This window comes from Leopardus geoffroyi, chromosome E1, assembly GCF_018350155.1.
Source record: "Leopardus geoffroyi isolate Oge1 chromosome E1, O.geoffroyi_Oge1_pat1.0, whole genome shotgun sequence".
Taxonomy (NCBI): domain Eukaryota; kingdom Metazoa; phylum Chordata; class Mammalia; order Carnivora; family Felidae; genus Leopardus; species Leopardus geoffroyi.
The window spans coordinates 14,106,283-14,209,826 of record NC_059330.1 but is presented as its reverse complement, the minus strand read 5'-3'; the positions used below and the strand labels follow the sequence as shown (position 1 = coordinate 14,209,826).

At 38.8% G+C, this 103,544-nt stretch overlaps 2 protein-coding genes across 8 annotated transcripts in view; one reads left to right on the top strand and one right to left on the bottom strand.

Annotated features, from left to right (window-relative positions):
* The first annotated feature begins 15,780 nt into the window (after window positions 1-15,780).
* Window positions 15,781-96,186, top strand: PAFAH1B1 (platelet activating factor acetylhydrolase 1b regulatory subunit 1). 4 transcript variants are annotated; one of them, XM_045487753.1, is made up of 12 exons: window positions 15,786-16,233; window positions 49,368-49,451; window positions 52,742-52,962; window positions 72,166-72,250; window positions 72,498-72,572; window positions 73,573-73,779; window positions 80,000-80,168; window positions 82,624-82,726; window positions 83,484-83,712; window positions 87,264-87,365; window positions 91,199-91,355; window positions 92,234-96,186. In XM_045487753.1, exons 3-12 carry the CDS (start codon window positions 52,931-52,933, stop codon window positions 92,305-92,307), a joined length of 1,233 nt encoding a protein of 410 aa, XP_045343709.1. In that variant the 5' UTR covers window positions 15,786-16,233; window positions 49,368-49,451; window positions 52,742-52,930; the 3' UTR covers window positions 92,308-96,186. The 4 variants fall into 4 exon arrangements, with proteins under 4 accessions (XP_045343708.1, XP_045343709.1, XP_045343710.1 ...); XM_045487752.1 differs by lacking the exon at window positions 49,368-49,451 and having other exon boundaries at window positions 15,781-16,233; XM_045487754.1 differs by lacking the exons at window positions 15,786-16,233; window positions 49,368-49,451 and adding an exon at window positions 40,427-40,444.
* A 4,665-nt stretch (window positions 96,187-100,851) lies between these two features.
* Window positions 100,852-103,544, bottom strand: part of CLUH (clustered mitochondria homolog) — a 20,116-nt gene continuing 17,423 nt past the window's right edge. For all 4 annotated transcript variants that reach the window (XM_045487750.1, XM_045487751.1, XM_045487749.1 and 1 more), the window contains exons 24-26: window positions 103,393-103,527; window positions 103,218-103,291; window positions 100,852-102,407 (exon numbers count right to left, since the gene is read on the bottom strand). In XM_045487750.1, coding sequence (XP_045343706.1) covers window positions 102,221-102,407; window positions 103,218-103,291; window positions 103,393-103,527 — 396 coding nt within the window. In that variant the 3' untranslated portion in view covers window positions 100,852-102,220. The remainder of the gene's footprint in view (window positions 102,408-103,217; window positions 103,292-103,392; window positions 103,528-103,544) is intronic.

The following is a 103,544-nucleotide window of genomic DNA, read 5'->3' as shown; positions in this document are numbered from 1 at the left end:
TCCTAACTAGTACAACAGTGGTAAATTATCAGGGAGTAGGAAGATATGACCTTGAACTGGTTAATGGGCATCTAAAAACAGAGCTGACTTTTGGGACAATGGGTGCTATAACTGGGAGAAAAAATCCCCCCACCCTTTATTCTTTATAATGTAAATTGCATGAAAGGTTTGGGCCAACTGAGTGAGCATCAGCTTATACAATGAGGAAATGGAGAGTGTTATCCAGGTCGAATTATCATTTGTTTCCCACTGGGAAGGAGTAGGAAGGAGGAGGAAGAAAAAAAGTAGGGTGGGAGGGAAGGCAGTGAGTGGAGGAAGGAAAGAAAAGTCTGACATGATGTAGTGCCCAGAAAGGTTTTATACATTTACATTTGGAGACCCCTTTACCTTTGGATGAAAAATGCTGATCAACTGCCAAGTATTATTTTGTAAATTAGATGCTCTCTGTGAAATTAGCCTTCTGACACATTTCCAGCCATTTTTCTGAAGCAGCCTCTGTGAAATCCTGACTCTTTCTTTATAGGCAGAACTAAATACTGTGGCCTTGTGTTCTCCTCCCTGCCCAGAGTCTCAGTTTTTTGTTGTTGTTGTGTGGGTTTTTTTTTTTTTTTTTTTTTTTTTTGCCATGTTCCTGCCTTTGCCATTAACTTTGATGAACAAAATAAATGATGCAAAGAAACGGGTGGGACAATGAGGCTGATTCATGGTTTGGGAAAACAGGGAATTGTCACAGAGGAAACACTGGCCCTCCTTTTTGCTGGGGACACTGCAATGTTTGGCTGAAAGCATCTTGTTTGGATTCTTCCAACCAGTGGATAAGCATCTAAATGACAGGCACAATATGGGGTTCCCAGGGTTCCCAGAGTCCCCAGGGGCGCTTAAAACAATCCTGAGATACCTTGGCAGAGCTTGTGATCTTTGTGAACAGATAGAGAGAGGTTATTCAAATAGCCCTTAATTTCATTAAGAAGTCTCACTGTAAGTTCCCCAAACAGGCATTTATTTTTATGTCAGGATTATCTCCAAGTTTTATATTTGCATTCACTCCTGGTAACTTAGCTGGGATGTCAGGTGCTAAGCTTACATTGGATTGATGTTTTGGGTTGGCCTTCAAAAACAATTTACCTTGATTATTAAGGTAAGCTCAGTCGATTAAGCTCAGGTCGTGATCTCACAGTTCATGAGTTCTAGCCCCCATCAGGCTCTGCGTTGACGGCTCAGAGCCTGGAACCTGCTTCGGATTCTGTGTCTCCCTCTCTCTCTGCCCCTCTCCCACTACTTCTCTGTCTCCCAAAAATACATAAAAATGTTAAAAAATAAATGATTTACCTTTAGACAAACTTTGAACAAAATAAATTGATGGGTAATTTAGAAGAATCTATGTTTATATTGGTATCATATTGATATGCAGTTTTAAGATATTTTTCATTGAGCAGTATAATATGAAAATATGAAATTGTCAACAAACTTTAATCTACAATATAACTACTAATAGATGTGCTGTGTATGACTGTATGAATGAACCATCATTTATATAACTAGTCCCTTGTTGGACATTTAGGTTGTTTTCAGTTTTTCATAGCTATAAACCATGCTTCAGTAAAAATTATTGTAGCTAAATCTTGGTATATTTCCTTATTTCCCTTGGAAAGAAATCCTGGATTTTGATTGCTCGATCAGATGTGATGCATATTTTTAGTGTTTTTGACTCATACTGAAATACTGCCTTCTAGAGTATAATATATACTTCCTCCAGGTATGAGAGTGTTTTCCTTCAAACACACCCAGCTCTCTGGTCTAAACATTACTCAGGCAATTTTTTTTTTCCAAGTAGGTGATCATATAATCCACAAATAATGCAAATAATGAATTTTTTTTCTTTTTTAGAAGGCAGACTGCCACATGCAGCACCTCATTTGGATGTGTCTCGAGTCTTGGAAGCTTGAATACCCTACGTTCTCCTACAAATAGACCTTGAGAGCTTGTTTGGAGGTTCTAGCAGGGGAGCGCAGCAGCGTATATATACTCTTGACTAGAGAACAGTCCTCATCCGTTGGGGAAGGTCATCCTCTTCAACCAAAAGTGCAGCTTCTGGAGGGACGCACATGGAACAGTGAGGGAGGAAGGGGACACACATCTAGCCAGCCAGATCACTTGAATTAACCCTGGCGATCAATGGGGTGACAGATGTCACAGCCAAGATCGCCCTCACATCCATGACTTTGTTTTTTCCTGTATCTGCCAGATGGGCAAAACTGCAAGATTTTATAATATATCTTTGTTGATGAGAATATGGATAGATGGATGCTTTCAAACCCTGTAACTGGGAAGAATTTTTAAAGGATAACTTGAGAGTATCTGTGAAAAATGTTAAATTGCATATCCTTTGACCTAGCAATTTCAATTTGAAAAGACTATCTTTCACAAGTGAACAAAGATGTATGTATAAAGGTTTCATTGAAGCACTTTTTTAATAGTAAAAAAACTAAAACAACTTAAAACTCATTAGTAGAATATAGTTAGGTGAATTATAGTATATTTATGCTATGATATACTGTGTAACCATGGGGCACCTGGGTGGCTCAGTAGGTTAAGTGTCTGACTTTGCCTCAGGTCATGATCTCACAGTTTGTGAGTTTGAGCCCAGCGTCTGGCTCTGTAATGACAGCTCAGAGACTGAAGCCTGCTTCAGATTCTGTCTCCTTCTCCCTCTGCCCCTCCCCTGCTTGCACTCTCTCTCTCTCTGTCTCTCTCAAAAATAAATAAACATTAAAAAAAAAAAAAGAAATACTGTGCAGTCATTAAAAAAGAATAAGGTAAATCTCTAGTAGCAACCTGGAACTCAATCCATGTTATTTTGTTAAGTTTAGAAAATATATTGCAGGATAATAATATATTATGATCCCAATTTTATTTTTTAATTTTTTTAATGTTTATTTATTTTTGACAGAGAGAGAGAGAGAGACAGAGCATGAGCGGGGGAGGGGCAGAGAGAGAGGGAGACACAGAATCCGAAGCAGGCTCCAGGCTCTGAGCTGTCCGCACAGAGCCTGACTCCAGGCTCGAACCCATGAACTGTGGATCACTACCTGAGCTGAAGTTGGACACTTAACTGAGCCACCCAGGCTCCCCAGTACCCTGCTATTCTTATTCAAGTAGGAGGTTTTTATTGGATACATTTATTGAGTTTTATTAAAGATTTTTTTCTTGTCATCCATCATGGTGATCATGTAGTTTTTCCCCTTAAGGTAAAATAGTATTATGGATTATATTACTACATTTTCAAATGTGACACAATCCTATAGAATAAATAATTGTTGGTGATAGTGTTATTATTTTTAAGGTACTTGATAAATTTGATATGCTAATATTTTTACTGTGGTAAAAAACACACAACATAACCATTTTTAAGCAAACAGTTCAGAAGTGTTAAGTATATTCATGTTGTGAAATAGATCTCCAGAACTTTTCATCTTGCAAAACTGATACACCCATTAAAGAACTATTCTCCTTTTCTCCTTCTCCCCAGCCTCTGGTAACCACCATTCTACTTTCCGTTTCTATAAATTTGGCTACTTCAGATAGCTTATAAAGTGGAATCATACAGTATTTGTGTTCTTGGGATTGGTTTATTTTACTTAGCACAATGTTCTCAAGGTTCATCCATGTTGTAGTATGTGATGGCATTTCCTTCCCTTTTTTCAGCCCGAATAATATGTCTTTGTATGTATATATTACAGTTTCTTTATTCTTTCATCCATCCATGGACATTTCGGTTGCTTCCGCCTCTCAGCTATTGTGAGCAGTGCTGCTATGAACGTGGTAAATATCTCTCCAAGACCCTGCTTTCAGTTCTCTTGGACACCCAAAAGTAGGATTACTGGATCACATAGAAGATCTATTTTTAATTTTTTAAGGACCCACTGCACTGTTTTCCACAGTGGTTGCACCATTTTACAACCTGTCACCAACAGTGTGTAAGGGTTCCACTTTCCAATTTCTCCACATTTTTGCCAACACTTATTTCCCTATTTTTTTGATAGCAGCCATCCTAATAAATGTGAGATGATATCTCATTGTGGTTTTGATTTGCATTTCTCATGATTAATTATGTTGACTATCTTTTTATATGCTTCTTTACTATTTTTGCAGACATAGAAAAATCCATCCTAAAATCCATGTGGCATCATAAGGAACCCCAAATAGACAAAAAACAAGACCAAAATTGGAGGACTTGCACTTCATAATGTCAAAATTTACTACAAAGCCACAGTAATCAAAACCCTGTGAAACTGGCAGAAGGAAAGACATGTAGATCAATGAAACAGAAGAAAGAACCCAGAAACTGATGCATATACGATCAGTTGATCTTCGGTGGGGTGCCATGATCCTGCAATGTTGGAGGTACAGTCTTTTCAACAAATGGTGGTGGGAAAACTGAACATCCGTGTACAAAAGAATTAAATTGGACCCTTACCTTACACCATATACAAAAATTATCTCAAAATAAATCAAAGACCATTTTGGACTTGACGTTTGTAAATTATAAATTCAATATCCCTAGTAGGGCTATTTGAATTGTCTATTTCACATTGGGTGAATTGGGGTAGTTTCTGCTTTTAGAGGAACTGGTCCATTTCATCTAAGCTGTCAAATTTATGTGCATAGAATCTTTCATAATATTCCCTTATTATCTCTTTGGTGTCTTCAGAGTCTGTAATTATATCCCTTTTTTCATTTCTGATATTGGTAAGTTGTGTCTTCTCACTTTATTATAACTTTAAGACTTCCAAAAAAATATTTCCAGGCCCAAATGGAAATCAAACTTTTAAAGAAAAATTAACATCAGTCCTCCATAATCTATTCTAGGAAGTAGAAGGGAACACTTCCTATTTCATTTTATGAAGCAAGTACTATCCTACTCCCCAAACCAGAAGAGACAGTATATAAAAAAACAAAACAAAACAAAAAAACTATACACCGATATCCCTCATGAATACAAACCCAAAAACCTTTAACAAAATATTAGCAAATAGAATTCAGGAACATATAAAAATAATTATACATCATGACCAAGTGGGATTTATCCCAGGAATGCAAGGCTGTCTCAATATATGAAATGAATATAATGTACTATATTAACAGGTTAAAGAAGAAAAATCACATGATCATAATAATTAGTGCAGAAAAATCATTTGAAAAAATACAATACTCATGATTAAAATCACAAAAATAGGAATAGAGGAGAACTTCCTCAATTGATGAAGAAACCTACAGAAAGCCTAAATGCTTTCCTCCAAAGACTGGGAACAAGTGAAGATGTCTGCTTTAATCACTCTTAATCAACGTAGTTCTGTAAATGCAACAGGCATGAAAAAGAAATAGAAAGCAAAAAATCATGAAGGAAGAAATAAAAATGTCTCTATTTCATATAACATAATTGTCTGCATAGAAATCCCAAGGAATCTCCAAAGAAAACATCCAGACTAATCAATGACTTCAGCAAAGTTTGAGGATAAAAGGTAAACATACAAAAATCAGTTGCATTTATGTATACTAGCAACAGTAGTTACCAAAATTAAAAATACAGTGCATTTATAATCACTCCAAAAACATGAATTACATAGGTGTAAGTCTAACAAAATGTGTACAAGACTTATATACTAAAAACTACAAACTGCTGAAGGAAAAAGGACATAAAGAAAAGGAAAGACATATGATGTTCATGAATTGGAAGACTCAAAGTAAAGATGTCCATTCTCTCCAAATTGATATACAGGTTTAATGCAATTACTACTAAAATCCCAACAAGATTCTTTTTTTTTTTTTTTTTTTTTTTTTGTAGATACAGATAAGATTCTTCTACAATTTATATGGAAAGGCAGAGGAACTAGAAGAGCTAAAACAATCTTGAAAAAGTAGAATAAAGTAAGAGGAATCACTTGTCTCAATGTTAAATTTTGCTTTTGTTTTTGTTTTTTGGTTTTTTTTTTGTTTGTTTATCTATTTATTTTGAGAGAGACAGAGAAAGAGAGAGGAAAGGAGAGGGAGGGGCGGAGAGAGAGAATCCCAAGCAGGTTCCACACTGTCAGCATGGAACCAGATATGAGGCTTGAACTCACAAACTGAGATCATGACCTAAGCTGAAATCAAGAGTTGGATGCTTAATTGACTGAGTCACCCAGGCGCCCCTCAACATTAAGTTTTATCATGTAGCTACATAATCAAGACTGCGTAGTATTGATGGACTGGTCTATGTAGATCAATAAAGAACAAAGAAATAGACTCACACAACTGATTTTTGACGAAGGTATAAGAAACAATTCAGTAGAGAAAAGATAGTCTTTTCAATAAATGGGGCTGGAGCTATTGAACATTTGTCAAAAAAAAAAAAAGAAAAAGAAAAAGAAAAAGAAAAAAGGGGCATCAACCTAATTCTCACACTTCATGCAAAAAGTAACTTAAAATGGGTCACAAACTTAAATATAAAACCATAGTAATTTCAGGAAAAAAAAAATAAGAGAAAATCCTTGCGACCTAGGGCTAGGTAGAGGTCTTAAGCTTGACATCAAATAACACAGTTTATAAAAGGGAAGATTGATAAATTGGATTTCATCAACATTAAAATCTTTTGCTCTTTGAAACACCAAGGGAACATGAAAAGAGAAGTTACTAACTCTGATAAAGTATTTGCAAACCACGTATCAGAGGACTAGTATCTAGAATATATAAAGAAGTCTTAAATTTAACTGTAAAATACAAACCAATTAGAAAGTGGGCAAAATACATGAAGAACCAATGTACTGAATTGGTTCATACAGTACTGAATACTGAAGAACCAATTTTTTTTTTTTTTTTTTTAAACGAAGTATGCAACTATCATGTGATCCAGCAATTGCACTCCTGGACATTTGTCCTAGAAAAATGAAAAAAAAAATTAAGATTCTTTTTTATGTTCATTTATTTTTGAAAGAGAGAGAGAGCGCGCGCGCGCGAGCGTGCGAGTGCGAGTGACCGAGTGGGGGAGGGGCAGAGAGAGAGGGAGACAGAATCCGAAGCAGGCTTCAGGCTCTGAGCTCTCAGCACAGAGCCTCACGTGGGGCTCAACCTGGGAAGAAGTCGGATGCTTAACAAACTGAGCCACTCAGGCACTCCCAGAGAAATGAAAACTTAATGAAAATTAAGAGAAATGAAAATGTTCAAACAAAAACTTCACACAAATTTCAGAGCTGCTTAACTCCTTTTTTTTAAAGTTCGTTTATTTATTCTGAAAGAGAGAGAGAGACCAAGCACGAGAAGGGGAGGGGCAGAGAAAGAGAATCCCAAGCAGGCTCTGCACTGTTAGTGCAGAACCAGACTCAGGGCTTGAACTCACAAACTGTGAGATCATGATCTGAGCTGAAATCCAGAGTCGGATGCATAACCAACTGAGCCACCCAGGCACCCCAGAGTTGCTTAACTCATAATGGTACCAAACTGAAAACAACCAGATGCTCTTTGACAGGTGAGTTGTTAAACTGTGTTATTATATCCATACAGTGGGAGTAACACTCAGCAATAAAAAGGAATGAACTACCGAATATGCACAGCAGTCTAGATTAATCTCCAGAGAATATGCTGAGTGAAACAAAAGCCAATCTCAAAAAAAATGGCTTATATACTATTGAGTCCCATTTATAAAACATTCTTAAGTGAACAAAATTCTAGAAATGAAGAATGGATTTGTGGTTGTCAAAGGTTAGGAAAGGGGGTGGGATGGGTGGGAACTATATAAGGGTAACAGGAGGGATTCTCCTGCTGATGGAAATGTTCTGTATCTTGATTGTATCAATGTCAATACCCTAGTTGTGATACTATACTATAATTTTGTAGGATGTTACCAAAATTATAGTACAATATCACAACTGGGGTGGGGTATAAGGGATCTCTCTGTTATTTTTTACAACTGTGTGTCAATCTATATCTGAAAATAAAAACTTTAATTAAAAATATAAAAATAGAGAACTGTCCCATCCAAAATGCCAATAGTGGTCCTGTGAAAAACATTAATACAACCTTAAAAAAAAAAAACAAAAACTCCAATTTTACAAGGAAGAAGTCTGGGACAAAATTTTACATGCTTTTGATTTGTATTTATTTAATATTTTATTTTAAGTAATCTCTATACCCAATGTGGGGCTTGAATTTACAAACCCGAGATCAAGAATTGCATGCTCTACTGACTGAGCCAGCCGTGCACCCCAAATTTTACATGCTTTCAAATATAGATGTGTCCAAAGGGATTATAAGGAAAATAATATTATTTTAAGTATTGTACACTGGAATCCAGGAAGAAATAATAAATTCTAGATATGTAGCCATAACCTACTCACCTTTAAAAAAAGATTGAGTTAGTGTACTCATTTTTTTTTAATGAAGAAATGAATGTGGTGTGAGTTGTCAGTGTTGTCAAAGATACACAGTGAGATGATAGAAACTTCCCTCTGTTGGTGTAGTATGATGGAGGGGGTGTCAGTTTGTGTCCCTAAACCCCTACTTCAAACAGGGAAGCTCTGTTTTTTGTTTATTTTTATATATACAGACATTCTATATAATATTTTGTTTGAATAAATAAGCCTTGCGGCACGTGGGGGGCTTGGTCAGTTGAATGTCTGACTCTTGATTTCAGCTCAGGTCATGATCGTGGGATCAAGCCCCGAGTTGGTATTCTCTCTCTTCCTCTCTCTCTGCCCCTCCCCCCTCTCTTTCCCTCTCTCAAAATAAATAAACATAAAAAAAGAAAAAAATAAGCTTTGGAGAAAAAGAAAGTACAAAAACCATGATTTAGGGTATGTCTTGTTATAACTTAGCATTAGTGGTTTTTCTGGACCATCATTTGGAGACTCAAAATTCAGTCCTTCCTTTTTCTGCACAGTCAATAGGGGAAGGAGAGACAGTAGAAATAGCAACTGAGAGAGAAAAAGTATACTATTGAAGGGAGTCAGGAAAGTTCTCTTTGGAAGATGAAGGCTATTGGTTTATGATCTTACACAAAAACAATATAAGCAGCCCCATAGCCAACAGGACACTCTAGCCATCAAGATACTCAAGACCTTGCAGTCCACATTACCTTTCCAGTCTTACAACCCATGCATTTCTCCCTTCTTCCCTCTCCAACCCTCCATCTGCCTTCCATGCCTCTCTCACATGCACCAAATTCCTTTTCAGCTACACCAGAGCCATTTTTTGTTCCCAGAACTTGCCTTCCACATTTATAGCTCCATATCCTTGCTTGAGTCATTCTTTCTACCTAGATTGTACTGTCTAGTATGGTATATTAAAAACTTGAAATGTGGCTAGTGTGGATTGAGATATGCTATAGATGTAAGTATACAACAGATTTCAGAGTATGAAAAAAGAGAAAATGAATTCCATCTCTTTTTACTTTTAAAAACGTGGCTACCACAGAATTTAAATTTACATTTATGGTTTATATTATGTATCTATCAGACAGTGCTACCCTAGACCCAGAAAGTTTTGACCCTTATATATTGACCTTAAGAACATGATACCTCAGTATTTGCAAATCCAAGTGATTTAATCAGAATTATACCAACTTCAGGAAATTTTCAGGGAAAGTATATTTATCAGAACACACTCTACTTAAGCAATGTAATTATTTGATCAATTCTCTATTTAGCAGAGTTAAACCACCTCCAATTTTTCTATTTTCATTTTTATTTTAATGAAATTATTTTCATTGGCATCGGTTCTTTCTTCTAATAATTTTACAAAGGAAATTTGACTTGTCAAGGTTTTTTTATAGCCTCTTTTTTTTGTTTTCTATTACTGTGAATATCCTTTTGTGGTCATGATTTTGATCATATGCAATTTTCCTGGGTCAAATTTTATAGACAAAAAATTTACTCCAGCTCCTGGGTGGCTCAGTCTGTTGAGTGTCCGACTTCAGCTCAGGTTCATGAGTTTGAGCCCCATGTCTGGCTTTGCGATGATAGCGTGAAGCTTGCTTCTTGAAAAGCCTGCTTCGGATTCTCTGTCTCCCGCTTTCTCTCTGCTCCTTCTCCACTAGTTCTCTCTCTCTCTCCCTCTCTCTCTCTCTCTCTCTCAAAATTAAAGAAACATTAAAAGTTTTTTTTTACTGTTTGCTATTTTAGCCATTGCCACTTACATGCTGTGCAAATCACTTCTATAGTAATATTCATTTTAATTGGATATAAGACCAATCATTCGCACGAATTTTTAAAGTAATCCATGAAAAGTTGTGGGTAGATCTCAAGTGATCGAGGATAGTTCCTTTAAAAAAATTTTTTTTTAATTTAGTATTTATTTTTGACAGAGAGAGAGGCAGAGAAAGAGGGGAGACAGAGAATCCCAAGCAGGCTCCAAACTGTTGGTGCAGACCCTGACGTGGGGCTCAAACTCAGAACTGTGAGATCATGACCTGAGCTGAAATTAAGAATCAGACACCTAACCGACTGAGCTACCTACATGCCCCCCTAGGATAGTTCTTTTGTCCAAGATTGCTTAACTGAATTGCTTGTCCAATTTCTCTATAACTTCTGATCACTCCATGGTTTTGGTGAGGCAAAGATCAAAGGACAGGGTCAAAATATCCTTAAGGAATGATTGTTATTATTCTTTTAAGCATAATAATGGTATCAGGATTAAGGTTTTTTTTCTTCTAGACATACTATTTTTTTTTAATTTTAATGTTTATTTATTTTTGAGAGAGTACAAATGGGGGAGGACCAGGGAGAGGGGGACAGAGGACCCAAAGCTGGCACTGCACTGACAGCAGTGAGCCTGATGTGGGGCTTGAACTCATGAACGGGGAGATCATGAGCTGAGCCAAAGTCAGAAGCTTAACCGATTGAGCCACTCAAGGGCCCCTAGAGATACTAAACTATTAATGAGTGAAATAATGTGATATCTAGAATGCACTTCAAAATAATATGGCGGGGCACCTGGCTGGTGCCATGATCTCGGGATCATGAGTTCAGGCCCCATGTTGGGCATAGAGTTTACTTAAAAAAAACCCCAACATATATATATATATATATATATATATATATATATATATATATATGTATGTATGGAAATGAATGGGATTATATATGAAACAAGATTAGCCATGAGTTTATAATTGTCAAACCTGGTGATGGGTTTATGAGGGTTCATTATATCATGCTATTTTTAAAAATTTTTTTTTTTTCAACGTTTATTTATTTTTGGGACAGAGAGAGACAGAGCATGAACGGGGGAGGGGCAGAGAGAGAGGGAGACACAGAATTGGAAACAGGCTCCAGGCTCTGAGCCATCAGCCCAGAGCCCGACGCGGGGCTCGAACCCACGGACCGCGAGATCGTGACCTGGCTGAAGTCGGACGCCCAACCGACTGCGCCACCCAGGCGCCCCTCATGCTATTTTTATATATATCTGAAATTTTACATATTGAAAAGGTAAAATAATAACAATTATTTTTTTAAAGTTTATTTATTTATTTTCAGAGACAGAGAAAGTGCAAGTGGGGGAGGGGCAGAGAGAGAGATAGAATCCCAAGCAGGTTCCATGCTGTCAGCACAGAGCCCCACATGGTTCTCGATTTCACAAACTGTGAGATCATGACCTGACCTGAAAACAAGAGTCAGATGCTTAACCAACCGAGCCACCCAGGTGCCCCAACATAATTTTTTTTTTAAGTCTTTGAAATCAAAAGTCAGGGTCAAAATGTGTTTGTTTTTTGTCTTTATCCACAGCTACAAAAATGAAATCCAAGTTCTTTCCTATGTTCTCAAGGTCCTGGTCTGATTCCTACTTGTCTTTCTGATCTTGTCTACTTCTTTCCTCTTCTGGGCTATTCAGAGAATAAAATGTGAATGGTGTCCCCTAGACCAGTGTAGTCTAGAAGCTGCCTTCCTCCTCACCATTTCACTCTGTCTGCCTGGACCTTCTTTCATTTCCTGGGACACAGCAAGCATTTTCCTGCCTCAGCGACTTTGCAGTTATTCCTTAATCTGGAATCCCTTGGCTACTCAAGTCTTAGCTTAAATGTCATTCATTCCTCAGAAATGTTTTCCCTTACCACCCTCACTAATATAGTCGTTCATATTTTAACCATCTCAATACTTTTATTGCTCTCAGAGCTTTGTCACCTTTTTTCTGTGTCTTTTACCAGAATACAAACTCCATGATCTCAGGGATTGTTTGTCCTGGTCATTGTGTCTAGTACATAGAAGGCACTCAATAAATATTTGCTGAATGAATTATAATTCCAGCCTTTTTTTTTTTTTTCAACGTTTATTTATTTTTGGGACAGAGAGAGACAGAGTATGAACGGGGGAGGGGCAGAGAGAGAGGGAGACACAGAATCGGAAACAGGCTCCAGGCTCTGAACCATCAGCCCAGAGCCCGACGCGGGGCTCGAACTCACGGGACCGCGAGATCGTGACCTGGCTGAAGTCGGACGCTTAACCGACTGCGCCACCCAGGCGCCCCAATTCTAGCCTTTTTTAAGGCCTGCTTTAAATCACCTCCTTCATAAAGCCTTCTTTGAGTCCTCTTGGTGAGAATCTTTTTACTCTACTGGGTTTACAAACAGACATAAAGGGGAAGCTGGCCTGTTTTACTTTTCTCATGGTCTATTGTAGTGACATCTATAATAAATCTGGTATGTCCTTTTGTATTTTTTCTTTTCTTTTTTATTTATTTCAAGAGAGAGAGTGAGCGAGCGCAAGCTGGGGAGGAGCTGAGAGTGAGGGAGACAGAGAATCCCAAGCAGACTCTGCACTGATTGAGCCCTGGTGCGGGGCTCAATCTCTTGAACCATGAGACCATGACCTGAGCCAAAATCAAGAGTCAGATGCCTAACTGACTGAGCCACCTAGGTGCCCTATATTGTTTCTTTATGTTAACATTTTGCAAATTATTTTTCTATCTAAATTTTAAAAGGTTTCAGATTACGAAGTGCTGCTTCTAAACATGTTTTCTATGTCCAGGTTGAGAGTTTCACCTTTTTTAATAGTCTTTGTTTCTATGGCCTCCCAGCGTTCATGACACATGAGGATGTCATGATGCTGAGATGAAGAATGACTGGTTTAGTGGGACTTGCCCTCATTGACATGTCCATGCTTTGGGGAAATGCAGGTACACAAATTAATCAGCTAAAATCTCCCACAGTGTGTCTCTTGCCAGTTGGGTCATGGTTCTCTTTCAAATGGGGCTTTGATTCACATAACTTATATACCTGAAAGCACTCTTGTCACCATTTGCTAATTGCTTCCTATCAAATATGAACATATAGCAATGTGCATTTGTCTATAAACAGAGGACACTTTAATTCTCAAAATAAAGTTTTAACGTGTGTGGTGATTGTCACACCTAAAACTAATATAACACTGTATATTAACTATGCTGGAATTAAAATAAAATTAAAAAGTAATATTTTAAAAAGAAAAAAAATTATGCTCATTGTGAACAGATTTTAGAAGACATTTTGTCCTCTTCCCAATAGCAGTATTTTTGGAGTGGTTCTTCCAGTCAGCTTATTTGCAGAATTGTTTAAACTAACACTAATTTTACTGCAGCAATTGAAACAAATGTTTCCATTTTGAAAATGTCTGCTGGAAAAATAAAGATCTGCAATTCAAATGAATGGGGAGGTTGTTACATTGTGGTAAGTAAAATGGATGTTTATACTTAAATTTTTTTTTCAAGAAACATCATCCAAAAAATTCATTATTAAAAGTTTCCTGGATGGATGTAGCAGGTTCTATATGAGTCTTCATGGATTATGATTGATAGCATAGATATCCTAATTCTCCATTCTCAAAAGACAAGTGTTTATTAAGACGGATCTATCATTTCAGCAACTGAAAAGAAAGTGCATAGAACCAGAACACATCACTCCACAACAAGTTAAGCACATAACACGGTTTTATTTCTGTTTGGAAAAATTATAACTCAAGAAAAGTTTTTATACATTCCTCCCAAGGGAGTCTGTATTTTAAAGGATTGCTACAGAAATAAAACTTGATCTCAATTTAGTGTGTAATTACATAATAACAGATTTTAAAGATTCTAAATACAGGAGTCTATGAGCTCAAGGTTTATAGCAGTTAGTACTACCTATTTGTATTAAATCAGTGTTTATCAATGTGATTCTGATTTCTGGGCAATTTTGTTGGCTTTTGAAATATTCATTTTAAAAATAACTGATTTACTCAGCTGATTAAATATTAAGCAGTGTGATATCACACAATAATAAATATTTTAAAAGGTAAAAATGAACCAAAAGTGGATTCTTCGAACAAGAGAGGTTAATTTATTTCATGTTTACTGACTGTTACTGGACATAGCACAAACCAAACCCCTCTGCCTCCTCTTGCTGTCCTTGTCTAATTTGAGAATTCCAAAGCTGTAAACCTGGAAAAGACCTTCCAGAGACCCTTTGATTTCCCTCCCTGGCTTCATGAAGAAGAAAAACCCAAACCCTCCAGGCAACCAACCCCACTCATGCTCTTCCTGAACACCTCAAGGATAGAGACAACCTTTCTTTACAAAAGGAAACTTTGCTTTGGTATCAAGCAACAGTAATAGTGACATGAGATACCTACGTTCCTCACCACGGCAATATCTTACACATGCAGCGTCACCTCTCCATTTCTCACAGAAGCCTTATGAATTAGCTATTTATTAGGTCTGTTTTATAGAGAAACTCAGGCCAGAGAGTAATTTAGTCAAGGTCACACTTCTGCTAAGTGGCTGATCCAAGATATATACACCCAAGTTATCTCTTTCATTAACTCAGCTGCCTCTCAAAGGCAGCGTTTACATTTACCTACATAATGGGAAGTAATAAAATCAGTAAACGTAAGCTTAAACCTATGTTTTAGGAAAAGAGTTTCCTTGTACAATATAAATTAATAATTAGATAATCACACCAGATACCTCTTATTAAGAGTTTATTCCATATTGAAAGATTCAGAACCTCACATCTGGCCTATTTTAAATCAAATATCCCGGTGCGGAATAAAGAGACTACAAATCCCCAAGACTTCTTTGTCATCAGTAGATCAACTCATAATTTAGCAAGCGGGCGCGCACACACAGGCGCGCGCACGCGCGAACACCTTGTGAGGATAAAGTTCCAGGTCTTTCTTTGGGCGTCAGTTTCCAGACTTCAAGTATCTCAAATGTGTGTGTGACTAAGGAAAAGAATAGCCGAATCACGGCTAAAAGCGAATCCTCCCAATTAAAAATCTATTAAAAAAAAAAAAAAAAAAAAAGAGAGAGAGACAATTAAGCATTCCATCAGCCTTTTACCCTCGACAGCTCTTCTCTCCAAGCCAACCCAACCTACTTCCCTCCTCTTTGCCCCCACCAAACTGGGAAATAAATCCGAAGGCCAGAGGTAGAAGGGGCCTCAGCCTGGCTGGGGCTCCACTTTATTCTGAAGCCTATCGGGGCCCAGAATCCATGGGTACCAACGGGTCCCCGCTGTTGGCCGGGAGAAGCGGGGAGAGCTCCGTTTATGGGCAAGAGCAGGGCGGGGAGGTGAACAGAGCCGGAGTTCATGAGGTGCCTAACAGGCAAACGAGGGTCTAGGTAATGGGAGACCAAGGTTCCAGAGGCAAGCAGAGCGCGAGAAGGGGAGCAAGCTAGCCCTCCCGCCACTCGGTACCGCCAAACCGCAGAACCAGCGCGCCCGCTAAGCGGAAGGCAGCGCGGCTCTGGGCCCGGCCCAGGCCTGCGCGTGCGCCGCAGTTCCTCTCCTCTCCCGGCCCCCCTCCCTCCCTCATCCCGGCGGGTCTGGGGCGGCGGCGGCGGCGGCGGCGGCGGCGGCGCGGTGACGTCAGGGCGTTGGGGCAGCTCCTGTGACAGACGGAGCTGGAGCGGCGGGGCGGCGGCGGAGTCCGGCGGCTGAGATAGCGAGTGAGCGAGCGAACGAGCAGCGATCCCGGGGCTCAAGAAGCGAGAGAGAGAAGGAGGAGCGCTCGGGCGCGAGCGAGAGGAACCGCGAGCGCCAGGCTTGGGCTCGAGCCCCGGAACGGCTGAGGAGCCCGCCCGCTCCCCTCCCCTCCCCCTCCCCGGGACCGGGCCCAGCGCGCCATCCTCCCCCTCCCTCCTTCCCTCCCTCCCTCCTTCCTCCCTTCCCTCTCCCTCTCCCCCTCCCCCGCCGGTGGATGGGAGTGAAGGACGGAAGAGGCCCTGCGGAGGCGGCGGTGCAGCGCTCCGGTAAGGCGGCGAGGGTCTGCGCTCTCCCCTCTGTCTTCTCCTCCGCGCTCGGGCTGCTGCGGGCCGGGCCGGGCGGCCTGACGAGGTGGCTGCGCCGGTCCCCTCCCTCCCATTCTCCCCTCCCCCTGCCGCCGCCTCCTCCTTCTTCTTCTCCTCTCCTCGCTCTCAAAATGGCGGCCGCGACGGCCGTTGAGTGAGAGACACGGGAGGAGGGGGGACAGGCCGGGGAGGGCGCTGTCCTCGCTCCCCTCCTCCCCGGCCCGGGTTCGGGGGGTGCCGGGGCTGCCCCGACTCCACCCGCGGCCCTCCCCGGGAGGAGATCGCCCTCCTCCCTCAGTGACTTAGCAAGAAAAGTATTCTTGGGTAGGAAGGGCGTGGAGAGCAGGTCGCTCTCTGATCTTGGGGAAAGGGTTCGGCCCTCCTCTCCCTGGCCGCGGAAGGCGAGCACCGCAGTCCCCACCCCACCCGTGGTTGGCGGCTTGGGGACCGGGCTCAGCCCCGCGCGTCCTCGGCACCCATAGGCCTTCAGGCGTTCCGTCCCCCACCTGTCCTTAGGATGGGATTGACCTAAGGAGGCTGGCCCAGCCCTTCTCTGGTCCTTCTGTGCGGTGGTCCAGCCTCTACATCCACTAAAGAGGAGCGGCCGACCCACCGAACCATCCGCAGCATCCACCCACCAAATCAGGCAGGATTTTCTTTTCTGCCACTGGCTCCTGAAACGGGAGTTGCCTTTTGACGTTGTAACACAGCTTCGAGGCCCTCAGCCATTCCCCTTCATCTATCTCCCCACTCCTTTAGGAAACGCAGTGTCTTCTTTAGTCTCCCAGCTGAGAAAATAGAGAATGTCTTTGAGGTGGTGGGCAGATTTTAACTCTCTCTCTAAACATGAGAGAAGAGAAAGAGGTTTTCAGTGTCTTAGATAAGAGAGAGCAGGGTGCCTTGGCTTTATTTGTTTTTCTGCTTTTCTTCAGTGACTTAGCAAGAAACTCCCTGGGAGGAGGGCAGGAGATTTTCTTTTGGGGTTGGGGTTTGAGTCCAGATTACATCAATCCTTTGGTTAAGAATTTGTACTTTTGAAGAGAAGAACCAGATTTGTGGTTTCATTCTCAATGGGCGATGTCATGCCAAGGTTCCCCCCCCCCCCCTTCCTTAAGAGGCAATCGGGAGAGAATAAAGGTATTACTGTTGTTCTGACCTCTACTTTAACACGTAGCCCTCGACATTCATAACGTTTTAAAGGGTAAACAAATTTGGGCCATTTTTGGAAATTCTATTTTTGTTGATAGGTGGGTTGTTTTGTGTGAATTTCATTTTGAGTCTAGGGCGGAGGAGACATAGCTTGGGCCTTTAATACCAGTAATGTCATCCATCCCCTTTTGCCTCAGTAGTATTTACTTAAAATTTTTTTCTTCTTTCTTTTTATCCTTTTTTTTTTTTTTCCTCTTTTCTGCAGCAGGGCTTGATTGCTGCAGGGTTCAGCCTCTTATTCAAGAAAATTTCCTGCCTGGGTTATGTCGGCAGTGATATAATATTGACTGTATAAAAAGCTTTTACTTAAAAAATTCTGATTTGGTTCCAAGATATTAGCTAGCTTTTAATCTCTCATGGGTATCTTTCAGGACACAATTTTGCAAAATAACTGGCAATTGCAAATTGCAGTTTTTATTAAAACAGAAGTGTAATCTGTATTTAGGGTGATTTATTCTTGTTCTATTATAAATGATCATTGTTTGAACTGTTCAGAAGGGGAAGATCTCTGAAAACAAATCTGAACCTGTTATTTTTTATAAATCAAAGGAAGGAACACAATTTCTCACAAAATATTTCTGTGCATATTAATTTTGAGAAAGATTGCCCTGTTTTGGTACCCACTCCCTCCCCTTTTAAAAATGGGCTAATATTTGTGGATGCTGTGAACAGCCATTGAGCTGAGGAGACTGGGTGGAGTAAGAGAGCAGAAGCTGTGAAATGCTAGATTGCCCTTTCATAGCATTTTTCTCTTGCTTATGTTTTGTAAGGTTATTTGATACTAATTGGTGCTACAACAAAGGCATTTCTCTGTGGTAAATCTTAAAATCTGTTGTTTTTAGTTTCGACCATTTTTGCAAGGTGAGTGTTGAACGATTGGGGTAAAAAGCAATGCCCCTACTCTTAAGCAGACACTTATTGTCTCTCTGTATTTGTGTGTATGCATACACACATACAACCCTTGTTAATGTTTTTTATTCTTTTAGTAAAGTAAGTGTAAGTTAATGAATGCCAGAAATATTTGGCGAGAAATAGTGGTAGAAAATACGGCAAAAATCTAAATGAGAATACTGTATATGTCTTCTTTTACTTTAGTTGGCACTGAAACATTAAATCTATGATTTTTCAAATAACATCACTGAGTAAAAAGGGATAAGATAATTTGTGTTAAAGCGTATTTATAAAGGCTTTCTTCTTGTGTTGTCCCTTGAAAGGGACCTTTTGTAAGGTACTACCATAAGAGAGGGTAGGTCACTTTACCATCTTGCATTGGGCATTCATGTGAATAGACATCTTCAAAGAATGTCACATTCATGTGGTAAATATGATTTTGATGAGCCTTTAGACTGTATGATATATTTTTACACTTTTGTTATTTTTAATGTGATTAGAAGGTAGAAGGGTTCATATGGTGAAGGATGGGTAAGGTTAAGGATGGTAATTCACTATGTTATGTGACATATTCCCATCCTAGTATTTTAAGGTATAAAAGCGCACTAAGAGTGGTGATTTTTCAGTAGACTATTAATTACTCAAGAGCGTAAAATAATTTAACTTAAATAAGAGAGCTGTAGTTCCAAATATATATCTATGAATATATGAATGTTTCTGATACATGTGATAGGATCTTTAGCTTAATTTAGGGATCAATTTTTAAAATTCTTCATAATCCTGTATTTATAAAACTTTTATGAGATTGGGATAGATTTCTTTTTTCTTTTTCTTTTTCTTTTTTTGTAGAATTATTTGGTATCTATTTTCCAGATGAGATAACTTTACTACATAAGAAATTTGGAGATGTTTCTGGAAGGGAAAAATCAGTATCACAATTTTTCATTTTATAGCTAGAACATCCATGTTTCATTGTATTTTTTTTTTTCAATGTAAATGTTTCCCTCCTATGTACTCAATAATACACATACATAGGTAACATGCATATACGCCTTATGGCTCATATTGTAGGTACCCAGAAAAAAATAGGACCTTACTTTTTGTTTACATGTGGCTCCCCTTATTCACATCTTGTCATCTTAAACAAGTGATAGAAACTATATGGAAGTTGACAACATTAGTATGAATGTATCTTTAAAAAAATCTGGGCGAAACCTTAGGGCAATCAGAATGAATTTTCCAATTCTTTCCATTGAATTCTGCGGCAGTGAGTCACACACTCTTTTGCCAAAGAGACTTAAGGCCCAGTTGGTTTTGAACTGAGCTAGCCATGTCTGCTGTGGTCCTAAGAGAGATTTTTTAATTTGCTTTTAAGTCTGTTTTGAATATATCATGACAGGTAACCTGTTTTCGTATCATATATGTTGGAAAAAGAGAAATAGTTAAATTGAAATGGAAATTCTTTGCCACTGTTCTTAAGTCTTCTACAATAGGACTGTAATTGTTTTGTTTTTACCTAAAATGTTGCTCTATTTAAAATAAAACTAATGGTATGCAGTGAGTTCTGAAAAGATAAAGGAAAACCTACGCTGAAGATATTAAGCTGTAAAGTGAATCCTAGTTGCTGAAGGCCAAGTGTTTTGAGAAATCTGTACTTCATGAAGAAAGATACTATAAGCCTAATAGTTAACTGCAGTGAAGGCTTTTTGGATTACTTTAGCTTTGTTGCTGGTTTGGCATGACACTTTCGGGTAGTTATTAAATAGAACTGTGTTTTATGTGTATAAATGCTATGTGTATAATTTTTAACTTTGCCATGGCAGTTAGAGTTAATTGATATTTGCGAAATGCTTTATACTCATTGGATGCGGGCATCATAAGTGCTTATTATTTAGATTTATTGCTTTCTCTTTAAAAGATGGTGGCTTTTGGTTGAAACATACTTAGTTAGCATTGATGTGTGTATTCATTAAGGATACTTCTGGAAAGGTATCCTCTAAAGTTACTGTCATTTAACATTGCCATAAACATTTCCCTCAAACTTTGTAAATATATTGAATGTAGTACTTATTTTCATTTGTTCTGTCAGCTACTTTTGGGCAGATTGGTATTTTTATGGATGAGAGAACTAAAATTTAGAGAATGTCTTTCCCTAAGGTCACATGTTGGGTTAGCAGCTAGAATGAAGTAAATATAAGCACTGAACCACTTGGGTATTTATTGCCTTGCGTGATCAAAGAAACATTCCTTATTCCTTTGACAAAACGGACCCTTCTTATGTGTTTGTGAATTTCTTTCTTTTTGAAAATGGTGAAAATCCGTAGCATTTATTGTCTGCATCATATAAATTTGCATTTATTAACTTTCAGTCTTGTTAACTATTTTGCTTGCATAAGGCTCTAGGCATTTGAGTAGGGACTCCCAGAAATTGTCGACTACAGCTTTGCAGTAGTATTAATAAGTAAATAAATACTTGGTGCATACATGCAGGTAGTATTAATAAGCAAATGTTAATTAAATAATATTTAATATTAAATATTAAGTAAATATATAAGTAGTATTAATAAGTAAATAAATTCTTGTTGCAATAGATTGAATGCAGGATTATGTGAAAGGAAATGTGCTGTGTTGTAGTTCTTTGTAATAGCTAACTTCCAGCGATCTTTCAGGAATTGAAGTGAAGGTGGGAGAGGTGTTTATCCTTCCTTTACAGAAATTTCATGTGTCCCACGGAACAGGGACATGTTCCTGACATACTTGTATCAGGGCCACAAAATTCTCAACTTAGTGAATTAACCCACCTGGGTACCTTACATTTGCATCTTATAGTTACTTGTTCTTTGCATTTTGATTATCTTTGAGCTCTTACGTGTTGACAAGAGTTATTGACAGTTAACTAAGGCTGTTAATAACAAATTTTCTGAGAGACTGTCTTTTGATAGTCATAAAATTAAGTAAGAATCTGGGAAATTTCCAAAGACTTTAATTTTTAAAACCATATGAAAGTTTCGTGTTTATTAAGATTTTGCATATTGTTTAATCCACTTTTAGTCTCTGGCAAAGATAGAAGGATATGTTTTATGATTTTATTGCTCTGTATGCATAAGGCATATATTTTGTCTATTCATCTTTCTGTATTTGTTTTTATTTTATCAAAAATATGCTGACTGCAGGACACCTGGTTGGCTCAGTTGGAAGAGTGTGTGACTCTTGATCTTGGGCTCGTGAGTTCGAGCCCCACATTGGGTCTGTAGAGATTACTTAAATGAGTAAATAAAATAAAAACTTTAAGAAAAATTATGCTGACTGCAAAAGAAGGGAAGGTGAAGATGAATCGGTGTTATTGATTATTTACCTTTTTTGGTTAATTTTTATTTTTTAAGGGTGGGGAAAGTTCTATACATTTAGTATTATCACAGAAAATAAATTAAGATGTTGACTAAACCATATATGAATATTTTAGTAGTCCTAACTCCACAATTTGCCAGCTATGTGCTTTGAGTAGAAGCTTCGATTTCCTTTTCTATAAATGGATAATATTGACAGTATCTAACTCACAAAATAATGGCTACTGTTGAATGATGAATGGCCTGTAAACCCTTCATAACTATTTTTATTGTTGGAGACCTTTTTTTAAGAAAGAGAATATAACATACAGTTTAATCAAGTAAACAGTCATTAATATATTAATATAGTAGCTTTTATAGTTGTAAGTATATTTCTTATGAATTAGTATTGGGTTTTTTTTCCCCTTCTTTGGTATCCATTATGTGTATCTGAATCCTGTAATGGCTTCAGAGTTTCATAATAGGTAAAGAGTGCTATGTAAATCAATGCTAAGTGGAATACTTTTTTTTTAATGTAAAAAGCATGTTGCAAATGAGCATTTTATTTAAACTGAAATATGGTTTACATCTATTTTAACAATCAATATTTTTGTACTGTTAAATATTATTAATTTAAATAATCCCACATTTTTCCTATTTTTTTTTTTAACAAAGTTTTTATTTTGGAATAATTTTAGATCTACAGACAAGTTGTAAAGATAGTGCAGAGAGTTCATACATCCCTGAGCCCGGTTTTCCCCATTGTTAATACCTTACGTTTTTGAGGTACATTTGTCAATCTTGGTAATTACTATTGGCTACACTCCAGACTTTATGTGGATTTGACTAGTTTTCCCATTAATGTACTCTTTCTGTTCCAGATCCAACCCAGGGTACCAAATTGCATTTGATTATGTCACTGTGACAGTTTCTCAGTGGTTCCTTGTTTTCCAGTACTATCTTGACAGTCTTGAGTAGTTCTGGTCAGGTATCCAGTAAAATGTCTCCCAAGCTGGGTTTGTCTGGTGTTTTTTCTTTAGACTGGGGCTATAGGTTTTTGGAAGAAATACCACGGAGGTAAATGGCACTTCCCATCACATCATGTCAAAGGCTACATGATACTCACTAAACATCACTGGTGGTGTTAACCTTCATCATTTGGTTAATGTAGTGTGTGCCCATTTTCTCTACCCTAAACTTACTGTTTTTTCTTTTTCTTACTTTATCCTTTGGAAGCTAGTCAAGTTCCATGTAGAGGGTGAGCAGTGTTTACATATGTTAATTGGAAATCTTCATCTCCTCTTCTCCATTTATTAAAAAATTTACATCTTTGACTATCAGAAAAATTTTGTTTAGGATTTTAAATATTAAATAATCCTAAATTTTGCCTGGTTTCCTTTTTTTTTTTTTTAATGTCTATTTATTGAGAGAGAGAGAGAGAGAGAGAGAGACAGTGCAATTGGGGGAGGGACAGAGAGAAAGAGGGAGACAGAATTCAAAGCAGGCTCCAGGCTCTGAACTTACAAACCGCGAGATCATGACTTGAGCTGAAGTCAGACACTTAACCAACTGAGCCACTCAGGTGTCCTTGGGTTTCTATTTAAAAAGTATCCAGCACCATTACATATCTTTTTCTTCTAAATGTTTATCAATTTTTCTGTCCAGCAAACATTTATCTATATTGTATCCCAAGTGCTGAGGATACAAACATGATTGTCAGTCCCTGCCCTCAAAGATCTTAAAGTATATAAATATATATTTAATATGCAAAGGTAGCACAATAGTGCTATAATCAAAATATGTACTTGGTGCGATGAGAGTCCAGAATTTTCAAGGAAGTCTTCACAAAGATGTTGAACATTTTTGAAGAAACCTTGTCACATTGTTTGGGGTTCCAGGCAGAGGAAGTGATTTGTGCCCAGTCTCATGAGTATACCTTGGTTGGTGAGGAAAGGTCCCAAGTAGTTAAGTATGGCTGGAGTGATGGGTTAGTATAGAGGAGTTGATCTGGCCTGATGACATTGATCTGGCCTATAAAGTCGGGTGTTACATGGACCGTCTTCATCAGATGTACGTTTTTATCTATTAAAAATGGAAATTTCCAGGCTCCGTCGTAGACTTAAGCAATAAAAATTCCATGGGGGGCACCTGGGGTATCAGCATTTTCTTTTTTCTTTCTCTTTTTAATTTGGATTTTCAATAAGCTTCCTAGTTGATTGAGAACCATTGTTTCTGCTCTTGAACTGCCAGTGGAGGATTTTGTTATGGTAAGTGCCTTTCTTTAAAAAAAAAATTTTTTTTTATGTTTATTTATTTTTGAGGGAGAGAGACAAGAGTGCCAGCAGGAGAGGAGCAGAGAGAGAGGGGGAGACACAGAATCCGAAGCAGGCTCCAGGCTCTGAGCTATCAGCACAGAGCCTGACAGGGGGCTCGAACTCACGGACCGCGAGATCATGACCTGAGCCAAAGTTGGCCGCTTAACCAACTGAGCCACCCAGGCACCCCTAAGTGCCTTTCTTTAAGAAAAGTTGCTGTCAGCAATGTGTAAGATGCAACTATGGAGTGGATGGAGGCAGACAGACCTGTGAGGAGACAGTTTAAGTGGCAGTGCAGATTGAAAGAGTAGATTTGAGAGAGATTCAGTCTGTTTAATATTAGTAACCAGTTAGATAATGGGAAGTGAGGAAGATGAGGGAAGTGAAGAATTGAAGTATTTTGTTTTGATTTGGGCTATTGAGAGAATGTCAAGAAGGAACAAGGAAGAGTTGAGAGAGGATCTAGGTTGAGGAAGGTTTTTTTGTTATGGTTGCTTGTGTGTGTTTTAACTGGATAACCGTTAGGTGTACTGGAGACTTGAGTTCTAAAACCTTTGGTGTTTTTGTGTTTCATATGTTTACCAGTGTAATTAATAATAGAGAATTTTTGTTTTTTATTGCTTACAACGTTATGAGGCATTAAAAAATTGATTCTCTAATCGGAATGTATTCAGTGTACTCTGTTGTAGGAACCGTGCTGAGGTACTAGAAGGTGCTCCAGACAGGGGACAGCAGAAGTAGAATCATAAAGGTCACAATGTGGGGAGAAGGAAGACCTACATTTCATGATGCTCAGTGTGTGAGCAAAGTGGGGCTTGATTAGAAATGAGACTTGAAATGTGGTCAGGGACCAGCTACTAATCGAAGGCCTTATAAACTGTTTTAAAGCATGTAGACTTTAGGAAGTAGGGAGGCAGCATAGTTCAGTGATTAAGAGGCCTGATTATGGAGCCCAGATGCTGGGTTCAACTTTCAGCTCTGCTGCTTACATAGCTGTGTTATTTATATTTTACACGTGTGTGTGTACACACACATGCACACTAAATAAAAGCTAGTTATTTAAATTCTCATAGTTGTGAGAAGTAGATGAACACTTGTAAAATAACTTAAAGCAGTGACTAGCATATAGTGAGTGCTATGTAAATAAAAAATAGGGAGCCTATGAAGGTTTGTTTTTAAGTAGAGAAGTGATATGGTCAGATTGTACTTTAAATAGATGGCTTTGGGAGCTCTATAGAAGATAGATATTAACAGGCCAAGACTGGATTTAGGTAGACCTGTTGAAATTAGTCCAAGTGAGAGGTGATGGTGTGAACTATGGTAGTAGTGGTAAGGATAGACAGGATAATTCAACAAATATTGAGGAGGTAAATTTGACAGATCAAGGTAATTGGTTATAGAGGAAGAAATAAAAGAGTTAAGGTTGACTGCCATATAAAGTATTATTTCTAACATTTCTAAAGGGATACTTTTTTTTTATAGCTTTTTAAAAAAAATTTTTTTTTTAACGTTTATTTATTTTTGCGACAGAGAGAGACAGAGCATGAACGGGGGAGGGTCAGAGAGAGGGAGACACAGAATCTGAAACAGGCTCCAGGCTCTGAGCTGTCAGCACAGAGCCCGACGCGGGGCTTGAACTCACCGACTGCGAGATCATGACCTGAGCTGAAGTCGGCCGCTTAACCGACTGAGCCATCCAGGCGCCCCAAGGGATACTTTTTAAAGTACCTGGATCTTAGCTATTCTCTGTACTAGTGGTATTTGAAGCTTTGGGGGTATGTTGTAAGCTTCCATAAAAATGAGAACTAATGGGGTGCCTGAGTGGCTCAGTCATTTAAGCATCCAACTCTTGATTTCAGCTCAGGTCATGATCTCACCGTTTGTGGGTTCGAGCCCCGCATTGGGCTCTGCACTGGCAGTGTGAAGCTTACTTCAGATTCTGTCTCCCTCTCTCCCTGCCCCTCCCCTGCTCACTCTCTCTCAAAACAAATAAACTTTAAAAAAAAATGAGAATGGTCATACTTTTTAATTTCTCTAAATTAATAGGCTTTTGTTTTCTTCTTAGTCAATAGAGATAAATTTTTCTTAAAGGATATACTGTTAGGCAGAAAACTTACTTTTCTGAGATTTGTGATTATAAAGATAATAGCACCATGGTGTAATACTTTAAAAATTTGAAGTACTGTTCAATCTTTGAAAACATTACAAGTGGGGGACACTTGGATGGCTCAGTTGGTTAAGCATCTGACTTCAGCTCAGGTCATGATCTCACAATTTGAGAGTTCAAGCTCTGCGCTGGGCTTCGTGCTCACAGTGCAGAGCCTGTTTGGGATTCTCTCTCTCTCTGCCCCTCCCCCACTCACGCTTTCTCTCTCAAATACATACACTTTAAAAAAAAGATTAAAATTTGAGGTCCCTGGATGGTTCAGTCAGTTTAAAATGTCCAACTCTTGATTTCAGCTCAGGTCATGATCTCATGATTTATAAATTTGAGCCCTGCATCAGGCCCTGGGCTGACAGTGCAGAGTCTGCTTGGGATTCTTTCCCTCTGCCCCTCTCCTGCTCTCTCTCTCTCTCTCTCTCTCTCCTAAAAATAAATAAATAAACATTAAAAATACCATTAAAATTTGTTAGTTCTGTTACATCCAATTTTTTCATTGTTTATTCACGTGATAAATAAGCTTTTTTTGATAAATAAACTTTGATAGCCAGAATATTTAATCACATTCATTTCTTGGGTAAATCTTAGCTTGCCTCCCTATTTCTAGATTTGTTAGGTTTGGGGAGGGGGGTATTTTATTTTTTATTATTATTAATTTTAATTCCAGTATAGTTAACCTACAGTATTAGTTTCAAATGTAAGGATTTGTCAGATTTTAAGAATGGCTTTTTTTTTTTTTTTTGGCCAGTTTTATATAAAGTGGGGGGGGGGGAACTTGATTGAAATTAGAACTTTTGGATTTGAATTTTCTCTAGATTATTAGTGAAATAATTAAATTATAGGAAATTTAGTATCCTTATGTAGTTTTTTTTTTTTTTTTTTTTTTTTTTTTTTACCCCTTTATGTAGTATTTTAAATCTGGGTCCTGGATTATAGAGTATCTGTCCCTTAGGGTGTTGCAGGCCCATCAAATCTCCCCACTAAAGAGAGTTGAGAAAAATGATATTTAAACTGACTCTTGAATGAATATTTGGAGTGGACATGGAACATTTTAGGTAGAGGGAACAGCAACATACACAGGTACAAAAGCATGAAAAACAATTATGTGTATTCTGGAAAGTAGTTTGGCAGAGGGGATTTGTAGGGTATGTATAGATATGAGGCTGGAAAGGTACATGAGTCAGATTGATAGACTGTGTAAAATTGTATTCTATATACATACATTGTAGGCAATTTGGAAGTCAACAAACAGTTCCAAGCAAAGATGAGCATTATGATCAGATGTGTATTTTAGATAGTTTATGTGGGTGGAGTGAGGGATATAGATTGGAGTTTGAAGGTCACTTGGGAGGCTTTCTCAGGAAAGAATGATTAGTGCTTGAAATAAGATCATGACAGTGAAGGTTACTGATGGTAGAAAGGTTTAGGAGGAAGAATTGTGAATGAGTAGTGTGATGGGGAGAGAGAAGTATCAGAAGACATCTCAGATTTGTAGCTTGGGTGTCTGGGTAAAATTGAGAAACTGGGTGTTGCTAGCCATAGAGAATAAGAGGAGGAATTATATGGGATGTTAAAGCAGCCAGATTAATTTTCCTGAACCATAGTTCTGAAATACTTGACCCAAACCCAGCTTTTTACTGTCTTTAGTGATCAAAAACATGAAAATGCAAAGCACACATTGCTGGACACATGATATTTAATAGATATCAGCTTAATCCCAAGTAGGTGCTAAAGGACTTTTCTTGTGTTCTGGCTCATCGTCTCATCCTTTTTCTTATTGCCTGCCATGTATCCTGTGATTCAGCCTTATGAAGATACTTCCGTTGCTTAAGGTGTTTTCACTCTTTACCACTCCTTTTCTCTTTTCCTCTCTGTATCCTCTGCCTGTCAGTCTTTTGAAAGTGTGCATATACCAGATTCTCCTTTTCCAGGCAACTTTCCCTAATTTTTTTCACCTGAAAGAAATTTTGTTTTCCTTTGAGTTCATCATCTTATGGCATGTGTTACTTTTTCTCTTGTTCTAGCTTACGTCAAAGTTTATCTGATGTATCAAATGAGCTAATGCATTTAAAAAGCCTAGAACGGTGCCTAGTACTCACTAGACAGTAAATGTTGGTCATTGTTATTATGGTGATGATGAAGATGATCTAGATGAGTTAATAATAGGGCAGTACACCTTTACTTTCTGCCATCTTGTGATGGCAAAACTGATTTATTCTTGTCTTGGACACTAGGAAAGCAGTGTCTCTTTTACTTTGCTTATGTATGTAAAAGTGCAAAAGATACTGCATCATATTGTTGTCTTCAAGGTGAAATTATCTCTATCTTCACTATTCCTGAGCTCTGTTGAGGTAGCTGAAATGGTAGACAAGTCCTTAACACTGATTATCTCATTACGCTTTGCCACAACTCTTTGATGTGGGTAGTAGAGCTTCTTTTATAAATGATCAAATAGGCTTAGGAAATTTGAAAATTTGCCCAAGGTCACATAGTTTATAAGTGGCCAAGTTGATATTTGAACCTCCACTATTTGACTCCAAAATACTGCACAGTGGGACCTCAAAAGTGTAGGATTTATTCCTTCAGTGCTTTCATATCATTTACATAATCAGAGGGCCTATCATGCGACATATAGTCAGAAAAGTGCTTTTTGTTTTTTCTTTCACATATTTCCAGTTTAATTATGGAATATATCAAACATGCAGGAAAAGTACCTGTAGTAATGTAAAAAAAAAAAAAAAATCCACACAAACTACTACCAGAATTGACAGATGTTAATGTTTTTGTCATATTTGCTGTAGTTTAAGAAATAAAGCATTATTGGGGCACCTGGGTGGTTCAGTTGGTTAAACGTCTGACTTCAGCTCAGGTTCTGCTTAGTACTTCTCACAGTTGGTGGATTTGAGCCCTGCATCGGGCTCCACACTGACAGCGTGGAGCCTGCTTGGGATTCTCGTTCTTTCCCCCCCTCTCTCTGCCCCTCCTCCACTTGCGTTTTCTCTCTCTCTCTCTCTCTCTCTCTCTCTCTCTCAAAAACAAACTTAAAAGAAAAAAGAATGCATTATGATAGTCACAGTTGATGTCCCTTTTATACCTCTTTCTAATCCCTTTCCCCTCCCTTGCTCTTCACAGTGGTAAATCGTTCTCTTAAAGTTTGTATATATCCTTTGATCTGTCTTTATACTTTTACTACACATATATGTATCCATAAACTATATATAATGATGCTTAAAATTTACACGAATGTTATACGTAAATGTAAATATTATTGTACAACTCGATGTTTTTGACCTAACAAAATGTTTTCTAGATGTGTTATTAGTATATGTAGATCTAACTTATTTTGTTGTCTAATTTATTATATACGCTTATACTGTAGTTTCTTTATACTACAGAAATAGGCATTTAGGTTGTTTCTAAATTTTTGCTATTACAGATAGTGCTTCAGTAAACGTGAAAGTGTCTGTGGATAACATGATAAAATAGCTTTTTATTTGATTTTGCGTTACAGAATTTATCCTAAGGTTAAATAAATATTTGTTCTTCCATAATTTTTATGCTTTTAATTGAATAAATAGAACAGATTGTATTGTTGGCGTTTTTTTTTTTTTTTTTAAGCATAAATTCCTAAATCCTGTTCTACTTTCTTCAGTCTCTTCAACTGTTCAAAAACCATATCAAATCAGTACTGAGCTGGGGATTTGCACATTGGTTGGCTGCCTTTGGGCAGAATGAAATCTGTAAATGCATTTCTCTTTGCCTTGCATTGTTAAAAAAATTATTTTAAGTTAACATTTAAAAATTAGCTATTTTGCATAAAGTCTCTATTTTTGGATTATCCTGAAAAATTAAAAGCTCTTGCAACTGTGAGGCCCACATTTTCCCGTGACAACATTTGGCCTAAGCTGCATCAAACTGCCCTCCTTTAGATGGGCATAAGCTCGCCAGTGAAACAAGTTCCTACCATTTATTACTGTTTGTTATTGCCCTTGCACTGTTTTTTATGGTGAAGAAATACTTCTCGGTTGGTGTTTCTATAAAACATGGGAAAAAATGGGGCACCTGGATGGCTCAGTCAGTTAAGTGATCAACTCTTGATTTTGGCTCAGGTCATGATCTCATGGTTTGTGAGATTGAGCCCTGTGTTGAATCCCTTCTTGGGATTCTGTCTCTCTGTCTCTCTGTCTCTCTGTCTCTCTCTCTGCACGTTCCCCGCACGTGTGTGCTTACAAAATAAATATTTTTAAAAATGGAAGAAAGTATAGTGGGATGACTGCAATAGTCAAGAAAAGTAGAATAGAGCATATATTTCTGGAAAGTGAATATATTGTAATATGATTTATATGCAAACAAAATGAGTCTTGTATGGAAAGATTATAATCTTGCTATCATTTATATCACCTGCATTGTTCTCTGTAGACATGTGCTTGTGATCTCTGCATTTTTGTGTAAGTAGCTGTGAGAACTGCTGCACGGTGCAGGTGAAGATCAAAAAGATATGAAGACAGTTTATAAATCATGAAGTTCTGTGCAAATAAATGCAAGATATATACCTGTTTTTTGTTTTTTTTTTTTTTTTAACCTGTGTTATATATATCCTTGTTCTAGAAAGGTTTTAAACAGAGGGGTTGAAAACTGGTTTAATGTCCTCAACGATCCTACCTTTTACCAAGTATATTTATTAAGTACCTTATCCAGAGGCTACAAGTGGATGGTCCGGAGTTTTCTTTTTTTAGGATTTTTTTTTTTTTTTTTTTTAAAGTAATCTCTACACCCAACACAGGGCTTGAACTCACAACCCTAAGATTGAGTCACAAGCTACACCAACCAAGCCAGCCAGGCACCCTAGATCCAGGGTTTGGATCACAAACATGTTTTGTCTGCTCAGTCTTCTATTATTTTTTAAAATTATTATTATTTCTTTTTTAGAGAGTGTGAGCATGGGGGAGTAGCAGAGTGGGAAAGAGAGAATCCCAAGTAGGCACCATGCTCAGTGCAAAGCCCAATGCGGGGCTTGTTCCTACAACCCTGGAATCATGACCTGAGCTAAAATCAAGAGTCGGATGCACAACCAAGTGAGCCACCCAGGTGCCCCTCAGTCATTTTATTTTTAATTAAACTTATATTAAAAACCCAGTTCTATCACTGTTGTCTTATTTTTAGCTGATTTGCACTTTTACCTAGTTTCTGTATGTGACTTGTAATCCTTTAAGGCAGTTGATAAAGATGCACAAACTGCAAAATACCACAGATTATTAAAAGTAAAGAGAAAGAAGAAACAAAAATAAAGGGTAAGGATAAAATGTAATCAGAATCTAGGGCAAAAAGGTATATTACAATGTTCTTGCTACAGGCAGAGCACAAATTTAAGTCTTAGCTTTCTGTGAGCTAGCGGGAGGAAAAAAAAAAACCTGTTAAGGTTATTTTCACAATGTTCTTACAGTAAAAGTAAGCTAGTTAATTCAAAAGGGTAACTAACCGCTTGGCACTATCAGATTAGAATTTCTCATAAGGGTCTTCATAATGAGGATCATGTACTGTTTTCATTACCCTCATCAACATCTCTAAGGTAGATGGATGTTTAGTATTTAATAATAATATGGAAAGACCAACCCGATCATGTGAGAGTCAGTCTGAAAAAGTGTGTAGATTGTCCTTTGGTGTCTGACCAATGGATATAATTTCTCTTAACCCAGGTTTTGATACATATTGAGATTGTAAATCACTGTCATGTACCTAAAGTGCAGATGTTGCATACATCAAATACAGACCATTTATAATGTAAGATTTATTTTATCTTTTTTTAAGTTTATTTATTTATTTTGAGAGAGAGCGAGAGCATGTGCGTACGAGTGGGGGAGGGGCACAGAGAGAGGGAGAAAGAATACCAAGCAGGCTGCATGCTGTCAGTGAGGAGTCTGACATAGGGCTGGATCCCACGAACCATGAGATCATGACCTGAGCCGAAACTAAGAGTTGGATGCTTAACCAACTGAGCCATCCAGACACCCCTATATATGTAGGATTTAAATGTTTTTGTGAAAACTAAGTTTTACCCAGATAGAATTTGCGTGAATGCTTGAAGCTTAAGGTTTTTCTTAGAAATTTTAAATCTGCTACACAACTCTCTTGTTTGAAGGTACACAAAACAGTATTCTTCCAGAGTATCTCCAAATGGTAAAATCATTAAGAAGTAGACTTAAAGAAAAAAGGGGACAGTACACAACCCTATTTTATGCTGCTGGAAATTGACTCAGCAGACCATTTTTTACTTTTATTTTATTTTTTTTTAATTTTAATTTTTATTTTTTTTAATTTTTTTTTTTAATGTTTTTTTATTTTTGAAGGAGAGAGAGACAGAGTGTGAGTCGGGGAGGGGCAGAGAGGGGGGGACACAGAATCCGAAGCAGGCTCCAGGCTTTGAGCTGTCAGCACAGACCCGACGTGGGGCTCGAACTCAAAAACGGCAAGATCATGACCTGAGCCAAAGTTGGATGCTTAACCGACTGAGCCACCCAGGCGCCCCTATTTTATTTTTTTGAGAGAGAGACAACAGAGTGTGATTGGGGGAGGGGGAGAGAGTGAGGGAGACACAGAATCTGAAGTAGGCTCAAGGCTTGGAGCTGTCGGCACAGAGCCCAACATGGGAACCACCAAGTGCGAGATCATGACCTGAGCCAAACTCAGACGCTTAACCAACTGAGCCACCCAAGTGCCCCAGCAGAAGACCTTTCTAATGGATCAGGACTCATGATAGTTTTTGCATAGATTAAATGTAAGGAGGTATTTTCATTTATGTTTGTAATAGATATGGTCTCTACCCTCAAGAAATATACTATATGGCTTTGCCCCTTAAAAAGATTTTTTTCCTTCAGCTGTAGTAGAACTGCAGTTCTGTATCTTGTTACCTTCACTACTGAATCTTTTGAATTAGGGTCAAAACCTATTTTCTGATGAGTGCCCTTTGTATTTCTCAGTTTGCCATCTTTAGCCTCAGCTTTCAGCAATACTGTATTTTCCAACTGCTTAAAATAATTTTGCCTTTGGATATTTTATTGTCCTATTTTATTTAACATTATTTTTCCTTCTTCCAAACACTGCCTCAAAAAATTTCCAGTCACTTCCATTTTTTTAGTCTTTTCAGTTTATAAAGCTAACTTAGTCTTTAGCTCATGTTATATTCTCTTTATCACCTTCTTTCCTGTCCCCTCCTTCCCACTTTATTTTTAATAGATTGTACATTCATTTAAGGATGGATTGCATTTCTTTCATCTGTCATCTTAAAACCTCATAGCACTGAGCCTAACGTAATGGTTAATGAATGAGTTAAAAGATATGTATAGCTCACGTCTTCTAATTATATTCCATTTATGTAGGTTTCTTATGGGCAGGAACTATTTCTTAACATTGCTTTTATGTCACATGTAACTCCTATGTGGTGAGCTACATGGGACACAGATATGTATTGTTGGGTTTGAATACTGGGTACTTGGTAGATCCTCGGGAAACAAATTGAATAATTGATACCCAAGAATATAGTTCTCATGTATCCGTTTCAGCAGAGATAAACATTGCTGTGGATAATAGTAAACTGGAAATCAGTTGAGAGACACTGCAGGTTTTCCAGTGTGTTGTCATAACACCTGGGCAGTTGTCCTTGGACGTAAACAGGGGATCTGCTTTTAGGACCAGAGAAGGTCCTCTTCAAGACCAAGAGCAAATAATGGACCGTGTCCAAAAAAAAAAAAAAATTCCACTTTTGCTTAATTGCAGTTTGACCATAAAGCTCTTTTTTAAAAAAAATCATTCCCATTGGTGGCTCAGTCGGTTAAGTGTCCAACTCTTGATTTAGGTTTAGGTCATGATTTCATGGTTCCTGGTATCTAGCCCTGAGTTGGGCTCCTCGCTGACAGTACAGAGCCTGCTTGGGATTCTCTCTCTGTCCCTCTCTATCTGCCTCTCTCTCTCTCTTTCAAAATAAACAAACATTAAAAAAAAAAAAAATTCCCATTGCTTCCATCCCAGTCCAGGCTTCTGTCATCTTCTACTTTCAGCTTTCCCTTGCTTTAATATGTCTTATGTATTATCTCCAAAACAATCACCGTGAAATACCAATTTTAGAACATTGTTCCTTTGCTTAAGAATTGCAGTGTTTTCGGGGCACCTGGGTGGCTCAGTTGATTAAGCGTTCGACTTCGGCTCAGATCATGATCTCACAGTTCATGGTTTGAGCCCCACATCAGGCTCTGTGCTGACAGCTCAGAGCCTGGAGCCTGCTTCAGATTCTGTGTCTCCCTCTCTCTCTGTCCTCCTCTGCTTGTGCTCTCTCTCAAAAATAAACACATTTTTTGAAAAATTGCAGTGTTTTCTGCATTGTCATAATTCCTTCGGGCTATCTGCATTAGGATTCACCAGATCTTATGCTTAAAAAAAAAAAAAAAAAAAAAAAGGCACATAGCACAGTGAGTCTTCTATTATTGTATGACTGGAAGTATTAGAAAACTGTTTTCTTGTGTTACAGCAATGGATTTTTTGTGTGTGTGACTTAGTTTTAACTTAAAAACTGTTGTAGCTGTGCTTGCTTAATTGTTCCCTGATTAGCATTTGTAAGCAGAAACCAGAAAATATGCATGTTAGAATGTAAAAAGGTCTTTAATTTTTAAAGTTTTAGTATAAAGTTGAGACAGCCAATTGATTTTCTATAGGATTTTAAAATTGATGTACTTTATCTGATAAATATTAATCAGTGTTCAGCCTTTAAAAAGAAAAAAATTATATGGAAACCAGCCCCAGGGAGCTGGACTTTGACTTTTGCCCATATTTCAGAATTTAAATTGTTTGGAATTTTAAAAAAGAAGGATGAGAGTAAAGTGATACAGTGCACCTTTACTTCCCTGAACATAGTAGATTTTAATCTGTTTTACTACGATACCTGTAGAAGTCATTTAGAAACATCTATTAGATACCAATTGTGTGTCAATTACCATGATATTTGATAGAGATAACAATGAGGAATATGTCAAGGTTGGGGCTTTGGAGGAGTATTGTTGAGGAAACATCAAGGCAGATGATTACAGTGTAGTGTGAGAATTGTTAACTATGTGTATGCATAACTATGAAATCACAGAAGAGGGAGTTACTCTGCTTAAGTTTTTGGTTAAAACTAAATAAATTCCTCAAGTTCTGCTATTTATGCTAGCTACTGTAACTTTGCTAATGTTCTTTTTTTTTTAATGTTTGTTTGTTTGTTTATTTATTTAGAGAGAGAGCGTGAGCAAGGGATGGGCAGAGAGAGAGGGAGAGTAAGAACCCCAAGCAGGCTCCGTGCTGTCAGCACAGACCCGGACTTGGGGCTCAAGCCCACGAACCATGAGATCACAACCTGAGCCGAAATCAAAAGTTGGATGCTTAACCGACTGAGTCACCCAGGCGCCCTGCTAATGCTCTTTAAATACCCTTAATAAGTACTAGGTTGAACCTGTGTAATTGCCATTATTGGCGATTTAATATGGTTTAACCCTAATAGTATTTTGGTATGGCAGTTAAAACATGGTTAATGGCTTTTGCCAATACTGTTTGATAGTTGTTGAATAAATGATATTCTGTTAAAATAAAGCCTTGACTATTGAATAAATGCCATTTTGGAAAACATTTTAAAAACTTCAGCTTGGTTTCTCTTTTTAAGAAGATATTATATTATATATGGGGGTGCCTGTGTGGCTCGGTCAGTTAAGTGTTGACTTTGGCTCAGGTCATGCATCTCATGTTTCGTGAGTTTGAGCCCCACATTGGGCTCTGTGCTGTGACAGTGCACTACACGGAGCCTGCTTGGGATTCTCTCTCTCCCCCACCTTCTCTCTCAGCCCCTTCCCTGCTCAGGTACTCTGTTTCTCAAAATAAATAAACTTAAAAAAAAAAGAAAATATATGAAAGAATTTCATTAAGTATAAATTGCTATGCAATTATAAATTATTTTATAATTGCTTATGACTGTGGAAATACAGTTAATTAATTTGGAAAGTTTTGCTTTCAAAGCTTGATTCCTTACAAACATTTGTTGAGTGCTAAGACCCTATGCCTGGTTCTAGAGAGGCAAAGAAATCAGTTCAGTGTTTGCCTAAAGAGGTCAGTGTGGTACTAGAGACAGCATGTATATAGTTACTTAAAAAGAATGTGAGAGGCAGCACAAGGTAGCATCAGTGATTTTTCAAATTTATCTTAACAGTGGAAACTTTCCCCAAAAAATCTCTTATGCAGAAACTCAATATATAAGCAGATAGAGAATTTTGCCTACCTGGCCTCCTCTCTGTTCACATTCCTGCTGTTTGAAACCATTGCTGTGGGAGTCCAAAGCAAACCTGGCTTGAATCCTGGCCCTGCCACTATCCAGCTGTTTAACCTTGGATACATGACTTCTTTATCTGTTGAACGAGGATATTAGTTTTTTTCTGGGTATTGTAGGAATTAAACATTTTAGGAAAGAGGTGTAGCATGTCATGTCAGTAAATGGTAATGAGGATTATAACATAGATGGTACCGTGAGACTTTAAAAAAGAAGAAACCTACTTCTGGCAAGGGGGGGTGGGTTAGCCAGGGAGGGCCTCACAGAGGTAGTGATATACTCCTTTCAGGCTGAATCTTGAAGGGGAGGAAAATTGCAAAACATGGTAAAGGGTGTGTACCCCAAATAAAACATTTTAATGAAGACTTGGACATGTGGAATCTGCCTCATTACACCTTTTTGGAGATAATGACCTCACCTGTGTTCTAGGTAGCATTTCCTTACATTCTTTGACTCACATTTTAGTATTAGTCTGGGCCGGGCCAGCCAGAGTAAGAATCACTAACTTTCTTTAGCTAGCTAGTTAAACTGATTACTTAACTAAAGGAAAAAAAGTACCCTAAACCTGAATTTGTAAACCATGCCTTGGTTATAATGTAATGGTGCATTTACAGGGAAGTCCTTTTTTTTTTTTTTTTTTTTTTTTTTTAATTTTTTTCAACGTTTATTTATTTTTGGGACAGAGAGAGACAGAGTATGAACGGGGGAGGGGCAGAGAGAGAGGGAGACACAGAATCGGAAACAGGCTCCAGGCTCTGAGCCATCAGCCCAGAGCCTGACGCGGGGCTCGAACTCCCGGACCGCGAGATCGTGACCTGGCTGAAGTCGGACGCTTAACCGACTGCGCCACCCAGGCGCCCCGGGAAGTCCTTTTTTAAAAAAAAATTTTATTCATTTTTTGAGAGAGAGAGAGAACAAGCTGGGGAAGGTCAGAGAGAGGGAGAGAAATCCCAAGCAGTCTCTGTGCTGTCAGCACAGAGCCAGACATGGGGCTCGAACTCACAAACCATGAGAAGCCAAAACTGAGTCAGATGCTCAACTGACTGAGCCACCCAGGCACCCCATAGGCAAGTCCTTCCTAAATGCAATTGCATTAGTGTGTTGGGAATTAGGAATCTTTATGTCCTCCTCTGAGGTCTTAGTATGTAGGTAAGGGTTGTTTTTTGCCTGAGATTGCAGTTAATGGGACTGCTGCTATGGATAAATTGCAGGTAGATATTTGCTTTAGATTTTTTGGAAAGAGAGCTAGAATGTTAGTTTCTAGGAAAAACTATTGAATCATTATTATTATTATTATGTTATTTATTTTTGACAGAGAGAGAGAGAGAGAGAGAGAGAATGTGAACGGGGAAGGGGCAGAGAGACAGGGGGGCGGATAGAGGATCCAAAGTGGGCTCTGTGCTGAGAGCAGAGAGCCCAATGCAGGGCTCGAACTCACTGAGCTGAAGTTGGAAGCTTAATCGTCGGAGCCACCCAGGCGCTCTTAGTGAATCATTATTGGATACTTTTTTCTACCTCAGCAATGAAGGATTTTTCTTTTTATATAAATCCGATTTTATTATTTGTTTTTAATTTATATCTTGTTTATTTTTTTATTTTTAGGTTTTGGAGAGAGCACGCACAAGCCAGGGAGAGTGGGGGGTTGAAGTGGAGAGAGAGAAAGATTTGAGAGAGACAGAGATGGTATGGGGGGCGGGGAGGCACAGAGAGAGAGAGAGAGAGAGAGAGAGAGAGAGAGAGAATCCCAAGCAGGCTCCGTGCTCAGTGCAGAGCCCAACAGGAGGCTCAATCAACTCTGGGATTCTGACTGAGCCAAAATCAAGAGTTGGATGTTCAACCGACTGAGCCATCCAGGTGTACCTATAACAATCAGATTTTAGACAAAACATTTCAGTGTGATAGACAAATACATTGAAGGAGTATTAAAGTGGGGGAGATATAGAAAGAAATTAAGGTATAGATACATAAAATCATATAACACTTACTGTATACCAATCAGTGTAATCAACTCTTTTAATCTGTCTGACAGTTCTGTGAAAGAGATACTGTTAGTAAAAGTAGCCTGTATCAGTTAACTTAATTTGTTTGGCTAAGGGAGTTTGCAAACTATGGCTGGCAAACCAAATCCTGCCTCTGCTACTTATTTTTGTACAGCCTGTGAGCTGAGCTGAGCATGGTTTTTACAATTTTTAATGGTTGAAAAAGCAAAAGAATATTTTGTAAAATTTTATTTTAAAAGATTGCATGAAATTCAATGTCCGTAAAGTTTTAGGAACAGAAACAACCTATTTCTTTTCCCATTGGGTTTTTTTTAATCATCTTTTTTTTTTAAGTTTTTATTTAAAAATTCCAGTTAACATACAGTGTAATACTAGTTTCAGGTGTACAGTATAGTGATTCAACACTTAAATACATCACCCTGTGATGTATCACAAGTACACTCCTTAATCTCCATCACCTATTTAACCACAAACCTGTTTCTTGGTTTGCCTCTCTCTTTTTCCCCCTTTGCTCATTTGTTTCTTAAATTCCACATATGAGTGAAATTGTACAGTATTTGTCTTTCTTTGACTTATTTCACTTAGCATAATACTCTCTAGCTTCATCTGTGTCCTTGCAAATGGCTTTTACATATTGTTTATTGTTGTTTTCTTGCTACAGAAACTCTAAGGTTAGCAAAACCTAAAATATTTACTTTCTGGCTCATTACAGAAAGTTTGCTTACCCCCTGGTCTAGGTAAATAGGGGACAAGATACGATTAAAATAAAAGGTGGGGCGCCTGGGTGGCTCACTTGGTTAAGTGTCCAACTCCGGGTTTTGGCTCAGGTCATGATCTGTCTCACAGTCCTTGAGTTTGAGCACTGCATTGGCTCTGCGCTGACAGTGTGGGAGCCTGCTTGGGATTCTCTCCTACTCTCTGTGCCTCCTCCCGCCCCCATACCATCTCTGTCTGTCTCAAGATAAATCAATAAACTTAAAACAAAAGTTTTAAGATATTTCAAGTTTAAAAATAAAAGGTAATAAAATTAATATAGATGCAAAAGAATGTGTCTTTATTAGAACATACCAGGAAGACTAGTTATATAATGAATAAGTCAGCTGTATTTTCTTCTTGAAAAATTTTTTAGAAATCTTCAACAGAAGCTTAACTGTAATGAAAAATGCTTGCTTATTTCAAAATGTTGGACTGATGTCTTTTTCCTGTTAATATCTCTTCAAGGTATATCTGAGGAGTCTTGTAAATATGTATATTGTTTGTTTTTGTTTTTTTTTTGAGAGAGAAAGAAAGTGCATGTGTGTGCGCGTGCACATGTGGAGGGGAGGGGCAGAGGAAGAAAGAGAATCTTAAGCAGGTTCCATGCCCAGGGTGAAGCCCAATGCAGGAATCCATCTCAAGACTGAGATCATGACCTGAGCCGAAATCAAGAGTTAGATGCTTAACAGACTGAACCACCCAGGCGCCCCTTAAAAATATTTTTTTGAATTTGAGTGGCAGTTGGAATTATCAATTAAATCTGAGTACCTGGACCTTGTAATTTGATTTTTGACTTTAGAGCCCAGATACCATTTTCTGACACTGATGATTTCTTGATGAAATATTCATAATTTGCTTTTGACCCTCTAGGACTGGCTGTGGTTTATACTGTTGAGGGTATGGTTCTCTACTGAGGATGTGCATCAGAATCACTTGGAGACATTTAAAAAATTTAGATGCCTCCTCAGAATCTCTGGATAAGGCCCTTTACCATAATTATCTTTAGGAAATTCTTCAAGTGGTTCTAATGTACACTCCTGGTTACTTCCTTCTTCAACTATTTTAATAAGTCCAATTTGACAAAAATATGTGTGTGACATTTATTGTTCTGTTTCCCATAGATGTTTTTCAATCTAAAGAATCATTGTCTAAATTGATACAAACTTGCAGAGGTCAGTGGCATCCGTTTGTTGAATTCATTTTCTTTTGATGTTACTTAATCATGTAATAGAATGCAAGTTGAAAGATATTTATATTAGAGAGCAAGAAGTATAATTCAGTATTCTTCATTTTTATAAGATATTTATTTGGCATCGTGGAATCCCAGAGAATCTGGAAATAATGAATTTGATAAAGTAAAACACAACTTACAGGAAACAAACATTTTTAGGAGGAATAATTTATTTATATTTGAGAACCACTTTGTTTTGTCAGTGTTCTTATCAGGCTGTGTGTCTGTAAAATAACCATATAAATAGATGTTTTTGTTTTCATTTAAGTAAATTTACAAGAAAAAAAATGACCCACAAATCTCTAAAATCATATTAAAACAAGAAATGTTTGTCTTTTTTCACATTCCCTTTTACTGTTGATAGGCATGCACAGTTGTACCATACAGAACAGCTGGTTTGCGATAAAAAGCACTGGAAACTATATACAATAAAATCCAAGTAAATCAGAATTTGTTTCTTTGGAACCTTCAGCTGTTCAAAGTGGCTACATGCCTTAAGTCAAAGATGAGAAGGAAACCTTTATTTATTTGTTTATTTATTTAAATGCTTATTTATTAGAGAGCGAGAGAGAGAGGGAGTACCAGCAAAGCCGGGGAGGGGCAGAGAGAGAGAGGAAGACACAGAATCTGAAACAGGCTCCAGGCTCTGGGCTGTCAGCACAGAGCCCGATGTGGGGCTCAAACCCACAAACTGTGAGATCATGACCTGAGTCAAAGTAGGACACGTAACAGACTGAGCCACCCAGGTGCTCTGGAAACTTTTTTTTAATCCGTGAAGAAGCAGTATTAGAGCACTCATCAACAAGTAAATACTGTTCCGATGAAGGTTATATCTAGCATGTTTGATGGGTGTGCCATGGGAATGTGAAGATGCATCCTGATCAATGTCCATAAAGGGAGAACTAAGAAATGGTGAGGGAGACAGGCCAAGAAAGAAGAAACCGGGAGGAAAAAAAAGAGGAAACATCAGCAGTAATGAGATGGTGCTTATAAATTCTAATGGTAGTGAATATCAAAAACTTCGTGGAGAGTATGATGAAAATAAAGAGGGGGTAGGATGAGTTCTCAGTTACCTATTTTTGCATGTCAGTAGCCCTTATTTGGATATCTTTCTTGTTTGTTGTAGGTTGGAAGCAGTTTTTTACTTTTGGTAACCCTTGAAGGCTTTAAGTTGCCTGGAGGGTATCCAGGGTGTAGAGTTTGAGCACTGTGAGGGGTGAAGAGTATTCATTCAAGTAGAGTTCATTGACCAAGTCTATAATAATAAAGGCTGCTATATTACAACAGAACTGAGGATATGGGGATATATTAGGGTACTCCAGAGAAAGAGAACCAAAAGAACGTTATATATATGTTTAAAAGGAAAAAGTAACAATCTCTCTATGTGTGTCTCTGTCTCTCTGTCTCTGACTCTTGGGGTGGGGGTGGGGGGGAGTTGGTTAGATTTTAAGGAATTGGCTTACATGATTGTGAAGGTTGACAAGTCCAGAATTCACAGGGTAGGCTGCCTGGATGGAGATCCAGGGAAAAGTTCAGTTGCATCTAGAGTCCAAAGACAGTCTGCTGTCAAAATTCCCTCTTCCTCAGGGGTAATGTAGGTCTTTTCTCCTCAGGTGTTCAACTGCTTGGATGAAACCCATATACATTATGAGGTTGGGGGGAGTGGGTAAGCTGCTTTACTCAAAGTCAGCTGATTTAAATGTTAATCTCATCTAAAAAATGCCTTCACAGCAATATCTAAACAAGTGCTTGACCAAATGTCTGGGTACTGTGGCCTGGCCAAGTTGACACATAAAATTAACCATCACGGGAGGTACAATAGAAACCATCTCATAGCATGATTTCAGTCTTGTAGTGACAAGCAAAAAACAAAGGCAAAAAAGATTGATCCTAAGATGGGCATCTAGATATGATTTATATTGTGTTACTTAAATCTAAGTCTGTTGAATTTCAAAGTTCAAAAACTATTTCTGCTTTGTTTCTTTAGATTCAAAATCTAGCTATGGAGCATCTATTTGCAACACTTGCCTTTAATGTTAGAGTTACTAGGGTTGAGATTGGTAGGAATAATTTTCAGTGAAAAAATGGTATCTTAATTATTGGCCAAAGGCTAACTGAAAAATGCAAGATATTTTATATGTACCCAGATACTTACCTGATGAGTGATTTAAATCTTTCAAATTGAGATGTAGTTGTTGGCTGTAACTGATAGGAAGTGAGGAGGTGGTGTAGCTGTTTGAAGACTTTTACTTTTTCAGTGAACTGTGTGCCTGAGCTTAGTCTGTCCCTCAGTGATGAATCAACCTAGTCTTGTTTTTGTTATTGCCTGCCAACACTAAGTCCCAATGAATCATGGGCCTCCAGGCTGAAGCAGAGTAAGAACAAGTAGACATTAAAGCCCAGATGTTTGATTAAAAACAATCAGTGATCTAATATTTTCAAATTGTGGGCATGGGAGAAGCTTTATACTTAATTTTTCACACAGAGCACAAGATACTGCAAGGAATTAAAATTTTGGTTAATTTTACCACCTTCATTTTTATTAGAAAATGATTTCAGAACTCTAGAAACTTATCTCTGTAGATGAGAAAGTAAGGAAATTATAAAGATTAATTTAAGGAAATGAAGGTCCTCTTAGGTCCTTTTTATATGTGATCTCATGGATTTAAACTATATACTGGGGTATTTTTCAGCATATTCAGTGCATTGACTTCATAGATAAGTTTATTTCTTTTTTCATTATTTGCATTGCTGTATAGCACTAATGATGCAATTTTAAGTATTTTTACCTAGAATAATACTCAGACTCAAATATTGAGAATTTAAAGAAACATATAATCTGGTATTAAGTCTGATGTCGTGTTAAGGAGCATCATCATGATAAAGTGATAATTTTCAGGAACACTCAAAATACCCACCACTAGTTATTTAAGTGAGAGATGTTCCTTCTTTTAGCCCATACCATGGGAACTGTGCAAATCAAAACACATATGTATGTTCTGATAGGTTAGTTACACATAGATCAGAATGATTTGGATGGTGCAGACAGTTCAGAGACAGTGAGGGGAAAAGAACATGGCACAAGTGAAAAAAAAAATTCTTTTCCAGAGGGCAAGACCGTGTGTGTTTTGGGAGAGGATTGTTTCAGTTTTCATTTCTCAACATTTATAGAACATCAGTCATGTGGCACTAACCAGATCATACACATTCTTCATTATACTATATAAAATTGTCAAAAATTAAGTAACAAGAACTTTGATAAGAAAGCTTGTGTCATGGGGCACCTGGGTGGCTCAGTTGGTTGGGTGTCTGACTCCTGGTTTTGGCTCAGGTCATGATCCCAGCTTGGTGGGATCTAGCCCTGTGTCGGGCTCCACACTGAGCATGGAGCCTGCTTAAGGTATTCATTCTCTCTCTCTCTCTCTCGCTCTCGCTCTCGCGCTCTCTCCCTCCCCCCCTCCTTCTCTCTCCCCCACCCTTCCTCTCCCCCTCTGTCCCTCTCCCCTGCTCTGTCTCTCTAAAATAAAACTTTAAAAAAATTTAAAAACCAGTTTATTAAATAGGAACATTATGACATACAACATGAATAGATGACTTGATGTCTTTTTTGTTGGATGCCGGTTATCTGTGCTCTTTAAAAAAACCTTGGTCCGATTCTTTTGAAACATAATGTGTGGTCAGCATAACTAAGAAAGTAGCTTTTAGTTTTCTAAGTCAAATTGAGATCTTAATTCATTAAATTATAGACAATAATTTTTTCATCCTTTTTTACCACCTTGTAAAAAAAAAAAGGTTAGCTTTATTTTGCTTAATTGGATTATTGTGTACGAAATCTATGTAAGGATATTAGGATAAAATGATAAAAATAGTTGTAAGCATCAAGACGGGCATATTTGTAATATGAAATAGTAACACAGTTTAATAAAATATCTTACATCCCATTATTGACTTTGAGAAAAATTCTATTTTTTGTTACTTTGCTATAAACCTAATGATTTGTAGAGTACCATGTAGCATGCAGTTAATTGGGAAACAACAAATTTTATTGAACTTCTGAAAATTAACTGTTGTGCAAAGGTACTCAGTAAATCTTGATTGACAGTAGTTTCTGCCTTCATTGCTGTATGTGGACAATATTGTTTGGATTAGGATTAAGAGCTATAATTTAATATGTGCTATTCAAGCAAGATAGATAATCTGCTAACCCTTTTTAAATAAAGCATTGTCAAGTGACAATTTCATGAGAGCAGGAGCCACTGGAGCCAGCTGGAGCCATACTCCAGTTACTGTAGTATATGACTTTGGTGGCTCTCCTTTTTTATTTTTAAGTTTATTTACTTTGAGAGAGAGAGCTGCGGAGGGGTAGAGAGAGAGACAGAGAGAGAATCCTAAGCAGGCTCCATACTGCCAGCACAAAGCCTGATGCAGGGCTTGAACTCAAGAACTGTGAGATCATGACCTGAGCTGAAATCAAGAATTGGATGCTTAACCGAGTGGGCCACCCAGGTGCCCCTTTTTGGTGGCTCTCCTAAATTCTTCGATCTACATATAATAATAAATAAATCTGATGATTTGTACTTTTTATGTTAATGTGTACTGTTATTTTTATGTTTTCCCTTACACACATGCTTTATTTTCTGTATTTTCCTATTTCATAAACTCAGGGTTGGTAGGTAACAATGTACAAAATAAATTCTTAATGAAATATGTCATAAAGCTTGTTTAGATAAGTGTGAAACCTATGTTGTTAACACATGGAAACTGAAAAAGAAAATAATGTATTTTTTAATGTTTGTTTATTTAAAAATTTTGAAAGTTATGTTGAGAGAGAGGCAGAGAGAGCGAGCTGGGAAGGGGGCAGAGAGAGTGACAGACTGCATTGACAGTGCAAGCCTGGGCTGGAACCCAGGAACCATGAGATCGTGACCTGAGTTGAAACCAAGAGCTTAACCAACTGAGCCACCCAGGTGCCCCTCCCCCTTTCCTCTTTCTTTGGTGAGGTACTTAACACAGGCAGTAAACATTTTTGCCTAGGAGAGTTGCATTTGTGTAGTAGATAAGCAGGTGTAACATTAGAATATACAATGGTTAAGAATTCTTCATTCCAAAAAACCTACTGAAGCTTCAGTTTCTAGTGCTTAGGCAACACAGATCCCATCTCTAAGAACGTCTGGATATTGACATGCAAATGAATAAATGAGACTCCTCTTTGAAATATGTTTGTAATATATACAAGTAGCTTAGAAGGGATTATTGAAGTGCTGCCAAAATACATTTCAAAATGTTAAGTCTTTTCATTCATTATGTTGACTTTTAGAAGGATTTGTAAACTGCCTTAAAATGCATAGTAATAGTTTATATGTGCTTCTTTGAGGGAAGAGGTCTTGACTTTATTGACACTCCCTCCCCTCCAAAAAAAAAAAAGAAAAGATTAAGAATTCTTTTACCAGGTGGTATGAAAATATTGCTTGGTTTATTTATACTGTTGGTTATAAGTATGGATTGTTCATTGCAACATATTCTAAACTATCTTTTGCTCCATTTGAAAACCATTTATTTGTGTTGTCATATGGTATTTTGCAATTATATATTAAAATATTACGCTAAAAGTTAACAGAAGGTAAATCAGAAATACTGTACATTATATTATATTGTTAGGTATAATAGCTCAATTACATACTCGTGATTTCTGATAGCCATATATTATATATGTAGGAAATTGATAGAGGATGAAATAAGTAGATGTTATCTACTTTCTGGGAATGTTAGATGAATTACTCAGGGTTATAGAGTTGATGACAGACTTAAACCCACATCTTCTTAATATGCATCTAGTGCTCATCATATTCATTGTCTCTCTTTACCTTTTGTCATCAATACTTACCTTGTGATAAAAACGTTATTAACATATAGTTAATAATAACATAAAGATAATAATAGCTAATAACAAATTAGGAAGTCTTAGATTTAATCATCCTGTTTTGTATTCTCTGATTACAGCCTTCGAGTGTTCTCTCAGAATATAGAGACCTCTGCTTTCTTGATCCCTCTACTCTCAATTTGCCTTTCCTGTTTTCAGTTTCTGTACAATGCAGTTTAAGCTCTTAGATCCATTATTTTGACTCTCATCATCCATTCATCGCACAAACCTTGCAGACCCTCAGCCCAACCCTGGATCTCTAAATGTGTGATTTTGTGTCTTCAGGCAGAGCTTATATATTTGCTAAACAAGAATCACATATCTTTGTAGATGAGGACCACTAAAAATTCAGTCTCCAATCTAAAAAAATGTACTTCCTATTCCATTTCTTTGTCCTCATTCTTCACAGCAGCTGTTTCAAGTCTCTAAACTTAATGCTTTCTTTCTTACTCCCCCTACTCAGCAAATGACCTTACTTCCTATTTACTCAAAATATAATAAAATATATTTGCATCTATTTTTGAGAGAAAGTGTGAGCAGGGGAGGGGCAGAGAGAGAGGGAGACATGGAATCCGAAGCAGGCTCCAGGCTCTGAACTGTCAGCACAAAGCCCAACGTGGGGCTTGAACTCACCAACTGTGAGATCATGACCTGAGCTGAAGTCGAACACTTGACCAACTGAGCCACCCAGGTGCTGCTTCTTTCTAACACAGTGGAAGAGGCGACCTATCTGTATGTGTAAGACTTCTCCTTGTGGGATCTCATTCCTTTCTCATCGTCTTCCCTTAGTTCCTTGTTTCATTAAGTATTTCCCTCTTCTGGTTTTAAGAACAGACTTTATTATAGAACATGTCAGTACATAAATAAAGTTAGAGAATACTGTAATGAATCCTCTTTGTACCATTACCCAGCTTCAACAGTTACCAACCAAGATCAGTCGTATTTCCTGTATCTTCCATGCACACTCTTTCCAGCCCAGTTTTTTTTTTTTTTAAGATTTTATTTTTAAGTAATCTCTACACCCAGTGTGGGGCTCAAACTCACAACCTCGAGATTAAGAGCCACATGCTCCACTGACTAATAAGCAAGCTAGGTGCCCCACCACTCACATTTTTTCATGCATATTCCAGACATAACATTTTATTGATAAATTTTTTGTTGTATATTTCTAAAAGATTTTTTTTTTTTTCAACGTTTATTTATTTTTGGGACAGAGAGAGAGCATGAATGGGGGAGGGGCAGAGAGAGAGGGAAACACAGAATCGGAAACAGGCTCCAGGCTCTGAGCCATCAGCCCAGAGCCTGACGCGGGGCTCAAACTCACGGACCGCGAGATCGTGACCTGGCTGAAGTCGGACGCTTAACCGACTGCGCCACCCAGGCGCCCCTCTAAAAGATTTTTAAAAATAAGCGCAATACCACATTGACTCTTGAAAAATTCATAATTATTCTTTAATATCATCAGACATCCATCCAGTGTTCATTGTCCCCCAATTTTTGTTCATTGATTTGCAGGTTTTTTTTAAGTTTATCATTTATTTGAGAGAGCGAGTGAGCACAAGCGGGGAAAGGGCAGAGAGAGAGGGAGACAGAATCCCAATCCCAAGACAGAATCGAGTCCAATGCAGGACTCGAACTCACAACCTGTGAGATCATGACCTGACCCAAGATCAAGGGTTGGATACTTAACCGACTCCACTACCCAGGCACCCCAGCAGTTGCTTACTCTTCAGTTTTTTTTAAATCCAGATATAAATAAGGTCTGTAAATTGCACTTGGTTGATATGTCACTTGAGTCTTTTAATCTGTAGGTTTCCCTTTCTGACTTTTTTTCTTCCTTTCCTTGGAATTTGAGAAAACAGGGTCATTTATTTTATAAGACTTTTTACAGTATTTTATAAGGCTTCACAGGTATTGGTGGTTATATCCCCATGATGTCTTTAACATATTCCTCTTTCCTCTGTACTTCTTGCAAATAGATGGTTGGAGCCAGAGACTTAAACAGATTCAGATTTGATTTGAAGCAAGAATATTTTATAGGTGGTTTAGTGTTATTTTGTCAAGGGATACATCGTGTCTGGTTGTCTGTTTGCCTTTGGTTGATTAGGGGGTGAAAATATTGATATTAAAATTCGTCATTCCCTTCTTCATTTCTCCGGTGTCTTTTTTTCCTCCACCAGTAGCATTTAAGCATCTCATTTGCTTGAGAAAAACTCCTTTTCAGCATTTCCAGCTATTTCTAAGATATTTATTTATGGTACTATCTTTACTTCATCTCCCTCATCAGCTAATTTAAACATGGTTTCTGCATGTTAAACCATATCCTTATCATTTTACTGAAACCATTCTCATCAAGGTTATCAGAGCTCTAGTCTGAATGGAGCAGACCCATTTCAGACCTTATTTTGCTTAATAGTTGGATACTTTTGGATACTGTTGATTGCCTCTTCTTCGTGAAATACTCCCTTGGCTTCTGTGACATATTCGCTCCTGTTTTTATTTTTTTCTCTTTGACTCCTTCTCTTAGCCTCGGTTGTAGACTTTTTTTTTTTTTTTTTTTAATTTTTTTTTTTTTCAACGTTTATTTATTTTTGGGACAGAGAGAGACAGAGTATGAACGGGGGAGGGGCAGAGAGAGAGGGAGACACAGAATCGGAAACAGGCTCCAGGCTCTGAGCCATCAGCCCAGAGCCTGACGCGGGGCTCGAACTCACAGACCGCAAGATCGTGACCTGGCTGAAGTCGGACGCTTAACCAACTGCGCCACCCAGGCGCCCCAACTTTTTTTTTTTTTTTAAGTGTTGGTGTTGTTCCGCCTGGCTCTACTAGTCCCTCTCTTCATCTAGCTCTATGCGTTCTCCGTGGGTCCTCCATTGTCATGGGTGTCAGTTATACCATCCCTAAGCTGATAAGTACCAGACCTTTTTTTTTTTTTTTTTTGTAGGTCAGTTCTCTTCAGGGCAGACTTGTTTGTACTACTCCCTTCTAAAAATCTCAGGCACCTTGGAATCAACATACCGAAAATGGAGTAAGTCCTACTTTCCTCATCCCCTCACACACAGGAATTTCCTGTTCAACTTAGTTCTAAGCCAGAAATCTCTGGAAGTTATCCTTGACTCCTTGCCTGACCTTTCTCACCTTCTTGCTGCCCACATCTAGTCACCAATCCTGTAAGACCTGGTAAATGATTTAAATCCATCTAATTCTCTTCATTCACTACTGCTATGCCACTGTGAATCTCCATCATCTGTCACCTTCATTACTGTAAGTCTCCTGTCTGGTCTCTTCCTTTCCCGTCTTTTTGGTCCATTCTTCACTATATAAGCAAGAATAGTTTTTATGAAAAACTTACCTAAAGGCACCCCATTGTGGGGCGCCTGGGTGACTCAATTGGTTAAGCCTTTGACTTCAGCTCAGGCCATGATCTTGCGGTCCATTGAGTTCGAGCCCCATGTCGGGCTCTGTGCTGATAGTTCAGAGCCTGGAGCCTGCTTTGGATTCTGTGTCTCTATCTCTCTCTGCCCCTCCCATGCTCACGCTCTCTGTCTGTCTGTCTCTCTTGCAAAGATACATAAACATTAAAATTTTTTTAAAAAGCTGTCTATTGCCCTGAGGATAAATGTAAAGAAGACCTGAGCTTGTTTTGTGATATACACCCTGCTTACCTTCTCAGCTTCATCCTGAATCATCTCTCCCTATGTGGTAATACTTGTCCTGCTTTTTGTACTATGTCAGCTGCCTGTATCTTGGCTGACTGTTCCAGTAGACTGTGAACTTCTTGAGGGTAAAGACCACGTATTTTACCTTATTAAACCTGGTGCCTGGTACATAGTAAGTGTTTGGCAAATGTTGAGTTAATAAGTTGTGCAGGGCACAATTACACGTTCAGTGATTTGTTTGTGCCTTGGTTTTATTGTTATTAGATCATCCTAGTATTCCAGAAGTATTGTTATTCATGTACATTGATAAGGTTTATTGGCTAGAGGTGGTCTCTCCATCATTAAACTGAACCTGTGGGTTACCATTGTCCCAGATAATAGAAGCCTGTAGGCAGTTCAGATACTTGCCACCATCAGATAAGCCTCACCCTAACATGAGTTTCTAGATATGCTTGGCTTGGTGAGGGTTAATACTTAGAAAAGTGAGGCTTAAATAGTTAGAAGTTGTTAAATACCAAAGAGAGATAGTTTTCTGGGTTGTCCATTGTGTTTGGTTCTCATTCCACTACTTATTGCTGACATTAGTCATATTTTTTCTGGATTTAAACAGATGTGGTGGTTTTCAGCTGTCATTTTAGCCAGCTGATCTCTAGGTTGGAAGAATCATTAAAGATGATAAAATAAATTCCAGATTATATATACTAGAATTGCTAAACAGAGAAGGACCTTCATCAAAGTCGGTAGCTACCATTGGGAACATCTGAGCACTCACTTTTTGACTCGGGGCTTGTATTTAAAACCAGGGTTTGTTCTCATTTTTCCTCCTTGACTGGCTTATTTGCCACTATGTATATCCCCTGCGCATGGAATAGTGTGGCTGGCATGGTATGAAAAAGGTACTCAAGAAATGTTCTCTTCTGTCCATGATTTGTCTCTTGATAGGTGGTCCTGCAGGCCTTTCATTAGATGTTAATTTCATTTTATTTAGAGGATGATCTCCTGTTTCTTTTTTCTTTAACTGTTTTTAATGTTTATTTATTTTTGAGAGACAGCATGAGCGGGGGAAGGGCAGAGAGAGAGGGAAACATAGAACATGAAGCAGCCTCCAGGCTCTGAGCTGTCAGCACAGAGCCCGACGCGGGGCATGAACTCACAAGCCATGAGATCATGACCTGAGCCGAAGTTGGACGCCCAACCAACTGAGCCACCCAGGCGCCCCTGATTTTTTGTTTCTTTTAAAAAAATTTTTTTTTTAATGTTTATTTTTTGAGAGAGAGAGTGAGTGCCAGCGGGGGAGGGCAGAGAGAGAGGGAAACACAGAATCTGAATGAAGCAGGCTCCAGGCTCCGAGCTGTCAACAGAGAGCCAGATGCTGGGCTCAAACCCACAAACTGTGAGATCATGACCTGAGCCAAAGTTGGACGCTTAACCATCTGAGCCAACCAGGCGCCCCTCAAATATATTTTCTAAATACAGTGGAAATTCTGTCTAGCTATTTTTGTACAGTGTGATAAAGCAAACGAAACTTGTTTTGTAAAATAGGAAACTTGAAGAATAATTTAAGAGGTAATTCTTTGATTTTTCTTAACTTTCACCTACATTTACTCTGATTGAACTGATTACAATATTTTTTAGATGTTAAGTAGAAATTGATTTTATTTTGTTACAAATATAAAGGAAAGACTCTGAAATATTGGGTAATATTATCCAAAAACTAGGTTAGAGAAATTGAATTACTATGTGAGTACATAGACTCTAGGGGGTAGTCCATTAAGGTTTTTGTTGTTCTTGTTTTTTAAGTTTATTTATTTATTTGAGAGACAGCCCAAGTGGGAGAGGGGTAGAGAGAAGGAGAATGAATCCCAAGCAGGCTCCGCCCCACCAGCGCAGAGCCCAGTGCAGGGCTTGAACTCATGAAACGGTGAGATCATGACCTGAGCCGAAACCAAGAGTCAGATGCTTAACTGACTGAGCCATCAGGTGCCCCTAAAACACATGCCTCTAAAGAACACAAAATAAGTTGAAATAAAATTAAATTGGTTCTTTCATTAAATGCATTAGTTAAGAGGGCATGTGATTGGTAAGTAATTTACATTATAAATAATATCAACTAAGATTATTAGTGACTAATACTCAGTCTTGAAGATTATCAGTTACGGTTAACTTCTTTGGCTTGTGGACATTGAAATCCTCCTTTTTTCAGATTATGTGTTTTTTGTAAATTAGAATTTGTATTTTTTTGTCTTTTTTAAGATTTTATTTTTAAGTAATCTCTACCCCCAACATTGGGCTTGAACCTATAACCCCAAGATTAAGAGTCACATGTTCCACCACACACCCTGATTTTTTTACTTTGAGGGAGAATTATAGTCTAGAGAACTTAATATGTTAATATTTTAATTTTAACAAAATTGATATCTATATTATCTGGCTGGTGACATCGTTGGGAATGGGTAAATTTGAAAATAGTGCTGTTTAAGCTCGGTAAAAAGATAGTTTAAAATACGTACTAATATGATCATAACAAAACGTCCCCCACCATTCATTAGCATCACAGTAAATCGTCTTTGAAAGTATAAACTGCAAATAGTAATGCAGAAATAATTTAAATTCTAAGTGAAAGAACTTATCTTCTCTCTTTCTCTCTTTTTCTCCTTAGGTGGAATGAACCCTATTTGTTGACTATCTCCTGATTACTGGTTGGATTCACTTGTAAAAGAATCGTCTTCCCCTGTGTGGACGCCACTTAGTGGCATATTTAATTATAAACCCAGGGATCACAACGCTTTTTGATTTCCCAAAGGAGGGACATACCACTATATCAAAGAAGCTTGATATTACAGCCAAAATGGTGCTGTCCCAGAGACAACGAGATGAACTGTAAGTCTCTCTGTTTTGTGTTTTTAAAAAAATCCTTTCATAAAAGACAAAGTAGTAAGTTAAAATAACAGATTTGGGAGATCTATTCTTAGATTCCTAGAGTATTGTTAGTGTTCAGATACTGGTTTGGGCAGTTAAAACTGGGTCTTATTTTGAAATAGTGTTATTTACCCTTACGACTTTGTTGTGTAGAAGTTTAAAGCAGAACAGACAAGTAAGTTACTTGGGATAAGTTTTATCCTAAGCTTGTCTTAAATATGTTCAGTAGGAAGATAGAGGATTCAAAGCTCTTCTAAATTTTTTTTTGTCTAGAATCTGTGTATTCGGAAAATGAAAGCTTTTTTTGTTGTTGCTAATGCCTTTCCTTTGCTTTCTTGTATTTTTTATCTTTTATCAGCCAGTGGCTATTAGAGAATTTGATCTTTATGAGGTGGATAACATAGTATTAATGCAAATGCGTTAATGAGAGGCATAAGATGATTTGACCACTGCTATTTTATAGTATCTTATAGCATCCCATATTTTATGGCATTCTATTTTTATAAGGTAAAGAATATAGAGGAGTACTTTAGCTTCACGTTCTAAATTTTTAAAAAAAATTTTCCGTGGCTTTTTATAAAACTTCAGTTGGAAATAATTTCAAATTTAGAGGTAAGTTTTAAGATTGGTACAAAGAATACTTAATTACATTTTATCCATTTCACTTGTTTTGTACCATTTTTGTACCATTTGTTTTATCATTTGCAATCTGCACCCGTGTGTGTGTGTGTGTGTGTGTGTGTGTGTGTGTGTACACGTGCAGTGTTTTTTCTTAAACCATTTGGGAGTAGGTTGCATACATTAAGGATCTTTACCCCAGGGGCACCTGGGTGGCTCAGTCGGCAAAGTATCCGACTCTTGATTTAGGCTAAGGTCATGATCTCATCCTTGGTGACTTTGAGCCCCACATTGGGCCCCATGCTGGCAGTGCAGAGCCTGCCTGGGATTCTCTGTCTCTCTCACTCTCTCACTGCCCCTCCCATGCTTGCATGCTCTCTCTCTCTCTTTCTCTCTCTCTCTCTCTCTCTCTCTCAATAAATAAACTTAAAAAAAAAAAAAAAGGTCTTTATCCCAGATACTTGGGTGTGCAGTTCCTAAGACTAAGGATATTCTATGAAACCACAGGACAGTTAGCCATTTGTGTAAATTTAACATTGATTCATTTATTGATTTAATCTGCTTTGCATATTCCAGTTTTGTCAATTGACCCAATAATGAATGTCCTATGGCAAAGTTTCCCTCTCACCCCCCACCTCTTTTCTCTCTAGTATATTCTCTAGTAACCCAGTCCAGGATTAGGTAATATATTTAGACATTTATTTGAATATCTCCTTAGTCTTTTTTTTTTTTTTAATGTTTTTTTTATTTATTTTTGAGACAGAGAGAGACAGAGCATGAGCAGGGGAGGGGCAGAGAGAGAGGGAGACACAGAATCCGAAGCAGGCTCCAGGCTCTGAGCTGTCAGTACAGAGCCCGATGCGGGTCTCGAACTCATGGACTGTGAGATCATGACTTGAGCTGAAGTCAGATGCTTAACTGACTGAGCCACCCAGGTGCCCCACTCTTTAGTCTTATTTAATCTGGAACATTTCCTCAACCTTTCTTTGTTGTTGAGGATGTTAATAGTTTTGAAGAATAGTTTTTGTTTTTTGGGGTTTTTTTAATAGCGTGTTTCTCATTTTGTATCTAATGTTTCTTCATGATTAGATTCAGGGTATATATTCTTGGCCAGAAAACTACATAAGTAATTTGTCTTCTTAGGATATCATGTCTAGAGACACATCATGTCTATCTGCCCCTCTGTAGTGATGCTAATTTTGATCCCTTAGTCAAGATGCCTGATTTCTCCACTGTATAGTGTATAGTTACTTTTATTTACTTTTCCATAAATATAAGCAGACCATGCAAAACATTCTTATTTCCATCAAATATTCCCCCACTAGATTTAACATCCATGGATAATTCTTGCCTGAACCATTCTTTACTATAGTGGTTGCAAAGTGATGATATTCTTTACACAACCACTCATTCCACATTTACTAGTCATCACTCAGCATTTTACTGTAATCAAGGGACTTTTCTTCTACTCCTTTTTATTTACTTGTTCTTTCATTATTGGTATGAACTCCTCTAAATTTTCAGTAGCTCTTATCATTCATTACTTTTCTTATACTTTTGCTGTTTGAATATTCCAGACTTCCATAGGAGCCCCTTCAGTTGGCTCTTATATATGGCCCTGTCTGTGGGCATTTTCTTACTTTCTAGCATCACAAGGTGTTCCAGGCTTATTGTGCACCCATCCTGCATTAATCCTAGAATCAGTCATTGCTCCGATAAGCCTTGGTTTCTCTTAGTGGAGAATGGTATTAGACATCAAGATATGGGTACTAAGTATACTTACTGCTACTGGGGTGTTTGGTTCTTGGTCCTTAAAGTAGACAGAACCAAGAAATATGTATTTGTAAACACATATACAGGTACCTTGGTACACACGTGTATTAAGGTTTCTCACTCTTGACATTGTTCACGTGTTGGGCTGAATAATTCTTGGTGTGGGATCTGTCCTGTACACTGCTGGTTGTTTAGCAACATCCTTGGCCTCTACCCAAGGATGCCTCTACTAAATGCCACAATAAAAATGTCTCCAGACATTGCCAACTCTCCTCGTGGCGGGGGAGGGTAAAATCTCCCCCAGTTGAGAACCACTGATACACAAAGGCATGTACACATACTTATTTTAGAAATCATTAGGCTATCCTGATACTTCTAATTTTCAGTCTATTTTCACTATGTTGTTTCTTGTTTTCCTCCCTACCATATTTGTATCTTTCTTCTGTAGCAAGACCCTGTCTGCCAGCAATAGCAAGGCTTTGACTCATTTGCTCAATCCTGTAGTACTTCCAAAATAGTTTCAGAGTTGTTACACTCTTACTACACATCCTGGAAAGGGTTTAGAATTTGTATGCAGTTCTTCCTCTCCCCACCAGGCCCCCCCCCCCACCCATCCACTCTGCTGTGTTTGTAAATTACTTGGATCAGTTGGAAACTCGCCCTGGGTTCTCTTCCTCTTCCCATGGTTTTGTTATTCATTTGAAATGTAGTTGGGTTCATAGGTTCTAGTTTTTTTAGTTTTGTGTGTTTTGCATTTCCTCTGCCTTCCCATCCTTGTTAATTTAATATTTTGGATATGTAGAACATTATCTGTACAAAAATGTATACTCAGAAGTATTAGTCTTCTGAATCCCTTCTAAGTTCCTCCCTCCTTGCCCCATGTAGGAACCAACTTCATGCATTGTTTAATAAAGATAAGAGAGATACATGTATGTTTTCTTGTTTCTCCTTAAGCAATAGGTAGCATACTATAAGTGCTCTTTTGCACTTGGCTTTTTTTCAGTTAGCAGTATCTCCTGCAACTCACTCTGTATCAGTTCATAGAGATCCTCTTTTTTTTTTTTTTTTTCCCTTTTAACAGCTAGATAGTACTCTACTCTGTATATACCAGTTTTTTCAACCATTCGCCCATATTTGAACATTTAGCTAGTTTCCACTATTTTGTAATTAGAAATATTATAAGTAATTAATCTACATATGTACTTTTGTGTTATTGAAGGTATGTCTGGTTTTTAGTCATTCTTGTTTCTAAGTCAGTTCAGACTTTTTTCTTCTAGATGCCTTGTGTGTGCCTTATTACCCTCATAATCAAGATTAATATTTAAACATTATGGCCAAAAATAGAGATTTTAATTTGAATAAAAATCAATTGATGAGAGAACCTAATTTCAGGTGGCTAAATTTGTAGAGAATTTTAGGGAAGAATTGACCTAAAAGTGCTCATTAAGCAAAGAATATTTGTCTTAGATATAAATGTAAATTTAGGGAATTTACGTTTAGGAATTTGGGGAATAGAAAAAATCTTGGAGTTTTTAGTAAGGAAATAAAATGATGGTTTTTGCTTTTTCTACCATTTTTGAAAGTATTATGGAATATATATTATGAGAGGCAGAAACAAATGTTTATATACTTCTTACAAGTAAGATACATTTTGGCATTCAGTTTGCCTTTGTAACATTTTAGCATTTCTAGCAGGTTGGATACTAATTAGTATTAATTAATTTTGAGTAGTATTAATTAATTTTGAGAGAGACAAAGAACGAAGAGGGGAGGGGCAGGGAGAGGGAGACACAGAATCCAAAGCGGGCTCCAAGCTCTGAGGTGTCAGCAGAGCCTGACGTGTGCGGCTCGAACTCACGAATCGTGAGATCATGACCTGAGCCGAAGTTGGACGCTTAACCGACTAAGCCACCCATGTGCCTGTATTTATTTTTTCAATTTACATTCAAGTTAGCATGTAGTGCAACAATGATTTCAGGAGTAGATTCCTTAATGCCCCTTACCCATTTAGCCCATCCCTCCTCTCACAACCCTTCCAGTAACCCTCTATTCTCCATATTTAAGAGGCTCTAATGTTTTTGTCCCCCTCCCTGTTTTTATATTATTTTTGCTTCCCTTCCCTTCCCTTATGTTCATCTGTTTTGTATCTTAAAGTCCTCATATGAATGAAGTCATATGATATTTGTCTTTCTCTAATTGTGCTTAGGATAATACCTTCTAGTTCCATCCATGTAGTTGCAAATGGCAAAATTTCATTCTTTAATTGCCGAGTAATACTCCGTTGTATATGTATACCACATCTTCTTTATCCATTCATCCACCAGTGGACATTTAGGCTCTTTCCATACTTTGGCTATTGTTGATAGTGTTGCTAAAAACATTGGGGTGCATGTGCCCCTTCTGTATCCCGTGGATAAATGCCTAGTAGTGCAATTGCTGGGTCGTAGGGTAGTTCGATTTTTAATTTTTTGAGGCACCTCCATACGGTTTTCCAGAGTGGCTGCACCAGCTTACATTCCCACCAGCAGCACAAAAGAGATTCTGTCTCTCCGCATCCTCACCAACATCTGTTGTTGCCTGAGTTGTTAATGTTTGCCATTCTGACAGGTGTGAGGTGGTATCTCATTGTGGTTTTGATTTGTATTTCTCTGATGATGAGTGATGTTGAGCATGTTTTCATGTGTCGGTTGGGCATCTGGATGTCTTCTTTGGAGAAGTGTCTATTCATGTCTTGTGCCCATTTCGTCACTGGATTATTTGTTTTTTGAGTGTTGAGTTTGATAAGTTCTTTATAGATTTTGGATAATAACCCTTTAACTGATATGTCGTTTGCAAATATCTTCTCCCATTCTATCGTTTGCCTTTCAGTTTTGCTGATTGTTTGCTTTACTGTGCAGAAGGTTTTTTAATTTGATGAGGTCCCAATAGTTCATTTTTGCTTTTGTTTCCTTGCCTCCGGAGACGTGTTGAGTAAGAAGTTGCTGCGGCCAAGATCAGAGCGGTTTTTGCTTGCTTTCTCCTCGAGGATTTTGATGGCTTCCTGTCTTAAATTTAGGTCTTCCATCCATTTTGAGTTTATTTTTGTGTGTGGTGTAAGAAAGTGGTTGAGGTTCATTATTCTACATGTCGCTGTCCAGTTTTCCCAGCACCACTTGCTAAAGAGACTGTCTTTATTCCATTGGATATTCTTTCCTGCTCTGTCAAAGATTAGTTGGCCATACATTTGTGGGTCCGTTTCGGGATTCTCTGTTCTGTTCCATTGATCTAAGTGTCTGTTCCTGTGCTAGTACCATACTGTCTTGATGACTACAGCTTTGTAATACAGCTTGAAGTCCAGCACCAATTAGCTTTTAAATACTTGGAGGGGCACCTGGGTGGCTCAGTTGGTTAAGGGTCTGACTCTTTATGATTCTTGATTTTGGCTCAGGTTGTGATTCATGGTTCCTGGTTTCAAGCCCCACATCAAGTTCTGCTCTGACAGCGCAGGGCCTGCTTGGGACCCTCCCTCTTTCCTCTCTCTGCCTACCCCTCTCAAAAGTAAATAAGTAAACTTTAAAAAGAATAAATAGAGGCGCCTGCCTGGGTGCCTCAGTCAGTTAAGCATCTGACTCTTGATTTCGGCTCAGATCGTGATATCATGGTTCCTGAGATTGAGCCCTGCATCAGGTTCTGTGCTGATGCTGTGGAGCCTGCTTAGGATTCATTCTCTCTCTCTCTCTCTCTCTCTCTCTCTCTCTCTCTCTCTCTCTCTCTATCCCTCCCCTGCTCATGTTTCTCTCTCTCTGTCTCTCCCGCCCTCTCTCAAAATAAATAATAAGCGTTTTTTAAAAAGAATAAGTAAGTTGGAGTTGCTTGGGTGGCGTCCAGTCAGTTAAGCATCGGACTCTTGGTTTCGGCTCAGGTCATGATGTCAGAGTTTGTGAGTTCAAGCCCCGCATCAGGCTCTGCTGGTAGTGCAGAGCCTGCTTGAGATCTTCTCTCTTCCTTTCTCTCTGCCCCTACCCTGTGCACGTGTGCTCTCTCTCTCTCTCTCTCTCAAAATAAATAAATTTTAAAAAATTAACAGGATGAGGTATTTTGGGGGTAAAAAATGAAAAGAATTTTGATGTACTGGAAAACAGTAATTTGATCGGTACTAATAAGTGTGACTCAACTCGGCAAATGTATATTGCCTGCCTTCTTTGTTTTTACCACTCTGGGGCATACAAATATTGAATAATAACAAAAACATTTATGTGGATATGACAAATATCTTTCTTTTACAGATAAATTGAGGATGGGAGAAATTAAAATTACCAGTTTCATGACTAGTATTAGAGTCAGAATGAGTTTCCTAATTTTAAGTTCACTATTCATTAAACACAGTTCTATCACCAGAATTAACATGTGTCAAAATGCAAACATTGCTCCCTCCTCAGTTTTTCAGTCCCATTTTCCAATGGTGGCCCCCATTGTCTGTATATTATAGTCTTTTCAGATATTTTTCAAGTATTTGCAAAAATTTCATGAGCATCTTTTTTTCTTAAGATTTGTAAAATAGAATTATACTTTACAATCTCTTTTTAATATTTTTTGTCACTCTGTGAATTTGGAAATGATATTACCTGTTAGTTCATCTCATAGTTAACTCTTAACAAAATAAGCTTACACCTCTATTTTTGTATGAGATTTTACCCATTGATCTTTCTCCATGAAAGATGAAGAAAGTCTGTTTTGTTTTGTTTTAGGTTGTCCTGGTTGATAATATTTGTACTTTGTTTGATTTGTTGCTCACCCCTAATTCTTTTTTTCCACAACTTTCCCATTCTTGTATTCCTTTTTTGGTTAACAGCTATATTGTAGTATAATTGACACAAAGAACTGTACATATTTAATGTATACCATTTGTTGAGTTTGAAACATTTTGCTAATTTTTTTTTTTAATGTTTATTTATTTTTGAGAGATAGACCGTGGGTGGGAGAGGAGCTGGGGGCAGGGGGAGACACAGAATCTGAAGCAGGTTCTAGGTTCTGAGCTGTGGGCACAGAACCTGATGCGGGGCTTGAACTCCTAAGCCATGAGATCATGACCTGATCCAAAGTTGGACGCTTAACCGACTGAGCCACCCAGGCGCCCCAAGTTTAGAACATTTTCCTATTCTTCTTTTGATTACTGTGTTAGTTGGGTGGATTTTGTCATTACATACCTTTTTCAAGATGGGCTCCTAAATGGATTTCTGTGAGCCTTTTTTACCTGTTAGGGGTTAATTTTTTTTTTCTTCCATAAGTGAATGGCAAGTAAAAGTTGGATGAACAATTCTTAAGTTACACACTTTTCCCACTTAGAGTTACAGATACTAAGGAAAAAGTTCCCATGGATAGGACTGCAAAGAAAAATCTCAAATTCCAAAAATGCAGAAATCTCATAGGACTCATTTGCTGACTGTAATGAAATAAAATGAAAATTAGTAGGAAAAGGAGAGCTAAGAGAAATCTATCCATGTGGATGTTTTAAAATGTAATTCTAGGGGCACCTGAGTGGCTCAGTCGCTTAAGCATCCAACTTCAGCTCAGGTAATGATCTCAAAGTTCATGAGTTCCAGCCCTGCATTGGGCTCTGTGCTGGTGGTGCAGAGTCTGTTTGGGATTCTCTCTCTCTCTCTCTCTCTCTCTCTCTCTGTCTCTCTGTCTCTCTCTCTCTCTCTCCAATTGTGTGCTTGCTCTCTCTCAAAATAAATAAATAAACTTAAAAAAAAATGTTAAAATGTACTTCTAGGGACACCTGGGTAGCTTAGTTGGTTAAACATCTGACTCTTAATTTTGGCTCAGGTTATGATCTCACAATTCATGAGTTCAAGCCCCACGTTGGGCTCTGTACTGACAGCATGGAGCCTGCTTGGGATTCATTCTCTCTCTCTCTCTCTCTCTCTCCCTCTCCCCCCCCCCCCCCCTCTAAATATTTTTTTAAAATGTATTTCTAGGGGCGCCTGGGTGGCTCAGTCGGTTGGGCGGCCGACTTCGGCTCAGGTCACGATCTCACACTCCGTGGGTTCGAGCCCCGCGTCGGGCTCTATGCTGACCGCTCAGAGCCTGGAGCCTGTTTCAGATTCTGTGTCTCCCTCTCTCTCTGACCCTCCCCCGTTCATGATCTGTCTCTCTCTGTCTCAAAAATAAATAAACGTTAAAAAAAAATTTTTTTTTAAATGTACTTCTAAATACTTGAAGTTCAAAGAACAGCATGTAACTTAATAAATGAAGACATTGATAATAATGAGGGTACTTACAATAAAAACCTGTAGGGTGTAGCCAACAGAGCATACAGAAAATTAGATAGTCTAATGAATCTTTTAAAAAAACAAAGGTCAGAAATGAACCACACATTCAGTTCAAGAATAAGACAATAAAATAAGCCCAACGGAAGCAGAGGGAAAGAATTAATTTTTTTAAAAGCAGAAATTAATAAAATAGAAAATATAACCTGGTAAACTTGATTGGCAAAATTAAAAACTATCTTTTAAGAAAGACCATAAAATAAAATATAAATTAAAGAAACAAAGAGCATAAAATAAAACTGATGAATAAAGAGAAAAGACATAAATGAACAGTACAGTAACAAAAAAGGCAACATAAAATGAACTCAGAGGAAGGGCACTTGGCTAGCTCAGTTGGTAGAGCATGCAACTCTTGACCTTGAGGTTGTGAGTCCAAGGCCCATGTTGGGTGTAGGGATTACGTTAAAAAAAATAAAAAAGAATCAGTAGTTAGAATTAAGTCGTTTTTGTTTTGGGGTAATGTTGTAGAAAAGACTTCTTTGCCCTGTTTCTAGTGAAAATAAATGAATAGTGGAAAGATGTCAGAGCTCCCAAATTATTAATAAAATTAAATACAATCCCAATTAAAATCTAAACAGAATTTTTCTGAATTTGACCAGGTTGATTCTGAAGTTCATCTGGAAGAGGAAAATGCAGAAAAATAGTTAAGGAAAAATTTAAAGGATTAGTGAGAAAGGAACTAATTGTACCAGATACCCAAACATTGCTGTAAAAGTAGTAAGTAAAATATTTTTGTAATAGGTGCATAGGTTAGGGGAACAAATAATATTCAGAGACAGGCTCATCTTATCTATGGAAATTTAGTATATGTTACATGGCATTTCACATCAATAGGAAAAAGTACCGTTCAGCAAATAGTACCGTAGGTTGTACTAAATAAAACTTGAATCCAAAGGATGTGAAAGCCCAAGTGTTAAAGTAACAATATAAAAGTGGTAGAAAAAAGTACAGCCTTTGGTAGGAAAGGACTTTGTAAAGGTACCAAATGTGGAAACCAGGAATAAAATAGATAAATGCGACTATATCAAAATATAGGGAGCACCTGGGTGGCTCAGTTGGCTAAGCGTCAGACTATTGATTTTGGCTCAGGTCACGATCTCACTATTTGTGTGTTTGAGCCCCATGTTATCCTCTGCTCAGACAGTGCAGAGCTTGCTTGGGATTCATATTCCCTCTCTGTCTGTCTCTCCCTCTCCCTCCCTTCCCTCCTTCCCTCCCTTCCCTCCCTTCCCTCCTTCCCCCCCCCCCCCAAATAAATAAACATTAAAAAAAATAAAATTTCCATATGAAGATTTTTCTGAGTCCTCAAAGAGAGATTTAAGTAGTCTCAGTTTGTGGTATATTTAATCTTTCTATTCTTTGAAAACTGATTTTTAATTGAAATATCTCATTCAGTAGAATTCATCATATTCTGATTATCCCAGATAACAAGTAACCTATTCCTCTTTTATATTCCCTAGTATGAAGCTGGGAATATAACAGACACTCATCCCTTCCCTTATTCTCCCTCCCCTACGTCTCCCCTTTTTCTTTACTTTGTCGTTTTATAGTGAATATTTGCTTTACATTTTAAAAATGGAAATATTTCAAACTTACTAGTATATGGTAGCTATATTGCCTATCCTTATTGTACAACCTGACTTTTTTATGGGTTTTTTAAGTATGCAAAATTATTTTTTACAGAAATATATTCTAAGTGGGCCTCATAATTAAATAAATAGCTTATAATTACTATATAGACTTACACTGAAGTTAGAGGAAAGAGGAGAAAATGTTTTAAATGTTTAAAAATTGTACCTTGGAGCTGAGGCAAAATCTCCATTTGTTTGTTGACATCACTGACTTCTGACTTATAGTAGGTCATGCAACTTCTTTTTAAATGTCAGTCAGTAATAAATGTGTGTATCATTAACTTGAAACAGCATAATCAGAAGTCTAGCCTAATTAGTGTGAAGTCATATTATAATTGTACCTTCATTTACCTTAGTTTTCAGTAAGGTTCTTTTCTTAACAGGTTAAAGTAGTAAAAAAGAAAACATAAGGAAGAGGATCAAAACATATCTGCTCAGTGTTGTTTCTGCTTTGTGATTCTGTAACTCAGAAAAATTTATCTAGGGGCGCCTGGGTGGCTCAGTCGGTTAGGCATCTGACTTGGGCTCAGGTCGTGATCTTTTTTGGTTCATGAGTTCGAGCCTGGCGTCAGGCTCTGTGCTGACAGCTCAGAGCCTGGAGCCTGCTTCAGATCCTGTGTCTCCCTCTCTCTCTGCCCTTCCCCTGCTCACGCTCTGTCTCTCTCTCTCTCAAAAATAAATAAACTTTAAAAAATTTATCTAAATGTAAGAATGAATAATGATGCATATTTTTGTAATTTTTTTTGTTTGTTTGTTTTGCTTTAAAGAAAATCCAACATGGTATACTTGCTTGGTAGATAGTTTTGTTGCTGCTGTGGTGTGGAGAGGGAGGGGTAAATACTACCTCAGACCCAGATCTCTGCTGAAGAGAAATGAATGCCAGTATACCAGGCATGTGGTATTTTCCTTAATGGTGAAGCTGAGGGTCCACTTGTACTGACTCACCCAAATTTCATTCTATTTTACTTCATCATTGCCAGGATAAAGTCTCATTGTGACCTCTTGCTGTGCTTGTACTTGTCCCAAGACTAGTAGTTGTTGAATCCTGGTCTACCTTTACAAAGTAGGTACATCTTTTCAAGTGTGATGGTAAAGGATGATCATTGTAACCCTTTGTCATGGCACATGTGGCTAGCGAGGTGTAAGACCTCCTCAACGTTTGTGTTGTTCAGTGGGCAGTTGTAGTATATTTAAGAAGTCATGGTACCTGTTTGAAACTTGGTTGCTGTCCAATGGCAGCAGCTTATGGAATGATCCTCAGTAGTGTCTCTGCTTGAAATGAATTTTATTCCTGTCTTCCCCAGGGACTGTGTAGTTCATCTTGGTTTTTGTCTAAAATGGCGCAGCCTAAATAAGTAAGTAAAGTAAGTAAGAAAGTAGCTTAGCTGGTATGAGGGTTGTCTTCTGGAGCAGGGCACTAAAGATGACAGTGTCCTCCTAGTGTTATGAACTTGATTGTTTGAGCCCGCCTGGTCTCTTCTATTATCTTAACAGTGTGCCCTCATAACCCTTCAGACACCCCAGATTTATTAGGCCTTTTAGAATAAAGCATGTGAACTCCATTGCTTTTCTAATTCATGAATATGTGAGCTCCGCGTTTTCAGTGTATCTCTTTTTTTTTTTTTTAATTTTTTTTTTTTCAACGTTTATTTATTTTTGGGACAGAGAGAGACAGAGCATGAACGGGGGAGGGGCAGAGAGAGAGGGAAACACAGAATCGGAAACAGGCTCCAGGCTCTGAGCCATCAGCCCAGAGCCTGACGCGGGGCTCGAACTCACGGACCGCAAGATCGTGACCTGGCTGAAGTCGGACGCTTAACCGACTGCGCCACCCAGGCGCCCCTCAGTGTATCTCTTTTAATGGGCTTGGTAAGAAAACATCTCACTCACGGGGCGCCTGGGTGGCTCAGTCAGTTGAGCCTCCGACTTCGGCTCAGGTCATGATCTCGCAGTCTGTGAGTTCGAGCCCGTGTCAGCTCTGTGCTGACAGCTCGGAGCCTGGAGCCTGCTTCCGATTCTGTGTCTCCCTCTCACTCTCTGCCCCTCCCCCACTCATGTTCTGTCTCTCTCTGTCAAAAATAAATAAACATTTAAAAAAAAAATCTCAGTCTGTCAGTTTTTTTTGACTTAACCCTGTTTCTCCTCATATAAACAATGAATTTAAAATAAAATATATATAGAATTCCCAGAACATTTTTATTCAGCCTTAGAGTGCTAGAGTACACAGTTTGAAAAACAGTTACCATTGTATTGGCTTTAAAAGACCCAAGTTTGATTCCTAGCTCCACCCCTTGCTAGCCAAAAGGTCAGTTAAATTCAGGGAGCCTGTTTCTTTATCTGTGAAAAACATCTTCTACCTCAGTCTCCTCTAATGCATGCTCTGTAATTTCCTCCGCTCTGATTTAAATTTGTAAGAGATGCTGAGGACCCTGAAGTATTCTGCTTTTAGTGTTGGTGCAATCCAATCTTTTTAGACTGGTTACTGTTTAACTAGTAGTTCGTAGCATTTACAGTAACTTTAAAAAATCTTACCAGCACTCCTGGGTGGCTCAGTCGGTTGAGCGTCTGACTCTCGGTTTCAACTCAGGTCATGATCTCACAGTTCCTGAGATCGAGCCCCACGTTGGGCTCTGTGCTGACAGGGTGGAGCCTGCTTGGGATTTTCTCTCGCCCTCTCTCTCTGCTCCTCCACCCGCTCAAAATAAATACATAAACTTAAAAAAAAATCTTCCCTCCCTTTGTAAGGGTAAGTGTGTATGGGTTGGTAGCGGTGGGTGTGATATTTCAGCTACAAAAATTATGCTGGGGGATAAAAGAATAATGAAGAGAGTGTAGGAAGTCAGCTAAAATGCTTAAAATCTAACCCTGGCATTTTTTTTCCTTTTTTTTATTTTAGAGAAAGTGCTCGAGTCGGAGAGGGGTAGTTGGGGGGGGGAAGAGAATGAGAGAGGGAGGGAGGGAGGAGGGAGGGAGGGAGGGAGAGGGGGGGGGAGAGAGAGAGAGAGAGAGAGAGAGAGAGAGAGAGAGAGAGAGAATATCAATCCTAAACAGGCTCCACGCTCAGTGCAGAGCCCAATGCAAGGCTTAGTCCCATAACCCTGAGAACATGACCACAACCGAAATCAAGTGTTGGACACTCCATTGATGGAGCCACCCAGGTGCCCCTAACCCTGGCATTTATAAACCTGGAGTCGTTTAGAAAGCAAACACAGGGGCGCCTGGGTGGCTCAGTTGGTTGAGCGACCGACTTCAGCTCAGGTCATGATCTCACAGTTTGTGAGTTCCAGCCCCGCATCGGGCTCTGTGCTGACAGCTCAGAGCCTGGAGCCTGCTTCAGATTCTGTGTCTCCCTTGCTTTCTGCCCCTCCCCTACTCATGCTCTGTCTCTCTCTGTCTCAGAAATAAATAAACATTTAAAAAAAAAAAAGTAGAAAGCAAACACAGATCTCACTTGTGATAGTTTCACTAGAGTAATTCCATATGTAAGCTAAGCTCTGTGTAGCCATTCTGTTCGTTCATGGATAAAAGTCCTTCATCTCAGTTCTTCCCTTTGATTTTAACCATTTTCTCTGATTTGTATATGAGGTTACTGGTTTGGATCTACTCAGAATTACCTTTTATGTTCTGCATGAATCCTGCTTTGATTCTAGTGATTAGTTGTTTTTCTGCATCTCTTGAGACTTAATAGATTAATTTAAATCATGTATGTGGAGTTTGTTGGAGAGATGATTATAAACTTGTGCCTTGATGTCCACTCTTCCAACCTTAATAAAACTGCTGAAAATCAACTCTAGATCAACAGCTGAAACTCTGGAAGCACCATTAGGCTGTTAGAACCTAGAGATTCATCTGTCTTAATTTATTCTTAGGTTAAGTGATTGTGATACACCTTCCCTGACAGAGGTTCCACATTCACTGGGTTCAGCTATCCCTAATGGCGTCAGACTCATTTAAACTTAGGTTCTAATTTGTTTGCTATATTCTCATATATGTATCTTACTCTTTGGTTGTTCTTTGTTATATTAGTAATGCTATGTGATCTCTCTTTCCAAACTTTCATAGATATCATAGTGTTAATGAAACATTTAACAATAAAAAGAGAATCCATCCCTGATATTCTCAACTCACTGCTGCTCCCTGACTCCAGTGCTCATATGAAACCTTAGTGTGGAATGGAATACTGAGGCCACTTAGGTTCTGACACTGTACTTGGTAAAGTAGACAGGCAGGGACGTCTTAGTAGCCAGATTACTTGGACACTTTTTAGACTCTGGATGACCCCTCTCAGATCTTTGTCACTGTTACACATCTCCATTTCTTTGAAACTTCCATCTTCATTGGCTTGCTGACATCTCTTAATTGTCTTACTTCTTGAATGTTGGTATCTGTCAAAGTTCCATCAGTTACATTCTAGTCCTCCCCTCCCCCCCCAATATATATCTTCTTCTGAATTGTCTGTCACCACTTACGTTGTTCAAATCACTGCTACCTGTTTGCTGATTTTCCCAGTCCTCTTCTTATGTCAGGTCTCTTTCTCAAACATGTCACCTGTATGTCTAGTTACCTCTTGTATCATGTATCTTTACTTAAATATCTTATAGCTACTTCAAGTAAGAAGGTTTAAAGCTGAACTTGTCATATGCCTGCCTCTTTTTCCTTGTTCTTTTTTTCCCGTCTGTCCAAGTGAGTGGTACTACAGTTCACTAGAAACTTATGAATCAACCGTGTTCTCCCGTCTCTCGCATCTAGTCAGTTACCAAAACAAAAGCCTAGTGGTTAAGAGTGTGAGTCATTTTTGGTTTCAAGGATTTGGGTGTAGGGCTTTTTAAAGAGCAGTGTAAGTCCATTTTTAAAGCACTTATGAAAAATACAATATATGGAAGTATATAAATATGGGACAACTCCAGTTAAAGGAGGGAGGTGCAGAGCTCCACCTACTTAGCTAGTTTCTTCCCCATCCACTCAGTAAATGTTTTTTGGAATTATTATCCTAAATTATTTCACTACATGCTAGTTTTGTGGCCTTAGATAAATCAGTCTACCAATATATAATTCAGGGGTAATATGCTTTTGTACCTACTTTAGTAGAATTTTTTTAGGATCAAAAGAGACAGTGAATGTTTTTAAACAGGATTTAACATTTTTTAAAAAGTATAAATGTGGCGGTGCCTGGGTGGTTCAGTCAGTTAAGCTTCTGAATCTTGATCTCACCTCAGGTCTTGATCTGAGAGTTCTAAGTTTGGGGCCCATGTTGGTCACTGTGCTGGATGTGGAGCCTACTTTAAAAAAAAAAAAAACAAAAAACCTGTAGGGGCACCTGGGTGGCTCAGTCGGTTAAGCGTCCGACTTTGGCTCAGGTCGTGATCTCACGGTCTGTGAGTTCGAGCCCCGCGTCGGGCTCTGTGCTGACAGCTCAGAGCCTGGAGCCCGTTTCAGATTCTGTGTCTCCCTCTCTCTCTGACCCTCCCCTGCTCATGCTCTGTCTCTCTCTGTCTCAAAAATAAATAAACGTTTAAAAAAAAAAAACAAAACCTGTAAATGTGACATACAACTATAATGAGGTGCTGCTTTATGCATATTTGGAGTCGTCTACAACTTCTAATTGATTACATTTGCCACATAACTTTTTAAAATGCAAATGTTGGGTTAAGCCACACAGACCTTAGAAAAATGTTGCACAAGTTTTAAAAATTTAACATTTAATTCACTTTTTATAAAAGTTATATAAACAGAATCAAAGGATAAAAACTGTTGGTTTTTTGTTTGTTTCTAAAGTTTATTTATTTATTTTGAGAGAGAGAGGAAGCAAGAGAGAGAATCCCAAGCAGGCTCCACACTGTCAGCACGGAGCCAGATGCGAGGCTTGAACTCAAGAACCGTGAGATCATGACCTGAGCCGAAATCAAGAGCTGGACCCTTAACCGACTGAGCCACCCAGGCACCCCAAAACTGTTTTGTTTTGTTTTTTAATCAGTAAAAGCTAAACCAAATATTTGAAAAGTAAAGATGGTGAAGGGATGGCATTCATAACTGCTGTTAGGAATATAAATTGGTACAACTATGGAGAGCAATTTGAAAGTAGCTATCAAAATGTCCTAAAAATGTATATAATTTTTGTCTTTGTCCAGGCTACTGTAATAAAATACTGTAAACTAGGAGGCTTATAAACAACAGAGATTTATTTCTTACAGTTCTAGAGTCTGGAAAGTCCAAGATCAAGGCACTTGGCAGATTTAGTGTCTGGTGATGCTTGCTTCCTGGTTCATAGTCTTTTGCTTCCTGGTTCATAGTCTTTTTTTTATAAGGGCATTAATCTCATTCATGAGGGCTCTGCTCTTATGACCTAAGCACCTCCAAAAGTCCTGTCCCCAAATATTAGGTCTCAGTGTAAGAATTGGGGTCGGTGGATATAGGAGGATAACGCACATAACATTCAATTTGTAGCATCATTTGACTCAAATGTAAAGATGTGAGAAAGGCTTTATATGAGTGTTTGTTTACAACATTGCTTAAGATGATGAAAAATTAGAAGTAGCCTTGAAAGTCCAGCAATAGGTAATTGCTTGAATAAAATTTGGTCCATCTACATCATGGAGTATTGTGTTTGAGTATTAAATAACTAGGATGTCATGGATGAACATTTACTGACAAGGTTAAGATTTTCATGACATAGTGAACAAAAGATAATTTATTTAATTAAAAGCCATACATACGTATCCATGGTGATGTGAATGTATGGGCAAAGAACATGGTATGAGAAGACTACTGAATGAAGGGTTAGCAGTGGTAATCTGAAAATGTTGGGACTTTTTTTTTTTTTAATAAGGAAAAGGAATAGTCGTTTTGCATTTTTCTCCTTTTACTATTCTTACCTGAAAAGTACCACCATTTATGTATCTTTACAAAAAAATAAGCCCAGTAAGATCATAATTGTTATAATTTGTGCCATGTATTACATGTGCGTATTACATGTTTTATGAACTTCAAGGTTGTAAGCTGTGTGCAGTATGTTTGGGCAGTTTCAGGGATTAGGGCTTGACCCTGAGGTAAGAGCTAGGTAGGAACATTAAGTATTTACAAGTTCTATATATTATTTGTTTACCCTTGACATTTTCTAAGAAGAAAATAAAGCTAAGAAATAGGTATGTCTTTTAACTTCTTTGTTTCCCTTATTATTTGGGATAATCTAACCAAAGGGAAATTTACTTTTGTTGAAGGTTTGTAACACAGGCTTTGACAACACAATATTTGATGGAATATTTTGAGAGATCCACTGCCTTCCTATTTTGTATTCTTTCGGAAGGCCCAAGTAGAACTACGTGGTGGAAATTAAAACGAAGTAGATTTCAGCTCCACGTAAAGAAGACACTTCTTACGAATCGAGTTATCCATTAGTAGAACAGGCCAGAAGGTACAGGCTATGATATGAGCCGCACACAGACACAGACTCACAGTAATAGTAAGAATTTACCTTTCCTCAGCCCCTGTGTTCATGAATGTGATGTGCTTGACCCTATCTTCCACTAGTTATTAATGCTTTAATTTTTGGTATGCTAATAATTACCTGGAATATATAAAGTGTTTGATATAACTCCCTATTATCTTTCTCTACTGTTTGCTTTATTTTTAGCATGCCATTGAATTAAAACTGGATTCCACGAATTCTACAATATTACTAGAGTGTTTTTATTTCCTAAAGCATTAGGTGGGCAGTGGCTTTGAAAGGGTAGTCATAGCAGCATTGTTTGTGGTAGTAAAAGCATATGTCTCTATAATGGAATACAATATTTTTTTAAAAGGCAGATTTATATCTGCTGATAAAGAATGATGGTTAAGATTAAGTGGGTGTATGGGATATTGTAAGACTTTTTGTATATAGTGTATTGCATTCTGTTTTAAAAAACAAATATTGATTACCTCTAGAAGAATATGCAGGAATGTGTGTGTATGGGTAGATTGTCTCTGAATATGCAAAACACTAATAAAGTGGTTACCTCAGGGAGGTCAGTGGTGGAAAGGATATTTTATTGTGTACTTATATGTTTAAATTTTGTTTAACCTTGCATACATATTAACTTTCAAATTATTTAAATGAAAATGTTTTACAGGAAATCTCAAACAAACAACTATTTGTTACAGTGGTAGTTAGGGCACAAAAAAATTGAGAGACATTGGAATAGGTTGCTTTAGGAGGGAGGTAGTTGATTTTCTCTTTGAGAAATTATAAGGAGAGCATAAAGAGGCATCTGCTAATTCAGCTTTTCTAACCTTTGAGTTCTTTCTAATTCTAAATGAATGTCTCATACCGTGATATTGTACTAAGTTTATAGCCTGTGCCACCTTTTTCGTCCACTCTAATGTTTTAAAGTTATCTCTAATATTAAATGCATATTAATTATAATTTATCAGAACAATTCTGTGTACAACTAAATTTCAGTTGCTAGTCCTTGAGCATCTGCTAAACATAACAAGTAGTAAAGGAAGGCTAAATGTAAACATGAAAAAAATTGATGATTACTGCCACAAATTGATAGCTGTTATATAAGCCATATCTTGATCCATAGAGTGCCCACATCTTGTAAGGTAAGCAGTACATTAGAAACTTACAACTAAAAGCTCAGGAATAATGTTACAGTATTTTGGACGTACTATGGCAGGGCTAAATGTTTTAGAGGCTTTTGGGGAAGGTTCCTTTTTTGTGAAAGACTTGGATTTGGAAGGGAATACTCTTAAAAGAATGTCATAAGATTTATGAGATTTTAAATGAAATATTTCTTTAACATGGAAATCGGATTTGGTAGAAGTAAAAATTTGAATTTGTTTTCTTTCAGAAATCGAGCTATAGCAGATTATCTTCGTTCAAATGGCTATGAAGAGGCATATTCAGTTTTTAAAAAGGAAGCTGAATTAGATATGGTATGTTTGACCTTACAATTATTCATATAGTATTTAATAGGTGGATTTTTACTCAAGTATTAGAGGTTAACAGTCACCTCAGCTGTTCATAAATCTTTTGTTGTGGTTTACTTTGGTACTAGGTTTTCACCCCCCCTTTTTGGTATAATCAGGTATTTATTAACATTTGGGCTTAGATGAATGGTCTGTATGGTTTGAACTATTGTAGGTGAGCCATTTTTCAAAAGATTCTCATTTTTTTCTCTAGAATGAAGAATTAGATAAGAAATATGCTGGTCTTTTGGAAAAAAAGTGGACATCCGTCATTAGATTACAAAAGAAGGTATCTGTATCTTCTTTCTTTAAAGTCACTTGTATTCGGAGTGTTAACTATATAAACTTTCTGAAAATATTAACATCAATTATTCTGCATTAATTAATAATTATATTTAATCTTGAAAGGTAAATGAAAATACATTTTTATGCATCAAAAAACTTTGACCTAGATAGGTCATTGCTGATACATGCTAAATCATGCATCCCAGGTATTGGCTCCATTTAATCTACACAACCCTGACTTCAGGGAATTGATACCAAAAAGAACTCATTTGTGCACTTAGAAGGGAAGAAAGCATGTAGCCAACATGATGTTGGGGAAAGAACACTAAAGTGTGCTCTTAGACAAGTCATTTTCATCTCTGAGCTTTTATTTTTTATTTATTTGTGGGGTTTTTTTTTTTAATGTTTATTGTTGAGAAAGAAGAGGGAGTGAGCAGGGGAGGGGTAAAGAGAGGAGACAGGATCTGAAGCTTTCAGCACAGAGCCCAATGTGGGGATTGAACTCATGAACTGTGAGAACATGACCTGAGCTGGAGTTGGACACCCTGCTGAGCTTTTATTTTTATCTGTAAAGTGAAGGCAGCAAATAATATTCTGGTCCTAAAATTTATACCCTTAGTAGGCGAAGTTAGAATAAATAAATACCATTTTTATAACATGAGTTAATCCAGAAAAAGCTCTTAGAAAAGTAGCCAACACATAGATGCATGTTAGCTTTTATAAAGGTGCACTGTCCTTCCTTTAATTGGTAGATATAAATTGAAAAATATTTTTTTTCAGTGAAATATTTGACACAATTGGAGTGAATTTTTCTCAAGTTTCAGTTGTATCACACTACTAAAATTTTGGTGGTATATCATATAGATCATTTTCAGTTAAAATTGATGAATGCTTCGTAAATTACCAAAATTTTTTCAAGAATCCTGCAAACTGATTTTTAAAAATATCAGATATCTTCTTTTTATCAGAATCTATCTGTATATAACTATGTGTTCCTTCTTAAGGTTATGGAACTAGAATCAAAACTAAATGAAGCAAAAGAAGAATTTACGTCGGGTGGACCGCTTGGTCAGAAACGAGACCCAAAAGAATGGATTCCCCGTCCACCAGAAAAATACGCATTGAGTGGTCATAGGAGTCCAGTCACTCGAGTAATTTTCCATCCTGTGTTCAGTGTTATGGTCTCTGCTTCAGAGGATGCTACAATTAAGGTAACTTTTTCAAAATTAAAGATGTACAATAGGATAATTGTTAAAGCAGATTAACATTAATTGGGTAAAAGAAATAAAACGATCCTGAAGATGAAGACCTGTATAGGACAGGAAAGACAGGAAGGACTCTTCAAAACTGTGATTGGTTCTAAGCCTTAGACAGAATTAGAATAAAATTTCATTATAGCTCCTGAGAGGCAAGCTGCCAACTAAGTTCACTGATGAATTTGAGAAAATTGGGTGTCACTAGTTTAGTGTTGGGCCATAAGTCACCTAGTATGTGAGTAATAATTTTTGTTCTTGGAGAATGAAGATATACATGTGCCTTGCTTTTAAGCAGAGATGATAGATGAAAATACAAGGTTACAAAATTAGTACTTCAGAGGGTGAATATATTGTGCAAAAGAATTCACTTATTTAAATTGGACTCTCCTTGTTGTATCTATCTATCTATCTATCTATCTATCTATCTATTTATTTAATTTGAGAGAGAGAGCACGAGTGGAGGAGGGGCAGAGAGAGGAGGACAGAGGATCCAAAGCGGGCTCCACACTCAAAACAGTGAGCCCCGATGCAAGGCTTGAACTCACAAACCATGAGATCATGACCTAAGCCAAAGTTGGACACTTGACTGACTGAAACACCCAGGCGCGCCTCTTCTTGATGTATTTTAAATACTGGCTTTGTTCTCTTCAGGGGTGTGGGAATATGGGAGGTTTTCACTTTGTAAGTTGTATATTTCTCTCATTTTTCTATTTTTTTTACAGGAAGTGTACACATTTCAGTGTTCTTTTTTTTTTTTAATCCAGTGTTGGTACTAATTTTTTTTAATGTTTTTTATTTATTTTTGAGAGAGAGGGAGGGTCAGAGAGTAAGGGAGACAGAGAAGCCCAAGTAGACTACACAGTGTCAGCACAGAGCCCAATGCAGGGCTCAAACTCATGAGCGGTGAGATCATTACCTGAGCTAAAATCAAGACTTGGCCACTTAACGACTGAGTCACACAAGTGCTCCTAATGTTTTATCTTTTTGTCCAGAAAAAGGTTGTTTTTATAATTCCCTTTGATTCAGACGTAGTGCAGTGACAGTTGTATAAACTATCTGCAGAAAGCTAAGTAAAATATAGTTGAAAGGTTTGGGTAAATTAATTTATTCGTTCATTCATTTAATTTTATTTGTTTATTTTGGAGAGAGAGAGCACGGAAGCGGGGTAGAGGGAGAGAGAAGTCTAAGCAGGTCCTGTGCTGTCAGTGCAGAGTCTGACAGGGGACTCATTCCCACAGATGGTGAGATCACAACCGGAGCCAAAAAATCAAGAGTCAGACGCTCAACTGACTGAGTCACTCAGGGGCCTGTAGATTCTCTGTTTTAAGGCTTATTTCAGATTAAGTTCTAGATTTTAAGAAGTTTCATTTATAGAGGTATAACTAAGAAAACATGAGTATCAGGTTTTGTGTTTTTTTTTTTTTTTAATGAGTATCAGTTTAAGACTAGACATATGTCACTTAGCAGCAGCCCAGCATAAAATACAGGAATGACTTAAACGTGACTATACTTAATTTGTTCTTCAAATTAAACATTGTTTTATGTTTTCCTTATGTGGTTGCTTTAGTTTCTAAATCAGTGGCTTCCTTCCATCCTGTGGGTTGGTGATCCATGCAGTGGACAGCAGAGTAACTGGAAAAGAGTCTTAAAATCACATGTATATGGTGTAGGCTGAAAATACTTAATACAGTAACCTATTGCTATTTTTCCAATAAAAGTAGACATGAATTTAAATTACTGATTTCATGATAGTCTTGTGTACTATAAAACTATACTGCTGTCATGAGGCGTAAGGGTGAATTTTGTAGCAGTGGTATAAAAGTATAAACAAAATTGTTAACGTGCCATCTTAAAATACATCTATTGAGGGGCACCTGGGTGGCTCAGTCGGTTGAGTGTCCAACTTCAGCTCAGGTCATGATCTCGTGGTTTGTGAGTTCGAGCCCCACGTCGGGCTCTGTGTTGACAGCTCAGAGCCTAGAGCCTGCTTCGGATTCTGTGTCTCCCTCTCTCTCTGCCCCTCCCCCACTCATGCTCTCTCTCTTTAAAAAATAAGTAAACATTAAATATATATATATTGAATGAACCTGTTACAAATTGGGGTGCCTGGCTGGCTCAGGCTCTGTATAATGTGTGACTCTTGATCTCAGGGTCCTGAGTTCAAGCCCCATGTCAAGTGTGGAGCCTACTTAAAAAAAATAAAATTTACAAATGGAAGTTTTAAGGTGCTTTTTTTTTTTTAATGTTTAGTTTTGAGAGAGAGAGAGAGAGAGAGAGAGAGGGATCATGCAAGTGCATAGGGGAAGGGCAGAGGGAGAGGGAGAGAGAATCTTAAACAGGTTCCACACCCAGTGTAGAGCCTGACTAGGGGCTTGATCTCAGGACCATGAGATCATGACCTGAGCCGAAATCGAGAGTCAGACGCTCAACCAACTGAGCCACCCAGACACCCCAACAAAAATCTTTTATTAGGGGTGCCTGGGTGTCTCAGTCAGTTGGGTGTCTGACTTCGGCTCAGGTCATGATCTCGTGGTCCATGAGTTCAAGCCCCACGTCGGGCTCTGTGCTGACAGCTCAGAGCCTGGAGCCTGCTTCTGCTTCTGTGTCTCTCTCTCTCTGTCTCTAACCCACTCGCATTCTATCTCTGTCTCTCTCAAAAATAAATTAACATTAAAAAAAAAATCTTATATTAAGTCCCTTGTACATTTGGTAAACACAACAGGTTTGGTGTGGGCTTTTTTTTTTGGGTTTTTTTCTTGTTGTTGTTTGTTTTTGTTTTTGTTTCAGAGTAATTCATTTACATCACCAACCTTTAAACTTTAGGGAAAATGGAGGATATATATTTGGAATAATTCATAATAGTATTTTTAATTTCATCATTTAAATTTCTGAAAGGTCATTTATTTATTTATTTTAATTTCATTTTTAAGTAATCTCCACACCCAACATGGGGTCCAATCCCGAGATTGAGAGTTGCACATTCAGCTGACTGGACCTACCTAGGCACCCCTAAAAAGTTGATACTTTTTTTTTTTTAAGTTTACATTTTTTGACCCAAAATTCTTTTTCACCAGATTTTCGCTTACAGAATGTTTTCTGTGATAATGAAAATTTTTAGCCAGCAACAGGAATTCCTTTAAAAAATGTGTTTGCCCCAAAAGTGGGGGTGCAGTGCCTGGCTGGCTCATTAGGCGGAGTCTGCGACTCTGGATCTTGGGTTGTGCGTTTGAGCCCCATATTGGTGTAGAGATTACTTAAAAATAAAATCTTAAGGGGCGCCTGGGTGGCTCAGTCGGTTAAGCGTCTGACTTCGGCTCAGGTCATGATCTCACAGTTCGTGAGTTCGAGCACCGCATGGGGCTCTGTGCTAACAGCTCAGAGCCTGGAGCCTGCTTCAGATTCTGTGTCTCCCTTTCTCTCTGCCCCTCCCCTGCTCATGCTCTGTTTCTCTCTGTCTCAAAAATAAATAAACATTAAAAAAAATTTTTTTTTTTAATCTTAAAAAAAAAAAGATGTTTGTCAAGTTTTTAATTGTATGGAAAAATCCTCATGGTGAGAAGCAAAGGGAAACTGGGATAATGAAGTACAACACCGTCATTATGCTTAAAAATAATGTAGAAAGAATGGAAAAACCATGCCTTGGGTAGGATAATGGATATTTTTTATTGCCTTTATGTAAGTACATTATAAATGGTTTATCATGAGCATTTATTTTATGATCATACAAAAGGTAAATATCAAGTAAAGGAAAAATAAAATTAATTCTTACTAATTCTTGATATTTACAAACTATAACTAAAATGCCTTGTTTGCTCACCATTTATGAAGAGACCCAGTTCATTTTATGGATATATTTATTTTAGAGAAAATGCTCTAGTGTTATTTGACAAATGCATGGAAGGAAAGTTAACTGATCCCACCTTATTTATTTTTAGCATGTCAGGTATTCATTGAATTCTTAGTGTCAAAATTAAACTAAATGGGACAAAAATCTTACAAAAAAATTATTGACCAGTATAGTATCATTCATGAACACTTATGCAAAATCCTTAACAAATTACAAGTTAAATCCAGCAATTTATAAAAAGGTTAATATGATCCAAGTAGGGTTTATCCCAGAGTGCAGGATTGGTGGAAAACTGAATGCTCCCTCCCCCTATTGGGAACCAAGGCCAGGGTGTTCAGTGTCAAACACACTTATATTCATGTTTGTACAAGAGTGCCTTGCCAGCGCAGTAAGGAAGAAAAATAAAAAAGCATACAGATTGGGAAGGAAGAAATGAAACTGTTTATTTGTAGACAACATGATCTTCTGTAGAAAACCCAAAGAATCTACAGAAAAGCTACTTAGAACTATGGCTGAATTTAACAGAATCACTGGATGCAGGGTTAATATTCAAGTGGTAATTGTATATCTATAAAGTAGCAGTGAATAATTTGAAAATTAAAAATTGAAAATGTCACACAGTCGCATCAAAAAAACCCCAAAATACTTAAAGATGAATGTAACAAAATATGTGCAAAATTAGAAATCATTTCTGTGTAGAAGTACTTGAATATATGGTCAAAAACTCTGTTTATATTAAGAAGAGTATGTACATTTTTCTGTAAAAGAAATGGGGTTTAGAAGATGGTTTTTCTGGGGCGCCTGGGTGGCGCAGTCGGTTAAGCGTCCGACTTCAGCCAGGTCACGATCTCGCGGTCCGTGAGTTCGAGCCCCGCGTCGGGCTCTGGGCTGATGGCTCAGAGCCTGGAGCCTGTTTCCGATTCTGTGTCTCCCTCTCTCTCTGCCCCTACCCCCCGTTCATGCTCTGTCTCTCTCTGTCCCAAAAATAAATAAACGTTGAAAAAAAAAAATTAAAAAAAAAAAAAAAGATGGTTTTTCTTAGGTGAGGTTTTTGTATTCTTTTTTACTTTATTATATTACGTGTGTGTCATAAGTTCCTTATAATTGCAAATCTTGTATCTGCTTGGCCATTCCCCTAATGTTGGATAGATTGTTTCCAAGTTTTCAAAATGCATTTTCTAAGTTTCTTTAAATTGGTTGGTATATATCCTACTACTGATAAATTTGAACCTATAATAGGTTTAATGATAAATTATAGGAAGAATGGAATCAATCATTTGATTTTAGAGCATGTAATTGGTGTTGGGTAAAGATTGACTACATTTGGCCACCAGAATGAAAGTTTAATATGTTCTTGAGGTCTGTTTCTAATACTTATTCTTGATAGCTCATTATTTCCATTATCTTAGAAAAAACTAACTTTAAAAGACATGGCAGTGGCTTCCCATTTTTGCATCAAAATGACATAATACATTTGTTAATTTACTTATTCATTGGCAGTAACATCTTGTGAAGTCTTTCCTTTGCCTCTTAGATGTCTGAGTTCTGCTGTGTATTAGAATTGAGCAATCTTGGGGCACCTAGGTGGCTCAGTCAGTTAAGCGTCCAGCGTCAGCTCAGGTCATGATCTCGCTGTTGGAGTTTGAGCCCCATGTTGGGCTCTGTCCTGACCCCTCCCTCACTTGCACTGTCTCTCTCAAAAATAAATACACATTAAAAAAAAAAAAAAAGAGGGACGCCTGGGTGGCGCAGTCGGTTAAGCGTCCGACTTCAGCCAGGTCACGATCTCGCGGTCCATGAGTTTGAGCCCCGTGTCGGGCTCTGGGCTGATGGCTCAGAGCCTGGAGCCTGTTTCCGATTCTGTGTCTCCCTCTCTCTCTGCCCCTCCCCCGTTCATGCTCTGTCTCTCTCTGTCCCAAAAATAAAAAATAAAACGTTGGGAAAAAAAAAAGAATTGAACACTTTTTATTGTCCCCAAATATTCTACATATAGATGCCTATCATAACCACCCCCCAGAACTTAAGTCCTTAAATTTATTTGTTTACATGTCTGTTGTCTCCTGTCAGACTGGGAATGGACTTTGTCTTTTGGCTTTATATACCTACCTGCTAGTATTATTAGGTATATGATAGATGATGTACCAGAAGTGTGTTTTAGTAATTACAACTTCAGTTTCTCTATAGAGAAAAGACCAATTTACACTTGAAGATTGCTGTTTCTAAGATAGTTACCCTTTGTCACTTGCTCATACTGGCCTGCTGAGTGCTAATGTGAAACAAGAAAGAAGGGATGGGTTGATGTTAACTAACTTTCTGATTATTTGACAGGTGTGGGATTATGAGACTGGAGATTTTGAGCGAACCCTTAAGGGGCATACAGACTCTGTACAGGATATTTCATTTGACCACAGTGGCAAGCTTCTGGCTTCCTGTTCTGCAGATATGACCATTAAACTATGGGATTTTCAGGGCTTTGAATGCATCAGAACCATGCACGGTAAGGGGTAGAGGATAATATTTTGATAGTGATTTGTAATGTGACATTCCAGAGAAAAGAATATTGTTTTCTAATAGTGTGCGGGTTCCCTACATTTGATTCTTAATTGTATCAGTGGAAGAGCATATGATGTGTAGCCCGTGGATAAACCACAGTAGTTGAGAGTTGTTTCAATTATAAGGTTTTAAGTATCTCTTAGTGGTTTATATAAAATGCTTAATTCGCTTTCAGGAATATTTTTGGATAAGAAAAACTGCTGGGACATCTGTCTTCAAGAAAAAAAGAAAAATGAAGTTATTGGGGAATTTTTTGTTTTGCTTTTCATTTTCTCACCTGGGAAACAAGTTCATAGAAAGTAGATACAGTAAAAGCTGGAACCTAGCATTTCTTGCTCACTTTATAATGTTGTACATACACTGTAGAATGTGAGCTTGCTTTCCTGGTTCTTGTCATAGAGACTATTCTCTGAGGCACTTGGGCTTTGTGGGAAGAACATGGGCTTTAGAATCAGATATCTGGGTTCAGATCCCTACTTGTTTACTTGTGGCATTGGGAAATTCTTTCATATGCAGCTTCTTTCATATGCAAGGTAGAGGTAATAATACCTGTCATAGGATTGTTGTGAGGATAAAATGAGATCATATACATAAATCATCTTGGTTTAGTATCTGGCACATAAAGGGTGCTCACTAAATAAGGATTTTTGTTGTTTCGTTGACCATGATAAAATTTGAACGTTTGGATTTTGTATAAGGAATACATTCTGTGTTGGTAATAAAAGTTTTTGTTTTGTTTTTTTTTAATAGATAATTCAGTGATGTAAGCTATGTGTTTACATAGAAAGTATAATTTGAAGGGTGTGTTTCCCCCCAAATTAAATGGGGAAGCTTACCAGTTAAAGGAATTCTGTTGAATCCTTTCATAAAAACTGGTGTTTATGTTTCTTTAAGTAGCCTGTGTCTTGTTGCTCTGACTTAATGAAGAAGGAAAGTAGGAGATAGAGGCCTCCTGTTACGGAATGAGTAAGTCAAGGGAATAAAAGGCACAGTATGAGGAATATAGTTAAAGACACTGTAATAATGTATAGTGACAGATGGCAGCTACACTTGTGATGAACATAGCATAATGTATAAACTTCTCAACTGAGACTAATGTAACATTATGTGTCAACTATACTCAAAAACAATTTTTTTTTAAGAAGAGTTCTTGGGGTGCCTGAGTGGCTCAGTCAGTTAAACATCTGACTTTGGCTCAGGTCATGATCTCATACTTTGTGAGTTTAAGCCCCGCGTGGGGCTTTGTGCTGACAGCTCAGAGCCTGGAGCCTGCTTCACATTCTGTGTCTCCCTCTCTCTCTGCTCATCCACTGCTAGCACTCTGTCTCTCTCAAAAATAAATAAACATAAAAAAAAAAAAAGAAGAAGAGTTCTTTCTAACCATTGTATATGTTCCTTAAAATAATGATATCATTTATGAGGATTCTCTAGGGCTTTTTCCACAAAGGATAACTAATTAGGAATAATGCATATAGAATAATGCATTTCTTTTTTACCCCCATTAACATCAACAACAAAATTTTTCAAACACTATTTTTTGGAGAAATGTTTACCTATTTTGAGGGAGAAGAGAGAGTGAGTGGAGGAGGGGCAGAGAGAGAGGGAGAGAGGAGCCCATCGTAAGGCTCAATCCCACGAACCATGAGATCATGACCTGAGCCAAAATCAAGAGTCAAACACTTAACCGACTAGGCCACCCAGATGCCTTGGACCACTATTTTAAATATGGAACCAAATGTGGGGCACCTGGGTGGCTTAGTTGGTTAAGCGTCCGCCTTTGGCTCAGGTCATGATCTCACAGTCTGGGAGTTCGAGCCCTGCATCAGGCTCTGTGCTGACAGCTCAGAGCGTGGAGCCTGCTTCGGATTTTGTGTCTCCCTCTCTCTCTGCCCCTCCCCTGCTCATGGTCTCTTTCTGTCTCAAAAATAAAACATTTTTAAAAAATTTAAATATGAAACCAAATCTCCATTTTTCTTATTCTTCTGTTTAGCTTTGTAAATCTTATCTCCAATTTATATCTTAGGATATCAACCATGGAAATTTTTGTGTTTTTCTACTGTTCATATATAAACATTCAGCATATTAATACATCCAAATGCTAATGACACTGATGTTAAAACAGTTTTGTGGTCCTAAATTGAGCTAGCTGCTTTTCATTGTGGATTATTTTAATAAGCTATTATTTTAATAGCTAGCTGCTATTTCATTGTGGATTATTTTATTAAGTTGCTAATTCCTAAACTTTTTTGTGTGTAAATCCAAAGTTTCTTATCAAATTTATTAAAACCCAGTGTATTTAAAGTTGCTGTGGTATTTGAAATCCCATGGTGAAATCTCATGGTAAACTGAGATTTAATTATGCTATAGGTCACTTAATACATTGCTGTGTTATGTTTTAGGCCATGACCACAATGTCTCTTCAGTAGCCATCATGCCCAATGGAGATCATATAGTGTCTGCCTCAAGGGATAAAACTATAAAAATGTGGGAGGTGCAAACTGGGTAAGTAGGTTTGGTTGAAATGATGTCAGCTAAAGAGATATTAAACAACCAAACGAAATGTGTTCTGAACCAGTTATTTTGACTTTAACCCAAAATAATTATGGTGCTGGTTGTGTTATATACTGTAAAATGAGGTTTGAATCTCTAAATGTTTCCCAAAAAGGAATAGAGAAATTATTTAAAAAAAAAAAAAAAAAAATTTCGTGTCCTCGAGAGCCATTTTCTATGCAATGGCTTATTATCTCTGTGGTCTTCTTTTAGGTGATTTCTCTATGGGTTGAAATAAAATGTAAATAACATTTGTGCAGGTAGGCCCCTGTTAGGCTTAATTTGGTTGTGCTTAGAATCACACATGATTGTTATAATAAAATCTTAACCTACTACTAAGTAGTTTTACCCAGATTAGTAGAGTATGCCTTTGTCTCAACAAAGCTATAAATATTTTTGTTAGGTTTATCGTGTGTGTTTAGTTTTAGAAGATTTTATTTCTCTCTATATTTTACCTTCTAGAATGTGTTGATTGGTTAGCTCCTTAATGATACTTCCATCAGCTTATTTTGACTGATGTTTGATTTTCCGGCCTGTCCCCATCTTTCATTAACCATGAATGTACATTTATTGTGCTGACTCACATATGATTACCCTAACATGGTGCCGTCCTCTTTATTCCAGTACGTACGTAGCTAGTTTTATATTGCTCCTGGGAAGTATCCCAGTGATTGCCATTCATGATGTAGATTATTATTTATTTTGACAGCTACTGTGTGAAGACATTCACAGGACACAGAGAATGGGTACGTATGGTGCGGCCAAATCAGGATGGCACTCTGATAGCCAGCTGTTCAAATGATCAGACCGTGCGCGTATGGGTCGTAGCAACAAAGGAATGCAAGGCTGAGCTTCGAGAACATGAGCATGTGGTAGAATGTATTTCCTGGGCTCCAGAAAGCTCATATTCTTCCATCTCTGAAGCAACAGGATCTGAGGTATGTGATTTATATATCATTTCATGATTTGATTGCTGGTATCAGAATCTTAGATAACTTCTGATTCTCAGTTTCAGGGCAGTTAATGCATTGAAAAATCTGTATCCCAGAATTCTGAATCTTGAAACTCTTTACTCTTTTGAACTTGCAGAAATGTTTATATTTTTTAACTAGTGATTATTATTGCTGTCAGCTGACCTGTGATTTGGGCTGGGGATGGTGGACCCGCCTGAAAAGTAAAAGTGGTCATTAAATTTATAAGAAATGCCATTGTTATAAGAGTATAGCAACTGGTGCAAAATAAAACTTATGGGAGAAGTTAAAAGTTATCTTTTAGAAGAATAGCCTTCTTTTTTTTTTTTTTTTTTTTTTCAACGTTTATTTATTTTTGGGACAGAGAGAGACAGAGCATGAACGGGGGAGGGGCAGAGAGAGAGGGAGACACAGAATCGGAAACAGGCTCCAGGCTCTGAGCCATCAGCCCAGAGCCCGACGCGGGGCTCGAACTCACGGACCGCGAGATCGTGACCTGGCTGAAGTCGGACGCTTAACCGACTGCGCCACCCAGGCGCCCCAAGAATAGCCTTCTTTAATGAGCGTAATTATTTATAAATTTATGGTGGAATGCAGTTCAGTATTTGAATATTTATTTTAAACAGAATATTTCATATGAAGGCCTCTTGATACTCTTGATCACTAGAAGCACTAGCTGAATCTGTCTGGAGTTTTATTTATTTGTGTGTTTTAAGTTTTTATTTGAATCACCCATCCACCCATCTCCCCTCTGGTAACCATCAGTTTGTTCTCTGTAGTTAAGAATCTGTTTCTTGGTTTGTTGCTCTCTTTTTTCCCCTCCTTTGCTCATTTAAATTCCACATGCAAGTGAAATCTTACGGTATTTGTTTTTCTCTGACTTATTTCACTTAGTATTATACTCTCTAGCTCCATCCATGTCATTGCAAATGGCAAAATTTCATTCTTTTTTGTAGATGAATAATATTCCATTGTGCGTGTATGTATGTATATATATTTATCCATTCATCAGTTGATGTACACTTGGGTTTCTTCCATATTTTGGCTATTATAAACAATGCTGCTGTAAGGGTGCATGTATGTTCCTTTGAATTAGTGGAATTTTTTTTCTTTCTTTTTTTCTTTCTTTTGTTTTCTTTTCTTTTCTTTTCTTTTCTTTCTTCCTTTCTTTTTCTTTTCTTTTCTTTTCTTTTCTTTTCTTTTCTTTTCTTTTCTTTTCTTTTCTTTTCTTTTCCCTTTCCTTTCCTTTCCTTTTTTCTTTTCTTTTCTTTTCTTTTCTTTCTATTCTTTGGGTAAATACCCAGTAGTACAATTTACAATTACTGGATCATAAGTCGTTCTATTTTATACTTTTTGAGGAACTTCCATACTGTTTTCCAGAGTGGCTGCACCAGTTTGCATTCCCACCAATAGTGCAAGAGGGTTCCCCTTTCTCTATGTCCTCGCCAACACCTGTTGTTTCTTGTGTCTTTTATTTTAGCCATTCTGACAGGTGTGAGGGGATACCTCATTGTAGTTTTGATTTGCATTTCCCTAATGGTAGTGATGGTGAGCATCTTTTCATACGTGTGTTGGCCAACTGTATGTCTTCTTTGGAGAAGTGTCTGTTCATGTCACCTCATTTTTTAACTGGATTTGTTTTTTTGGGTGTTGAGTTATAGAAGTTCTTTATATTTTGGGGGTACTAACTCTGTATCAGATATGTCATTTTGCAGATACCTTCTCCCATTTGGTAGGTTGCCTTTTTGTTTTATTGTTTCCTTTGCTGTGCAGGAGCTTTTTATTTTGATATATAGTCCCAGTAATTTATTTTTGCTTTTGTTTCTTTTTCTTTGCCTCAGGGGACCTATTTAGAAAAAAGGTGATACAGCCAGTGTCAGAGAAATTACTGCCTATGTTTTCTTCTAGGATTTTTATGATTTCAGATCTCATATTTAGGTCTTTAATCCATTTTGAATTTATTTTTGTGTGTGGTGTAAGAAAGTGGCCCAGTTTCATTCTTTTGCATGCTGCTGTCCAGTTTTCCCAACACCATTTGTTGAAGAGACTATATTTCCCTTTGGGTATTCTTTCCAGCTTTGTCAGAGATTAATTGACCATATAATTGTGGGTTTGTTTCTGGATTTTCTATTCTTTTCCATTGATCTGTATGTCTATTTTTGTGCCAGTACCATAGTGTTTTGCTTACTACAACTTTGTGATAAAACTTGAAATCTGGGATTGTGATGCCTCCCCAGCTTTGCTGTTCTTTTTCGGGATTGCTTTGGCTGTTTGGGGTCTTTTTAGACATTTTAACAATATGTGCTCAGTCCGTGAACATGGAATGTCATTCCATTTCTTTGTGTTGTCTTCAATTTCTTTCACCACTGTTTTCTGGTTTTCAGAGTACAGATCTTTCACCTCTTTGGTTAGGTTTATTCCTAGGTATCTTATTATTTTTTGGTGCCATTGTAAATGGGATTGTTTTCTTAATTTGTCTTTCTGCTGCTTCATTATTGGCTTTTAGAAATGCAACAGATTTCTGTTTTTTTTTTTTTTTTTTTTTTTTGGTATCCTGCAACTTTACTGAATTTGCTTATCAGTTCTAGAAATTTTTTGGTGGAGTCTTTTGGGCTTTCTACTCAGGAGTTTTATATTTCGTCATGGTTCTTAATTTTTACTTTTCATGATTTCATTATTTATGATTAATAACTTAATAATAAATTACAGACTATTGTTTCTTTGAATAAATTATATGAGCCAAAATTGACCATGTTCCTTTTTTATAGAGACAGTCCTATCATGGATATTTTAATTATATTTTAATAAATGAATGAAAAGAATCTTCTTCCCCTGCCCCCACCCTTCACCCCCCAAAATTATTTTTCTGAAATGAAACTTCTGTAGTAATCTCTTAAATTTTGGCTGGCTGTTTGGTTGCATTTTCAAATTCTTTTTACTGCCCTCTGGTGGTGGTTACTTACCATGTCATAAAGTTGATTCTGGCTTGGATGTTATATAAAGACTGAATTAGTTTTCAATTTTTTTTCTTGATTCCAGAAGTCTTGAGCAATAAATTTATCATCTGTTAGTATCATAGAAACTGAGTCTTAACCTAAATGGAGATTTTCTATTTTCATATTATCTGGGTCCTTCCTGTGTAGCCTACATATGTCAAAAAAGACTTGTGTATTTCGATAGAGGAAAATAAAATGAGTAAGTCCTGGAGATCTAATTGTACAGCTTGGTGACTATAGTTAACAATAGTGTGTTGTATATATGTGAAATTTGCTAAAAGGGTAGCTCTAAAGTGGGGGATGGTTATACGAGGCAATGGGTATGTTAACTAACCTGATTATGATGATCATTTTACCATGTATCTCAGTATCAAATTGTGTATAGTAAACATACACAATATTTATTTGTCTCCCAAAATTGCATTTCTGTAAAATTGAAAATATAGATCATTGTTAGAAGTCATCTAAAGTCTTCACTTAACTTCTTACATGGGAAACTTAATTTTTGTATGTTTTCTATAGACTAAAAAAAGTGGCAAGCCTGGGCCATTCTTACTGTCTGGATCCAGAGACAAGACTATTAAGATGTGGGACGTCAGTACTGGCATGTGCCTTATGACCCTAGTAAGTTTGCATAATATTAACTGCTTCTTTTGAAGCTTACTGTGTTTATATTTTGGGGAGTTAGATGCCTTGTGATATCTTACTAAATAATCTGAATTAGTCCAGGCTTTAAAATAACTTCTTTATAAAGATAATTTTTCTTAAACTTTTGTAATTCCATTGTTAACAGTGAAATGAAAGTTATTCCTGTAGGGATGCTTGGATGGCTCAGTAGGTTAAGCTTCCAACTTTGGCTCAGGTCATGATCTCACATTTCATGAGTTTGAGTCCCGCATCAGGCTCTCTGCTTCGGATCCTCGGTCCCTCTCTCTGCTCCTTCCCCACTTGCACTCTTTCTTTCAAAAATAAACACTTAAAAAGATAAAAGAAAATTACTCCTGTAGAATGTCATGTTATAAAAAGGATCTACAAAGCCATTAATGCTAGAAGGGAGATCCTAGCTCACTTTATCTTTAAAAATTCTATATCTCCTATGGGGAAAAATAGTATTATTACAGACCCATTCATTTTTTAAAGTGTTTGATTCTGTATTTCACTGTATTTAATTTTAATATGAATCCTATTGACATATTTGTTCATATGGTCTTCTTTATTTGTTTTATTTTACCATTATGACATTAATGTTGTTACCTAGCTTTATGGTTTAGAAATGTTTATTTCATTTCAGGAGTGCAAGAATTTAATATTAGGATATATAAATGATAGTACAAGATTGTGGGCATTTTTATTTGCCTAAGGGAGCAATAAGGGGATCTGTGGGCATTAACAATTTTTGTTAGTTAACAATTTTTGTAATTTGGCATCCGTTTGTTTTAGAGACGTTTTAGGTACTAACCATACCTTGAAGTGATGGTCTCTGTAAGATCTGGTAGACACTTTGGAAGTATCATCAAGAATTGATTAGAAAATTAAACTCTCCTCTAACAGTATTCTGAGCTGAGTTCAGATACACTGTATCACTATTTAAGAAGGTGATCTGCAGAGCTACCTGGCTGGCTCAGTTGGTAGAGCATGCAGCTCTTGACCTCAGGATTATGTGTTTGGGACCCACATTGGGTGTAGAGATTGCTTAAAAATAAAATCTTGGGGGCACCTGGGTGGCTTGGTCTGACTTTGAGTGTCTGACTTTGGCCCAGGTCATGATCTCACGAGTTGTGAATTTGAGCCCTGCATCAGGTTCTCTGCTGTCAGCACAGAACCCATTTCGGATCCTCTGTCTCCTCTGTCTCCCTCTCTCTCTGACTCTCTTCCAAAAATGAATATTTAAAATAAAATAAAATCTTAAAGAAAAGAAGGAAAGCATGTGCTCTCCTCCCCTGTAAGAACAGAGGTCACCTTAATTTCTCCCGAGGTTTCTGGCTCCTGTTTTTCACCTGAGGGATAGTACTTTTTACTGCTTTATTTTGGTGTAGCCATGGAAATGTGATTTTGTATTTTACTTTTATTTATTTTTTTTTTTTAATTTTTTTTTTCAACGTTTATTTATTTTTGGGACAGAGAGAGACAGAGCATGAACGGGGGAGGGGCAGAGAGAGAGGGAGACACAGAATCGGAAACAGGCTCCAGGCTCTGAGCCATCAGCCCAGAGCCCGACGCGGGGCTCGAACTCACGGACCGCGAGATGGTGACCTGGCTGAAGTCGGACGCTTAACCGACTGCGCCACCCAGGCGCCCTGTATTTTACTTTTAAAATACATTTTGTATTGGGGCGCCTGGGTGGCTCAGTCAGTTAACCATCCAGCTTTGACTCAGGTCATGATCTCTCAGTTCATGAGTTTGAGCCCTGCATCAGGCTTTGTGCTGACAGCTCAGAGCCTGCTTCTGATTCTGTACCTCTCTCTCTCTCTCTCTTTCTCTCTCTCTCTATCTCTCTCTCTGTCCCTCCCCTGCTGACACTGTCTCTCTCTCTCTCTCCCTCAAAAATAAATAAACATTAAAAAAAATTGTTTTAAATAGATTTTGTACTTAACTTTTGTTGAGACTTCTACTTCTCGTCATTGGTGACTTTTATAGGTCACTACAGTAGAACAAGGTATTTTATTTATTTATTTAAGTTTATTTTGAGAGAAAGTGGTGCAGGGCAAGGGCACAGAGAGAGTGGAAGAATCCCAAGCAGGCTCCACACTGTCTGTGCAGAGCCTGATGTGGGGCTGGATCCCATGAACTGTGAGCTCATGACCTGGGCTGAAACCAAGAGTTGGATGCTTACCCGACTGAGCCATCCAGGCACCCTGGTCAAAGAATATGTTACGTTGGTCATCTGTCTTTTTTTGTTTTTCTTCTTTCTTTTTATTTTTTTTTTAAACTCCCCTTGGGTTCTTTTATAAAAGCAGTATGGTTATTTACATTATAGAAAAATTAGAAATATACAGAAAAGCTAAAAGAAGAAAATAAAAATCACCCATATACAGCTCTGTCATACCTAATAAAACCTACCAAGTTTGTTTAAGTTTATTTACTTATTTTGAGAGAGAGAGCACGCAGGGTAGGGGCAGAGAGAGAAGGAGACAAAGGATCTGAAGCGGATTCCGTGCTGACAGTAGAGAGCCCAATGCAGGGCTCAAACTCACCAACCATGAGATCATGACCTGGGCAATGTCAGAAACTTAACTAACTGAACCATCCAGGTGCCCCTCTTTTCTTTTTTTTAATTAATTTTTTTTATGTTTGAGAGGGAGACGGAGTACAGGCAGGGGAGGGGCAGAGAGAGAGGGAGACACAGAATCTGAAGCAGGCTCCAGGCTCTGAGCTATCAGCATAGAGCCTGGTGTGGGGCTCAAACTCAGAGTGCGAAATCATGACCTGAGCTGTGAAGTTGGACACTTAACTGACTGAGCCACCCAGATGCCCCTCCCCCCAACCCCCCACCTGCTTTTTTTTAAATGTTTATTTATTTTGGAAAGAGAGAGAATCCAAAGCAGGCTCCAGGCTCCGAGCTGTCAGCACAGAGCCCAACGTGGAACTCAAACTCATGAACCATGAGATCATGACCTGAGCTGAAGTCAGACACGTAAACCCTTGACTGAATCACCTAGGCGCCCCTACCAAGTTTTCTTTTTTTAGTCTAGGGTTGTCCAGTAGAACTCTCTGTGATGATGTTCTGTATCTGTACTATCCATCATTACAGCTACTAGCCACATGCAGCTGTTGAGCTCTTGAAATGTGGCTAATGAGACTGAGGACTCGATTGCTGATAGTATTAATATTTTAGTTTATATTTTAAAAACTACATGTGACTAAATGGCTGCCCTGTTGGACTGTTCAGCACCAAGCCATTGTCTTAAATTTCTATGTAGAGGAATATGGTGGATATATATTTGGCTCCCAAATATTTTAACATATATCTCCTAAGAATAAAGGTGTTCTGTATAACCACAATAAAATGATTATACTCAAGAAACTTAACATTGGGGTGCCTGACTGACGCAGTCGGTAGAGCATGTGACTCTTGATCTTGGGGTCATGAGTTTGAGACCCACATTGGGCGTAGACATTAAAAACATTATTAAAAAAAAGAAAAGAAACTTACCATTAATACTACATATTCACATTTTCTCTATCCACTAGTGCCCTTTATAACTGTATTGTAGCCACCACCCAGGAGCCAGTCAAGCATCACACATAATATTTACTGGTCATGCCTTATTAGTTTCCAGTTTCCTTTAATCTAGAAAAATTCCCTACACTTTTTTGGGGGGATGTGGGGTTCTTTTTTGGCATTGATGTTTTGGGTACATGTAGCTTCACTGCTTTGAGTAATGACTGAACTATTTTCTTAGATGCCGTTTAAATATTTTATCCCTTTATTAAGTTGAACACCTTTTGTTTTTAAGGTGGGTCATGATAACTGGGTACGTGGAGTTCTGTTCCATTCTGGGGGGAAGTTTATTTTGAGTTGTGCTGATGACAAGACCCTCCGTGTGTGGGATTACAAGAACAAGCGATGCATGAAGACCCTCAATGCGCATGAACACTTTGTTACCTCCTTGGGTATGTACGAGTAAGGAGATTTCTTAACAAGTAGATTTTGGAGTGCGAGACACAAACAGTTTTATGTAATCATGAGGAATTTTCCAGGTAAGAAATGACCTGTGCTTTCAGGACAGACTAGAGAAGACAGTTTAAAAACTTTGTGGATTCCTACTATTTGTTTTAAATTCTCCTTTCCTTAACTCTCTCTTTCCATCATCAGCCTTATAATAAAAAAAAATTACTTTCTCCATTGCACAACATTGGTTTTGGAAACTAGGATTGTGAAGAGGATGCTTACTAACCACTCTGATGGGTAATTTTCTTCCCCTACTAGTTTGTAAGTTTCTCAAAGGAAATCTTACTCAGCCTTTTTCCCTCCGGCAGGTTTATACTCTCATGTACTGGGGACTCACTGAATTAAGTCTAATAAACAGCCTCAGTGTCATCTAGACCTAAATCTAGAATATAAGATAGTGAATACATTAAAAATATAATACACCCAGGGTATGATGGATCTAATGATAAAAATAAAGCCTCAGTAGAATAGGGCCAATGCCTACCTCATAGGATTGTTAAAAGAATTAAACATGAATATAATGCATTAGTACTAAGCCTGGAACATAGTAAGTTAAGTAAGTAGATACATTAGAGCTACCCTTGTTGTTAGATTCGAGTGAAACATTCAGCCTTAGTTGGGATGGGGTAATGGGCGTAGGTATTTTTATTGAAGTGTTAATACAGGATTTAATCATTAAGTCTCAGCTTCGCTAACCCAGGGGTGTATGTGTGGGTGTGTATAGAAAAAAATGAGCATTCCTGGCACGTGGACTTGCTTATTTTGTGGCTTGTTAAAAATTTTATCTGGGTTTAAAATAAGCCTTTTCTTTTTCTTTCAGATTTCCATAAGACGGCACCATATGTGGTTACTGGCAGTGTAGATCAAACAGTAAAGGTGTGGGAGTGCCGTTGATTGAGTCTCATTTGGCCCCTCCTCCCATTTTTCCTCTGGATGCACTCTGATGATACCATGGTTACCCCATTGAGCTCTGTTTAAATAAATATTGTCCTTTCATGTAAATTATTCTGGATGTAGATTGAGCTTATTAAATGTTACACACAAAGTATTCATGCATGGTGAATCCAAATTGTATACTGTAAATTTACATACGTTGTCTAGAAGTACCATAGGGTTTAAAAACCTGGGCTGGCATTGGTCACACCAGGCCTAAGAAGGCAGAAGTTGAATAAATTGAACTAGGGCACTAAACTGAATAGTTGACAGTGTCATTTTATGTTGGATTATTAATTCCTGTTTTTCTTTCTGCTATCTGTTGGTGCCTGACTTGATGGCCTCATTTGGGGAAAAGTGGTGATTATTAGGGCTTTTTCTGAAATGTGTATCTATGTAACATCACTTAAGTGTGCTTAATAAATCTTCTTTAAGGATGTTAGATGATAAGGCTACAATTCAAAATCTTCTGAACCATCTATGTAATTAATGGGGATTACACATTGGAATTTTTGTCATGACACATTTGCCAAATCAATAGGACACATTTGTTTTGGCAGCCTATCAGGCAGAGGCTAGTGGTATATTTATGTACGGAAATGACTGTAAATCTCAAATAAGAAAAATCTCAGCAGCTAATAGCAAATCATTTCTTTCATTTGGGTCCTAATGCTTTGTAAACAGGTTGAAAAACACTGTAATTCTCTAAGCTTCTATTTTTCACACTAGACACACTTGTAGTTGTCTTCTCCATACTGTTAGACTGTGCAGTGACGTGACTCCCAAGTAGAATTTAATCTTCCCGTTGAGTGTGTCATGGTACAAATCACTATTTGTTTTCGATGTTCTTTAGGGATGTGCAATGTGCATTACATAATGACAAATACGGAAAAGGTTATGTTTGCCCATCTGAAGGGAGTGGGAGAAATACAGCAGTTTGTTCTTCAACACAAATCTGATACTGATTTGAACTGTATTTAACTTACAAGTTGAAAACAAGACAGGGTTTAATGGAGCATGCATAAAAATGTACTGTGTTTTCACCTTTTGTTTATATATAAATGTTATATGGGCCTATCTGTAAGTGGATAAGTCTGTATATGTATATCACACACATACAACCTCCATATCCTTGGGTCCTGGGCTTTCGAAGAAGTGCTAAAATGTACAAGTAGAATAAATTTTGCCGTGGAGTACCATGCTTTAGAACAAACCCTTTTTGATCCTAATGCTTCTGAAAACTAGGTCTGACTCTGTGGGAATTGTTCCCAGCTAAAAGGAAAAGCACCCCCCGCCCCATTTGGCTGTTCAGCATTTTATGCATCCTTGATATATTGTATATTGTGATCCAAAGTTACTACAAGTAGGCTTAAGAGAATTTTTATCTATGACTTTGGAAACAATATTTCATTGCAGATTATTAAATAATTCTATTGCTTAGCTAACCAACAGCTTTTTTTTAAGGTCATTTGAAAAGGTAACAGAACACTGAAATAACAAAGACAGTTTAACAAAGAAACTTACTCTGAATTGCATTTTATTCATTTGCATAATATGTGATTTTTAAAATGTCCCTTTTTAGTATTTAATGGAAATTTGGTTCTTGAAAAAGACAAAGGGTTAGAGTTAATGTCCTGTAGATACACACACAGAGACTAGGCCTTAACGTTTACTAGAAGCAGCTTTACATCTAACTTGTGTCTTTTTGTTTGTTTGCTTTGTTTTTAATAATTCCTGAGAGACGTCTCTGGAAGGAAAAGTGTTTTGAGAACTAATGGCTACTTTTGAAGACAAAAATTACAACTTAAGCTAATTCCTTACATACAGTAGAATAACTTTCAGGACAATATTGCCTCACAACCCTGCTCACATTAAGAAGTCTTTTTTGTTTGTTTGTTTGTTTCTTTTTAGCTGTTCTGACTGGATTTTTCTACAAATGCTATGGAAGATATCTTTGTTCTCGTTTGCTGCTATTTCCTGTCCTATTTTAAGAAATATAAATACATAGAAATGGTGCATCTTAACATTTGTTTGTACATGTATAAATGTCTTGTATTTTAATTCATTTTTAGCATGTAGCAACACGAATTGTTTAAGGGTAAGCCACAACATCTAGAAATCACTCATAGATACGAACAATAAAGGAAAAAAATGGTACCGATTTAGGAGGAAACAAAGCTGCTGTCCACTGGGTTTCCCCCCTGCAGCACACAGTGACTTTCATTGACAAAGGAGGAGAAACAATATTACTCTGTAAACAAAGTTATCCTTACTTGGGAGATTGCCACAGCCTGCTGCTTAGTTGAGTTACCAGACATCCTCCGTTTAAGAAGCAGCAAACATTGAATCTCAGGGATGGTCCTCAACTGGATCCAAATGTAACGAGCCCTGTTTGAATAATGAAGGGGGGTGGGGGAGAGTGGATCCATCCATAATCCGGAATCGGATGTGCAGCGGTTTCCTGCACTGTTGTTTGACGCTGCCCTGTTGATGCCCTTTCTTCCTGTTTCCTCCGTTTTCTCTGTCTGCTGTCTAACCCTGTGCCTTGCCTGGGATAAGTACAATGATGAGGTTACTGGTTTGGATTGTAAGTAGAGGAATTTATTAACTGGTTTAGAGGTTCACTGCTGCTTTGTCACTTTCTCAATCAAATTGGTCACTTAATTTAAGAAATAAAAAGCTGGTAGAATTGCATCCTCAGATGATTATTTGACTTTGTGTGTGTGAAAAGACATTCCAGTGCCACCCTGATATAATGTGCCCAAGAAGTCCTAGCTGCACTCTTGGAAGTGCAAGCCACAGAAACTGTGGTTTAGACGTTGCTTGGAGAATAGTTGCTTTTTGACATGGCATCTTGCACTTTAGGAGACTAAGACCGTCCTGTTTTGTCTATGTGTGGTGTGACCAATGGTGTGCCCAGAGCACTGCTCTAAAAATCACTAGTGTTAGCAAGTCGTCCAGGCTGTGGAGCGCTCGCTGTAGTCTTCGGAAGCTTTGGCTCTAGATCACCAAGCCCCGTCTCCTTACTGTCAGTGCCCTGCTCTCCTGTTTGCCTCTTTCTGTTTCTGTGTGAACTTCCAGGTAAAATCACGCATTAAATAGTTTTCTTTTAAATTCACTTAAAGAAAAACTATTTAAAAGTAAAGGATATTTTGTTTTGTTGACAGTGGTGGCTTGATGATCCTTAAGCAACTGAAGTTAAAATTGTTGAAGGAAAAGGCACTTAAAATGGTTACTCTTTCTGTCCAGCTGTATATAAGTCCAATGTGTTAATTAATCTAGATGATGCAAAGAAGAATCTCCTGGTAGAGAAGCGACATGTACAAAATCGGTGAAAAAGGTTTTGGGGTTTTTTTTTTTTTTTTTTTTTTTTTTTTTTCTTTTCAGTAGGGTGGGGGGAGGGCAAGCTGGATTTACAAGTCACAACTGGACTGGACTGGCCTTTTTATCTTTCCACTCTATCATGTAAGTAGCTGCTTTCTTGTCCTGCCTATCCTTCAGGCATCCCTAAAGCTCACTCTGAAGATGATAGAAACAAACACAAAATCTTCGAGTTAGAAGTTGATCTGACACTGACATGAAGGCAAGCATTGATTTCATATGAATGTTGCAGAGGTGGTGGTGATTGGAGAAAACAGTTCCCAGATTGTAAGAGTTAACTGAAGATATTGACACAATTAAAAAAAAAAATCAGTAAAGGAATGTATATAATATTGCTCTTGTGTTTTACAGTAAGATTTGTTGCTCTCAGACTGTGTAAAACAAAATTTATTCATGTTTTCTGCATATTAAAAAATCCTATTGTACCAATTGGTAAACTATTAAATGCCTATAAAACTAGATGTGATTTTTTTTTTTTTTTTTTTTTTTTTTTTTTTTTGGTGTCCCTGTGCAGAGACTTAAAGCTTTTTAGTGGAGTCCTCATTGGAGATGGGGCTGTGTTCAACACCTGTCGTAGAGTAAGATGCAAATTGGTGGCAGGGCCTTGATGGAAGTCTTTTTCTCTAGGGCAGCGGTGGCACTGCCTTTACTGTCTGCTTCCTTCACCTTATTAGGAGATCAGGAGTGAGGAGCGGTGGCTGCAGGAGCTCTTGCCATGGTGGTGGACTTGGCAGAGCTCAGACTGTTCTCTGAGGCACCACCCTCCCCTCCAGCAGCCCTTTCCGACAGGGACTCATCTGCCCAGGCACCGGAGAGCTGATGATGCCAGGAATGACCTGTTGTAAGCCGCAAAAAAAGTCTCCCCCCAAGAAGACTTGCCCCTCTTGTGGTCAGGGCCCAGAGATAAGGGTCCTGTCCCCCTTTGTTCTATTAATGAATGAGCCTCTTGTTCTGGCCAGTGGTCTTGGATTCTTGGAAGATTCTAAGTATTTTAAATTTGGGTTGAAATGTCAAAATCCTCTTCACTCTTGCCCCAGGTGCCCTATGGCTTTCCCTCTGCTTTATACATGTTGCCTATGACCTACCTTCCGTCCCCTACTACCGCTCGGCACCTGTAGTGGCCATGAAGTCTCCAGCCTTTTTCATGTATTAAGGACAAGTTGAATGATGTGGGCCAAGAGCAACAAAAGTAATTTGCTTAGTTCGAGTTTTCTGGCTTTTGCAGCTTTTCCCTTTCCCGGCAGGGTTCCTCTTTACCCCCAGCTTAAGATGGAGAAGGTGAGCCTGACCACTTTCCCTAGGGGTAGGGAATCCTAGCTGTAGTGTCATGATTCTGAAATGCAGGTAGCTATTCAAAACTAACTCACTGGTCTATCACATCAAGCTTCCAACATTCATGGTTGGGTGTGTCCCCGAGGTAGGATGAGGGATAGGAAATGGAAGACTTGATGGAGAAATGGTGCTGCATCCTAGATGTGGCAGCTCTGTCGCTGTTTCGGCTTTGGTTTGCGTGCAATTTTTTACTGCTGAGAGACCTACCAGAATTCTCTAGGAAAATGACTCTCAGTGTTTCCCAGCAGGCCAGCAGCAGCACTTGGGAACTCATTAGAAATGCAAGCTCTTGAGCTCCAGCTCAGACATACTCTATCGGAAACATCTGAAAAATCTGTTTTAACCAGCCACCCAAATGATTCTGATGCAGGTTCAAGCTTGAAAACCACTAATTCAAGCAACTTCTCCTTGAATAAGAAATTGGGACGAGTGGCCCCACAGCTATGATGCGAACTCTTGATCGCCATCACTTTGACACGTGGAGTTTTGCCTTTGTGAATATTCTGTATGGTCATTCCTACTTGGGTCGCTAGCCTTTCAATAGAAGTGGAGGGGCTGGCTCAGTTGGAGAAGCATGTGACTCTTGCGGTCGTGAGTTCCAGCTCCATGTTGGGCATAGAGTTTACTTAATCTAAAAAATTTAAAAATAAAAGCGCAGGGGCACCCGGGTGGCTCAGTCGGTTAAGCGTCCGACTCGATTTCGGCTCAGGTCATGATCTCACAGTTGTGGGTTCAAACCCCAAGTGCTGATGGTGCAGAGCCTGCTTGGGATTCTCTGCCCTAGACAAAAAGTGGAGGTGGAGGGACTAGGGGAGGGAAAATAACCTAACATTTTGAATGCTTCTTAGGTGCCAACACCCTTATTTTCAACACACTTATTCTCCCTGCTGGTGGACAGTAGTACATTTCTATGAGCAAGAAAACAGGTTCACTTGAGGTGAGGACATAGAGCAAGGATAGTAAGCTAAAGAGTTGGGACTCAAACCCAAATGCACATGTTCTTTCCTTTGGTTCTGCCCGTGTTAAGCATCTTATTAGCTAAGTGTAAGGACCTTGTGACATCTTTCATTCAACTTGTTAACCTTCAGTAATGCAGGAATGACCCTCATCCCATCCCTGAGGCCCTCTACCACAGGCACCATGTGGGAGGGCCATTAGGAAGGGGTGGAGCTTGGGAATGGGTAAGCAAGGATTATCCTTGCTTATGCTTGTAATTTAGGAAAAACTCCTGGGGCGCCTGGGTGCCTCAGTCGGTTAAGCATCCGACTCTGGGTTTCAGCTCAGGTCACAAGCTCGAGTCTCATGTTGGGCTCTGTGCTGGCAGCTTGAAGCCTGCTTGGGTTTCTCTCTCTCTGCCCCTCCCCTACCCATTCTCTCCTTCTCAAAAATAAACATGAAAAAAAAAATTTTTTTAAAGGAAAGCCCCTAAGCCATTCTATATGAGGTGACTTTATTAGGATAATTGGGTCCTGCATGGTCTTCTTCTCGGTGTTATTTTTTTAGTGTCTTTTCTAAGCAATGGGTTTGCCTATTTAGTGGGGGTATTTCAGTTTGCATCTGAGGAGGGCCACTTGTCCTCTGTAGGTGTCCTGATTATGCCTGCCTTGTTTGATTTGACAGTTTAGACTCTGGCAGCAGGAATGTGGAAATCTGCTTATTCTCAGCTTCAGGATATATAGGAATTCCTTGGTGAAGTCCAAGTTCTACCAATACTCATTTCACAATGGCAGTTTGGAGGGGAGGAGTGGAGACAGATGATACAATCTTAAAAGCTTAACTTGGTGATAATAGTTTTTTTTGTTTTTGTTTTTTAAGATATTTAACTTGGAAAAGTAACATGCATATGTTAAAAAACCCAAATACAGAGTTTTGGAAAGCGAAAGGCTAGCATGGCATCCATGCGAGAGGGGAGTTGTGACTCACACAAATTAATTTCAGATCCTGAACAGCTGCCCATCAACACAGACCAGGACCCAAAATGCTAGTTCTCACGCTAACCCTTTCTGGACACCATTCTTCACCCTTTTAAAAAAAAAAAAAAAAAAAATTATAATCTGTCAACTAAGGGAAAAGGGTGGATTTCACATTTAGAGGCTTTTGTTTCAACAGTCCCTTGTCATCTGGGTTGTCAAAAGGTAGCAGACAGCACTAATACACGTGAGGGATCAACCATGAAAACAGGCCTCTCAGGTGACTGGTAGGTACAGTGGTAATTAAACCCGATCCATTCCTCAGGTTTCCAAGACGATGCCCCCATTCGAGAAGTGCCATGAAACACATGGCTGGTGTTCACAGGATGAAGGCTATAGGAAGGAATGTTCAGAACACGACCTTGAGACTGTCAACGAAAGTGGTGGGGGGTGTGGGGAGCAAGCAAACATCAAGCATCAATGGTGACTCGATGGCATTGCTTAGAAAATTTCAAGGTCGGAGGCGCCTGGGTGGCTCAGTTGGTTAAGCGTCCGACTCTTGATCTAGGCTCAGGTCGTGATCTCATGATTTTTGTGAGTTCGAGCCCCACATCGGGCTCTGTGTTGACAGTGTGGACCCTGCCTGGGATTCTCTGTCCTCTCCCCTGTCTCTCCCCCACTTGCACTGTTGTGCTCTCTCTCTCTCAAAATAAAACGTATTAAAATTTAAAAACACCTCAAGGTCAAGAATGTCTTCAGTTGGCTCAGGAAAAGGAACAGATGTTAGAACTTCATTTTTCTTTTCAGAGAATATCAGAGACACACACACACACACACACACACACACACACACACACACAAACTCTCCAAGAATTCAAAAAGATACTGAAGTATGCATGTTGCTGAGCCCACCCACTCAAGCTGGCCAACAGCAGCCGCCAGTTATGAGACCTCCCCTCTTCTTGGCAGCAGACCCCTCACAGGCACCCTCCCATCTCCGAGGCCCTGCCCCTCGAGCCCACCTACATGGTAACCCCTTCCCCTGAGACCTGGCTGACCTGAAACTTAACCCTAGGGTGGCAACCCTCAGACCCCCTCCATTCCAGGGCTCCTAGTCCCTTGGGGGGTGCTCCCAGTTCTCCTGACTCCGACGAAGGGACAAGAGTAGATGCCACAAATCTGGTGTTCAGCAACCCATCCGGGCCAGCAGGCACAGGGCCTGGGCTCCCACCCCACAGCACCCCTCACCCCAACTGGCCGTCACTCTAACACGTACCACACACAGCTCTACGGAGGAGAGATTCCCAGCCTCTAATTCTGTGACCAACAGGTGACATTTATCTGTTGGGCCATTCTTCTGGGTCTAATGACTGGCAGGTAAACCCCAGCTGGGTGCCTGTGACTCTACCCTCTCCTCCCACTTCAACATCATAAGGACAATGTTGAATTTAAACTAATTGATATTCATATGCTTTAAAAAATTCTTCTAGGGGCACCTGGGTGGCTCAGTCGGTTAAGCGTCCGACTTCAGCTCAGGTCACGATTTCGCGGTCCGTGAGTTCGAGCCCCGCGTCGGGCTCTGGGCTGACGGCTCAGAGCCTGGAGCCTGCTTCCAATTCTGTGTCTCCCTCTCTCTCTGCCCCTCCCCCGTTCATGCTCTGTCTCTCTCTGTCTCAAAAATAAAAACATTAAAAAAAAAACAAAACTCTTCTATTTATATGTAAGTGATGAATCACTAAATTCTCCTGAAACCATTATTACACTATATGTTAACTAACTTGGTTTTAAATAAGATTAAAAAACAAAACAAAACACCCCTTCTACTAGTAATATTTCTGGCAACAACAAGACTGGTACAGAACACACAGGAGAGGCTGGGGCAGCAGGTTTCAAAAACTCACTTTATTCCAATGTGAAATGAAGACGTGATGGTTTAAAAACAAGAAAAAGTTCTTGATCAGCGGTGGGGAGGCTTCGCTTGCCAGCTCACACCCACTGCCTTTGAAACAAGGTATCTGGACAGACCATACCCATCCGCAGCTCCCCACAAAGCCCCCGGGGCAGAGGCCCAAGCCTTGACCTGCTCCCTCAAGCTCGCCAGGGCGGCGACCCCCCCACCCCACCCCATCAGGGCTCCAACAGCAGGCACAGGGAAGCGGCGCAGGAGGGCGGAGGGCGGGAGAGGGAGCAGCTGGGGCTCGTGGGAGCCACTACCTTCCACGGTGGCCCCCCTACCCCCCGCCCCAGAGCTACTCTCTGTAGGAGGTGCTTGTGTGACAAGGACCAGGTAGGGAGCTGGGCTCCACAAACAAGTGGCAATCACTCCTGTATCTAGTAAATTCCCCTCAGGATCCATGATTCAGCCCCGGCTGCCCCAGCCCCTCATCTGCCCCGGCCCTACTGTGCGTCAGGCAGCTCCGGTTAAAATGGGGAGAAGGATACATTCAGACTGTAGCCCCTAAAGTTATCTCCTGCTGAGGGGCAGGAAGTGGGGAGGCATTGCCTCCCGCTGGGCCCAAGGGCAGACAGGCCAGGGCCGGGAACAGGGTGTCTAGGGAGCCACCACTGCCCGCCCTTTCCCCCTTCCCCCTAGCCCGGCAAGGCAAGGCCCAGTCACAACCGGTAAAGCCCCTGCAACTCTTGCCTCACCACAAAGCTAAAGTGCACCCCCAACCCTCCAGCCCTGCCACAGAGCTCGGACCCCCCCTCCCAGGACACAGGAAAGCTCCCCTCTTTTTGGCTTCAAACCTGGACTCTAAGCCAGGCTGGGCCCAGGGGCAGAGGCAGCAGAAGCAGCAGCCATAATGTCAAACATTCAAATGACCTGAGAAATCTCATCTTCACGTCATCCACTCAGAACTGACACGGGGCTATGTACAAGTTAGGAAGGACGGATCGAGACACTCACGGGCACGGACTCACTCGCACACACCTGCTTGTGGATGGGGGGGCCGGAGGGGGCACCTGCCCCCCGACTGGGAGCCGATGCCCACACACTTCATTTGCGTGTCTTCAATTAGGCCTCTGCATCGTATATTCATTGAACCAGTGCAAAAACATCTTTGGGGGGGGGGCAGGCAGGCCAGGCCAGGGTCCCAGGAGGATGCTGGGGTGGGGTTGGGGTTGGAAACATGGCAGAAGAGGGACTGGTTTCCTCTCCTGATCTGTAGGGCACGCCCCCCCCCTTCTCCTGGAGTCTGGATCACTGGGTAACGGGGCAGCTGGCTGACTGTCCGTCTGTCTCTCCCTTCCTACCCCTGCAAGCCCGGGGAAGAAGGGTCCTTGGCGGCCTGGGGCTGGGAGGCTGAATCCTCCGGGACCCCCGCTGGCTCAGGCTCGGTGGCCATGGGCTCCTCAGCCTTATCCCTGTTTTTGCCGGCCTCCTGGAGCTGGTGCCGCCGTGCCACCTCGGCTTTCAGGTTCTCCAAGTCTTTTTGGCTGAGTAGAAGGACAGGGATGAAGGGCAGGTGTCAGAGCAAGCCTGGGCCCTCTGTCACCTTACTGGCCTTGGTTAAAATTGAACCTGGGGCAAGATGAGGCTCCGCTCTTTGCAGTGGGGGGAGAGACGTGTGGAACAAGCGCTCCCCTCCGCAAAGCAAAAAGGCCCCTAAGCGCGAAGACAGTAAGAACATGGTGCACTTGACACAGCCTCCAGTTAAGGCCCGGCTCCTGCTCAGCCTTTACCCTCACTTCTGATCCGCAGCGCCACGTGGTCTGTCCCACAGCAGATCACACACAGAAGGTGGCAGTGGGGCGGGGGCGACACACGCGGCAGGTACGCTGTCAGCGCCCCAGCCCCTGGCTGACCGAACCCACGTCCTCCGCCGGTGGAAGGGCAGCAGGACCGAGAAGCCCACGAAGGCAGCGCTGTTCTAAGAGCCACAGCAGGACCCTCAGGGTCCAGGTGTGAGACACATCCCCACAAGGAGGCAGCGGGAAACCAGAGAAAGAACGAAGCTGCTCTTACGTACTGACAAGGAAAAGGCTGCTAAGGGACAGTAAGTGCAGAAAGATATGGCCACGTGCGCGGTCTGCTACAATTTTTGTGCCAATAAAAAAAGGGAAAAGATTACAGACATGTGCTTGCTCAACTACGTGGCTATTTCCTGAAAAGATTCACCGGGAACTTCTTACCACTGGCTGTACTTCTCAGTTCTGAGCCACAACAACCAATTACAGATTTTAAGAAGAAAAACCGAAAGCCCGCTTCCACGTGGGAGTTGAGTGCAAGCGGAGCGGGGGCCTCACCTGAGAGGAATGAAGAGGATGCCGTTGATGACGTTGAGCTGTTCCAAGACACTGGCCATGCTGGGGGCTGTGAACTGAGGGGCGGCGCCAATGAGCCGGTGAGCACGCGGGGAAGCCGGAGGGTGGGGGGTAGGGCGGGTGCACATGCAGTTGAGGGGGGGGGGGGGCAGCGTACCTTGAGGGGCGGGATGTTGGCGCTGGAGCCGTTGCGGTAGATCTCGTTCATGGTGCGCTGCAGGGCCACGGCCTGCTGGGTCAGGCACTTGAGGTACTCGGAGCTCTCCTTGGTCTTCTCGTGGTCCTCGCCCAGCTACGGGGTAGGTGGCA

Excerpts from the sequence above, each read along its gene's own strand:
- PAFAH1B1 (XM_045487752.1), top strand. The coding sequence starts at position 52,931 with ATGGTGCTGTCCCAGAGACAACGAGATGAACT. Across the intron at positions 52,963-72,165 it reads CAGAGACAACGAGATGAACT|AAATCGAGCTATAGCAGATT; the intron begins GTAAGTCTCTCT and ends GTTTTCTTTCAG. Across the intron at positions 72,573-73,572 it reads TCATTAGATTACAAAAGAAG|GTTATGGAACTAGAATCAAA; the intron begins GTATCTGTATCT and ends TTCCTTCTTAAG.